This window comes from Selaginella moellendorffii, unplaced genomic scaffold (genome assembly GCF_000143415.4).
Source record: "Selaginella moellendorffii unplaced genomic scaffold, v1.0 SELMOscaffold_62, whole genome shotgun sequence".
In the NCBI taxonomy this organism is placed as follows: domain Eukaryota; kingdom Viridiplantae; phylum Streptophyta; class Lycopodiopsida; order Selaginellales; family Selaginellaceae; genus Selaginella; species Selaginella moellendorffii.
In genome coordinates, this window is record NW_003314323.1 from 878602 (window position 1) to 1009981 (window position 131380).

Genomic DNA, 131380 nt, shown 5'->3' on the forward strand with positions numbered 1-131380 from the left:
TTTGGGGGGAAGAAGATGTATGAGTTGATTAAGCACAATTTTTATTGGAGGAATATAAAGATTAATATCTTCGAGTATTGTAAATCATGTGAGCTTTGTTAGTGGGTTAAGGTGCCATGGGAGAAGTTGGGGGGACTTTTGCAACTTTTACCTATTCCTCAAAGCCATTAGTGTAGTATCTTTATGGACTTCATCACTTGTTTGCCACAAATACAGAGGCAAAAGGAGTAAGTATGGGTCATAATGGATCGGTTGATGAAGTATATGTGGTTCTTGGCTCTTTGGAAGATTATCATTGCCTCAGACTTGGCTGTGGTCTACTTGGAGAAGGTTTTTCCAGATTTTGGTTTGCTGGAGGACATCATTAGTGATCTAGATTCAAAGTTCAAAAGTGGATTTTGGAAGAGCTTTATGAATGTTATACATGTGACTTTGAAACTCTCAAGTGGTGATCATCCTCAGATGGATGGGCAAACTGAGTGTGTGAATCAGGTGGTGGAAGATATGTTACGTTGTAGCATTGGTCAAAGGCAAGGACAATGGGATCTTTATCTTCCGTTAATGCAATTTACTTACAACAATAGCCAACACAGTGGAATCAAGCTAAATCCTTACCATGCCATGTTTGGAAAACATTGCCAAACAATGGTGAAGTTGGGATTGCATTTTAGTAAGGATGTTCAAGATAAGCTTGATTCTGAGGCAATTGATTTGGCTATAGAACTTGATGAGATTCTGGTGGTGTGCAAATGGAATTTGCAGGTAGCTAAGAATAAAGTGGAAAAGTTTGCTAATGAGCATCACCAATTCCGGGAATATAAGGTGGGTGATCTTGTCTTTGTGTGAGTGATCTTTCTGTCAAATGAGTGGCAGAACACCTTGGTGCCTTTACAGACAAGGAAGAGTGACAAACTTTCCCATCGATATGCTGGTTCATATAAAGTGCTGGAGCATATTGGTAAAGTGGCTTATCAGGTGCAGATGCCAGCTAGGGTGAAAATTCATCTAGTATTTTATGTCAACCAGTTGAAAGGTATATTATCTCGGAGTGACGGGCTTAATGCCTCCTTGATGTATACAGCTGTGGAAGATGGACCAAGAGCTTGAGCAAAGTTCCCTAGAAACCAGTACAACTCGTCCTTAGGACAAGGACTTTATTGGGGGGGGGAAGAATTGTTAGGCACTAACTTTGACCATGAAGTCAACATTGGTCAAAGGGAGGCTCAAGGGTATATCAAGGCATGTTAGAGTAAGGGACTTAACTTACCCTAGGGCTCACAACGGAGAGGCGGCGTATTGGCTTTTGAGGTAGCTCGGGGGTGGTTGGGTGGTGAGGAATCTCAAGAGGAGGTGTAACATAATCTAGGGCAACTAGCTTTTTGTCTTTTCTTGTGCCGGTTAATAACATTGGTATTGGAGCCCTATTCGATTCTCATGGTTGACAAGTGGGGTAAGAATATTTTGAAGGAATATCCAATATGGTGGATCTAAAGAGAGAACCAAAGTTTGGTAGACCCTAAGAGAAGGACCATGGTGACTAGAGGGTAGCCTAAATATGATCATGGACAATCATTCCCTAACAAGGGGAGGATTATGAGGCACTAAGTTAGGATAATAGGATAAAGAAAGGGCCTTGCAATCAAGTGATCACCCCTTTAGTCAGTTGGCTTAGGGTGTAAGGGATAGGATCTTAATAGCTTTTGAACACTTCACCAAATTATCCCACTTATTAATTCATATTCATGATAGTCTTGAATTCCTCAATAGTTATATCATCACCCCCTATGTAATGTAGCCTTTCTTGACCAAAGTAGTTTCACTGGAGTCCAACCCCCACACTTTCTTTACTATACTTTTGGAAATCCCTCCCCACCTGCTCCCGGGGGACAATTGCTTTGGGTTTTCACCCCATGACTTGTATTAGTATTTAGACTTGTGTCGCGCATGTGACTTCAGGTATCGAAAGTTACCTGTTGGCTAGTCCTTACGGACACTCTTACCTTACTACCATGATGGCAGGAGGTCGGTATTGCTGGGCCCATTATCAGTCTCCGCCTAAGCTAGTTGAGAAACTGGTCTTCGCGTGTGCACTTGACCAAATGAGCATAAGGAAGGAATTCCTAAGTGTCTATTTAGTCAAACATACTTGACCTGGTTAGAGAAACTCATTCGTTGATTTGCACTTGCTAGTGTTGGGAACCCCCGCAATATTGAGATTGGTCCCTCAATATTGCTAGATGATAGCTTACCGTGTTTGCCAAACACCCTCGCTATCATGCCCTTTGTGTTGGTCTCATTTCGGTCCCAAATGCTATTTATGGAAAGTGTCCAGATTTGCTCGTTTGGCATATCTTCGGAATGTAGAGATTGTCCTGAACACAATGGTGTTCGTCCCGTGCCCAAATTCGCACTCTAGGGACATTCCATATTTAGTAAGTTTCGAGCTTGTCCCAGAGACTAACTCCTGATACTAAAGGAGGCTTGGGGTGAAAGCCCAAAGCGTGTGTTCCTCAAGGGGGGGGGGCTGTGGGGGGTTCCAAATGTATAATAGGGATAGTGGGTAGGTTGGGCATGGCCGACCAACCTAAGGCATAGTCTAGCTCCCGCTTGCGTGCCTGTCCTTGTTCTGCGTCCGGCTTGGGTCTAAGCCCAAGTTCCATTCCATGCTAGTTGGTGGAGTACCCATATCCTCACGTTAGGCCACCGGTATGCCGAAATAGCGCCAGACTCCGTTTGGCTCCGTTTTGTGTGCTGGTCCTGGCATTGGGATGCTGGTTGCTCCAGGACTGTTCCAAGTCGCTCCGGGCTCCTGTCCCTACGCTCCTTGGGCTTTATGCTCGGGAGTTGCTCCGTGGTTCGGTTCTGTCACTCCTCGGCTCCATGCTTGGGAGTTTGGCACCGTTCCTTCGTTCAGTGGCCCAAGGCCCTGAACCTCGGGTTCCTGTGGACACGTGGCATGGACACGTGGCATCTGTCACGTGGCACAAAGAGGGTTTAGGTTCCGCTTCGTGGTGTTATCCTATGGTAAATCACCATAGGATAAAGGGTCAAAACCACGTGCGCTACATTTGGTATCAGAGGATGAGTCTCAGCGAGTACTATACAATGAGATTGGGCAACTAGTCTTGTTGCATACGCAGAGATGAAAACGATGATCCGAGTGGGTACACGTTTGGGTGCAAAGACTTCGCAAACGTTCCTTGGGTATGGTTTTGATTACCTTTTGTACCTAATAATGTGAGCTTGCTCTTGGGCTCATAGGATGGATTTGAGATGCTTCGTTAGCACAAGTTTACACTTGGGCTCGTGTGTGAGGCACATTAGCAACTCGAGGTTACACTTTGAGTTGGCAGGATTAATGTTAGCCTATCGGTGGTTCCATAAATTGTTCCATGTACCGTGGGTGAAAGCAAACCTCCTTGGGTTTGCTATGAGTGGCAAATAGGCTGGTCCGTAGCTGTTTAGCACGGCACTAGTAGATCCTTCCTAGGCATGATTACAAGTGGATCAATAAAGACTATAGGGATTAGTCTATTGGTTCAAGTAATCATTGCCGTGCTCTCTTATAAACTTTTCTTGGATTGGACTGAAGGTAGTGCGAACGCAAGCTTGAAGTGTAGTCAAAGATGAGACCGAAAAGAGAGTTGTCGGGGACGAAGGATCAAACACATAAATCATCTTCTCTTTTGGAGAGATGGTTTGCAACGAGGGGTGATTCATTGCTCGTGTTCACATCATGCAATCAAAAGCCCCTACCTTGATGCATGTTGGAAATGATGGTCTTGTAAATGGTGAGTCATGGGATGGATAACGGTGAAGCGCTAAACCATTTTGTCTAGGCTTGCTATTGGAAGACTTGGGTTACAATGCTCAATTCTTTTCCGGGGAACCTAACTATTGCTCCTGGAGTAGCTTGGTGTTGGGTTAAGTTTTGAGTTTGATCGGATAGTGAGTGGCATGAGCTTGTCTGTGTTGTGAACAAAAGTTAGTGGTGTTGGGTGTTGTAAATCTCTATCGGTAGAGTGTGGCATTTATGTTGCATTCTGTCAAGTTGAGTTGGCACTTGATATTCATGTAAACCTTTGAAGTAATGACATTGGCATTGTTCGTGGTGTTGCTCAATTGATGATCAAATCATTGTGATACTTATATCATATCTATGTGATAATGAGCAATGTGTTTACGAAGTTGCCTGGTTAAATGATGATCAACCCCAAAGTGGTTGATGGTGAAGCTAGTCTACTTGCATAAAGTAGCATTGTAGTAGCTTTGACTGGATTCTCGTTGGTGGTCCATTATGCTAAGCTTAAGTTGGTTCCTTGTTTCCTTGAGTTTGCCCACTAAGGTGTTGGAAAAGGGTTGTAGCATTTAGTTGCTATAGCTCATTAATTGATCCGTTAACACTTAGAGTAGATTGTTGGATGGAGAAGATGTGTAGTTGGGGCATTGACATCATTAGCACTTGTGTTAGTGGAAGTGGTATTGTTACTTCGAGTGATAAGGAATTTTCCTTAGAGCTTGATTTTTCATGTTATTTTTCTTGTTAGTGTTTTAGCTTCACATTGGATCTTGAAGGTAATTGAAGAAAAGTGTTAGTGCAATGTGAATATCCGAAGATGTGGTCTTCGTGATCAAGCTTTAGATGTTCATTTTGCATTTTGCGGATGTCGGAGTTGGATGTCGAAAGTATGGGCAAAAAGATGTTCGAGGCTTAAGCATACTATGGGTCATGAGAATTTGTGTTGAGGTGAACCTATGTGAAGTTGTTAGTAGAAAGAAGTTGGTTGAGTCTTGAAAGTTTGTATCCCTGGACTGAGAGTCATTCTTTCTCTAGGATGGAAATTTTCCACAAAATTTTCTTAGACTTTTCCAATGGCTGATCTGTTGATCACTTTGCCGAAAACCATTCCATTTTCGTAAGCCAATACAAACTAGTGAAGGGGTTGGAGTTGACTTCGGTTGGCTTAAACCTTGGTAGGTAGTTTGTATGATGTGACCCAGAAGGGATGTTAACTTTTAGGGCTAAGGCAATTGAGTTGGATAGAGTCTGGAGTTAGTGTAGAAAAGTGGCCGTTGCACTTTTCCAGAAAGGTGACCCTTGTGCCTTTCTTTTGTGGCGTTATGCTTGGTGGCAAGTTGCACTTTGCATTTTGTTAGACTCTATGAGAGTAGTGAGCTCTCACTGATCTTGACTTGGTCTTGGTGGCCCTGCACCTTGGCTGAGGATGGTGATGTTCAACTTAGTTGTTTGAGTTTGAGATGTTGGTACCCGTACTGTAGTTTTGTCTATGAGGAGGTTGTGTACCGATATGGATCCATCTCATGGTCTTCACTTTAGTTTCAGCTAAGTGTTAATCATGCATAGCTAGCCTCTTCAAGGCATGCTCAGAGCTATTGGCTAAATGCATTAGTGAGCTTATTGCAGTTGAGTTGGATTCGAGTGGTCATTTAGTTTGTGCTTGTCAATGAACTTTTATCTCATACCGAAGGTATCACGTTCATGTTGGACAAGTGTATGACTAAATGACGTGAGTTTAGTGTTTGGGTCTCATGAAAGCAAGTTGAAAAAAAGTAATGGTTAGTTGCTTGGCAACTAGTGATTGCTTGTAGACTTTGTCAAGGACTGTTGACACTTGCTTCACTCGATGAAGATTTATCAGTGATGGGCTGGCTTTACCGAATGGGGTTGCGGAGGATCGTGTCGTTAGACTTACATGGGTTTTCCATGTTGGCATGTCGACTCTACCTCTGTTGATATCATTTGGTTGCATTTAGTTTGTGGTGTTGGATTTCATGGAGTCTTGGATGTGGAGATTCACTCCTTGAGGAAGTGTTATCTGTGACTGAGTATTGTTGAGAGATTGGTCTCGGATACTAAGTAAAGTATCTCTGACTTTGGTGAGCTTGGTTGCTAGAGAGCTTTGGGTGGTGATACACTCGTGCTTTCTTCTAGCTTTGTTCTAGTGTTGGTAGCACTAAAGTGATGCCTTGTCGTTGACATTGTTGATGTTGAGATTTCAGTGAAATGAGATGTCTCTCCATAGAATTGATATTGAGTGTCATTAGTCTCGATGAAAATAGTGTTGATGATTTGGCTATGACTTTGTGTTATTGGCATTCGTGCATTTACTAGTTAGCAACTGTCTTGACGTTCACATGAACTGAGTGGCAAGTTTGAGTTAGTTGTGTTCTAGACGAGATTATTTAGTAGGGGTTGAGATTTGAGCTTTTCCTTGAAAAGTGATTTAGTCATGGACTATACTAACTCTACAAGTGGGAGAGTTAGTGATCAATATTGGAATATTTGAATCCTTATTGGATTTGAGTTGAAATATATCGATCATTGATGATTCTTCTTGTGCTTGTTATGATGTGAGTTACATCTTGCTATAGATGGATTCATGGAGGATCGTTTGATGATCACTTGTTGAGCATAGCTTTGTTATGCTTAGCTTTTGGATTGATGCAGACATGCTCTTCATTAGCTTTGCATTATGAAGTTTAGATTATAGATGTGTTGAGGAGGATATTGTGGGTTGTACCATGATTTCTTCTTTAGCATTGACGTTAGTCCATGCGAGACTCGTGATCATTATTAGGCAAGACTTGGCTATAGACTTCTTCGAGCTTTTGGTTATTTGAGTTTTCATGCTCATTGTTCCATTTGTTAGGAGTTGTTGGGGGAAGGCATTTTGGCTCATTAGCTTCGATGTTGACGTTAGTCTTTGCATCTAGCAATCATTGGTGATGATTGACTATCATCTAAGATAGTTGATTATCCTTGTCAAGAGTTTTGCTTGATTATTGTTGGTATAGAATGATTTGCTGTTCTTCGGGATAGTAGATTCTTTCTTCGATGATGATTATGCATTTCTCTATTGATAGGATGATTGATGATCTTTTATGGTGGTTAGTTGTTCTCTTTGATGGCTTGTGGCTTTTCGCAATATCACATGTTCTTTGTGATTTGCTTTGGATTGGTCTCTTGGGTTTGAGACATCAGTAGGATGTTGCTGACACTTGCTTAGGCAACTTCAGTTCTTTAGTATTGTTGACCGGGATCTATTTAGATTGGCTTTTGCGATAATTGGCATGAACGAGTGTTTGTTGGTTTTACCATATTCATTCTGTTCTGTTGATCATTGCTTGAGTTAGTTCTGATAGATTGGGATGTTATTACCTTTGGGTGATACATTCGCAAGCATTGTGCTTGTTAGTCAATGATACTTTGTGTTCTTTGAGTTATCTCTTGAAAGTTGTTATCTTACTGTCTGCTATCTTCGGTAGTTAAATTTCATCATTGAATTTCCTTAATGATATACTTGCTATTGAATTTTGTTGGATGGTGCATCCTGTGTTTACCACTTATGATGATCTTGGTGGTTCCTATCCTATAATACTAGTTTATCAGATGATAACTTGCTTGGAATACTTTTGTGTCCTAATATAAGATATACTCACTGATAATTAAGACTCTAAGATATCATTGTTTCTGACTTTGATATTGTTCATCTATTGATCTTTGAAGTTTGGGCCAGTAATAGGCAGATTGGCTTTGGCACTTTGTGTGCATGTTGAAATCTTTAGTCATGGGGTAGCTACTGTCGACTGGTCACATAACCCGCCTCTTTGTTGATGTTCCTTATTCCGTTGAAAGGGCGTGACCGTGTAAACAACTCTCACTGCCTGTTTACAGTAGTCTATCTAAACCTTACCGACGGGTTTGGTTTCTTTGCTTAGGAGGGTTGGGGCCTCTGGCTTCTCTCTCTATGTCCTTGCGGGCAGGGGCATATCACACTTTTGTAGTTGGGTGACACCCAGAGCAGCAGGGGTGGTTGACTCCGTTGGTCATTTCCTTGTCGGCGACGGCCAGAAGGTGTCTGAGCTAGTAGCGCATCCGCGTTAGACAAAGAGGTTGCCTCCTAACTCATTTAAGTTGGTGCATTTCTCACATAGTGTGAGTACCGTGAACTTTTTCTGGAGTTGTTTCCTTGGCGGTATTCTAGACTCGAGTATGCATCGACGAGGACGTCGATCTTCCCTAGCGGGGGAGAGTGTCGCGCATGTGACTTCAGGTATCGAAAGTTACCTGTCGGCTAGTCCTTACGGACACTCTTACCTTACTGCCACAATGGCAGGAGGTCGGTATTGCTGAGCCCATTATCAGTCTCCACCTAAGCTAGTTGAGAAACTGGTCTTCGCGTGTGCACTTGACCAGATGAGCATAAGGAAGGAATTCCTAAGTGTCTATTTAGTCAAACATACTTGACCTGGTTAGAGAAACTCATTCGTTGACTTGCACTTGCTAGTGTTGGGAACCCCCGCAATATTGAGATTGGTCCCTCAATATTGCTAGATGATAGCTTACCGTGTCTGCCAAACACCCTCGCTATCATGCCCTTTGTGTTGGTCTCATTTCGGTCCCAAATGCTATTTATGGAAAGTGTCCAGATTTGCTCGTTTGGCATATCTACGGAATGTAGAGATTGTCCTGAACACAATGGTGTTCGTCCCGTGCCCAAATTCGCAATCTAGGGACATTCCATATTTAGTAAGTTTCGAGCTTGTCCCAGAGACTAACTCCTGATACTAAAGGAGGCTTGGGGTGAAAGCCCAAAGCGTGTGTTCCTCAAGGGGGGGGGGGCTGTGGGGGGTTCCAAATGTATAATAGGGATAGTGGGTAGGTTGGGCATGGCCGACCAACCTAAGGCATAGTCTAGCTCCCGCTTGCGTGCCTGTCCTTGTTCTGCGTCCGGCTTGGGTCTAAGCCCAAGTTCCATTCCATGCTAGTTGGTGGAGTACCCATATCCTCACGTTAGGCCACCGGTATGCCGAAATAGCGCTAGACTCCGTTTGGCTCCGTTTTGTGTGCTGGTCTTGGCATTGGGATGCTGGTTGCTCCAGGACTGTTCCAAGTCGCTCCGGGCTCCTGTCCCTACGCTCCTTGGGCTTTATGCTCGGGAGTTGCTCCGTGGTTCGGTTCTGTCACTCCTCGGCTCCATGCTTGGGAGTTTGGCACCGTTCCTTCGTTCAGTGGCCCAAGGCCCTGAACCTCAGGTTCCTGTGGACACGTGGCATGTGACACGTGGCACAAAGAGTGTTTAGGTTCCGCTTCGTGGTGTTATCCTATGGTAAATCACCATAGGATAAAGGGTCAAAACCACGTGCGCTACAACTTGGTCTTAGACTTAGACTTAGACTTGGATGTAATCTCGGTCTTAGGTTTAGTCTTTGTCTTAATTTTGGTCTCGGTCTCGGATGCAATCTTGAACTCCATCCGGACTCTATCTCAAACTCCATTTTAGACTTCATCTTGGACTCCATCTCAAACTCTATCTCAATCTCCATCTTGGATTCCACTTCAAATCCATTTCGGACTCCATTTAAGATTCTATCTCAAACTCTTTCTCAAACTCTATCTTAGACTCCTTCTTAGACTCAATCTTGACACTTGTTATGTGTTAGTCCTTCTTGTATCCCTTTCTAGAGACTTATTCATTGATTGCTTCATGTTGTTCTTTGAACACTTCATTGGGAATTCCACTCCCATTTTTTACTTTTCAAGTTGAAGCTTTTGGTCTAACATGTTATGCTTGTTAAACTCTTGCTTTAATCACTGCTATGTGGCACACTTTCAATTCCACTTTAGAGGCTTAGGGATTTGTGTTTCATAATAGTGTTTTTCATTTTCATTAGCAATCCTTGTTTGTGGACCTTGTAATGACATATAAATTCATGTTGAGTTTCACAACAATTTGGACTGCAACCAAGACATGTTTGTACAAATGTATTTTCATTTTGTTTATGAGATTAAGTTGTTTATGCAGAAGCAAACATAATCTTTTCAAGGGATATAATTTACATGATCTTTACTTCTATTCTCCTTTCAACAATTTTAGGTTGATTCTTCCATGGCTTGCTAAATAAATTCCTCAATCTTGTGCCTACCTACCATGGCAAAAGATCAAGATACTGCAAGAAAGGTGGTGGAGGAGCATCAAAGATTTTATAGCATAGGCTGGGAAAAGAACTTGAGCATCAAAGATTTTGTAGAATAGGCTGGTTTATGATGTTTTTTTGTATCAAAGTTGCATCATCATTAATTGTTTTACTCTCCAAGTATTCATGTACTTATTAGAGGTTTGCTTATAGGAAAATCTGAAACTTTTAAAGATTGCTTCATTAGGAAAGTGGCAAAAAAGAATTCAAGTTCACCCTATTTGTCCTTAAGTTAATTGGAAAGGGGTAATTACTTCCTTATGATTATTTTATCTTTATTGATCCCCTAAAGTTTTTCAAAAATCCATCATAATAATATATCCAAATCTTATTTCATGATTACATACATTAAATGCTAGTTATCATATGCAAATCTTCATCTTAACAAAAACTAACTCCTCAACTCAAACCTGTTTCAAACTCTCAACTTATGCTGGGCAATTTCTAATTTAATATAGATATGAGAAATTATCACATTCACTTTGGTATGAAGTTTGCAGTAATCAAATTTCAAATATAAAATTGTATATTCCAAAAGGATATTGAAGCATGAGTGTCTTATATTATCAAGAAAATTACATAAATTCTAATGATTTATTTCTAGCATAATATTGGCAATGGAATCCCACCTAATACTAGTGATCTAAATCACTCCACAGTAAACCAGACTTAAAACGTGATCTCAAAGAACAAACACTCCATACTTTTTCACACTCAATGAACGATGTGGCCTAACCATCTAGTCTAACTTCTTCTCCTCAAAGGCCCTATAATTTAACACTCTTTGAATCCTTCACACTATTGTGTAGCAGAATTCCTTTTCCAGGCTCACATCCAAGCCCTCCCCAGAAAAAACAGGCACTCATACAAGCTCTATCATCCCAGCCAAGCAGTCCATAGAACTTATCGCTAGCTGTAGAAGTAGTAAAACTTAAGAGCTTCGAATTTTCCATCTAGGAAGTATACAAAAAAGGCTTTCTCAGTCGAACAAGCTGAATCCCATGTCCTGCAGTAAGAAAAAGAATAATAAGTGACCGAACACACAAACAAAAAGGAAAGCACTTACATCGTCCGATTCTTCCTTTTCTTCCTTCTTCTCTTCTTTCTTCTCTTCCTCGGCAGCTGGAGCAGCGCCACCAGTCGCTGCGGCACCGCCACCTCCCCCACCGGCGGCCATCACTGCTCCGCCACCGCCTCCACCCCCGGAAGCAAATTTCTGGCTCCCCAGCTGGAGCAGCTCGTTCACGTCCTTGCCCTCCACCAGCTTGTAGAACAGGTCGAGCCTATCCTCCTCCACATCCGCGCCCACTGAAAGAGGGATTTTCGCGTCTCTAAACACAACAAACTCGATCGATCTCCAGATCTCGTACCTGAGGCGAGGATTCCCTTGACATCGTCGGGCGATGGCGCGCCGTTTCCAGCGAGCATCGCCAGGAGGTACGCCGCGACTACCTTCATGACGCGCCGCCGCAAAGAAACCAGAAACCTAGAACCCTTAAAGCCCTAATTTCTTCTCGCCCATAAACCCTAAATTCCTGATGCTGTTATCCCAGAGGCTCACGCTCGCCTATGCGGCAATCGTTGGAGGTAGGCAAGCGATCGAGGGATGGATCGGTCGATCGCGTCGGCATTTGATCGGTTTTTCTTCTTGTTTCGCGCAGTGGGCGGCATTATCGGCTATTTGAAGAGGAGGAGCGCCATGTCCTTGGTGTCTGGAATAGTCTCGTCTTGTCTCTTGGTGTATGTACACACGCAGCTGCCTGTGAATCCAGTGGTGGCTTCGTCGCTCGGACTTGGTAAGAAGATCGAAGAACTCTCGTGATTTCCTGGCTATTATTCTCTCCACTTTCTGTTCCATGGAAGACTTGGGCTTCGACTTCGAAAGCTGGTTTTGTTTTGTCATCCTTGCTTACCTGGTTTGGCTGAAAGGTATAGATTTCTTGTTTGAATCTTCGTGCTCGTCACTCGCTCGCCACGATTTTGTGAGATCATTGTGTGAGACGACTGACTTTTTCTTTGATACTGTTCTTAAGACTTCCGATGATTTCGCAGCTTGAGTAGCATCGCTGGCGATTCCAAATTCCTGTTGGATGTGGATGTGTGACTGACTGACTCGAGCACTTCTGCTCCTCCCTCTGACTTGACAATGGTTGCTTTTTTCTTTTTTTTGGTTTTCATCCCAGGAGTTTCAGCTCTTCTTCTAGTTGCCATGGGCAACCGCTTCCAGAAAACTGGCAAGCTTTTCCCCGCTGGGATCGTCGCGCTACTCTCATTTATCATGACCGGTGGCTATCTCCACGGGATCATCCACACTCGGTCACACGCCACTTATACTTAAAAACTCCTTTCGGCTAGGCTTGAAACGTTCGGTGACGGATCTCTCGCGCTCGTTATAATTTAGTTTGCCATCGTTTTCTCGCATCTCTTTCTCCCTCACGCTATGTTGGAAGAGCAGGACTCTTCAAAGCTGGATTTGAGTGATTCTCTTTCCACCTTTAAAGCTAAAGTGTCTCTCTCTGTTCAGTCTCGACGTCGTGGTACTACTCCTTGCTGGATTTCTACGGTAAGCAAAGATAAGACGCAGGCAAACAAAACGTGGGCTCGCTTTGTTTACACTATTCCCTCCTAACTGCCACTAAACTTTGCGGCGTTTTTCACATTGCAGGTGGTCAGTCGGGCGGTGCACAGGTCGCCATTGCCGAGATTTTCGCCACGATGCCAGCTCGTGAGAAATCGCAAATAATCGCCGCAAAGCGCGAGGCGTTTCTTCTCTCTTTGAGAAGTTTATGTTTGTCGCTGCTGTGCATCAACCAGGGGGATACCAACTCGCCAGCCTCCGAGAGGCACTCATTTTCCTTCCTCGGAGGCACGCTTTCTTGACTTTGTAACCTCCCTTTGTTCTTTCTTTACCTCTTTTCACTGCGAGCCAGCACGAGATCAGAGTTGCAGCCGAGACAAAACTTCTCGAGAACAACTTGGTTGACAAACTCGCGATAGAAGCCCAGCGATCACATTCCCAGGAACATTCGAGGCAGCAGCTCCAAAGGTAGCGTAATCCGGATCGCAACCTTGCAGTTGGTCAATTTGCGTATGTGATCGTTTGCTCCTTTCCGGAAAGCGAACAGGAAAAACTGGGAGCGCGAGTTTCTTCTCGGCGCGAAGGAGACAGTGACGATGATGATGGTCGCTCGGTGGGGGTCAAGTCCTTACTCGAGTGATTGTGATTTCGTGCGCATCATCTTTCGGATTTCTCGATGATAATGGCCGGCACAAGACTTGAAACACGTTTTTTGGAGCGTCCGTGACACGCTAAAAAGCGGTGGCGCGTTTGTTCCAAGGCCCCTTTAGTTTACAGAAACAAACGTGGAAGTGTTTCACTGTCGCCGTTCTCTTTAGAGAAGAGACATTTTATTTCAGTGTCAAGAGTGTATTTATTGGCTTCGACCATCTTTTCTTTATTCCATGAAAAAATTGCGTATGCTAAGCGTGTGTTTATTGGTTTCGACCATCTTTTCTTTATTCCATGAAAGAATTGCGTATGCTAAGCGTATGTTTTGGTCATATTCACAATCACAAGTGTCAAACAGAAGAAGAGAAAAGAACAGAAAAAGAACGAATCAAAATTGTCTGTGATGGTCGATCGATCAATCGATCGAGAGCTTGGCCTCGATTTTTTAGTAGATTTGGAGAAAAGACGGCGGTTGAATCATCTCCCGACGAAGCTGGTGCTGCTTCCTCGGTGGCGAACGGGGCGGAGTTTTGGGCTTGGAAGACGAGACGCTCTCCTTGTCAGACTTCGCAAAGAGTCTGAGGATCCCAAGAAAAAAAACAGAAAACACTCAGCACTAGATCTGTGCGAATCCAAGTTGTCTACTCACATACCTGTCCTTTCGCTTCTCGAGGAATCTGTGAAGAGAAGCCTTCCTCGCCTGTGGAAGATCCGCCACTGTAAAAACACCACGGCCCAGTAAGAACGACAGCCAATGAAACGAAGAATCCAAAACTTACGAGTAAAGGAAGGTATGGAGACAGCGGGCTTGGCGTCCTTTCCGGCGCTCGCGAGGAACTTTTCGGTGTGGGAGGCCGACGAGCACGTCGCATTTCCTGCCAAGATCATAATCGCCTGGGCCATATCGTCCGTGACGTCGTCAAAGACATAGACCATCCCATTGTAAAAGAGTGTGAGAGGAGCCCCTTTTGCCACCTCGGCTCTGCAAAGAAGAACAAAAGATCCAAAGGGAAGATGTGAGTGGTGGTCTCTAAAACTCTCTTGATCGATCTTACCTCTCTTTTTCCGCGGCGAGATCGCTCTGGATTTCGTAAAAGATGGGCCTCACGTCGTCGGTCGCTGCTGCTGCCTGGACACCAATCCGCTGTCGCTTGATACCGACGTCCTGGATCGAGCCCAACAAAGGCAGCGTCAACGCGTCCCCATTTTCGGCGGAGCGCGCGCTGTGACACGGCGCGGCTGCATTGAGACCAAAGAACAAATCAGCAAAGAATGATAGATGGAATGGAACTCTCTCTCTCTCTCTCTCTCTCTTTTGATATTTCACGCTTCCTACCTTTTCGCTTGAGACGCTGCTCATAAAGCTCCTTGAGATGCACGATGGCACTGGGCGGAAGCTTCTCGGAGAGTTGTATCTTGTCGGTGGAGGATTCCTCCAAGGAAGAACCGCCGCCGCCGCCACCGACCGAGAGCTTCTTTCCAAACAGCGTCACGGTGTCCGCGGCAGCCGACGATCGCCTCTGCTGCTTCAAGCCCCGCAGCTCGATGATCTGCTTGAGCGTGCGGACGAGGTCCGTCTCGTTGTGTCCCGCCGCCATTGCGCGATCGACTGCCAAGCTACCTCGGACAATAGACCAGAAACACGCGCTCTAGACGTCCCACCAGCACATCGGCGCCCGAAATATCGCACAAGCCCCCTCGATCTCTCAAATGCAGCGATCAAGATCGCCAAGAAGCCGCGATTCCTCTCAAGATCGCCAAGAAAAGCCGCGATTCCTCCCAAGATCGTCAAGAATCACACAAAGATCCCAGCCAAGAACTCGCTCTAGCCCTCTGGCGCTGGTCGACGGGCCTTAAATCGAGAAGAGGAGCACACAAGAAAAGGAGGAGAAAGAAGAGCGCCTCTTTTTTCGAAGCTGCACGCTTCCTTCCACACGCTTGCTAGCCTGTTTCCACGACTACTCCACCGCCCACACTACTAGGACCAGCCAAGATCCCTAATCCAAGCTTGCTTATACAACTAAACCCCTTGGCTATTTCTACCGTCCTTCTTCCGGACGGGAGACGAGGAATCACGACCTAGCCGCTATTCCACTCCACGGAGGGAAAGTTTTAAAAACCACGAGGTTCACTAAACAGCACGTGGAAAATGCGCTTACCTTACCCCCCCTTTATTTACATTTCACCCTTTACCTTTCACTTTACCCCAGAGCATATTCCCGACACGGGGGTCGGCTGTTCGACTCCTGTCCCAAGCAGGCACTTTTCCCACCTTTAAAAAAATATTGTACATTATATTAACTTTTAGAACTTCCCCACCCTCGGAAAAAATTTCTCAAGGTTCTTAACTCCCAAAGTCTACGAGCGAGCTCTTTTTTTCTTTCGTTTTTTCTTCTCTTTTCCTTCGCAAAAGAAGCTGGAAATCCAAATCTTCGAAAGAACGAACGAACATCACCTACCAGTCGGACCACCCAACACTTTTCGCAGCTTCTTCAACCTGTAAAAGCAATCCTTGAGCTCTCTGAAGCTTTTACGTAGGTACCTCAACCAATCTTCCCGTTCCCTGCTTTGTATCAATCCCCAGCGACGAATCAAACGCCCCTCCAAACCTTCTCTTATTTTCGTAAGAGACCATCACCAGCGGCACCACCCACCGCTACCAAGAATCACTCGCAGGCCAGCTTCGTGTCAAAGCTGCTGAGGCAAATCCCGAATGCCTGGAAAGCCGACAGCGGATACCTGTAGTCCATGGTGAACATATCCTTTCCAATCTTCCCAAACTGTAGGAGGACCTTGTCATGGTCCGCGTGAGCCTGTTGCCCCGGCTCCAGAGCGGCCACCAGCTGGAAGTTCTTCACAGAGGCCACTGTAACACGGCCCCGGAAATTGAGACACCAGCACTGGAGTTGATCGTGCCACCTGGGGGCCTTGTTCTTGAGCACAAGCGGGCCGTCTTTGCTCATCACGCCGCTGAAAGGGACCACGACTGGAGCTGTGCTGCAGTCCGAGACCTTGGATTTGGAGACCGGGAACGGAAGCTGGGCGTCTTCCAGCGGGTTTGCAAACACCGTTGGAGTGGGGGCGACGCCGCCTGGGTCCATGGCCGACGCCGGGATGGAGTGTATAGTAACTTGCATTCGCCTCGGCCCCCTCGTCCCGAGTACGTTTAGCTCGTAGGCGATGTGCGCCACGTTGTAACTCCCGGCGGGGACGCGCGGAGATATCTGTTTGGAGCCGAAGCGTCTCCCAACCCTGCTGTTGGAAGGCATTGCGCCAACGTGTGGAGGTTGACTATCATAAATCGTAAACTTGGTACCGAGAAAGTTCGATCTGTTCACAGACACAAAGATCAGACACAATGACATCCAAAAAACAATGAAAACTTTACCGTAATTTCCCAACGTATGAAGTGCTTCCCCGCGAGAAATCTTCCGGATCGAGGGAAATAATGTAATCGGTGGTTGTCGCACGCCTTACCTTCCGTGCTGCCAGGAGAAACTTCCCGTGCTCCTGCAAGCCTGCATCAAAGTCTTCCGTACGTAAGAAACCGCAAAAAAAAACATTAAAGAGTTGACTTTTCTTACTGGGAGAAAGCCCCAAGCACAAGTGATACGTCGACGTTGCCCTGTCTCGCTTGATGAAACACTGCATGGTAGCATCACGCGGCCCAGGCTGTGAAGAAAAAACAGAAAGAAAGAAAGCGAGATAAATCCATCAGAATCGTAGAGTAAAAGACCAAACAACACCACCTCACCTGTTTGAGCGATATGGGGAAGGTCAGCTTCCCCGACTGCTCGGGCGTCTTGACGAGCTCCTTGGCGATGTCTCTCCACTGGCTGCAAACCTCCGCGCACACCACAACGTTCTTGCGGGCGGGCCAAGTGTGCTCGCTCGACTCCAGCCGCTGGATCACATCGCGCAGGAGCTCCGGGGGCATGCTCGCCCATCTGCTTTGCTGGAGCACCACCACGTCCCTCACCGGCGGCTCGTCCAGCACCACGCTGTGCGACCTCGACCTGTGGTGGTAGGGGAGCCGGACCTCGAAGCTCCGCCTCGAGAGGCTGCCGATGCCATCTCTGATGTCTTGAAACTCGCGGAGGATGCTCCTGAGCGGCAGGAGAGACGATGAGGACGACGACTTTTTGCCCGACATTGGGAATCAACCAGCTGTCGCGCAGCGATTCCTCCACCTTCTTCTACAGTAGCAGCGGCAGCGCCCGGATCATTCCGACCAAAGTACACTGCCTCCGCCCACCTAGAAAATCCCCCATTCCAGGGAGTGATTATTTCAGATGCGCTGCGGGCCGCGGCGGCAGATCCCTAGCTCCTTTCCAAGATTACCGCAGCCGCGAGCCAGGAATCGACTGAATCGAAATTTCGATGCCACAAGGAGAATCTCACCGGCTTGGCGCTACGTGCTAGCGGCGGCGCGGGCCCGCGCCATCCATCGCTCTCTCGCCCTCCATTCTCTCTCTCTCTCAAACCCTAGCTCAAAGAGAAAAGGGGGAGGGAAAGAGAAGACCTACCCTCGCCCTAGTAGAGTTCTTCCCTAGTGGAGAGTGCAAAACAAAACCTGGCCACTGCTAAGATGAATGCGACTAAAACGCTCACAGAGGGGCAGTACACGCAATACGTGGGTTTTTGGGCGGGCATTTGGGCGGCCGGGTGTAATTGCTGGCGCCAGACGATTTCTCCGTGACGTGTCAGAATCCCGCCACGTGTACGCTACCCGTGTGCCGCAACGAATATGCCTTGCTTATATGTAACCTTTCAATCATCCACTCGAGACAGAATATGCTCTATTCGAAAATTTGAAAATGATCAATCGGCCGCTTCTGGACGATGCTCCTATGGTGGTGCTGAAAAACCTTAGAAATTGATGTATTTGAATAGGAAAGTACCATGATTTGTAAGAAAAATATGATATAGGACTTGGCACAAACACCACTATCTTCATTATATGCTCAACCAAGCGTGACTTGATGATCTTGATGATGCATCTATAGACCTGGAAACACTCAATTCACCTCAGGCAGAACAATTGTGCCGCCAACAAGAGGCATTAGTTACCCCAAAAACAAAAGTGAATAGCGCTCAAGCCGAGAGAAGGTAAGCTAGAGGCCTCGAAGAACAGTCCTTTCGAAGCATTCTTTATCCTGATAAAAGCGAAACCACACCGACGATTAATTTCAACAGCTTAGATGGATTAACGAAAACTTTCGTCCTCCACTTACCTCCACTGAATCGTGGCGAGTCGAGGACGATCCACTTCAAAAGGCCCGAGCTCTGGAAGTCAAACTTAAAAAGCCACAAGGCAGAAAGAGGAGATAGAAGAAGAAAAAAGAAAAAAAAAAAAACCAGTGTGCATCAAAAAGAAGGGATATGAGCTCACGAGCCACGAGCCAAAGACCTCTTTTTACCGGATACTCTTCTATACACCTGAAGCCTTATGCGCGGCCTTTTTCGAACTATAAGTTTTCATGAGGCTTCCATCTTCTGTCAAAAAAAAAAAAAAAGTAGATAAAGATCATGGTTAAAACAATGCACCAATGCCCCCCACACCCAGGTGCAAGTCTCTCTGCCTAACTCGCATATAAATACATACAGCATTAAGCTAGCAGCAGCACACAAATTGTTAGAAGGAACCTACAGCCTACGTCCTGAAAGACTGAAAAACCTCACCACCAGGACTGCAAGCAGAAACCACGACTTACAGGCAGTTTCTACCCACCCTGCTCCTTATATGGTGTCCAGATTAGCTTCGAAGGGTCCACTTCTAGCCCCGAGCGTCCAGCCGCCTTGAGGTGCCGGTCCAGGAGTTTGGGGTCCGCGCAGATCACGTACTGCCCCTTCCGGTACTGGATCAGCTCTAGCTGCTGTAGCGTGTTGATGACATCTTCACTTCGAATTGCTGTCATATCAGTTAGCTCCTGTGGAAGTGTCACACCAATTGTTTTAGAAAAAGGAACTATATCCAGCAGTAAACAAATGCGCATACCTTAATGGACACATTTCCCCGATGCTTCTTCAAGATGTCGAGTAGGACCCTCGTCCAGTATCCCCTGTAGCTCAGGAGTCCGAGATCCGACAATGGCCGCTCCGGTGTCCCGACTTTGGTTTCTTTTTTCGAAAGTTCGTATGCTGCCAAAGAAAACTCGGCCGGTGTTAGCAGGCGCAATAAGATCCCAAGAATATAAAACTCACAGAATGCAATTAAAAATTTGCCGTATCCTTTCCGTTGGTAAGGCGGCAGTGTCAAAATGCACGCCAAATTGTAACCTTCTTCAGAGTGTTTTTCCTAAAGTAAGAAAAGAAAAGCGGAATAAATTAGTGGAAAGAACAATTCGAAGGGTAGGCGATATTGTTTACCTTTGAGAAGTAGCCAACCATGTGGCATCCTCGATCGTCACATTCGCAAAGAATGTAAAATAGAAAGAGGTCTACATCATAATACAAGGTCTTGTGGTCCAGAAAAAGCTTTGCTAGATAGCAAAGGTTTTGCGAGTAAACTTTGTTCTTTCTCCCATCCACCTATTGCGCGCAAATTGTTAACACGTCACTGGAGACAAGACAAGGGATAGCGTACCTCAAACATTGACAAAGATCCATTGCGATAGATTTCGTCACCGGGAGGATGCTTCAGGTCGCATTTTCTCTGAAACATTAAATGACTTGAGAATTAGTACAAAACGAATCAACAGTTACCATGTGCCTTTGGAGCTGCTCTTTACGTTTGACGAAAGCAAGACAAAACTCGCAGAAGAAGAGTTTGTTGCAGTCACTGTACTCTGGAGGGAAGGGAGAGAAATACCATGTATCAATCTCATATCTTCCAAGTTCTATTTTTCCGATGTTCTTGACTTTAGTTATCTCCTCGTGCTCCCGGAGACTAGCTGCATCAAAATCTTCGTGCCCCTGCAACGAAAATAAAACCAATCCAGAATTTCAAATTAGAACTTGGAAATTCGCACTCACCTCCTCAACGTGAGTTTCGTCAATCTTGCGCTTCTGATGTCTAGTCATCTTCAACCCCTGGATCCAGAAATTCCAAGAAGAGCTTAAGACGGTCGAGCAGAAAACAAAACACTCTCACGTACCTTATCTTCAACTTTCTCTACAGCATCAGCTTCGGTGGCATCAAGGTTAAGCTGGTCGAGTTTAACCCATTCGTCTAGCCTCCGATTAACTAGAATCACAAACAGGTAGACATCAGCGAAAAGGAAGCGAAAAGAAAGAGGGAAACTTACACTCTGAGTAGTGAACGTAGTAGTGGTACTCATCGTTCACCTTCTTGCGCTCTATGATCGTCACTGGATGATACTTATCGTCCCTCCATCTACAAGTCAGCTTCGTCCCTACCTCGAGCGGCAAAAGCACTCGATTCTTCCGCTTCCGGCAGCTGCCGGCGTCCTCCCCGCCGCTGTCAAACATCTGCATGGAGCCGCCGCCGCCGCTAAGGCTGGGGCTAAGCGAAAGAAGCCGTCCATTGCTGCCATTGCTCCTCAGCGGCTCCTTGAAATCCAGGTCGCGCATGTCCCCCAGGTCCTCGCTGAGATTCGTGACCACGGGATCGACGGGAATGCCTCCCCCTTTCTCAAAATACATCGAGGAGCCATTGAGGAGCTCCGCATTCTCGTCACTGCCTACCGCCAAATCGTCCAGCTCCAGCGGGGGAGGCGGCTCATCCGGATCATCCAGCCCCGCAGCCTCCGCGTCGAGCTCCGCCGACGGCGCTTCCGCTTCCTCCTCCATCCCAGCCAGAGCTGCCATTCCCTAAGTCCTCAGCATCGATAAAACCCTAGCCCTAAACCTAGCGCCATAGCCAGATAGTTTTTTGTCCACGTGGACGCCACTGAGCATATCCCTAAGAATATTCTATTTGGGGTTTAGGGCTCAGGGTTTCCTTATAATCGCGCTCGATCGATGAAGAGCGGTGGTCTCGTCGCTGTGCCAAACCGCGGCGGCGATGGCGCGCCGATTCTGGACGAGGCCGAGGGCGAGAGCTTCGCGATGCTGCAGCCGTTCGTGGGAATCGTGCTTGGCGACTCGGATGCTCAAGAATCCGGGACTCTCTACATCACGACGAGGTAAATCTTCGTGATCCCCCATTCTCTTTTGAAATTCTTTTGAAATATTTGATTCCAACAGGAGGCTCGTGTGGCTGAGTGATCGCGACATTGGCAAAGGCTATGCTGTGGATTTTCTTTCCTTGTCTATGCACGCCATCTCCAGGGACCTGGAAGCTTATCCTTCGCCTTGCGTGTACTGCCAGGTATGTTTTCAGGGACTTTGCCTCCTTGGAGTAGAGTGATTTACCGTGTGAGTTTAGATCGAAAACGGTGACGACGAGTACTGCGAAGACGATGAAGAGGAAGAAGAGGATGAAGTTGCCAATGGCGACGCAAATCTGTCCAAAATACGAGAAATGCGGCTTGTGCCACAGGATCCAGCAGTGTGTATCCTTTTTTCTCCCAGTTGCTCGTAGATGAATGGTGGCCAGACTGGTTATCCTTGACGACGAACTGTAGTGGATAACATATTCCAGGTCCTCTGCGAGTGTGCTGCCTTGAATCCCGATCCTCAAGGAGGTATAGTTTTCCCTTCGTGTTATGCTCGTTGTTTTAGTTTCTGACTCGATGTTTCATAGAACGAGAAGGCGAGGGCGAGTGGTTCTTCAATGCTGAAGAAGTGATGGCAAGCGAAAATCTGGAGCGTGGAATGGAAGGGGTAAAAGTTTTCATCTATTTCCGTGCCTTTCTTGTCTAACATGGTTCCTTCGCTTCACAGTTAGAAGTCCAGGACTCAAGGTTTGAGGATGCCGAAGAAGATCCCGAGGATGAGTAAACCATCTCCATTTTTAATTTCTCTTTCTTTTTCCTTGCTAAGCTAACGCTTTCTAATCGACCGATTCTGTACAACACTTTCTAGCTCAATGCTACACGTTTTGTATCAAATGGTATGCCCCGGTTCTAGAGGTACGTGTTTGCAAGCATCACGTAGGACGCAGGACTCTTTGGATTCAAGCTGACGAGACGGTCAGTAGCTTGTGCTGCTCGATCCGTGTCTTTGCAATTCCTGCAGGCACCGAGCAGATTCTTCCAGTCGAGCGCATCCGGCACGAAAGGCATGTTTTGCAGAAGGTCCTCCGCGTCCTTGAGATGACCCGTGCGAGCAAACAAGTCAAGCACACACCCGAAGTGCTGCTTGCTGGGTTTCAAGCGGTGGTCAACACTCATGGAAGCAAACGAAGAACAGGCCGCCCGAACGTCTCCCTTGTGGCCGCAGATCCGGAGGAAGTTTATGAGCGAGATCTCATCGACGAGGAGTCCATTGTTCTGGCAGGAATGGAAGAGCTCGACACCAAATTCCGTGAAGTTCTCGTGAGTGCAAGCCGACAGCATCGTGTTCCAGGCGACCAAGTTGTGATCCGGCATGCGCTCGAAGATCTTCTTAGCGATCTCCAAGTGACCATTCTGGACGTAGGAAGCCAACAACGCGGTCCAAGTTATAACGTTCTGAACTGGCATTGCGTCGAATAAATCCCTCGCCTCTTGGAGGTATCCTTTCTGTCCAAACGCCGATAGCATCGTCGCCCAAGAGATTATATCCCACTCTCTCATTTGATCGAGAAGGCATTTTGCTTCCTCCAGATGCCCAGCTCGGGCATATGCTGCGAGAAGAGTGTTCCACGATAAAATATTTGTTACGTGCATAGAATCTATAAGCTGCTGGGCCTGACGGTAATCCCCGTTATGGGAATATGCCGTCAACATTGCGTTCCACGAGACGAGATTGTGCACGGGCATCGAGTGAAACAGCTTAGCAGAATCTTCTATATGCCCGTTGACGGCATATGCCGTCAGCATCGTTATCCATGATACCAAATCCCGCTGCTTCATCGTGCTAAAGATTCTCCTCGCGTCGGTTAACCTGTTGTTCTGCGCGTACGCCGCGAGCATTGAGTTCCACGACACAATGTCCCAACACTTCATGCAAATAAAGATTCTCTCAGAAAAACACAGATGCCCATTTTGGGCATAAGCAGACAACAGAGAGTTCCACGAGATCAGATCCGTCTCTTGCATGGAATCAAACACCGCCTGGGCCTCTTTAAGGTTCCCATTCTGCGCATACGCGGAGAGAAGCGCGTTCCACGACGTCAAGTCTCTCTCCGGCATTAAATCAAACGTTTCCTTAGCCCTCTCTAGATACCCGTTTTGAGCATACGACACGACGACCATCGTCCACGATATTAAATCCCGCTCCACCATCTCACAGAAAACTCTAGCCGCGTTCTTGGCACGCGCGTTCCTCGCATATGCCGAGAGAATCACCGTACAAGACACCAAGTCCTTCTCCGGCATGGATTCGAACACCCGCTCGGCTTCCTCCAGATGCCCGGTTTGGGCATTAGCGCTAAGCATGGTCGTCCACGACACTAGCGTCCTTGCGGGCATCCGGTCGAAGAGATCTCTCGCGGAATCCATGGCTCCATTCTGGGAGTAGGCCGTGATCAACGCCACCCAGGTGTAGCAGTCCTTGGACGTTGTCTCGCGAAACACGCGGGCGGCGTGCTCGGGACTTCCACACCTGCCGTACAGTTGGATCACTAAGTTGGACACGAATGTATCATCTGCGAGTGACACGAGGCTGCTGATTTTGACGACAGCTTGAGTGGCGGCCGCGATGCTCTTGCTGCACGATCTGGCGAGCTCGATCGCGAAGCTTCGCTGGTCTCTAATTTGCTGGTGGTGGTGGTGGTGGCTTTCAGCTAGCATCGCAACCTGGAACTCTCACGAGAAAAGCGAAAAGCTATCAGCAAGCCTGATGCCAGTCATCACTAAAGAGAGATTAGAAAACGCAAAAAGAATCTCGCAGTGTACCTTTAAGGAACTATTTGATCTTTCTTTCCAGCGGGGCACCACCTAGAGGACGATGACATCACGAAACATTTAAGAATAAAGTACCTCCAGGAGGACGGAAAATGGATTGGCCGGTTGGTGCGACGAAACAATGCGTTTGACCCTCGCCAGAGATTTCAAAGATCTGCGCGTTCGTCAAAGTTCGACAGCGAAAGCAGGACCAAACACAGCGGAGGAAAGTCATGACACCCAGCCAGGAAAGTTTGCCAGGAGGGGTAAAGAGCTTTACAGACCAAAATCCGAGGACGCCCATGCGGGCGATTTGTCGCGCAGAGCGCCTGCGAGTAATAAGAGCTCTGAGAGTTATCTAGCTTACTTGGCCATCATCTTGACGAACTCGTCGTAGTTAACGTGACCGTCGCCGTCCATGTCAGCCTCGCGGATCATCTCCTCTACCTCCTCGTCGGTCAGCTTCTCGCCCAGATTGATCATCACGTCCCTCAACTGGGAAGAAATTCCAGTCAGTCAAAAAGGAAACGAAAAACAAGACCAAGAATCCATGTCTCTCACAGACCTCCGCGCACGAAATGAGTCCGTTGCGGTCTTTGTCGAAGACTTTGAAGGCTTCCTTGAGCTCCTCTTCCGTGTCCGTGTCCTGGAGTGATAGGAAGAGAACTTTTAAAACACTTGTTCTTTCCAGCACGCGAGGCGAGAGAATGCATAAAAAAGCATGCTATCACATCGAGGAGGAGGTAGAAAAGATTGGTACCTTCATCTTCCTCGCCATGAGATTGAGAAACTCCTGGAAATCGATGGTGCCGTTGCCATCCACATCGACCTCGTCGATCATCTCCCGGAGCTCCGCCTCCGAGGGATTCTGGCCCAGGGAGCGCATCACGACCGCGAGCTCGCTCGTTGTAATGCAACCTAGAGAGGCGACCAAGGAATGTAGCCCAGTGGAATCGATTGATTCGCAGGAAAATATTTCGCGTTACCATCACCGTCTTTGTCGAAGAGACTGAATGCTTCCTTGAATTCTTTATTCCGCTCCTCTTTCTCGCTGCTGATCACCCCCTCCTGCATCATGCCCTGAGAGAATCGCGAGACCGCCAAGAATGTCTGAGAGAGAGAGATCGGAGAGAGCAAAAACGAAAGCAAATGTTACCGGCACTGCTGCTGCCGCCAGCGCAAGACTAAAACACCGACAATCCAAATGGATCGATCGCCAAGCGCCTACGATCGATCCAAGGCGCACAAGGGAAAATGCAAGAACACAGAGAATCAGGGCAAATGCGCTCTCGAAGAACACGAGTAGAAGAAAACACACAAGCTAGCTAGATCAACGGCCTCAATTTAACCACCTCCAACGGTCAAGATCTGCAGCGTAGCACCGTCCGATTCACGCACTGCCAGACAAAGATACCAAATCCTGGGCCGTTGGATGACCCTCACGTGAAAGCTTGTTTGGACGATCCACGCGTTACGTGGACGCTCGGTTGGACCATCCAAACCGTTCATACTCCTCTCTTCGTTTCCGGAGCTTGGATTCCAGGCGCTTCTTCTTCATCCTGTGCCGGAGAAGGAACTCGCGGATGTGTTTCAACTCTTTCCTTTGCTTCTCGCCCTCGACGTAGAGATACTTTTGATCTTCCTCGCCGGAGAGAATCGCCCCTTCCTCGTCGTCCTCGTCGATCTCGTCCGACTCGGTCTCGGAGCAAGGATCGCTGTCGTCCTCGAAATCGTAGGCGTCTCCCACGGCCTTGAAGTATGGCTTAACTTTCCTCACGGGAACGCTTCGCACGGCCTCGTCCTTGTACTCGATCGCTTGCATCTTTCGCTTCTCCTCGTACTCTTTTTGCTCCCTGAGTTGCTTGAGGTTGCGCTCTAGAAAGTCGACGTATCTCAGCCGGGCAGCGATCGACTGCTCGAGCACTGCCTTCTTCAAAGCCTGGAAAAACCAGCAAACCAAGATGAACTTCAAACGAAAACGAGACAAAGAATGGAAAAAGAGTGAACTATACTTACGCACCGCTCGCTTGGTGAGAGTGTTCGGAGGGATGAGCTTCTTCGGCTGCTCGTAGTTCCTTCCTCGATACAAGATGATGGTCTTGTCCGGGAGGATGTCCACAACGATCCCTCCACTTAGTTTCGCCAGTTCTTCCGAGATTTCTTTCACTTCGTCCATGCTGAAAGTGTGGCAGTCCATTCTCACTGTCTGGTGTCTCTTCCAATGCATATGCATGTTTTCGACGGTACCACCGTAAACTCCACGCTTCCCGACAGGGACGTAGTTCTTCGACTTTTGGCCGATCTTCTTCAAGTAGTGAAGCTGCTCGGCAGTCAGGACTTCTGGATCGTGGATTGAGGCGGACAGCGGCGGTTCTTCCAGTTTGTACTTCCTAAGCTCCAATTGCTTGTAGCCAATGATCTTGTAGGCCTGGCACAAAGAAGGAATTCCTAAGACAAGACAGATGTGTAAAACGAAAACTTCAAGAGCTACTCACTCTTTTGATCTTAAGCTCGATTCTTTCCTCCTCGTTCTTGGGCTGCCTATCGTAGAACGCTTGCCGCTCCTTTTGAAGCCTGTTCTTGATCTTGGACTTTATCTGGTCTTTGATCATCGCTTTCATCTCTCGCCTCTGTGGTGAATCGCCCGGTGGAAGCATTGCGAAATCCCTCCCCAAGGCGGCCCGAGGCTTATCCTCTGGACTGAGGCTCCACGAATCGTCAGAGCCGCATTTGCGCCTCCCGCCAAAGAGCTCGGCCATCTTCTGCTCCTTCGTGATATAAGTCCGTCCGAATCCGCCAGAGGGCCTGGCGCCCATCGATTCGAAGTATCGCGCCTGGACATACCTGTGCCAAGATCGCGATCGCCGAGGAGGAAGCGCGAGAATGCGGGCAAATAATCCCATCAAGCGCGGAAGAACCCTAACCCTTTCCAGAGGTTTAAGATTTTGATCCAACGGCCCGGAACAAATCATAGAATTGACGGCTGTGGGAGCTTCAAGGGCTGGGGAAGATTGAGAAAGCCCGGGCTATGGAGGGAGAGAGCGAGGGCGAGGTCTCGATGTCGCAGAGGGAAGCAGGGATTTCGCCAGTGGTTTCTCCAGGTGATGAGAGCGGCACCAATGCGGGCTCGGCGCTAGCGAAGGAAGCGGCGGCTCTCTACGAGAAGAAATCCTACCAAGAATGCTTGAGCCTGCTCCAGCAAATTCTCGCCAAGAAGGAGAGTGATCCCAAGGTAGCGTGTGTGCGATTGATCTCTGGAAGCGCTCATCTCTCTTTGTTTCTAGGTTATTCACAATATCGCATTGGCAGAGTTCTACCGGGATGGCTGCACAGATCCCTACAAGCTACTCGATGTTTTGGAACAGGTTAAGGTAAGAAGCAGTGCTTGTGAGAATTTACTTCGATTTAGCTCCGAGAGATTTAGCAGAGGACATGCGAAGAGCTTGCTCGAGCTGCCGACGAGCAACTAGAAGGAATTGGGAACAACGTTACTAGTCCGAATGGTTCTACTACTGGGAATACCATCGTCAAGCCCTCCCCTCCAGAAGGATCCTACATTGAAGATTACGATCTCTCCATTCCCACCTTGAATACTGTAAGCTTTTTTTCATGTATGCTTTGGAGTTGCGTCTTACGTTTTCTTTTTTCACAGGCTATTGTTTACTACCATTTGAAGCAGTATGCTTCCGCTTTTCATGTGGTAGAGCCTCTTTTTGCGAACATAGAACCCGTCGATGAGGTGAAGTCCCAGTTGTTTAAATTGCTCTCGTTTGAGTTGGATTTCCAGAGCTGTGCACTACAAATATGTCTCTTGATGCTGGATATTGCATTAGCCTCTCGAAAGGCTGAGAGTGCCGCGGTAAGTTAGTTTGTTTGATCTATCGCTTGTTTTTCAACGTTTTATTGTGCAGCTCGTACTGCACTATGTAGAAAAATCTTACGGACTAGGACAATCCGGCCTGGAGAACGCGGCAAATGTCCAGCAGTTGTCTGTGGTACCTCCAACTTTAGCAGCGTCATCTGCTCTTGATGGGAAGTATCTGGGCATCACTTCATCCCCTGCACCTCCTCTCGTGACAAGCCCCATTGGCGAAGGCTCCTCCTTGACTCAGGGCTCTGGAGAAGAGACGTTCGAAGAGGATGCTCTTAGTATCGGGTTGGAAATCGATGGCTCTCACAGCGTTCGAAGCCTACCGACTAGAGTACCGGCGATCGAGAAATCTCATCCGGCTCCCGGGACGGAGCTTAAGCTGCTGATGCATCTCTACAGGGTGCGGTTTCTACTTCTGACGCACTGTTTGAAGACTGTGAAACGGGAAGTCAAGTCAGCTCTGAACTTGTCGAAGGACAACATCACTGCGCTGCTTCTCAAGGCCCAGTTGGAGTATTTGCGTGGCAACTATCGGAAAGCCATGAAGCTTTTGACGACCTGCATTGCTCGTGCCGAGAATGCCGTCGTTCCTATGATCCTCTCCAACCTCGGCTGCGTTTACCATTATCTGAGGAAGGATCAAACGGCAGCGCTGTTCTTCGCCAAGGCCTTGCAAAGATACTCATCCATGAGCAAGGAAAGGCCTCTGAAACTCACGACGTTTTCGCAAGACAAGTCGCTATCAGTCTACTACAACTGTGGGGTGGTCCAGCTACTCAGTGGGAATCCCGTCATGGCTTCACGTTTGCTGCAAGAATCATACTCGATGTTCTACACCAGGCCGCTATTCTGGCTTCGGCTCGCGGAGTGTTGTATATCAGCGCTGGAGAAGGGGCTGCTCACAGATGTTTCAGCCAGGAAGGAAGAAGTGAAAGTAGTGGTGGTCGGAAAGGGGAGGTTTCGAAGGCTGGTTCTTCCATCCGGCGGCTCAAATCCATCACTGGTGAGTGGCACTCAGCCAGACAACGTGGACGGAGTTTTTCCTCAGGATGGCAAAGAAGGGAAGCCGATCACTCTCTCGATGGCGATAGCAAAGAGATTTTTGCAGTACGCGTTTCTTCTGCTGGAGCGTGATGGAAAACCGGAAGAGCTGGCTGCTGGTACTGAGACTGAGGCTCTGGTGATGGGAAACTCCGAAGTTTCACCAAGCAGCGGGGCACAGGAAGGAAGAGATGCTGCCTCGACGTTAGCTTCGTTTACTGCCGAAGAAAAGCTGGAGGCAGCGATGATCAGAGTTTGCGTGCTAGTGGACCTGGCCTTTGTGGAGCTTTGCCTGGAAAACCCGCTAGCGGCTCTAAGCAACGCCGAGGCAGCGCTCCAACAGCATCACGTCACGAAGGCTTACAGCTTTCTCGCGCACGTCTACGCCGCCGAGGCCCTCTGCCTGCTGGACCGGATCAAGGAAGCCGAGGGGCATTTGGAGAAGTGTATGATGGATTGGACGAGCAGCAGCGGTGATTTCCTAGAGGAGGACACAGCAGCGGCAACTCAGAAGAACGGTGATCACAACAATGGCGACGCGAGCAGTGGTGGCGAAGATGGAAGCTCCAGGAACCTGAAGGAACAGATGAACTTCGCGAGGTTCACGGGAACCCAAGCTCGCGCGTCGCTCTACGTGAACTTCGCCGCGATTCATGCGATGCAAGGGGAGCTCCTCCAGGCCAGGCAATGCGCGCTCCAGGCTCTTGCCATCGCTCCCGGGAGTAGCATGGCTGTTCTAGCGATGGTTTACGTCGAGCTCTCGCAGGGAAGAACCAAAGAGGCCGTGACGATGCTCAAGCGCTGCCGGCGATTATCAGTATCGAGGCCGGGCGCTCGCGCTGGAATGTAAGAATGGGAATTTTTTCTTCTTCTAGGGCGATTTCAGCTGAAAGAAAACGGTGGAGAGAAATGTGGGGTCATTTTCACGTGAATTTGTTTGTGCTTACACGTGTCCCATGGAATCTTTTGATCGGACGATGGATGGCAGCTGTGAAGGCTTTCACCTGTATGGGAATGGCTAGGGCTTTCAGGGAGGAGCGCCATGGGTAGTGAGGGAGTGGTCGCGTAGCTACAGTGACTCCGGCGAGATGTCCTTGATCGCGCCGGTGTTGTCGTCGATCAATGCGGGGATCTCCGAGTGCTGCGCCAGGCGGCGGGAATGCCGCGGGGAATGGAAGATTTTCGGGGGATACAGGGCTGGGAGAGTGATCGGGCTTCACCATTGCGGTGATGCTTTCCATGGATTTCGAAGAAGAATCGTCGTTGTGCAAGCGACAGCGCAAGAATCGTCGCCAGAGGGCCGAGCTGATGCCGATGCTCGATCCTATCTTAGCATGTGGAAGAATGCCAAGGAGCGGTACGAGCGAGAGCAACTCCAGCAGCACGCGTCTACCGTCCAGCAGGATCGTCAGCCGGATCAAGATAGGGAAATCCAGTCGCAAAGAGAGAAGGATTTTGCCAGGCTTCTAGATGTGCCTCAGGAAGAGCGCGATCGCGTTCATCGGCTCCAGGTGATAGACAGGGCCGCGGCGGCACTAGCGGCGGCGGAGGCTCTCTTGGCGAGCAGGCCGCAAGCTCCATCGACGATTGCGGAGAAGAAATGGGAGGAGGCCGCTGCGCGGGGATGGGAAGGAACGAAAAAGCTCGGTAAACTACAAACCAACTTGTTCTAAGTTGACGATAGTTTTCTATTCCTCATCAAACTTTCATTCCAGGAGATTTGCCTCGTCGCTCTGTGGTTGCTTCCGCTGAGCCCGCGACGACTGTTGTGTCTCCAGGTCCAGATTTTTGGACATGGTCGCCGCCACCACCACCATCGCCCGTGGAGGATCCATCGGAGAAAGCAGCATTGTCACCCAAGACTTCTCAGTCGGAAACACAGGTTAGTAACTCTGTTCTTGAGAAGGAACGGGAAGCGCAGACCCTAGAACTTCCTTTCGAGACCGAGAACGCAAGGTCAGTGCTTCCGCTAGTGTTTCAAAGCAGAGCAGCGCCGTCACTTCCACCTCTACAATCCTTGGTGGAGATCAAAGAAAATGTGGCGGCTACAAGAAAGAAACAGATCACGGAAGTTCCCACTGCTGTTCTAGAGAGAGACAAGCTTGCCGACTCGGTGGTGCACCAAGATCTCCAGACGAACAAAACTAAGTCTACGACGGGTGTTAATCCAGACGGCTCCAGGTGGTGGAAAGAAACCGGAGAGGAGGATCGAGGAAACGGCGTGGTTTGTAGCTGGAGCGTTACCAGAGGCGTGAGCAGCGAAGGTGTCGTGGAGTGGGAAGAAAAATTCTGGGAGGCCTGTGACGACTTCGATTACAAGGAGCTTGGATCGGAGAAGTCTGGACGTGATGCTTCTGGGAACGTTTGGCGAGAGTTTTGGAAAGAGACCATATGGCAGGTTTGTTCGCTTTGAGTTTGTATCGTCTCAAGTTTTCTAAGTATTGCAGGACGCCAAGAGTGGACTGCTTCATATGGAAAAGAGCGCGGAGAAGTGGGGAAAGAACGGCACTGGAGCTCAGTGGGACGAGAAGTGGTGGGAGCATTACGACGCTTCCGGGCGAGCGGAGAAGTGGGCCGACAAATGGAGTGTGATCGATCCCAATACACCTCTAGAACCGGGACACGGTCATGTTTGGCACGAGAGGTACGTAAACAAGTTCTACTTTGGCAGTGACAATCTTACATCAAAAACGTAATTCTCAGGTGGGGGGAAGAGTTCGATGGACAAGGTGGTGCGATGAAATACACAGATAAATGGGCCGAGCGATCAGAATTCGGTGGCTGGACAAAGTGGGGTGATAAGTGGGACGAGCGCTTCGATAAGAATGGTATCGGCAAGAAGCAAGGCGAGACTTGGTGGGCGGGCACCAATGGTGACCGATGGAACAGGACTTGGGGCGAGCAGCACAATGGGACCGGCTGGGTGCGCAAGTATGGATCGAGCAGCAGTGGAGAGTTTTGGGACACGCACGAAGAACAGGAAACTTGGTACGAGAAGTTCCCGCATTTTGGCTTCCATCACTGCATGGAGAACTCGCAAGAGCTCCACAAAGTGAGCAAGAAGAAGAAGAAGCGATTGTAGCGAGCGAACGATCGAAACAACACTCACCAGGTTTCTTTCGAGAGAGAAATTCTTGGTTCTTTGCTCATAAAGTTCTTTTGTCTCGCAGGTTTTATTTTCATGAAGAGCGTAAATTCCATGAAAACCAGCGTTAAACTCGGGACGAAGATCGGTTTGCGGTTCGATTCCCATCTCCCTGCGCGTGCGAATTTAATAAGTACCGTCCGATCTAACGGCTACTCCACTCAACGGCTAGCTAGGGTAGAAAATATTTCGCAAATATTTCCTTCCATCGTCTTCTCGCTATCTCTCTCGATACAATGCGCCTCTGATCGGGGCCAATCGGCGCTCGAAATTTCGGTTTCCTAGCTTGCGATCGCTCCAATCCAGGTATTTCGCACAGGGATAGCGCATTAGATCGGGAAATGGAGTCGCCGGCTTCATCCGTCTCGATCTCCAGCAGCCGCCGGCCATTCCGCGAGCTCCTCAGCCCCAGGAATCTCAACACCAGCATCGACAGCCCGCGATTCCTCCCTCCTCGCAGTCCTCGCTTCCTGAAATCCGGCACTCCATCGCCGACGGCGTGCTCTACTCCTCCCAGCCATCGATCGCCGGGCGGAAGCTATGTGTTCATGCCCCGGGAGGGGAATGATCCCGGCCGGGAGGCGGTATCGACAGCGAAAAACTACACGGTGTTGATCCCTCCCACTCCGGATCCGGGGTTTCTCGCGGCGCCCAAGACGGGGGACATGGCCAGTGCGATGTTCACGGGCGGATTCCAGAGCGTTACCAGGGGCCACGTAATGGACCAGATGAAGGAGGCCAAGGTCGTGATGACGCTCAGCTGCGCTATCGCTGGGTGTGATGGCAAGGCCATGAAGGACGAGATGGGCGAAGATCTAAGCCCGTGCGAGTGCGCGTTCCGGATTTGCAGAGACTGCTACTTTGATGCTATCAACAATGGTGGGAAGTGCCCCGGTTGCAAGGAGATGTACAAGGTGCTCGATATCGAGGGTCCCAATGCCGAGACTTTGCCGCTCCCAGCTCCCAGGAGGCTGTCTCTTCTACGATCCAACCAGCCCGGGTCGATGAAGCAGGACTTCGATCACACGAGATGGCTTTACGAGACGAAAGGGACTTACGGGTATGGAAATGCGCTGTGGCCAAAGGATGATACGTACTTTGGCGATGGAATGCCATCGAGTTTCAAGGACAAGGCGAGACGTCCCCTGACGCGCAAGACGAACGTCTCAGCAGCTATCCTTAGTCCCTACAGGTACACGGACTTGGCTTTTTTTTTCTTTTTCTCGAGCTTTAGAGCTAAACCCGTACGTTGTTCCATGCAGGCTCTTGGTTTTCGTCAGGCTAGCCGCACTGGGACTCTTCATCACGTGGAGGATCCGTCATCCAAACCCGGAGGCAATGTGGCTGTGGGGACTGTCAATCGTTTGCGAGTTGTGGTTCGCTTTCTCTTGGATTCTCGACCAGCTGCCGAAGTTGTGTCCAGTAAATCGCACCACCAACTTGGCGGTGCTCAAGGACGAGTTTGAGAGGCCGACAGCGAAAAATCCGAAGGGCAGGTCTGATCTTCCGGGGATAGACATTTTTGTGTCGACAGCTGATCCGGAAAAGGAGCCATCTCTGGTAACAGCAAACACCATCCTCTCGATTCTCGCAGCCGAGTATCCCGTGGAGAAGCTGTGTTGCTACCTTTCCGACGATGGTGGTTCACTGTTGACGTTCGAAGCATTGGCTGAAGCAGCAAGTTTCTCAAGAATCTGGGTGCCGTTCTGTCGGAAGCACAGCATCGAACCTCGGAACCCGGAGGCTTATTTCATGCTCAAGGGAGATCCGACTAAGAACAAAGTTCGCGCGGATTTCGTGAAGGACAGAAGACGAGTGAAACGTGAATACGACGAGTTCAAAGTTCGGATAAATGGCCTCGGGGATGCAATCCGGAGGAGGTCTGACGCTTACAATGCGCACGAAGAGATCAGAGCAAAGAGGATTCAGGTGGATAGCGGATGTAACCCGGGAGAGCCGCTTAACGTTCCAAAGGCCACCTGGATGGCCGATGGTACGCACTGGCCGGGGACATGGCTTAGCTCAGGCAGTGAGCACGGACGAGGAGATCACGCTGGAATAATTCAAGTAAGTTTTTCTTCTCGCGAATATGATCTTATTGACGTTTTGGTGTTTCAGGTGATGCTTGCGCCTCCAAGTACCGAGCATCTCATGGGCTCAGCTGACAATGACAACAATCTTATCGATACGTCCGACTGCGACATTCGGCTACCAATGCTGGTATACGTATCCAGAGAGAAACGAGCGGGGTATGACCACAACAAGAAGGCCGGGGCGATGAACGCGTTGGTACGAACAAGCGCGATCATGTCGAATGGAGCTTTTATCCTCAACCTCGACTGTGACCACTACGTCTACAACTCCCTCGCATTCAGAGAAGGGATGTGCTTCATGATGGATAATGGTGGTGATCGCATCGGCTTTGTCCAGTTCCCGCAGAGATTCGAAGGCATCGATCACAATGACCGGTATGCCAACCACAACACTGTCTTCTTCGACGTGAACATGAGAGCACTCGATGGTATCCAGGGGCCCGTGTATGTTGGAACGGGCTGCTTATTCCGGAGAGTTGCGCTCTACGGGTTCGATCCTCCTCGGTGTAAAACACGAAGCTGCTGGAACAGGAGAAAAACGAGGCTGACGAAAAAGAATACCGGTATCAGTATGGAGGAAAACGAAGACGATTTGGAGGCCCAGACTTTGCTGCCAAAGCGTTACGGGACATCGACCAGCTTTGTAGCTTCCATCTCCAACGCTGAGTTCCAGGGCAGGCCTCTCTCGGGACAGGGGGTGATGCTCGGAAGACCAGCTGCTTCATTGATTTCTCCAAGAGAACCACTGGATGCTGCTACTGTTGCGGAGGCGATCAACGTCATCTCGTGCTGGTACGAGGACAAGACGGAGTGGGGACAGAACGTCGGCTGGACATACGGTTCAGTCACCGAGGACGTGGTTACGGGATACACCATGCACAACAAAGGCTGGAAGTCCGTGTATTGCGTGACGAAGCGTGACGCTTTCAGAGGCACAGCACCAATCAACTTAACGGACAGATTGCATCAGGTGTTGCGGTGGGCGACAGGCTCGGTTGAGATCTTCTACTCCCGAAACAATGCTCTCTTCGCCAGCACCAGAATGAAGTTCCTGCAGCGCATTGCCTACCTCAACGTCGGCATCTACCCGTTCACCTCGATTTTCCTCACGGTCTACTGCTTCCTGCCGGCGCTGTCGCTTCTCACGGGGAAGTTTATCGTCCAGACGCTCAACGTGACTTTCCTGGTTTACCTTTTGATCATCACGGTCACGATCTGCTTGCTGGCGGTGCTGGAGATCAGATGGTCGGGGATAACTCTGGACGAATGGTGGCGGAACGAGCAGTTTTGGGTGATTGGTGGAACCAGCGCTCATCTGGTGGCTGTGTTCCAGGGACTCTTGAAGGTCATCGCCGGGATAGATATCTCCTTCACTCTGACGTCGAAGAATTCTGGTGACGAGGACGACGAGTTTGCCGAGTTGTACATGGTCAAGTGGAGCGCTCTGATGATACCACCCCTGACTATCATGATGGTGAACTTGATCGCGATCGCGGTGGCTGTCTCGAGGACGGTCTACAGTCCTGTTCCTCAGTGGAGCAAGCTTCTCGGGGGAGTTTTCTTCAGTGTTTGGGTGCTGTTCCACCTCTACCCGTTCTCGAAGGGCCTCATGGGGAGGAGGAGGCGCACCCCGACTATTATCTTCGTCTGGTCTGGACTTTTGGCCATCGTCATATCTCTGCTGTGGGTCTCCCTCTCTTCTTCCTCTTTGACACCGGACAAAGGCATGGGTATCGGTGGTAGCTTCCAGTTTCCTTGAGGTACGAAAGGTTGTTTATATCTTGCGAGCTGGACTGATACTTTGCTTATTTAGCTCCACGTCGTTGCGGGAGAATTCTTGTACTATAGAAGGTACTTGCTATGAACCACCATTGCCAGTTGCTGATTGAAATTTGCAGGGACTTGCTTAAGTAAGTAGCTCTGATCCTACTGGAGAGGGTTATTTGTAACCAGAGATAGCTGTATACGCTGGGATGATGGCATTCCAAATACAGGTGTTTCCATCCAGCATTTCATGAATACGATTAAACTTTGCATTTTTCAGTCTTTTATTTAGCAAAACAGGTGTCACGCATGCAGACGAAATCTTCGTTTTATAATGGTCAGTAAGCACCTCATCGAGAACGGGCAAGTCGGTTTAGGATTTTTCTTTTGGTTCTAAATTCCTCTAGTCCCTGCAGGATGATTAAGCTCTTGCTACTTGCACTTGCGGTCCTTGTAGCCGCATCGGCCTGCGAATTTGAGTATGAGGACTTCATCCTCGGTGAGCCTGTTGAATATGTCAAGAGTGATGCTGGAGAGATCCGAGCTTTGATGGGCTCTCACGAGGACCTGTCACTCAAGGAGCGTGATGTAGCTCTCGGCTTCATCACCATGGAACCTCGGGCGTTGCTGCTACCACATTACATGGACGCAAGCCTTGTTTTCTATGTCCAGAAAGGTACTAAAAAATGGTTCTCTTTAAGTTCGCTGGATCGTGATGTCACAAACTGATCAGGCGATGCTATGATTGGATCGATTCGTGGGGAGTCGACTGTCAAGAAGGATTTGAAACGAGGGGACGTTTATACTGTTCCTGCTGGAGCTGTTTTTTACGTGCTCAATGCGAACGAAGATGAGAAGCTCGAGCTGATCGGTATCTTCGACACCTCCAGGGGGTCACGCAGTGGTAAACTTCAGGTAAGAGCGTAATCTTTGGTTGCTTGTCACAAGACTAAGTCATATATTTGTTTTGATGATTTGAAGTCGTTCTTCGTCGGCGGTGGACTCCATCCTAAACTTGCATTGGCTGGTTTCCGTTCGGGCCTTCTAGCAGCAGCTTTCAAGGTACTTCGTTTTGTACGGGGATCTGCTCTCATCGGCTTGTCTGTGCAGGTATCGGAGGAGGAGATCAAGAACGTGTTTGGCTCCCAGGATGGAGGACCAATCATCCCCACGAGCGTTGGGATGTTTGCACGATTAAAAGGCCAAGAGAACTATCTGGAAAGCGTGGTTTCCAACAAGAAGCACAAGAAGGACGAGGACAAGAAACACAAGGACGACAAGAAGCACAAGAAGGATGAGGACGACAAGAAACACAAGGACGATGACAAGAAGCACAAGGAGGACGAGGACAAGGAGAAGCGCAAAGACAAGATCTTCAACCTCTTTGAGAAGCGAGCATTCGAGAACCAACACGGCTGGATTGCCTCCACTCTCGGCGAAGACGTGCAAGCACTGGCATCAGGCCGGATTGGAGTTTCCATCGTCAAGTTGCAAGCGGTAAGTTCAAAGTCTCATAAAACTTGCTTGGTTCTCTAACACATCTCTGGCAGGGTAGCTTTTTGGCTCCGCACTGGAATAAGCAAGGAGCTGAGTTTGGAGTGGTGACAAATGGCACTGGAAGCCTCCAAGTCGCTCTTCCCAACGGCACGAATGGCGTCGATGCCAAGCTCAATGTAGGCACCATCTTCCACGTACCGCAGTTTTTCCCGGCTTCCCAGATCGCTGCCACTCACGAGTGCTTGGAGTTCGTCAGCTTCACTGTCGCGGCGGATTCTCGCTCGGAGCTCACCGAGGGGATACAGTTTCTCGCAGGTAGGAAGGACGCTTTTGGTTAGAAGTTGTGATCGTGGATGGTTTTTGCAGGGAGAGGCTCCGTGCTCGAGAAGTTGGAGCTCGGCATTCTCGCGTTGTCGTTCAATCTGCCTGATCATCTGGTTTCAAGCTTCTTGGCTTCTCAGGACGATGCAGCAATCCTTGCCAACGACGTCCAGTAATCTCGGGGTGGACATGGTGTTCCGCTAGATAGAATAAAGAAAGATGGGACACAAGATATTCGGGCCAAAACTATGAGAGCTTTCTCGAATTTCAGCGAAAATTATCGTGTTGAATCCTCTACAGGTTATTGCTGGAGGAATCACCAAGCCAGAAGAAACAAAAGAGAGGGAGACTTAACAAGCGTTTCCAATTATTTGGTGGTGGATCGACCACTCTCACTCGAATCCTCCGGTTCCCCGAAACTCTGTGGAAATGCCAGTGGTATGAGAAGCTACATTCTTCTTTCTGTGGCGAGAGGGAGGGATTTACCTGGCTTTTGGGCGACGCCGTCGACCCACTTGGTGATCTTGTAGTGGACTTGCTCCCTGGCGGCAGTCTGGGTCTTGTAGGGCTCCTTGAGGCACTTGCGGAGGTGCGTGGCGCAGGCGTTTGCGTAGGACATGTAGGTCATGCCCGCGACGCGCCAGTAGGCCGTGGCCGCCGGCCCTGTTGCCGCTGCTGCTGCTGCTGGCGACGCCATAGCCAAGAGCCCTAATGCTACTCTAGCTTTCTTAACATAATTTATTTTGGTTGTAGGTAAACCTTTTAAATATAAAAGCCAGAGCCTGATTATTACAAATCAGAGTGGCGCAGCGGAAGCGTGGTGGGCCCATAACCCACAGGTCGGAGGATCGAAACCTCCCTCTGATAGCAAAGTTTTTTGAATTGTTTTATTTCGAAATACAAAGCTTTAACTTTCATGTTTACAAATTCAATTGCAGATCGTCTGGATCGTCGCCATTTATCGTACGACGAGCTGCCACCCTTCCGCCATAGCCGTGACCTTGTCCCGAGCACATACTTGAGGAGGGAAGCCCTCAGAGGAAGAGATCCACTGAGGAGCCCAAGTCGAAGAGCCAGCTCCTTCCAGGCACAAGACCGTGACCTTGTGGTCTTTAGGTGGCGAGATTTGAAAGAAATTTCCTAAAAGATTGTCTTCTTGTTGCCGCTAAACGTTTGCTGCTGAAGGGAAGTTGTTTGATGCGCTATTAAAGAGGGCGACTTTGTTGTTCTTGTTGTTCTTAACTGGATTGCTGCTAGTGTTGGCCAAGGAAACCATGCCATAGCCTTGCACAGCCGCCGTTGAGAAAATGGATTGATGCCCGCTGCATTTCTCGCAATATGGTAATCGCTTGGGCATTTTAAACAGAACAGGATTCCACATACCACTCCGAAGAGACCAGACAAGTATATCCATCATTTAGGAACAAGTCGCCTTCATACATATGCCACCATGTTTGGGCTTAAGCTTCACTGCGAAGCTATAGCTTTAGATCTTTGGCCCAGGAGAGGGCTCACACACAAAATGCGATGAGCGAAATTACTTAAGAATTATCAGAGGGAAATACCGGCAGCTTGATGATCTCGCCCTGACCATAGCTCCCATCTTCCAGATGCTCTCTAATCCGTGGAGTTCCTGGTCCCAGCAACGACGGAGCCGCATTTCTGGTGAAACGGCGCATCACTAGAACTCTCCTCTCCTTGTTTCCTCCTATGCCCCATTGTCTTCCTAAATTCTATCCTCTGCTACGAGCACACAAAAAAAGAATTTTTCCTCCAACAATGCAAGGCAGTTGTGCTAGCAGCACTAGATAACTGACTGGGTCAAAACCATCCCTCTAACGAAATCTTGATTAAGCCCCATTTTAATATTTGGCGGGAATAGTAGTATGAACCCTACACCCTAGGGTTCGATGAGCATGCGCGCACGATGCGAGGCGGCAGCTGCCAGGAGCAAGGTTTGAGCATATATTTCTGTCCTCTGTTTCTATAATCTCGGTGCATTTGCTTCTCAGGTGGGCGATCTCTGAGAAGATCGTCCTCGATTCCATCCAATCTCAAGGATGCCACGAGCCCTGTTTTCTCAGGGCCGCCGCCGATCGTCAGGCGATTGAAGAGCGCTAGTGAGTCTCGGCGCTTGGCTGTCGAGAAATTCAGGAGTGAGGATTCCAGGCCAGATGATAGCTGGATCATTGTGGATAAGGAGGAGGCGGAGCCTGGATCAAAAGCGAGGGATGATCGGGATAACCTCCGGGTGAAAAAATCAAAGCCGATGAATTCTTTGGAGGAGTCTCATGGTACTCCATCGTCATCTAAAGGTCATGTCTCTCGAGTCGCGGATGGAGTTTCTAACTGGAACGCTACACAGTTCGTGAGACTTTTCATCTATGCGTCGCTCTCTCTTTTGGTAAAGCTCTAAACAATGTTTCTATCCTTTGCATCCATTCGTTTGTTTCCAGCTTATACTGTCCTACTTCGCGCTGATTGTGTACACCCTGGTTTTGCGAGCAGAGCGACAAAACGTCAAGGTAAAAAGAGTTCTTTGTTTGGTATTCTATCACGATTTTATTTTAACATTTGCTATCCTATGGCAGGAATCTCTTGTCAAACTCCAAGCACAAATCGAGACATGCACAACGAGAATGAGCACTCTGGAAACAAATCTTGACCAGAAACCGGCTAGGAGGCTTGCACTTTTTGTGACTGTCTTCTTTCTTGCTATGCCTTTTCTAATTCTGAGAGTTATGGATGACATACACAGCAAGCTAACGAGAAACATCACAGACGAAGAAGTCCCTCCGAGCAAGAGGTTAGCGTATCTCGTGGACTTGATATTTTCGAACGCAATTGCAAAGCCGATTGCTCTACTTCTCGCAACAATGCTTCTAATAGCTTTCGGTGGGAATGCATTATATTCTGTTACTGACGATACTTTTGAAGATGCGCTATGGCGAACTTGGAGTTATGTAGCGGATTCTGGCAACCACGCTGACAGCGTCGGCTTGGGTTCCAGAATCGTATCAGTTTGTATCAGCCTTGGCGGGCTGCTTATTTTTGCTCTCATGCTCGGTCTTATTTCGGATGCCATTTCAGAGAAAGTAGACTCGCTTCGAAAGGGAAAGAGCGACGTCATTGAGAGCAACCACACTTTGATCCTTGGATGGAGCGACAAACTTGTAAGTTATCTCTATTTTGTTAGCATTAAGGCTTCAAACCGCAGTGGCTGTTGTAGAACTCGCTGCTAAACCAGCTTGCAATTGCCAACCAAAGTCTAGGTGGTGGGGTGATCGTCATTCTTTCTGAAAGAGATAAGGAGGAAATGGAGGCTGACATTGGGAAGATGGAATTTGATTTTCTCGGAACTTATGTCATCTGTAGAAGTGGAAGTCCTCTCATCATGGCCGACCTTAAGAAGGTACGCGGAAATGTCTTCACGAATTTTTTAATTTTTTTCTTAAAACGACTTTCAGGTTTCAGTGTCTAAGGCTCGTGCCATTATAGTACTTGCAGAACCTGGGAACGCTGATCAGGTTTTTCCTACTTTCCATGCTCTGATCGTTTTGTAACTTACTGAGTTTTCCTACTTACAGAGCGATGCTCGGGCCTTGAGAGTGGTTTTAAGTTTGACAGCAGTGAAAGAAGGATTGAAAGGTCACGTCGTGGTCGAACTCAGTGACATAGATAACGAACCACTGGTGAAACTTGTTGGAGGTGATCTGGTAGAAACGGTCGTGGCACATGATGTTATTGGTCGACTTATGATTCAATGCGCTCGTCAACCGGGGCTTGCACAGGTTTTTTCTTGTTTCTCTACGTAATCTCTGTTAACAGCCCTTCTTCCAGATATGGGAGGATATACTTGGATTTGATAACGCGGAATTCTATCTTAAACGATGGCCACAGCTTGTTGGGATGACATTTGAAGACGTTCTTGTGTCATTCCCTGATGCGATACCTTGCGGGGTTAAGGTAGCAGCTAACGCAGGCAAAATTGCCTTGAATCCAGATGATGACTACATCATATGCGAGGATGATGAAATTCTAGTGATTGCAGAAGATGACGACAGTTACTTTCCAAGTTCGCTACCGAAGGTACTGTTGTTTCACTGTCTCACTGCAACTTACTTGGCTTGTTTTGGCCAGGTGAAGAAAGCTGCACTACCGAAGATTGTAATTCCTCGAAAATATCCCGAGAAAATGTTGTTTTGTGGTTGGCGGCGAGATATAGATGACATGATTGTTGTAGGTCCTCTTCTCAGTTTTTCTTTGCCGTGTGGAACTTATCCCAGCTTTCAGGTTTTAGAGGCTTCTCTTGCACAAGGATCGGAGCTATGGATGTTCAGCGGCGTGCCAGAGCATGAAAGAGAAAAGAAGCTTATCGACGGTGGCCTTGATCCCAAGCGGCTTGAGAACGTCCATCTGGTGCATCGTGAGGGAAACCCTGTTATCCGAAGACACCTCGAAAGCTTGCCGCTGGAAACATTTGACTCGGTAAAGTTTCGTTTCATGTAATAAAAATCCATAACTTTCTTTCCTTCTTGTAGATATTGATTCTGGCAGATGAGGAGCTTGAAGATTCGGTAATCCACGCAGACTCGCGCTCTTTAGCTACTCTACTACTGATACGTGACATCCAGGTACGTCGAGTTTTTAACCCCCCGGACGCCAACTTAATCTCGTGTCATTCTCCAGTCAAAGCGATTACCATACCGAGATCTAAGAGCTGTCCAAGTCCGGCAGGCTGGATCCTTGCAAACCTCCTGGATACGAGAAATGCAGCAGGCATCAAACCAGTCAATAATCATCAGCGAGATCCTCGACTCGAGAACAAAACACCTGGTCTCGGTGTCCAAGATCACCGACTGCGTCCTCTCCAACGAGCTCGTGAGCATGGCTCTGGCAATGGTAGCGGAAGACAAGCAAATCAACCGCGTTCTGGAGGAGCTATTCGCTGAAGAAGTAAGCCCATGGCTCGCAAGCTTTCAAATTGATACACAAGTTTTACTGACAGGGGAATGAGATCTACATTCGGTCGGGCGAGCTCTACTTATACGACCAGGAAGTGCTGAGCTTCTTTGAGCTGATGATGCGCGCGAGAAAGCGGCAAGAGATATTGATCGGATATCAAGCAGCTTGTGCCGATCGTCCTTCCATCAATCCCGCCAAGAAACACGCTGCAAGGAAATGGTCTACTAGCGATGTTTTCATTGTTCTTGCGTACAATGAGTGAGGAAGGAGGAATAGTGTATATCAACATTGATTTTACATTCTTTGGACACACGTAAAAAGACGCTCTTAGATTCGCTCTAAACAAAATCGAGCTGTCTCTTCTTTTATTCCGAATTTCGGATATCATCACTCTCTTCTTCTTCCTCGTCTTCGCAGAGGCAGCAACGGCATCTCCAGCAGCTCCATCGGCGTCCTCCTCCTTGATTTGGCGAGGATCGAGAATGGAGCGCCAGTGATGACTCCCAGGGGTTGCTTGTTTTTGGATTGATTTTCTTTGTCCGCAGATTGCAAAGCCGAGAGTGTCACTAAGGTAATATATATCTTATTTTGTACGTATCCCAAAGTTCTTGCACCGTTTCTGAGCAGCACTGTGTCGGATGTTTGTTTCAGACATTGTAATGTTTTTCGACTATAAGTCTTTCTATATTTTAGGTATCGAGCTCTTCTTCCAGATAGAAGAGACATCCTTCGTTAGCCAGATGCAAACTGGCATCACGAATTGTAGAAATTTTTTCCAAGAAATACGTGCTATCGGGGAGACGAACACTTCAATTGAAAGAGCGTAAAAAGAATCTCCCACCCACCTGAGAAACAAATCCTCAAACCCTAGGGAGTAGGGTTTATACTACCAAATATCAAAACACAGAGGAAGAGATTCCAGGGTCGATTCTCACAAGGAAAGGCCCAAGAGATATATTTGTTTCTCTGGCGATGGAGGCTCTGGCGCTGATGGCGATGGCGGAGCGTCCTGGCAGGTCGGTCCCATTTCTATCTCCTCTTTCCTCTCGCCGAATGTCGCTGTCTCGCAGTTCTACATCCGATTTGTTACCTGGAAGATGGGAGCGATCGTCAGGGCGAGGCGCTGCGTAGATCATCGAGCCGCCGGTATTTCCCTCTGATAATTCCAGGATAGTCTAACTCCGGGTGTTCTTCTCTTCTAGCGTCGGCAGCGCTGGCCGGGATTGTGGTCTTGTACATCAATTTCGCGCATTCCACGCATTTTGTGCCGAGCTTGGAGCGTGCCCTCTCCTCGGCGGAAGATCTAAAGCTGTGGCTTCGCAGTGAGAAGTACGATTTCTTTAGCTCTTTTCTATGGTTCCTGGAAGTTTTCTTTTTCTTTTTTTTGATCCAGCACGAAAATGAGTAGATTGCTGTCTGGGAGAATCGGCATTGTCAAGGAGGAGTTTTTATTCGAGAAAGGTCTTGCACCGTTCAACAGCTGCCATGCATCGACGATTGTCGAGGTAAGTTATACGTCCATTCTCGGAATTAAATGAGGGAACTTCACAGCTTGAGCCCGAGCATTTTATGGTGGCATACTTTGGAGGAACGTATGAAGGCGACAGTGATGTCGTGATCTGGACACAGCGCTTCAAGGTATAGTTTTGTTTCTCCTTGTTCATGATGTATACATTTTTTTCTTTGGTATTTCAGCATGGTGTCTGGTCTGATCCTCAAGTAGCTGATTCCGAGTTGGGTGTCCCCATGTGGAATCCCGTTCTGTTTAAAATGCCCAAAGGCGAAGTGTTGCTGTTTTACAAAATTGGTCCAGAAGTTCAGAAGTACGCATCATCTCTTTGAACCGCTTTAGCTGATTTCCGTTCGTGGTGTTTTGCAGATGGAGCGGGTTTATGAAGAGATCATTTGACAACGGAGTAACCTGGTCTGCGAGGCAAGCTCTTCCTCCTGGAATTCTTGGTCCTATAAAGAACAAGGTAAAACAGGATCTCTGTGTTTTCAATCTTCAACATGGTTTGCTTTTCTTCTTCGTTTACAGCCTTTACTCCTGAGAGATGGAAGACTTCTTTGTGGATCGTCTGTTGAAAGCTGGGATGCATGGGGTGCGTGGATGGAGGTAAGCACTTTCTTCTGCTTGTTCTGTCTTTGCGATTGCAAACACAGTACTGCAGGTTACCGAAGATTCAGGCTATACGTGGAGAAAGCATGGTCCGATTTACGTCCAACATACTCCAATGGGTGTCATTCAACCTGTTCCATATCTCACAGACAATGGCACAATCCGAGTGCTTCTAAGAGCAACACAGGAGATTGGGAAAATATGCATGGCCTCATCGTCCGATGGAGGACGCTCGTGGACCTACGCTACTCCGACTCAGCTCCCAAATCCAAACTGCGGTAAACTCGTACGTTTGTTTCTTCACGCCAGTCTCACAAAATCAACGCAGGATTCGATGGCGTTAAGCTGCGCGATGGCACGCTTCTGCTTGTTTACAACACCGACTCTCGTGGTATACTCAAGGTGGGGGTCTCTGGCGACGACGGAGACACTTGGACAGAGGAGATTACTCTGGAAGAGCAGGAAGGCGGCGAATTCTCGTACGCCGCAGTGATCCAGTCTTTCACCGGTCTCGTTCACGTCACATACACTTATAATCGAGTCCAGATAAAGGTACAACGCTGCTTTCTAGTCATTGGTTTCTATGAACATTTTCTTCGTACAGCACGTAGTTTTGAGAATCGAGACATTGAGGAAGACAAGAGATTGAGTAAGTTGACGTCCATTTCAGCCATCGTGCCCCACTCACATATAGGACACCAACCATTTTCTTTTGGTGGACTCGTGACACTCCAAGATCTTTCCCAAGTCTACAGGTTCGTGTTTCTTATAACTAGATCGTCTATTCTTTATTTTTCTTTCTCAGGCCAAATGATTCCATCAGTGTTGGTGATTGTTTAATTTATACACATCTAACATGAATTAAGACATAATTAAGAAGACAATTCATATAAAATGGTACGAAAGATAGCTTGTTGACAAAATTTTAAAAAATCCCGCGGTTTTTCAATTCAAAAAAACAAAAAAGTAGGAAAGGTGTAACATATATACAAGCGCGGATGGATGGAATCAAAACAAAAAGCTCTTGTTTTGAGCCCCCCTGCCTCGTCTCTTGCTCCAAATCCATAGTCCTTGCTATCACGAGCAAGTGTAGTAGTAGTAGCGAATGGATCCAATCCATCCAACAGTGATCCAAAACTTTCTCGCGGGATTCATCATCAATCCGAGGCGTTTGGGCCGTGGCAAGCGCTGAGAACCGGATCCCAGATCCACTGCACCAGGAACCTCCGCCCATTCACCCCATGCATGTTATAATTCACGCCGCTCCGGGCGTCGGTCAGCACGGCACCCGCGTAGCCGCCGCCGGCACCGGTTCCGTACATGCCCTCGCACAGGTCCGCGATCTCGGTGGGCGCCGTCGGATCCTCCCCGGCGTACCACGCGTTGATCAACGGGTTGGATGAGATCTCCGCCAGCTCGTGCGCGACCACGCTCACCATGCCGTCCACCGCGGGGCTGGCGTTGGGCGGCCTCATGGGCGTGGTGTGCGTCATGTAGGACGGCACCGCGAACGGGTAGGCGCACACCTCGGGGCACTGCTTCTCGGAGTGGCCCACCCACGCGTACGGAAGCGTGTAGCCGACGATGGACGGGAAGGAGAAGTAGTGGAAGCCGCATACCGCGCGGCAGAAGTCCTGGACCACGACGTCGCCGGCGGTAAGGATGAGGTATATTCCGCGGCGCGGGTTGACGGGCAGCGTACCGTTGTTCTCGGCCAGCGCACCCTTGAGGACCTCCTGCATGGTGAGCCGCGTGAGGCTGTGGCCGTGGGAGTAGTCGACGTTGTGCTCGCCCGCCACCACCAGCTGGCTGGTGATGTTCTGGAGCGTTTGATCCGTGTAGAGGCGGACGGTGCTCCACCAGCGCTGGACGGATGGCTGCGGCACCGCGGCGGATTGCGGGGATGAGACCGAGGCCAGGAAGTCGCGGATGATGGATTTGTCCGAGGATTTCCAGCGGCCATACCAGACGATGTAGATGTGCATTTGCTGGGAGAGCACTGGCCCCATATGGTAGCGCATCTTGACGTACTCGGAGGAGCCCTCGAACGCCTTGGAAGCCCCAAATATGCCGCCGCCGCCGCCTTGGATCTTGGAGATTATCGCTTCCTTGTCCTTCCAGTAGGGGCGGAAGGGCTTGTATCGCGCCGCTGGAAGATCCAATGGAGCTGCATTGGATAGAGAAGAGGGGGATGAGGAGAGCAGCGATCTTGCCGCTGCTTGAGAGAGGAGAAGAGCGTAGAGGATGAGCATTGCCAGCGCCATAATCTTGATTCGCAGCTCGCAATGCCGATCTTTCTATCTCTATCCCGATCGATCGATCGATCCAACTAGCTATCTCAAATATCGATGGATCTATTTTCAATCGCTAGCTAGATAAATAGGAAAGGGAGAAGCTCAATGACGGCATCTTACATAGGCCCTCTTTCGTTTATATATTCTTCGATGGAGGGCTCTTGTGTAAGTAGTCACGCTCAAGTGAAAGCCTTGAAAGGTCATTACACATTTCCACCTGTATTACAACTGGCGCTAGCCGAGCGCAGACACATGGCACGCGCTGGGTGGACGACGTACAAAGCTAGCCGAGTGGAGGCCCATGCCATGCCAGGGCTAGAGAATTTACAGTCATACCAGTCCACGCTAGTCAACTCAGTCTACTCGTGTTCATAAATACTGGTTCAGGTAACTTTGGTCCAATAGTAAATGGAACACTGGTCAATAGTGGTCCACGGTAGTCCATCTGTAAAGAATCCAGACATTAAATCCATTCTAACAATGGATGCCAATTTTTAATGTTGCATTTTATGCATTTTTGGAGGAGAGTATTTATCAATATATGTATATATATGTGTGTGTATTTAGACATAAGTTAGTGTTCACTGTATAATGGTACATTTGGAATTTCTTATATAAACTCCTAAATTTAAACTTCTTAAAAAGATAGTCATTCAACCTAATACTATTTAAATTCAAGTACATTTAACCAAAGGAATGCACTTTTATTCATAGGCTTTTTCCTTTTATTATCTCTCAAATTATTTATTTATTGTTGCTTATATTCAAATAATTATTAGTTTGAGTAAAGCATCTACATATGCTTTGTTCAATGGGGGTAATGTAATAATAAACCCTACCAAATCTCATCCAATGCATTCACATTCAAAAAACACAATGAAAAGGTTTTGGACATGATGCAAGCATGGAGCATTTATCTTTCTAAGCCTTATATATTTGTAACAATCCTTCCTTTTTCTATGTCATTCTTCTCATTTCAATTTAGTACTTTATTTGGATAAGAAACACCACTCCCACTCTTATGCAAGGTTTGGTCTTGTCTAGGATTTTGTTTACTTATTAGGTGCTTCATGTAAGCAAATTGTCCACCTACTATCATACATTTATTTATATCTAGGATGGTACATATTCACTAGCAACAACTCTCTACCATTATAAGTATTTGGTTTGTTCTTGGTTTGTCTAATAAGCTTACTTTTTGTGCAATATGGAGGGCCCATAGCTACTGCTTGTGACACTGCAGCAATTTCCTTCAAAAGCCACTATCATACAAGTGGTTATAAACTTTACCTCTAATGACTCAATTCTGTGAGTCAAGAGCTAGGTCAAGTTCCAAAATATAACAAGCTAGAATTGCAGAGGCAAGTTTCACTTGGGACAACAAGAATAGTACCTTGTTGTGGATGAAAATGAAAGGTAATTCATCCCATTCTTCTGTCATTAACTAGAAATGTTGTCTTCAGGTGGTACATGTTGTAGGATTTTTGGAAAGATGTTCCTTATTTAAGTTTGAGGGGGTTTTGGCATGGCTAAATATTCACTACTCACAACTTTGTGACTAGTGAACATAGTACATTTACAATTGGAAAATCCTCCTAGAACAGTCAAATTTCTGCCACTACATAAACAGGCAATACTTTTATCAACTACAATTCATAGTATCTTTTCAAAAACACTACAATCTCTTCAATAAAGTACTGATAGAGTTTGATTGAACAATGATTTTCTAAAGTATTATACATAAGATACCCCAAGTATAAACAAACTTTATATTAATATATTTTTAGAAGTATATTGATTTTTATTATATTTTATTTTCTGGAATATAGTTTTTTATTATTTATTTCAATTATGATATAGTATTTGTTATCTATATAGTATATGAGATAGTTTTTTTAAAAAAAATTATAGTTTAATTCCATATATGGTAAATGTCATTGATATAAAAAAATAACAACTTTGCCAGAACTATAGCCCATCTTTATTAAAAAAGAATTTAGACTTCATTAAATATAATTTAGAAAAGGTAGCACTGCTGAAAATCTAATAATTGATTTCACAAGCCAACACTTGTTTGTAGGTAGGGCATCTTAACTTTTCACTTGCTGCTTGGCTATAGCAACTCTCTGAGGTTCTTTTGAAGAAGTAATATAGTCTAGGGAGACTAAATTTTTATCTTTTCACACTGAATCATAACATTCTCATAGTCAATAGATCTTAGTTGGCAACAATGGCCATAGCAATGTGTTCTACACGCCTCCAACACGATCCCCATCCTTAGAACGCCAGTGTTAAGGCACTGTCATAAGGCAACGGTATTCACCTTGTTTGCTTCGTGTTTGTTTGCCTGTGCTTGCCGGATTTCTCGAGCTCGACCAGGCTGCCGAGGCTCGTTTGATCCGGACTACGCCCATGCACTCGCGGTATCTCCTGATCACTCGTAGAAGCGGTTGGAAGCCTTAGGTTTGCTGCGCCCGATAGCAGCAGAACCGAATGGTGGCAAATGAACGAAGTAGGTTGTGTGGTGGCCTCGGGTGTTGGATCGCCATGGAACCATTCAGGTTTGAGTCTTTCTTGATAAGCCGACTGATCATGTGAGGTTTCTTACAATTGTCATTGTCTTCTACAGGGCCAAACGACTTTGTTTGACGATGAAACTACTGAGTTCTCTGAGAGACGTTTCTCTTGAGTTTAGAGCCTTTAAAAGGAAAAATTCTTGTGATAGATTTTCAGCAACACGAATATGTCGATTCCTGAAACACATGCGGAATACAAAGAGCTCCTTCTCTTCTTGCTCTTGGGCAATGGCATCGCTAAAATTGTTTAGGGTTCTTCGAGCAATGCAGAGCTTTCTAGCATTTGCCCCCGCAAAGATCCAGCCGCCAGATTTCTCTCGAAATCAGGTAAGCGAGCTTCCGCAAGAGGATTCCAATAATTTCTTCCCAGTATCGATCTAGTGACGTTTTTGTCAGAAACACGTTGGTGGATATGTACACTAAGATGTTTGCAGAGCTTTTGAGAAGATCATGGCTCCAAACACGGTCTCCTGGAACGCTCTAGCGCTGGGATATGCAACGAACCTCGAAGAAGTGGCCTTTGAGGTTTTCTCTCGATTTCTCTCGACTCGGCTCCAACCGGATCATTTGTGGCAGTTCTCAAGGCTTGCAGTAGAAAGAAGTGGCTGCTCCACTGGATGACAGGCTCGTCAAAGCTTTTTCTTTGGAGAAAGGCATGGCTGTTCATGCCTCGGCGGCGAGAAGAGGACTTGACACCAGCCTGTTCGTGGCCAGCATGCGTACTCCAACTGTGGGAGCCCAGAGGATCTACGACAAACTGGAGTCATGCAGCGTCGTTCTTTGGCGGTCTTAGCTCTGTAAACAGCTTCCGTTCCAGATCTTCTTCGCGCGTACTATAAAGAAAATTTTGGTGATTGGCAAAGCTCAAGAACATGCCCTGCAATTGCTATACCACTCCCCATATGATGATTAAGAGAAGATTCTTAACTGCTTTTATAGCTTTACATTATTCTTTTTTTTTCTTCTAGAAAGAGAACCTAAAACTCCACAATGGAAATTATTTGCCCAACCTATTGAAAATCACTTAATACCCAAGCACAATGCATCTCTTCACTTGTATTCTTAGCTCCATCATTAGTTTTAGAAGTGAGAGAGTGAAAATTTCAAACATCTAGTTGGAACTATAGAGGTACCTCTATCATTAAGTACATTATTCTCCTCAAGCTTAGCAAAAGAAATCCCTATAGAATGAACATTTGTTACATAAAAAGCTAGTCCATCATAAGTAAGCTAAATAGAAAGATAAACCTTCTAAGCCAAGATCTAGGGATGTGGCCATTTAATCCATTGCTCACATTGGTGTAAATTTCTGAATTTAAATTTTCTGGGATGTCATTTATTATTCAAACATAAGGACTTAACTTTTAAGAAATTTTTAATCAATAGGTGCATTTTTATTTATGGCCCTTTCTTTTTATATTTGAACCCCATGAATCATTTCTTAAGTGGTTTTTTTTTATTGTTTACAATCCATTATGCTTCTATGAAGTTTACACCCTTGTGAATAGAAATTGAGAGTTACAACTCTCCCGAGAGCCCACTCTCTCGACACCCTTGGGTTAAGCCTAATTGAATCAAACTAGACTTACCAAATGTTAATATTAATATGTGGTGTAATTCTCTTAATTAACTAATAGAGTTGGATCTAAAATCATTCTGATACCAAATGTAAACTTCTAAATTTAAACTTCCCAATATATATTTAAACCCAATGATATTTAACTTTAAATATCCCAATACTTTTAACCATTTATTTGTGGGTCATTTCCCTCTATATTAGACTTTATGCATCATTTCTAAAGTTATTCCTTTTAGTTGCTTAGGAATCTCATTAAATATTTTAAATTTCTTAGCAGCCTTAATATGCTTCAAGTTGAAATCCACCACAACCCTGCTAGAGCACTTGTTATACCTCTATGCTCAAAAACATCTAGCCATGGCTGTAGTAGTGCTCAATGGCTTGCTATCAACTAGCAATTGGCGTCCGAGTTTATCCAAGACAAAGATCACAACAAATGTATGCTGGTCAGTTTCTTTCCATTGGTGGAGATGGCAAATGGCATGACAATATCATCCATGGGAAGGTACCGTTTAAATCGTCAAGCGAATGACTCGTCCGGCTCGTTTTCGAGATTCTCCCTATCCATCCTTGATCGCGTGATTCTTCCTTCTTTCTAGCCTCCACCGCCATCGACGCGCAACGCCCTCGGCCCTGGAGCGAACTAGTTTCTGATGTGCCAGCATTCAGGGTGGATATTTGGGCGCGGCCGAGCGACTGTTCTTTGGAGCGCCAGATGGCGGATCTCCAATCCGAGGAGAGATTCCCTGGACGTGGAAGGAAGAGCATTGAAAGGTGACAGAGATCTAAACAACCTGGAATTTTCTAGCATAGAAAGGTTAGCCTAGGGTATTAGAATGGGCCTGTGGTTGAAGCATGGCGAGCAGGAGGCGAGACGTTTTGGCCTCGTGGGCGATGGAACCAAGCTGCCGGTAAGGGCTATCGCTGCGTTTTGGAAGCTGGATCCCGCGACTCTGTGTATTGGCGACGATGTGCTGCTCGCGGATGCAACTGGAACCTCCATCTTCGACGTGGAATCCATCCGGCAGACGGCAGTCAGGAGTGGCCTGGGCGATGGCAGCTCCAAAGACGCAGCCATGCCCATCACTGGGACGATCATCATCGCTCAAGAAGAAGAAGAAATACAAATACCAAATTGGGCAGAGATGAGCCGCAAGCGGCTCGAGGCATCGCGGCAGCTGGACGAAGAGTTCCGCCAGGTGTTCTTCAAGGCCGAGGGAGCTATCCACGCTTACCACAACCGGGTAAGGGAAGCAGCCGACGATATCCGGGTGCTCGAGGCCGAGGCGAGCAAGTTCATTGGCTGGTTCTATCGCGTGGGTCGCCAGGATGACGAGGAGCTCGACGCCACAAACAGGTGTGGAATGGTGACGCTGGTGAGGCCGGATGGAACTTGCGTCACGAGCTACGCTTGCATGAAGAAGAAGGCGGAGGAGGAATCCGATGGCAAGCGCTACGTTGTGTGCGTGGACGGGAGGCGATACGAGTGCGTAGCAGAGGTGGCGGGCGGAGTGGGAGTTTTAACTCCCGCGCAAGGATGCTCCCAGAGCTTCTCGGCCTGCGCGGTGGTGGCGCCGGTGCCAGGGCCGTGGGTGACGGTGGTGTCGGCGTCGTGGGACCATGACGGGAACAAGAAGCCGCTGCTCGTGGCCGGAACATCGGTGGGAGGCGATGGCGGACGATTTGACGATCTCTTGGAGTACGAGACGAGCTGTCAATTCCCTCCTTACCGTCATATCATGCTGCCATGCGACGGGGCCAGGATCGAGTGTGGAGCGCCAGTGATGACTCCCAGGGGTAGCTTGACGGGCGTGGTGGTGGGATTTGGGAAGCTCAGGAATGACAAGAGGAGGTCCAAGAGACTGAAGCTGCCATACAAGTTTCCCATCACCAAGGGAGACTTTGGGCCCTTCTTGGAAGGAGTGCCGGAATCCATCGCCAAAGGTAAACAAGCTTGTTGAGGCATTTGGAGTGATTTTGTTTGTCAGCAGATTGCAGGGCCGGGGTAGAGGTGAATTGCTTGGTGTACTACAATACCGTCGAAGGCAAGATTAGCTTCCCAGCAATTGAATGGAGGGTATGTTCCTTCTATTATGATCCTTGTCAGTCAACTTACACACTTACGTGCAGCACAAGAACTACTTCAAAGCAGATGGTACAATTGTTCGGTTAAGCTGCGTGGAACCCCGTGATCGAATCCTTCGCCCTCGCGGGATTGGTAGACGCGCTCAATAGGGATCAAGCCCGATGGATCCACGCTTTGGGACTCAATTCTTCCTGGAAAGAACACTATAGCTGCCTGGCGGGAGAATGTGGTGCCCTAATTTAGGTTTTTAAAAGTAAAAAAACGACTGCATTTTAGGGTTCCTTGGCCTCACTGAAGCAGCCTCGCCGCCGCCACCGGCGAGGCTGTTCAAACCGAGGCCAAAATCCAACCACGGGTCCGCAAAAGCAAGCGCGTCAGATCACACTGGTGCAGCTCTCATTGCAGATCCAACACGCTCATCACAGCCGAAGAGATTCGAGAGAAGAACATAAGGCACAGAGGAGGCAGCAAAATCATCATCCTGACCCGCGATCCCTGCGATCCTGGCAGCCGTGCTCCGATCGCTGTGAACCCCACAAGCGCCCAGGATGCTGGAGCACGCAATATCGTCCGGCTCAAACGGCATGCTGTGGAGGAGCTCCTCCGCGCGGCAAAGCTGCCCGGCTCGTCCCAGCGCATCCATCACACACATGTAGTGGTAGTGCGCCGGCTCCACTCCAAAATCGCCGACCATGATCGCGAAGTTCTCGCACGCCCGCCGCAAATCCCCGACGTGGCCGCACGCCGAGAGCACGCTCACGTAAGTGATCTCGTTTGGAGCGAACCCCTCCACCACCATCTGCTTGAGCAACTCCAGCGCTCGCAAGGGATGCCCGTTCTGCGCATACGTCGTGATCATCGCGGTCCACGACGTGGTGCTGCGCTCCCGGAGATTTGCGAAGACTTCCCAGGCCTCCGCGACGCAGCCACACTTGCCGTGGAGATTGAGCAGCGCGTTCGCAACCACGGTATCCATCCTATCGCCATAGCCGGCGATCTCGGAGTAGACCATCTTTCCCTCAGCCAGAGCCGCAACGTCGGAACAAGCCTCGATCACGCAGACGAGCGTCACTCGGTTGGGCTGGACGCCTTCCACATCCATCCTTCGCAGCATTTGGAGCGCCTCTCGGGGATAGCCCGCTTGGGCATAGCCGGTGATCATCGTCGTCCAGGAAACAACGTTCTTGCTCGGTGCTTCCTCGAAGAGCTCTCTTGCCTGGGTGATATACCCGTTTTGGGCATACGCCGTGATCATGGTCGTCCACAGCACCACGTCCCTGCTGCTCGATCCGTTGAAGAGCTCCTGGGCCTCGCCGGGGAGTCCACACCGACCATACGCGTTGGTGAGAGCTGTGACCACTCGTAAGTCGTCCAAGAGGTTGCTGGATTCGGAGATGAGTGAGTGTAGGCGTCGGGCTCGGCTTGCTGTCGTGCACGCTTCCAAGACGCTGGCGATGGTGACGGAGCTCGGCTTCACGCCACCGTCGAGGAGCATGGCGTGGAAGAACCGGAGAGCCTCCGCGGAATGCCCGTTCTGGGCATAGCCGGCCACCATGGCATTCCACGACACCAAGCTTCTCTCCTCCATCTCGTCGAAAACTCTTCTTGCTTCGTCGACATGGCCGTTCTGGGCATACCCGCTCAGCATCGCGTTTCTCACTTCCACGACCTTGGCTTCGTCTGGGATCTCGCGATAAACCTCCACGGCAAGCTCCAAACTCCCACACTTAGCGTACATGTTTACCAGCGCTGTCTGGATCTTCACTTCTGCCGCAAGCCCAAGCCTCGCGATCTTGTCGTGAATTCTCCTCCCTGTCTCCAGCAACCCGGGAGCCGAGCAAGCTTCCAAAGCTGCCAGGAACGTCACCCCAGTCGGCCTGATACCACTATCCAGGAACCTCTCAAAGAGTTCCACTGTCACGTCGCTATATCCCTGTTGAGCATACCCTGTCATGACCGTGTTCCAAGTTACTACGTTCCTGGCCGGCGCTGCTTCGAAGATTTGCCTTGCCTCGGCCATATGCCCAGCCTGGGCATACGCCGCTACTAAAATGTTCCATGAGTAAACGTTCGTCTCCTCGATCCGATCAAACGCTGCTTGGGCATCGGAGACGCTGCCACAGCTACCATACATGTTGACGAGGAGATTTCCAAGGTAAGTGCTGGTATCGGCCTCGAAAGTTCCTAAGTGAGCGTGGAGTTGCTTGCCTCTGGCTAAGTTCTTGCAAGATCTTAGGAGTGACGCGTAGTTTTCGATGTCTGGAAGATCCCGCGAGGCGGAGCTGATGGATCTTAGCACAGAGTGGCAGTGACGAGCGAGCATCTGTCCATGAGAAGGATCTTACGATCACTGTCGACAGTGCCGAATGGAGCTGGCTGTGATCCGCACTTGAGTTTGAGCCGCTACGTCGAGGTACTGACGAAGAGAGAGTTCGAGGACAGGGCCGAGAGGCAGGCTGCTAGTGAGTCACGGAGGTTGTCGAGGAGATCCATCTATAGAGATCAAGACGGTCCCAGGAGCAGCGGCACCAGTGTGGAAGTGAATCAAGAGCTCAAGAAAGAGCTGGATCGTCTGGAAGAACTGCAGCAGCAACAACGATTAGGAAGGACTGAGAGAGATGAGATCAAAACTTACGAAACGCTTCTTCGGCAGTGTACAGCAACCAAAGCACTCGAAGGAGGCAAACGCTTGCACCACCTTCTGCTGGAAACCAGGCTGATTGAGAGCGTATTCCTCGCCAATCTTCTCATCCAAATGTATGGAACCTGCGGCCAGCACCAGGAAGCTTTGGCAGTCTTCCAGGGCCTCAAATCGCCCAACGTCTTTTCTTGGAACATCATCATCTCGGCATACACCCAGAACGGGCACCTGCAGGAAGCCAGGGAACTTTTCAGCCGCATGCCAAAGAAAAACGTCGTTACCTGGAACACCATGATCGCAGCGTTTGTTCACAGCGGCCAAAGCCAGGAAGCACTGGACCTGTTTGATGAAATGGGCGAGGAGCTGAACAAGATCACTTTGATCCACGCTCTCCAAGCCTGTGAGAGCCTCGGAGCTCTAGAAAAAGCCCAAGAGATCCACTCCAGAATCATCAAGCTGGGATGGGAGTCGCACACCATCCTGTCCACTGCTCTCTTCAACGTCTTCGCCAAGCACGGCAGCATGCTTCAAGCTCGAGCCATCTTCGAGAAAATGCCACACCGCGACGTTGTCTGCTGGAACTCGATGGTCGCTGGCTATGCCCGACGAGGACATATCGAAGAAGCCATGAAGCTCTTCCTCTCCATGACCGTCCGGAACGCCTCGTCTTGGAACTCCATCATCACGGCCTACGTCCAGTCGGGCCACAGCAAGGAAGCCTTCGGTCTCTTCAAAGCGATGGACCTGGAGGGCGTTGAGGCCACGAAGATCACCTTCCTAGCGGTTCTCGGCGCTTGCACTGGCACGAACTCTCTGGCACACGGAAAACTCGTCCACACTTTGATGGTGGACGCCGGCTTCGCGGTCGACATCACTGCCGCCACTGCTCTGATCACCATGTACGCAAACTGTGGAGCTCCAGAGGCCTCCAAGGCTGTCTTCCTCCAAATCTCTCATCACAACTGCATCACCTGGGCTTCCCTGGTTGCTGCTTACGCTCACAACGGCCGTGGAAAGGCCGCTGTGGATTTCTTCCGTCTGATGTGCCTGGAAGCTTTCAAGCCAAACCAGATTGCGTTCGTCAACGTCCTTCACGCTTGTAGCCATGGCGGGCTGCTCGAATGCGGGACGAGCTTCTTCCAGTCCATGGTTAGTGACTACGGCCTGGAGCCGATCTTCGAGCACTACGTCTGCATGGTTGATGTTTTAGGCCGAAGTGGTAGAACAGACATCGCAGAGAACCTGATACTGGAAATGCCGTTTGAGCCTGACGGACTGCCGTGGACGGTGCTGCTGGCAGCTTGCAAAATCCATCACGACGTGAAACGGGGAGCGAGAGCTGCCGAGAAGATTGTGGAGCTGGATCCAAAGCGATGCGTTGCGTACACGTTGCTCGCAAACGCGTACTCGGGATCTGGAAACAAGTTGTTAAAGTAGACAAAATCGAAAAGAGCGTCATTGCATACCTGTATCGAACAAGCTCCGCACGAGAGACAAACTATAAAGAAACAAAACCAGAGCCGGAGAATCCAGAACAAAAAGCTTAACTTTTCTTATTCTGAAAAATCTGTCAGACAAGGATATTGATTTCTTCTAAGCTTCGCTAGACCTGCACAACCCGCTTCAGTCCCACATAGAATGAAACTCGAACTGTTACCACTTTACTTCCTTTGCTTCTTCTCTCCTCCCCGAAATGGATCGGTCTCTCACTCCGGCATCAACTGTGAGATTTTCCCTTCCTCCGCTGCAAGCCTTTGCTCGGACAGCCGCAGCCATATGCACACAGCCGTGAAGCTCACTATCAAGCTCAGCATCCCACTCCCCAGACCAATTCCCACGATCCCAAGGATGGAGAGGTTCCTCGGCTTGGGCTCGGGCAAAGGATACCCGTAGAGGTGTTTGTTCCCAGCGAAAGCTGAAGCATTGAAACGTATCCCAGCCGAGGTGTTGGCGAGCGCGTAAGGAATGGGACCTGATAGATCGTTGTATGAAACGTCGAAGCTGTTGAGCCGCTGGAGGCTCCCCAGACTTACAGGGATCTGTCCGGTGAGAGCGTTTTTGTGAAGATCCAAAACGCTCAGGTACGTGCAGTTTGCCAAGCTCTCCGGGATGGCACCACCCAGCCTGTTGTTGGCCAAGTTCAGCTTCGCGAGGATGTTAAGCTGGCCGATCTGCGATGGAATGACCCCTGTGAGCTGGTTGTCCGAGAGATCCAGCGTGTTCAAGTTGGAGCAATTGGTGATCGCTGGAGAGATCGTCCCGCCAAGCATTCTTCCCCCCAGGAAAATGGAGACCACCTTGTTGTCGTTGCAATTGACCCCCGTGAGCGAAGTGAAGGATTGCTTGAAGCATGGATTCTGGAGAGTCGAGTCGTTCCACGTCGAGAAGAGAGAGCGCTGGACGTCCTGGAATCCCATCTTGAGGCCGCGGAGGCATTGCGCATCGTCTCCTCCCGCTGGCTGCCCCAGCGCAAATCTCCACACCGTGAGCAAGACTAGAATGCTCCCCAACCGCATTCTTTCCTTCTCGCCGCTGAGAGATCTCTCCAGAATCTATGCCGCGCAGCAGAATTTCACGCTCCCCAGCTTCAATCGCTGCGTTCTGGAGGCGCTGCTAGCTTCCGGATTGGCGCTCTCGAGATCTAGAGCCAGCATTGCGAAGAAATCCCTGGATCTTTGCCGATTTCGCGAGATCCAGGAGACAAATCTGCTGAGCAATCACTCACCACAGGCGGCCCGGAGCTCCGCGGGATTGTCGCCGGAGAAGACGCTGCTGTCCACTGGAGCTAAAAACCCTAGGCGCACTACTGGAAGGAAGTTCAAATGGAATGAATCCAGGCCGTTGATGTAAGAAACGCCACGGATTCCGTTCCATAATTCATCAGTAAACTCCCGCCTAGGGCTTAAGCGTTCTAGGGTTCTTGGCGAGAGCAGGAATGGCGCGCCGGAACAGGTAATGCAGGGCCAGGTTCCACAGGGGATGGAATTCTCGATTCCAGCTCCACCGCTTCACATGCCTGAAGATCATGACAAGGAATCGATTAGCGGATTTTGCTCCCGGGCGGAAGCTATCCTGAAAGACATCCAAGGCGCTGTCGATCTGCCCGGTTCCAGATCGTCCAGTCCGGGCTCGGTGCTTCTTCAGTGTCCTTTCGATTACCGCCACACCATGCCCGCCAGGGCGCTTCTCCAGCACTCGCTCCGGTGTCCTGCTTCGCCGCTTGGATTGGACGACGAGGCTGCTAGTCTCGTCGCGTCTCTCAGGTACTTACGCAAGGAAGTGCCGTTGGAACAGCAGCCAGAGCCACCGGGAGTAACGCAGGAAGAGACCAAAGAGAAGATTTTCTTTGATCCTTCTGGGACAAAGTTTTGGTACAGGGATGCTCCCGGTCCCGTCTCGGCCGATCAACCTCTCTCCCATCAACAGCAGGCTGGTTTTCCAGATTTGCCCGACTGTATCAAGCTAGAGCTTGAGGATGATCGACAGAAGCTACCGACGCTAGAACAGTTGGATACTCTTTTGCCTTCTCAGTGCTGGCTTTTGCAAGAGGAGGTGAAGAGCTGGACATCTCTCCCTCGGAGTTACTCGTGGAACGTTTTGATATCGATCTTAGGAATGAAGATTGACAAGGAGAGGATCGCAGGCTGGCTACTTCTAAACTCCGTTCGGCATGGAGTAGTGTTGGATCCCGTCCTGGCTCATCATCTTTCCGGACTGGTGACGCTGTTCTTGGCGTCCATCAAAAGAGAAGCGCTTGGTACGTGGAATGGTGACCGGATCTCGAGACACAAAGTGAGTCAACTCAACTGTCCTGTGCTGCTTGAGTCTGGGAATTGGCTGATATCTCAACTGTTTTGTTTGTATCAACGACCAGCTGCTGGGGCCTTTATCCTGGGACTGCTACAGAATCTCTTAATATTGTCTGCTCGGCACTCGGCTCTTGACAAGCTTTCTAGTTCCGAACAGCAGCATAACGATGAGGATGGTAGACAGCTAGCACGCTGTGACGTCGAACCCGTCGTCGAGGCTTTGCAAGAACGGACAGCTCTGGAATGTTATTTGAGAGCTCGGGTGTATATGAGCACCTTGACGAATGCGAGATGGTGAGTAGCTGATATACTTATACTTGGTAATCGTAATGAGCTACTTCGTCTTTGCAGCTTAGATGACTACGACGTTCTGGTGAGCAAGGCTGCTGAAGAGCGTCCACAGCGATCAGAATATAGACCACTTTTGGAGCACGATGGTCTCGGTTGGCAGCGTTCACAGGCCGAGGTATATCATTGTTTGCTGAGTCTTTTTTTTTTTTTCTTGTATAACTTTTTGAGATCCTCCAGGATTCCTCAAAGTCAAAGACGAAGGAGGAGCTTCTAGCGGACGAGAGAGATTATAAGCGAAGGCGTATGTCCTATAAAGGCAAGAAAGTGCGAAGATCAGCATCTCAGGTGCGTATCCGACACTTTAATTTCGCCTTCAGTTTTTTCTCTCATGATCTCGAACGTGAAGGTCTTGCGGGATATCATTGAAAGCCACATGGAGCAAATCGTTGTAGCCGGGGGAATTGGCTCTTTCAAAGGCCAATCCTCTCGCAAGCCAGAGTCAACCAGAGATGGTGGGGCAGACCACGCACAGACGCACGAGAAGAACAGGAGCAAATATGATTACAGGGATAAGAAAAACTACTCGAGGGATACGGGGAAACATTCCAGGGATCGCGCGAGATCAAGTGAGAGGTATACGAGCAAAGACCGAAGTAACAAGTGGGAAAGTGACGCTGACCGGAGTGATTCCCATTCTAGCAGGGACAGAAGGGAGTCGTCAAAGCACCGAAGAAGATGAGCTGCCGAGTATCCTATCAGTATCCTATACTGGTTTTTAGTTACTTTTATACTCAAACCCAAAGTTTTCCTCTTATGTTCTCTAGAGTCCTCGCAGTATTGACCAATTGGCTTGGTGAAAACTACCACGATCGAACTGATTGTGGAAGACGTGCTGGTGCCGTTCTATATCCCTGAAAACAAGTTAAAGCAACAAAACACATGCGAGAACATGAAGTCGTGCAAGGTGAACATGGAGTCGTGCTAGACGTGCTCCCAGCGCTACAGCGAGCTTAGATCCCGTTTGTATATAAGCGACTAACAGATATGTGGTTTCAGACGAGCGGGAAACTCAACTGTCATTCGCAATGCCGGGAAGTCTTGGGAGCTTTCTGGTATGGTGTTTGCTTTTGAGCCTGCGACTTGGCTGGCCCCTTGAAAACGAACCGACAGATGCGCTAGCTACGAGCAGTGAGAAGGAGATTGTGATTCCTGTGCCGCTGGATGGCACTGGACGGAAGCTGCTCGCTTCAGAGAAGAAGGAGAAGAAGAAGAAGAGGAAGAAGAAGAAGAAGAAGTGAGTTCCTAGTAAGCACATATCAATCACTCACGGTTTTTGCTTTCTTTTGCAGGAGTTCTTATAATTATTACAAACCAAAGTACGTCTCGTTTACCTCAAGCTTCACCGGGAACACGATCGATGACTGCTGGATGGGGGGTGATTGGAGGGGCGATCGTATGCACTTGGCCGACTGTGCTGTGGGATTTGGAGCCGGTGCTGCTGGTGGCCGGGGTGGTAAAGTCTATCAAGTCACTGATCCTGGTGATGATCCCGTGCAACCTTGGCCTGGTACTCTCAGATACGGAGTGACTCGGTCTGGCCCGCTCTGGATCACATTCTCGAGAGACATGAACATCAGGCTCAAGGCCGAGCTGCTGATCACCAGCTACAAGACGATCGATGCACGAGGTGCTAACGTGCAAATAGGACTAAACGGGCCGTGCCTCACTCTCCAGTACGTCGACCACGTTATCATCCACGGCCTCACCTTGCGCGACTGCAAGCCGAGCTCGTCCGGAAGAGTTATTTCGTCAGTCGATCACACAGGCTTTCGAGGAGGGTCAGATGGAGATGCCATTGCTATCTTCGGCTCCAGCAACGTTTGGATTGATCACTGCTCGCTATCGAGGGCGCAGGATGGATTGATCGACGCTATTCACGGATCCACAGCAATCACTATCTCAAACAACTATTTCTCTGACCATGACAAGGTAGTGTTTTTCTTTTCTTTTCTTTTTTCTTGTTTTTATAATTTTTCCTAGGAGCTGACCGGATCGTATCTTTGCAGGTAATGCTCCTCGGTCACTCCGATAGCTACTCGGCGGACAGAAACATGAAAATAACCGTTGTTTACAATCACTTCGTGGGATGTGTGCAGCGTATGCCAAGGTTTTGTTGTTTTTACTTCGTTTCTTCCGAAATATTTAACAAGAGCTTTGTTTTTTCCAGGGGGCGATTTGGCTACTTCCATGTCGTGAACAACAACTATGAAAACTGGGACATGTACGCAATCGGTGGCAGTGCCAATCCAACGTTCTTCAGTGAAGCCAACAGATTCCTTGCTACTGGCGCCAAGCAGGTATTCAAAGTTTCACACAACTCTAAAACGAAGTTCTTACATTTCTCTCTCTCTCATTCCAGGTGACGAAACGAGAAGCGAAGGGTGGATCAAACTGGCTATGGCAGTCTTCTGGAGACCTGTTTGTAAACGGGGCCTACTTTGTAGAGTCTGGAGGTGGAGACGCCTCGCCACACTACAGCGGTGGACAATACTTTGCGACGAGATCCGCGTCAATGGTAACTCGGCTTACAGCAAATGCCGGTCCCTTGGGTTTGTGAGCTCGCGAAAGGTATTTCATAGCTTTGGAAAACAGATTGTTTACATCGCACAGCCAAGCACTTGTGTAAAAGGTATCGAGCCCGCGAAAGGCAGCCATCCTTTTTCACAGAAGAAACAGAATTTTCTTGATAGCGAAATCGTTTGGTTTGACAAGCAAAGTTTTCAAGAGTTCTCACTTGTGGAGTTTCTTGTTGCTTCCAAAATTCCATGCGTGTATGGCACCAAGTCATTCGAAGATCATGAGGTACTTCGTTTCGTGACAAAAGATGTTACTCTTGAATATAAATTCAAAGCTCCTAGATTGATCATCCATAGTTTGATTATCTAGCTCGCAGAAAATGGCATTGAATGCTTCTCTGCTGCTACTGCTGTTATGTTACGTTCTTGCGATCGTCAATGCCGCCGATCCGGATCCACTGCAAGACTTTTGCGTTGCCGATCTCTCCAAGGATCTCACCATCAATGGCTTCCCTTGCAAGGACGCCTCGGCCGCCACCACCGAGGACTTCATCTTTGCCGCGCTGAAAAACCCGGGAAACACGAGCAACCCGTTCGGCGTTGGAGTGGTGCCTGGATCCGTCCGCGAGTACCCAGGCCTCAACACGCTCGGCATCTCGATCGCGAGGCTGGATTTCGCGGTTGGCGGCTTGACCACTCCGCACACCCATCCCCGCGCGTCGGAGATCATCTACGTTGTCACCGGGAGCTTGTACGCTGGATTTGTGAGCACGGACAACAGGGTCTTCGCTCGAGTGATCACCGAGGGCGAGGTGATGATGTTCCCACGGGGATTGATCCACTGGCAGCTCAACGTCGGGAAGAGCACCGCGACTGGGATCGTCACGCTCAATTCCCAGTCTCCGGGCTTCCAGTTCGTCGCAAACTCCTTGTTTGGATCCGGAGATATCTTGGACGAGGTGTTAGTCAAGAGCTTCTTCCTCGACGAGAATACCATGCGTGAGATTAAGTCCATCTTTGCGTCTAGCGGATAGCCATCTTTCTTCGTAGTAACTTCTAATCGTCCACGATTTGCGCTACTCTTTTCTTTGTTATTTCCATCTCGCTAGCCTTTGCCGGTCCTACCTCTAAATGACGATCGTTTACTCGGAATTTAAGATCACCTCCGACAAAGTCAATCTAAGCTAAAAAAGTTTCACGATCTTCAAAGAGCTTCGACGAGCGTTCCTGAAAACAGAGTTAATCTTGCGTATAAATGCAGCTCCAAAATCTTTCCTTCAATCGCAGCACTTTTTTCCATTCGCTAATAGATCTCTTCCAAAAGTTCCAAGTTCTTAGTACGAAGTTCTTCGTAGTAAGCGAAGATCATGAAGCTGGTGGTCGCAGAATCCATGAATTCGCTGTCACTGCTGCTGCTGGTGATCGTCTCTCTTTCATTCTCGATCGGTGTCAATGCCGCCGACGCCGATCCACTGCAAGACTTCTGCGTCGCCGACCTCTCCAAGGATCTCTCCATGAATGGCTTCCCTTGCAAGCGAGCCTCCAACACCACCGTCGAAGATTTCATCTTTAGCGGCCTCAAACAATCAGCCAACACGAGCAATCCAGTCGGCGCTGACGCGGTGTTTGGATCCGTCTTCAAGTACCCGGGCCTCAACTCGCTGGGCCTCTCCATCGCAAGGCTCGACTTCGCAAAGGGCGGCTTGATCCCGCCTCACACCCATCCCCGCGCGTCCGAGATGATCTACGTCGTGGAGGGGAGCATGTACGCCGGGTTTGTCACCACGGACAACAAGCTCTTCGCTCGGGTCATCTCCAAAGGCGACGTGATGATCTTCCCCCGGGGTTTGATCCACTGGCAGCTCAACGTTGGGAACACCACCGCAATGGGGATCGTCACGCTCAACTCGCAGTTCCCTGGCTTCCAGCTCATCGCCGACTCCATGTTTGGATCGAATATCCTGGATGAGGTGCTGGTCAAGACCTTCTTCATCGACGAGAAGGCCGTGCAACAGCTTAAGTCAATCTTCGGCTAGGAAAAAGAAACCAAAAAACATAAAAGAAATTAGTGTTCGTCTTCGAATAAATACTTATTGCCGCGAGTGTTCTGTGCTTGAGAGGTCTTGGAATCTCTCGTTGCCACGCTTCGTCCTCGAGCTGCCAGCCTCCAAAGCCATGACGTACTCTGCCTCCGATTTTCATTTAGAAGATCCAATGCACAGACCTCTTCGTCTCCACACGTAGTAGAAGATGAAACCATTGGCCTTGGACCAGACATTGCAAGTGAATCCTCACGCCAATACTAGGTAGGTGGAATTGCTCAAATCCCCACTGGGACATTGCCGCTGGAATAACCAGCATTGCATAGATCATCTCGAAAATCTCCCAGAGTCTTTGCCTCCCAATGTACTCTTCTTTCCCAAGGGCGGCATCTCAGTTTCTCGCACATGCTAATGCATCATTGACGATGCGTGCATTGTATTTTGTCTGATGCGATCGCGCAGAAACGTTTTCTCGTGGCACATCCGCAACTGCCTTAATTGGGCATTTGGAAGATAAAATTAGTGTGTACAAGCCGGATGTAAGGCGACGATCGCAGTGTATGCCGAAACGGGGCACAAAGGCTCTTTCGGATCTGGAATCGGACAGCATCACTCTCATCTCGCGTTCCTGCGACGATCGACGATGCTTCCATGCGATATTCGATTGCAAGTGTGAGCGTGTGGCGTGACTGCATGGAACACGTATCAGGGACTTCCTGGTCCATCTCTTCAAGCGTGGATCTCGAGGACGAACCTGTCATTTTCATGGTGACGATGCTCAAACTTGGGAACTAGATGATGGCACTCAAGAGCAAATTCAATGGAAAGTTCTGCAAGAGGCTGACTAACTACTGGCAGAGCTCTTTCAATGCTGGGACCCAATCACACACAATAGACATTTTCAATGTCAAGTACCTCATCACCAGAAACTCTAGGTTGTTGGTCACGGCTCTGGACAAACCACTCAGGTAACAAGGTAGACATGAAGGTAGTTGTCACCATTCAAAATAAGGTTGGCAAGAGTCCCACGTTCTTCAACTCTTTAAGCTAATAATGACTTGAAGGTTAGTGTTGATGGTCAGATTTGAGTGGAGATTGATGCTTTAGACATTTGGGAAGTAGGTTGTCCATAAAGATGTAGAGTCCATGCTTTTTATTTTAAATTTATTTATTTTGAAATTTTATTTCTAACATATTTATTTATTTGAATGATAGTATTTTACTTTTTTTTATTTTTAGAAAGCTGAAGTGACAATGACTTATACCATTGCTAAAATGTAGAATCCATTCACCTATAAGTATAAAAATACTGCTTTTAAGGTTATGATCAATTATTTGTTAACGACATCAATGGAATTTATGAAGTCATTATGTATAATACCATTTCTAAGATAAAATGTGGATTAAAATTACTAATTTAAAGATAACTCTAACCAAAGAAGGCAAAGAATGGGTTATGCTCTAATTATTTAGCTATGATGATAACATATGAGCCAATAAATTTCTTATGAGCATGTAAGTTATTTATGTTTTAGAATAGAACTATTTTGATATGCAGCCTAAAACCAATTCAGAAAAGAAAGTTCCTGTACTTCAACAGTATTTCCCCAAAGAAGTATAACATTTTTATGATCATTGTTCAAGATATTTAACACTAAATGCTATGGAAAAAATGAAGTTTTATTTTAAATTAAAATCAATTAAACCATATACTTATTAGCATAGTAGAGATGTTAGTTCAATTAACATAATCATAAAAAAGAATTCTTTCAACGAATAAAAAGAAGTACTCAACCTTATAGTGGTTTTAACAATTTCTCAAGTAATTCTAGAAAGGATAAAAGGAGAAGTCTTATTTATGAACATTGCAACAAACAAGACCATTACAAAATAAGTGTAAAATTCTGGAGAGGAGCTCATTAAATATAAAAAGATTAAAGCATTATTTATGAATGACTAAATCAATTATGAAGAGACCATTTTTGTGAGTATCAATTAAAGAGTAAATTGGTATTTGATTGGTTTTAGAAACTAAAAACCAACTAATGGAGTCATTAAAATTATGTAAAAAGATGAAAATTATTTGATAAGAAAATAATTTGATTGCTGGATAAAGAAATATAACTTTATGAAATAAAAACTGATATAATGACTCTTTGGCAAGAAAATTATATGTTTTACATAAGAAAACAATTATTGTAGTTTTGCAAGTCTATTTGTTAGAATTTATAACATCCTTTAAAAATTTTAAATTAAGGTAAAATGGGGAATGGTCTTGAGTTTGTGTATAATGTATAATAAAACTTATAAATCCCCCAAAAATTTTAAATCCATGCAAGATTGAGAAGTGAATCAGATTTAGATATAATGTATAATAATTTTTTTTCTTATAGTAAAAGAAATTTTTAAATTGCCAAACTAGACTGGTAGCTTGGTCAAGAATTTTATTTAGAAAAAATCCTTATACTAAAAAATTTAAATAACTGAAATAAAATTACTCATTAGAAAATAAATAACTAAATCTAAGTGACTAGAAAAAGAAATTCATGAATTAATTTAAAAAATAATTAGTTTAAATATACCTATAAGATGCTTCATCTTTCCATATTTGAATTACGAAGTTAAAGGTAGTCATAAATGGACTTTTGATAGAAATTTTAACCAACTCATCCACTATAGATATCCTAAGTTATCCAAAAGTTATTCTTTATATAGTTAATTTTGTTGAAGCCATTTCATATATAATTATCTCAATTACAACTAATTTTAGCAAATTTTGATACTTGATTGTCCAAAACTTATACATATAAATTATAAATAAAAGTTTTATCCTTCTATTCTTTAGTCATTATCTTTCATAAGAGGTATTTCTTAAAATTAATACTATTTTATCAGTTATCATTGCATAAATTCCTAGACTAATTCAAGTCTTTCTATAATGAAGTCAAATTGATAAATGTTAGGAAACTGAACTTCAAAAAAATATTTGAAGCCTCCAAATTTAATAATCTAGTTCATATACAATGTAAAGGATGTCTTTCTAAAACTTGATCACCACTACCAAACCCCTTTACTATACTCATTCTCCCAACAAGGACTAATTTGGGCATTGAAGATAAAAAAAAATGTTATATAACATAAAGGCTAACATCAATTACATTTAAATATTTAGAAACAATGACATTTGATATGCAATGATCTTTAAGAGAATTAAATATTATAAAATATACTTATAAGAATATGCTTAGTATAAAACTATTAGGGTTATTCCTATCACTTTTACCCTAAAATTGTTTGATAAATAAAACAAGATGATGATGTTGTTTTGACTTTATAGAGCTGATCAAGAGTAAAATCAACCATCATAAGTCATAAAAAAAAATCAAATAAAAAAGGAAGGAGGGATTTAAAGTATATTCACCCTTGGGTGTTTGAGAAATTCACTTATGAAGTTATAGCAAGTAATCTTGATTATTCCAAAAAACATAATTGTTTATAAACAAGGATTTTCCAGGCATAATATGATCAAGAATTAGCTTCAAAATTGACTCAACCTCAAGACATTAGATATGCATATATTTATCTCACTAGAACAGCATATAATCTCCTCATTTGATTCTTATGAGCTTGTTAGGGCTGGCTTAAAAAAAAAGGCTTCTAGTGTTGCAACATTAGAGGATAAAATCAAAATATATATATTTTTTGATGATAATGTCATTTGACATTATATTTCAGTTGATAAATATATGTCCATAAAAATTCTTCATTTTTTAAAAATTATTCTTTGTTCCTGAACTAACAACCTGAGCTTGTCTGAGAGACTTTTTCAACATCCACCATATAAAATAATCAAATAGTCTTAACTATATGGCAAGTAGTTGTTAAGATCCATTTAGTGTTGTCTAAATAATAACATTAAATTTGGCTATTGTTTCCTTGCACAAAGGAGTGACATTGATGATGTCCATAGTTACAACTTAAAATTCTTTGTTGAGCTGGGCTACTATCTCCAATATCTTTCCCCAAAAGTGCAAAGATTTAAAGTTTTTAAGCCATTTATAAAGTTTAGTAGCTTGTGTTTTGTCAAGATTTTGTATCTCATCTTTAAAGAACTTTAACAACAATTACAAATATTCACACATCTAACTAATTGTTCTACCCCTACTCAACCATTGAGTATGTTGGACATATAAATATCTTTAACATATGAAAATCTAACTCCTCTTCTAATGCCTTAAGCTATTTGAAGAAAAAATATAACTACTTTCTTAATCAATATCTAAGTATGTACAAACAGCAATGACACAGAAGACAAGCCAGCCTACTCCACTTATAGAAATGATCTATTCATGTATAATTTTAATTTAAGGGTAGGAATATACCTTGCTCAAGGGTAAATTATATTTTAAGTTAATAAACCTATACCATTTTATAGTGCACTTGATTTTCACCCTTCACACTAAACTGTAAACTTAGTGGAGTACAATCTAAGTTTCAAGACCTTAGGCCACTAAATTGTATATTTTTGAATTTGAACTTCACTACTCAAACCCAAGGATGTTTAACCCTAATATCTTAAAACACTTAACCAATTATAAAAGGAGTACACTTTTAATTATGCACTTTTTCTCTCTATATTTAAACTCCTATAAATCATCTTTCAAATCATTTTTTTTGGTTATTTAATAAAACAAAGGGGCAAAGTTAAACTCCTAAGCAAGAAGCAAAGGAATTAAAGTATACAATAACTTATGAGTGTATAACCCAATGAATAAAAGGATAGAAGCACAAATCAATATTGACAAATTCCTAAAGCATCTAACATCCCAATGCTAAATGGAATGAAATAGAGTCTAACACTATTTCAACATATTAGTGGCATAATACGAGGATATGGGTACTTCATTAGCTAACATAGTATAGAATTTAAGCTTAGACCCAAGTCAGACGCAAAACAAAAACAATCACATTTAGTAGAGAGCTAAATAATGCCTCAAGTTAGACAGCTATGCTCGACCAACATCATAAATAGAGAACTTTTATTTATTTGTACTCAAGATTGCAAATGAAAAAGCTTCACAAGAATTGTTATCTAGAAGGAAAAAAACCCCTCAAAATGAAAAAAGAAGATTGTTGTATGGAGCTAAAGGTAAATTATTAGTTAAGCTTAGGGATGAAAGTAGAGACTTATATAAGAGGCATCTGGGACCAAAACTATATTTCTTCCAAACCATTCCAACACTTAAGAAGAACTAAAAACTCTATAATAATGAGACTTATTTGATGACATTATAAGTTTTGATAATGGAGCTATATATTAATTATAACCTATTGTTATCTAGAAGTTAAAGACTGGCTCATAATTAATATGTATCCCTATTTTATATAGTTAATCTGCCATATATAATAATGGTAAATGCACACAAGCATGCAAATGCACCTTTTTATAGAATATCTTTCAATCTTGAAAATATAGATTTAACTCTTTGATTCGTATATACCATCTACACTATATGATACAAAATTAATAAATTATATAGAGATTCACTAAGATAATATATCATGCTCATACAAACAAATAAAAAATTTAATTTTCTTTTAATATTCGAATGGATTACAAATATTATAGAAAGTTTTATGGAGTGGATTTGTTAGTGCTTTCCATTGTGTTATTTATTTGTTCTTTTCTCTTGCTTTGGATTGTTGTTTTGAAAGTAACGGAAACATTTTTATCAATAGTAACTGTGATTTTATATTTTCGGATGGGTAATAAGGATTAATAATGTAATATGGAAATTGTGGTAGTGACTTATATATTTTTTGTTTTCCTTGCCTCCCATCTCTGTAAAACACTAGAGAATGAATGAATGAATAAGCATTTTGAATTATCTATATATTTCTAGCTTGATGTGTGGTGGTTAATTGTTAAAATATCAAAATGTACAATAGAAATTTCAAGTTTGTAATGAACTTAATATTCCCATTTTTATTTGAGCCTTTAAAAGCTCTCTTTAACCAAAACATTATGAATGTTGAAAATAATAATTATAGGTTCAGGTGAACTTCTAATTCTAGAAACTACTCATTCAGTATTTTATTGTATAGCTCACATTGAAAATAGATGTTCTCCTCTTAAAAATAGAAGTTCTCCAAATTATTAACAATTAAGTTCATGAATTTCAAGTTTGCCAAGGAATAACATTTTTCTGACATGAAATTTCTTTATAAGACTTATAGTTGGCTGATATATACTTGAGCAAAATTGAGCTCAACTCAATTTTGGATAATAGTGGCACTTTCTTGCAATCCAACTAAACAAAATCTTCAAAATACTCCTTTCATATTAAGTCATATTTTTATAACATAGTCAAGATCAACCAATCATATGTTACAACAAAGGTTCCCAAGATTCTACAAATGTCTACTATAAAAGAGTTCGAGGTGTTAACTAATCTAACCATATTTTCACTTCTATAATAAAATAAAAAGCTTTATATCAAGCCTAAGAACAATTTTCAACCTCTAAAACTTTATTTTTGCACTAAATCTTTATGGTGGCCTTCAAAAGACTCCTCTACACATTTTTCACCCACTACCCAAGATATTGAATATGTTGTATACAAATTTTTGGTTGTTAAAGCAAGTATGATATAAAATGGCAATTTTGAAGAACATATAGTTTCTTTACTGTTTGGATATAAAGTAAAACCTTCTTTTAGTCACATGGTCATTGATATCAATATCAGCCAATGCACAGATTTCTTTCTTCTTTTGACTTCATAATGATGAAGATGGTGAGGTGATTTATACACATATTTGTCACATTTGTGAAGTGCCTTCCAAGAGGATATTCAACACCTAGGGACTCCCACAAATTAGATAGGATGTGCTCCATCATTACCTTTAACCATTCTAGCATTAAGAAGTCTTTATTCCTCTTTCTTTCATTTTTCATTTTGTTTTTCTCTTATTTATTTTCTCCATTTTTCTTACTTTTGTTTTTATGCTTCTTTCTTCAAGTTATGAAGAGTGTTATTGAATTATAGTTTTCAACCTCATACTACTTTATCTTGATAAATTGTAGTTTTTAAGTTTTTATATCAACTTTTCCCTTTTCATCATTCTCACCATCTCAACCAACATTCCTTTTTATTTTTTAATTTGATCATTTTCTACAGTATTTCCCACAAATGCTACTTTCATTCTTTTTTATGATACCAAAATTGGGCTTGACATTTTTTTTCAATATTTTACCCATCTTAATAATTGGTATATACAACTAAAGATTCATATCATCTATATATTACAACTGCAATAAATTAACACAAAAATTTCAACTTAGCAACAAGCTAAGATTTCTAATATTTGGTTAGGCCTTGTGTATGGAAGCATCCAAGCCCTTTTTATAGAGTGGCTTCTATCTTATTCTACTTCTTTCAACAAGTAGTAGTTTTGATATAGATAATTTATCAGTATTGATAATCTACCACCTTTTCTTAGATAATGTTTGAGATTATGTACTTTATTGTTTACGTGGACTCTTCATAGGTTCTAACTATTCCATTCATCCACTCACTTCCTCAAGTAATATATTGTTTTCTTTCATTTATATTGCAAATATGATTATGGTATTGAAATTATTTATCAGTGAACTTTTGAATATTCTTTTTTTATTGCCACAACAAGAGATTAGTATTGTTAGACCTTTTATCAATCTCCACCCAAATTAATTGAGAAATTAATTTTCACATGTGCATTTGGCCAAAGGAGCATAAAGACAGAATTCTTAAATGCTATTAATCAAATATACTTGATTTAGTTAAAGAAACTCATTCATTAGCTTACACTTATTAGTGTTAAGAACCTTTATAATATTAAGCTTAGACCCTTAATACTTGTTAAGTGATAGTTTACCATGTCTATCAAGACACTCTCACTATTATGCTCTATGTATTAGTTCTGTTTGATCTCATTAACTATTTGTGGAAAGTGTTAAGATTTGCTAATAAGGCAGAATGTAGAGATTGTCTTAAATACGATAATCCCATGTCCAAATTTGCAATCTAATGCCATTTCATATTTAATAAGTTTTCATGATTGTTTTAGACACTAACTCTTAGGGTGAAAGCTTTTTAACTTCTTGCTTGCATACCTATCCTTGTTCAGCTTCTAACTTGAGTCTAAACTTAAGATTCATATCATGCTAGCTAATGGAGCACTTATATCCTTGCGTTAAGTTATCAATATGCTAAAATTGCACTAAGCTTTGTTTTACGTGCTGATCCTAACTTTGGGATGTTAAATACTCTAAAACTATTTTTATATCACTTACTATTTTTGTCCCTTTGTTTATTGGGTTGTACACTCATGAGTTATTCTGTAGTTTGGTTTTTTTCTTTCTTAGGTTATATATTTTATTTCCTTTGCTCTTGGAATTTAGCTCCATCCTTTTATTCAATGGTTTAAGACCTTGAAACTTGGGTTTTACTCCATTACCCTTGGCCACATATCTAAGGGTTTATGTTTCACTCCAGGATTATCCTTTAAAACCACATACACTATAATTTAACTTTGAGATGATCTTGGGAGCTAAAGGTGTTTACAATGCAATAATATATGTTATTAAGCATGGGTATGATTCTAGGGATATTCCTAAATATACTTAATGTGTTTAGGGCGTATTCATTATTGCTGGCAATAAATCACCAATGATTACTTTGCCAACTTGAACTCAAGCAATGATCTAGTGTCCATATGACTACACCTTTACCTCCCCACACTCAACTTTCACACACACCCTCCCAGGAGATCCTGTGACATCTGCAGATGCTGCAAAGTACCTCAAAGCCATGGGACACCATAATCGACTTGGCATTTAGAGAGATGTAGTATGTGTGAGTGAAAAACTTAGTATGGTCCCATGCCTACCTGGGTGGTGCAGTGACTATAGGGCACCATCTCAAGTTCAGTCAGTTCGCTCGAGACAAATTGCTTGACTACTACTTACCAGCAACTTCAATCACTCTTTGTGCCAAGAAAAAAGTTTAAATACTTAGAAACTACAACCACATCAAATAGATCCAAATGGATAAACTTCCAGACATCATCCAACACCAGCAAGCATTTCTTCCCAAGAAGCCCCCTCCTCAGTGTTTCATTGTTCATCTGATCACCTGCTACTCCGACTCGTTGGGCAAGTTTGTGTTGCTTTGAAACTCCTTGTTCATAGTAGCTTTTAGTCAACACTTTCCACTGTTTTTCTTTGTTGTTTCCATTTCGCTGCCGGGTCCAAAAAGTTATCTATCAATGACTAAATGTTGGTAGACGTTTACACGCAATTTAGGATCACCTTGGAGGCTATAAAGTCAAAGATAAAAAAAAAATTCACGCTCCTCACAAGCTCAAGAGCTGTTCTCGCATGAAAAAAGGTTAATATCGCATATAAGTACTGCTCCAACCTCTTTGCTTCAATCATCGCTAGTTCTTTCTTGATCTCTTCCACAAGTTCGTTCTTACGAACACTCCACTCTCCAAAGCGATGAAGATAGTGGTCTCAAAATCCTGGCACTGCTGCTGATGACTATGGTGATTGTCTCTCTTTCACTCTTTACAGGTGTCGATGCCGCGGACCCCGATCCACTGCAAGACTTTTGTGTCGCCGACCTCTCCAAGGATCTCACCATGAATGGCTTCCCTTGCAAAAGAGCCTCCAACACCACCACCGAGGACTTCATCTATGGCGCCCTCAAGCGTTCAGCCAACACGAGCAATCCACTCGGTGCTGGAGCGGTGCCTGGATCTGTCTTAGAGTACCCGGGCCTAAACTCGCTGGGCCTCTCCATCTCGAGGCTCGACTTCGCGAAGGGCGGTTTGATCCCTCCTCACACACATCCCCGCGCGTCCGAGATGATCTACGTCGTGAAGGGGAGCATGTACGCCGGGTTTGTCACCACGGACAACAAGCTCTTCGCTCGAGTCATCTCCAAAGGCGACGTGATGATCTTCCCCCGGGGTTTGATCCACTGGCAGCTCAACGTTGGAAACACCAACGCAGTGGGGATTGTCACGCTCAACTCGCAGTTCCCTGGCTTCCAGATGATCGCCAACTCCTTGTTTGGATCCAAAATCCTGGACGAGGTGTTGATGAAGGCCTTCTTCATTGACGAGAAAGCCGTGCAGCAGCTCAAGTCAATCTTCACTCCGTCTAGATAGGTGAAAAAAAAACGACAATGTTGAAACTTTGTCATAAACCAGATTTCCGCCAGTGTCTTGTGCTGGAGAATGCTCAAGAGCTCATTTGGTCCTCCATTCTCTTGGAAACGTTCGTTTTCTTCACGATCAAAGCAGTACCATGGCGCTTGCCAGCCTTCGTCCTCTAGCACCTTGCTAGGCTCGCTCGAAAGTCATGGGGAAGAGCTTAATTCTTAGTTCTTAGAGCGAAAAGGAAGAGACTGTACCTGTGTAGAAGATCCGATACACAGGCCTCTTCGTCTCCACATCCTCGTGAAACCATCGGCCTTGGACCAGATTTCACAACTGAATCCTCCAGTGCAGGTTGAATTGCTCACCGCAAAATTCCCCACCTGCAGCTGCCCGCGTCGAGCGTAGAAGGATGTGTCGTTTGTCCACTCGAGATCATAGAGCGTGGATCCCAGCTCCTGCCATTTGGAGCTTGCCGCTCACATTTTGGAGCAGCGCGTGGAGTTGCTCCGGCCACGGCGTTGCCGGCGCCGCAGAAGGCGAGAAGAATCGTTGTGAGCCGCAGCCAACGAAAATATCCCCAAACCTGCTAAAATTTATGGTTCTTCGAGGAACAAGGAGCTTTACAAGCGCTGTCCAGAGCCCACGCAGTTTCTCGCCAACATGCTAATCCGCATGTACGGTAACAGCGGCAGCATTGAGCCAGAACTTTTTCTCACGGCAAAGCGCATTGGATGATACTGAGCAAGAAAAACTGTTTTGATGCGATATTTCAGCGGATGTTACTGCCTGGAACGCAATCCGAAGCTGGGCATACAAAGAGGCGCAAAAGCTCTTTCAATGGTCTCGAGGGAGTCCTAGAACGGGTCTTCTCGGCCATGCCCGTCATCCTTTCTCACAGAGAAAAAATCGATTTCTAATAGAGGCATGAGATGGAGATGGCGTGCCCGACACCATTGTCGCGAGATCAGCGTCATCTTTCATCGTCATCGAGAAAGACGGACGTGTCTCCCAGCGTGACGTGTCAAATTTCTGTCACAGTTGACAGGTCATGGACTAAAGATGTGCAGGTCAGCTTGAAAGTTTACAATAGCAAGGTTTATGTTACATGGTACAAGCTCATTGAGTGGTGCTGGTACGATGAGAATGAGAAAAGGTACTCCAGATTTGTCAACATGACTCATTTCCAGCTACTTCAATAAAGTTCGCTTAAACACATGAGCTCGAAATCAACCTTCATTTTTCTCTATTTCCTAGAAAACAACACATATTCCAATTCTTTCCTTTGGCTAAAGTTCCTCAAAGCGAAGATCGTGAAGAGGGAGCTTGAAGATAGCTTGAAGATTGTATGAAGCATGGAGAGCGAGAATCCTTTTATGCATCCATCAGTCTCATGCTTCACGTGCGAGACTATATATTTTTCGGCTTGCGAGCAGCAGCAATGCTCATGGGCGAGAGCGCATGTCTGTTCAAATTGCGTTTCTCAAGGCAGCAACAGGATTTGATTTTTTTCGGCCAAAATTCAATTAGACAATTACTAGAATAGGGGCAGCCTCTGGCCTACGTTGTAAGTTTTTGCGAAACAGGCAGCGCTCACACCAGCTCAGGTCCATGCGTGGTTATTATCGTCTCGACAAGTCTAGCTTTGGGCCACAGGGGTCTCACTGTGCCTCTCCAGTTCCCAGATTCAATTCCAAATATGCCATATTATTATAATTAGTGTACTCGGTCGGCGTCAACAAGCTCGCGTTTCTGACCGGAACATGTCCTGAGAGATATCAAGGGCTGGTGAAGTAGCCAGGAGAGCTTCACTCCGCGCGGTCACTCCGGAGGGACTTGCTAGTGTGGGATGCGTTGGTAAGATTTTTCCTTTGTGGCCACAGTTCAAGATGTTGGAGTGATCGGGCTCTCCCAAGTCAAACCATCCCTTAAATAACATTTCCCCGCGGATGATTTATCTAGCCCATCCTGCCAGCTTGCTAGACCTAATTCTCTCCTTTTCTGAGATTCAAACTGTGAGAAGAGCAAGCTCAAACCTCATGCCCCACACTACCTATAAACAAACTTACTCTCGCTCACGAGTTTCAACGAGGAACTTTTAAGGAAAGCCAAGCAGGAAAACGAAACAAAATGGATGCAGCAGAACAGACGAACCGCAGCATCTGTTATTACGCCTCGCTTGGCACAAGGCGGAGGAGAAGAAACACTAACAACTCAACAGGCGAATAAAAAAGGGTGGCCAAAGAAGCGGAGGAGCTCTAAAAGGTCAAGAATCCGCTGTGATGTCACATGCCGAAGTCCTAAGGTACTTGCTGCTCGCTGCTGCGGGGACACTAATCTCACCTTAATCGCTCTCCATGTGTTGCATGTGCACAGGAGGCGTGCTTACAACTATTGCCACGTCCTTGGTAACCCTGGAAGCGCTTCACCACTGCTTTCAATCAACCCACGCAAGCAAAATCTCCAGCGGATACATTAATTCAACTTCACCCACCTGTGCCAGAATAATTTCCTTAGGCAGTCCTTGAAATTTGGAAACATTTTTTGCCGTCCTCCAGAGGTATCGGAGCTGTGTCGCGCTTAAAGATTCGAGCTTCGAAAGTACGGTGTTCGTGGCATCTTCACCTCCTCGAGCTCGATATCTAGATGAGGGGCAGCCGCGCGTGGAAGTCCTCAGCGCTGGGAACTCCAAGGAGGCATGAGCGTGGCAGAAGTGGAACGGATCTAGCACGATTGGTGTGTGCAGGGAGCACTCTTTTTCCTTTTCTCTGTTTTGTTCCGGTGCTCCTTACTATAATATATCTAACGCTTGAAACTAACCATAACCGCTGGACCTCTCCACGGAGGAAGAATGCCAAGTTCATCACAACTGCGCTGCCTATCAACATAAGTCCATCAGCATAATATATCGCGGTGACACATCCTCAAATCGCCTGGGCTCGCACCTCCTCACCACGATCTTCTGCGCTGCTCCACGGTTCCCATGAAACCTTGTATATCCTCCACACTCCCGCGATCGTATTCCTTGATCCACTCCACCAGCTGGTTATACACGTCGCGCTCGTAGCAGCTGTCCGCTGAGAAATCCATCTCCCATGGCCTCTCCCGCAGCATGCACATGGTGCTCGAAGCTCCCCAGCTGGACACTCCCGTGCGCATCCAAACAACTCCTGCTCCATACACTCCAACTTTCCATGGACGAGTGCAATCGCACGAGTTCAAAGCGCTCGGGATGCTTATATCCGCGTGTCAACGAGCCGCCAACTTTGCCATCTTGCGCTGGAGTTTTCCTGAAACCCGACGACGATCCTTCGCTATCACCAGGAAGCGCTTGAAGCGGAGACGACGAGGAGCTGAGAACTTGCAGTGCCGAGGAAAGTGAGCTTTCAGGGTGTGCCGCTGCAGAAGACGTCAAACGGGACGTCAAACGGCTGATGTAAATGCCCAAGTTTGGCCGAGCCGCATCGATTCACTTGCCCATTTCCAACGATATCCTTTTGTCCATCTTGATGCTAAATTCTTTCTTTTGAGCGCGCCAGTAAACCCAATGAAACCGAGCCAGAAAAGCCACCCGGCATTCCTTTCGATGCTGCTGCTTCTTAGAGCATTATTTTCCTCGTCCCAATCCACTTCCAGAGCCGACCACTCGATAACCCGGCATATGTTGTAGTTGCAGTGTCGAGGAGCTTGCCTGGCTCGGAAGAAGAAGACGCAACATCCAAGTATAACTCGACCAGGAAGAGATTGGACTTGAGCTCCTGCCATTCCCAGTGCCTGGTATACTTATCCAGCTCGAGAAGAAGCTCGTGCTGGCCTGCTGGAAACCCACTCGAGAATACTGTGTCCAACGTGATATAGTCCACTGTTGTTCTCGTAGTCTTTCGTCATCTCTCCGACCCTCTCGGGACAATTGGCCACCGCCTCCTCACCTTTGAGTATCTCTTCACAAGATAACAATCTGACAGTTGACCTGTGGTAACTGCGACACTGTCTCCGTTGCGGAGAAGATAAGCCCGAGCAAGCCATCCAAATATATAGATAGTAGTGAGGTGGCGCTACTGCCACCTAGGATCATGTCATAGAGAGTGTATATACTTCACATCTTGCCAATTCGCATTCTCTTCCTGGTGCAAGGTTTAGATGAGCAGTGGAGAGAGTTCTGCCTCCTCGTCCCAGTTTGACGCGTGAGCCCTCGTCTTGAGTGAAAAGGATTTCGCATTCGTTCTTCTCTTTGAGCTGCTTGCTCTTCAAAATCTTCCCGTGTTGCCAGTGTAGCCTTGACAAGGAGAAGCCAAGAAGGCTAGCGTTGGCTGGACCAAATATTGTTTCCTTTTCTTCCTCTTGGATGTATCCGGGACAACGTCGAGCTTCCTCTTTCATTGAAACGAAAGGTTGGTATGCTTCCATTCCAAACTCTGCAATCCAGTGCCATGGTGCTTCTCTTCAATAACTCTCTTGATATGAGCGATCTGATACGAAGAAAACTGTTGGTACGATCTTCCATGCAAAGAATGGAGATATGGAGAGCAAATTCTTACAGTGTCGTGGACTGTGCTCAAACGATGCTCAAATGATCAAAGGCAAGCTTTTTTTTCACTCACATTGCATTGGACTTTCTGCCAAAGAAATAAACAAATTCATCATAAAAACTCATCACTGTTTGAAGTAATCTATGATTTGAATCTTGGATGATTGCCTGGAGGAGACTCTGCGCCTTTGCCAGATCCCACTTGACAGGGCATCTTTGTAGAGCTTCGGGCTCCAGCTCCATTGAGCCATGATCTGCTACAGGTATAGGCACATTTCTCAAATGGAGATTGGTCATTGCTTCCGACGGCCGGGACGTAGTGATCATGCACCTCATTAGTAATGAATTCTTGAAGTCAGAATCCAAGCTCAATTCATCTAGTAACGTCGCTACCACAAACACCTAGAAAATTATAGCAAATGACAGTCCCCCCCAAGCATGGAGGGAACACACTACTTGTGTACTTCTTTACCTCAAGGCGAGAATTTTTATAGCTCCTAGCTTGGTCCATGGCGTGTGCTCGAAACTGCTCTTGACCACAAATGCGTTCAACATCTTATAAATCTCTGTATTATGAATCATCGATCATCTCTCTCCTCCGAAACTGAGCATATAACTGGCGGCGGCTACTCCTCATGTGTCTAAACATCCCTCTCTCTTCCTCAAAATCAATGGGCTCACACCTCCTCGCCACGATCTCCTGCGCTGCTCCCTCCTGCGCCTTGTAATCCCGCAGCAGCTGCTCAATGTACACCACCTCAAACCTGAAGAGATTCACGCAGCAATCCGGTTCCCAAACCTTGTAATCTTTAATCTCAATCTCGCGACGGTACTCCTTTGCACCCTCGATCCACTCCACCAGTTGGTTATACACGTCGGGAATCCATTTCGCCTGGCCTCTCCTGCAGCAGCTTGCTGCACAGCAAGTCGTCCTCGAGCTCCTCAACAATCCGGGCTTCAAACCGCAGCATCACTTCCCTCGTCCTATCAACAATGTCGCTTGCGCATCTGAACAAATCCTGCTCCGCCCAACATGTCATTCGCTCCTTAAATTCTCTAGCACCTGGAGTGGATTTGCAAACCACATTGGACGGTGTGAACTTGGGTTTCCACGATGATCTCCGGATGAGCTCCGCGTCCTAAACTTGGGCATTTTTATCGTTCCGCTTGACTTTAGCGCGTACTGCTTTCACGAGATCTCGGTGCGTTTTCTCATCCAAGCTTTACACGCCAGAGCGGAGGTCGGCGTAAGTGATGCCAAAATAGGGGCCCTCTACACCAGTGTTCACAACGCTCAGATAAGCATCCCGTCCCATCAGAACCTGCCCCACTGACACCATTCATAGCATCATAAAAGTCGGGGATGTCGGTTACTAGGTTAAAATCCTACTACAACGTTGTCGCATCGTAAAAAACTGGACATTCACAAGCCCCGGGTCCCAGCTTTGCAAGGACACTTGACAGAGTTCATGAATGGCCGGCACTCTTCAGGCACGTCACCAACAGCCATCAGCTGCTCCGCTATGGCATGGATTGCCAGTGTCTTTGCGTATCTGCTCGGCTTTTTCCTTGTCCCATCAGTAAGCCCCACAGTGAGCTCCAGCAATTCGCATTGCTTTGAGCGCCTTCAGAGACTTCTCCTGTAGCCGCCAAACACACAGAATGAGGCCTTGATGTACAAAGCCTCGAGAAGCTCACGCGCAGCTCGCGCTTCCATTGGAACGCCCTGAGTGGCTGGTTCCTTTGCAGCTCCCGTAGCTTCTATTGGAACACCCTGAGTGACTGCAACGCCCTGAGTGGCTTGTTCCTTTGCAGCTCCCGTAGCTTCCACTGGAACACCCTGAGTGACTGCAACGCCCTGAGCGACTGGTTCCTTCGCAGCTCGCGTAGCTGCCACTGGAACGCCCTCAGTGGCTGGTTCCTTCGCAGCGCGCGTAGCTTCCACTGGAACGCCCTCAGTGGCTGGTTCCTTCGCAGTTCGCGTAGCTTCCATTGGAACGACCGAAACGCCTTGAGTGACTGGAACGCCCCGAGTCTTCGACAGATGAAGGCCGTGATAAGAGTCTTTGAGGCGCTTGAGTTCTTTCTTACCTGCTAGATGGATGAGGCTTTCTTCAGTCAGTGAAGATTCTTCTAGCATGGACCGAATTACCTTGAAAAGCTGGGCATCGCCATAAGTCAAGAGGGAAGTGAACACAAGAAGCATAGAAACTGTTTTGTATTTGCCCAATGCCAAAAAAAGAAGCTGCCCCTTCCATTTTCCTCATGGCAAAACACTTGAAGAAGTTCCCATGCTGCCAACCTCTTGCCTTTCTGGTACAGAGCAAGATGGATGCTGGAGAAGGAGGAGGCGGAGCAAGCTGATGCCTCACAGCCGGGATCTGTTCTTCAATCTCTAGCACTTTCCAGTAATGCCCCTTCTGGGCATATGCGTCAGCAAGAAGCTTCCAGCTCAGGAAGTTTCTAGTTGGACACTGGAGAAATGCCTCTCGAGCGCAATCGACTCGGCCAAGCATGCCGTAGTCTCTGATGACGCAGTTCCACACCCACGGCTTCTCGTCTTCCATTCGCTTCTTTGAAATCTCTTCGCCAGCAGTTGCCGCCGTGGGCAAGTGCTAGGTGCGCTCGGGAAGAAAAGAGCCTTGGCGGAGACTCTCGGCGCTGCTGCTTCCGCCTGAATGCGATACATTTCTTTCCCCTTGGTCTCTCTCCAATCGATTAGGGTTTTTTGGAGCTCCCGGCGATGGTTAGTAGAGATCTCCTCTTCGATTCTCTGCGTGACGCCTGTATGCGATCTCACCAATCAACGAGAGTAGAAGCCGATTGGAGCCTTCGGCCCCCACAAACGAAGCGCAGGTTAGAAGCTGCTTTCTCCCTGCGCAGGAGTCTCATCTCCCGAAGCTCTACCAAGATGCTGCAAAGAAGGCGATCACCCAAGATCCTTTGCGGATCAAATCACAGGTGACTTCAAACACTCGGTGAAAGCTTTGCTTTCGAAATGGGTTCTCACTTGCGATGTGGTTCTTCTATGTAACTAGCGAGGAAAATCCGATGCAATGCTCCACTTGTGGAGAAACTTGTCGAAGTTTTAATCGCCAGACACAGTCGTGAAACGCTTCCATCCTTCGCACCCTCGCGCGCTTCATACCAAGAGAGTTATTGAAGGCAAGCACCATGGCACCGGCATTTCGGGGATGGAACCGACACATCCCAACCTTTCGTTTCAACGGAAGAGGAAGCTCGACGTTGTCCCGGATACATCCAAGAGGAAAAGAGGAAGCAGTACTTTGAAGTTAACGCTACAGGAGCCGTGTTGGCTTTTCCTTATCAAGTAGTCACTGCAAAACAGGCAGCAAGGGAAGGTTTTGAAGAGCGAGGAGCTCAAAGAGAAGAACGGCTGCTATCTTGCCAATTCTCGCGTTCTCTTCTCGGTGCAAGGTCCCGATGGAGCAGCGGCGAGACTTCTGCCAAGCTGACAGATGATCTTCTTCTCAACAATGGTGGCTGCGACACCGTCTCTCTTGCCGAGAAGATCAATCTCTCAGAAGTCGGACAGCCATGCGCACGAACGTCGAAGCACTCAGCTACGGAGCCTGATCAAAGTCGAGGAGGCGGTGACCGATTGTCCCAGGAGCTTGACGCAACCTTTCATCATCGACAGCTCGCGTTTAGAGGTCGAAGTCGGTCCCGAGGCTTCAGGTATCGCGCACTGCGAACGGCTGCTTGGCATATCCGGCTTCTGAGAGCTCGGCCTCTTGCCCCGCTAAGCTAGTGAGGTGACGCAGTTTATGCAAGACAGTGGACTATATCACGTTGGACACGGTATTCTCGAGCGGGTTTCCAGCAGTGGTATAGACTGGAAGGAGCAAAGCGAGCTTCTTCTCGAGCTGGAAAAGTGTACCAGGCACTGGGGTTTTTCCTGGCCGAATTATACTTGGATGCTGCGCCTTCTCCCGAGCGAGGCAAGCTCCTCGATCATGCAACTACAGCATATGCCCGGTTATCGAGTGGTCGGCGATTGGGACCAGGAAAAGAACGCTCTATCAAACAGCATGCCGGCTGGATTTTCTGGGGTCGGTTTCATTGCGTTACTGCATGCTCGGAAGTGCCTTTGCTTGCATCAAGCGCAACACATGGCGATAGTTTTGCCTCACTGTAAGATTGACAAGAGGATATCACTGAAAATGGCTGAGCAGAAGCTGTACGAGTTTGAAGTTTGAGATTGCTGAAGAACACGGTGGCCAAGCTGGACATAGAAGATAAGTATTCGGAGCTCATCCACATATGCATCTCGAGGGAATATCCTAATATATCTGCACTCTGGTCTTTAGCATCCACAACAATATTGTGAAAAAAGGGCCTCAAATCGTCTCTAGCACCTGAATGTTGTGAAAGAAGGGCTTCGGCAAGTAATGGCTCGAAGTTATTTTCCTCATTGCCAGGTAATATAGTTAGAGCAATACACTACTCCCCCTACTAGGAGGAAGAGGTAGAATGTTGGAAGTGTTTTGATGTGAATAAAACTCATAGATCTTTTTGATGGCTGCATGAGTTAGATTTGAGACTCTCCATGACGGGTCTGCATGGTGAAGCAAAAATGATGTCAAAACAAGTAAAATGTAAGAACTGAATAAGCAAAGAACTTTTGTGTGTATGTTGCTACTGTTATAAGTAGAATCGAAGATGAACCCTGTTGAAGGGATTAGCGTCCATCACTTGAAAGTAAAAAAATGTTTGCGCCAGTGATGCTTTTCACCTGAAATGGGCCGCTCCAAGCTGATGCAAGCTTTGGTCAATAAGGGTTTTTGATATTGTAAATCCAGACGAGATTCCATGGCTGAAAAGCTGAGCCATGTCACCATGGAAATGTTTTACCACTTATTCAGCCCCTGGCACTACCAACATCAGCTAAGTCCATGGACATACCATCAAACCTCTCGCACAAAAAAGATAAACTCAATGTTTTGGGGAGAATGATATTATCAAGTTGTAAAACTAGCTACAGCAAATTGAACAGTGAGTAATTCATTAGATTTATATTTTATATTTATTTTACCAAGACTAAAGTGAACATGGATAGACATATGGGGTAAAATGTCCAAGAGCCAGCTCTTTCGTTTGGAGAGAATGCACATTCTTCTAGATTGAAAACATTCAAAAATTTATTTGCCAAGAGTTAGTATCATTGCAGTGGTGCTATTCAACAAATTATAGTTTTCAGGCCGAGAACTTAGTCTCTAAAAGCTTTTAATGAGGCTATGGTTACAAGCTCTACTCTGTCAACAATATCCAAAGAAGGCTTTGATGGAGGGATATATAACCTCCCTTCCAACATTAATGGCTATAGATATTGCTGTGATGAGTCCAACAATCCACAAGTGATGGCTTATGTGCTAAATGCAAATATGAAGCTGCAAAATTAGATATGAAGGTCTAGCATATCTTCTTGGATAATCTTCTGGGACAAATAGCTTAACAAATGCCACAGCCACCTTATGGCCAATAGCCAGAAGGAGTTCCAATGCCAATAGTTCAACAAAAAGATTAGGAAGTGTTTTGATTATGAGAGCTAGCATAATTGGGAGGTATATAAAGCCTAAAAAGTAAGCCATTGAACATAAAGTCTGCTGATAGAGGAGTAACCAAGGCTACATACCTATTGTTTGTTTATGACCAAAGGGCTTTTGAATGCTTGATATGGAGGTAATTGACATTATAGAAACTCTACAGTAGTTAGGTGTATAGAACAACAAATCATTAGAGTTTAAAGATAAAAAGGAAATGGCCCAAAAATAAAAGTGCACTATTTCTTATTTGTTTAAGTGTGAGTGCATGGAAAATAGAAATGTGCATATCAATTAGCCCAAAAACCCTAGCTTATATACAGGAGCGAGTGGTTTGGATTGAAACCAATCCGACGGCTACCAAAATCCCACTACGCTAATATTAGTATACGGCATCGTAGCCGTACACTTGGCCCTCACATCATCCCCTCCTCTCAGAATAATGGAAGGCTATCAGGGTTCTCTTGTAGATGGGCCAGCATCTGGAGGAACGTCAGGAGGAGGCATCGGCGGATCTGTGGACGGCATTAATTGCTCCTGATCCCTTTGTATGAAGTGTTTCAACTGCTGCACATGCACAATCTTTGGAGGATCGGCTTGCTGGATGTCATGCCGAACCTCATAAACTTGCGGTCCAACTTGCCGCAACACTCGATATGGTCCTTTCCACTGCGCAAGGAGCCCCTTAGATAAACCACGTACCGTAAGATGAGGAAAACGGACTAACACCAAATCATCCACTTTGTACTCTGCAGGTGGATGATGATGGGAGTTGTAGCACCGTTGTTGTCCCACTTGTACACGGCCTAAGTGTTCGGCAGACTCTGCTCGGACAAGTGGAAGAATGCTCGTCAAATATTGATCCCATGACCTAGCATCTTAAGCTCGTGGGGTAAACCCAGCTTCGTTGGTAATATTGGATCATGACCATATAGAAGTTTATATGGTGAAGCACCAACAGAACTCTGCACCCCTGTGACATAGGCATACTTAAGAGACGGCAAATAACCATCCCAATCCAAATGCTGAAAGTTCACATACTTCACAATCATCCCTTTGAATGTCCGAACGAGCCGTTCCACTAGACCGTCTGATTGTGGATGATAAGCACTCGTAAAAGTGTGGCGTATCCCCAACCGAGATGTCAAAACATGAAATACCTCAGCCATAAATGCAGGACCATTATCCGAAAGAATCCACTCTGGACAAGAATGCTGGAACACCACTCGATTGAGGAGGAAGTATCTAACAGCAGTTGCAGAGGCACTAGCAAGAGCACCAACTTCCACCCAACGAGTCAAGTAGTCAGAAGCAATAATAAATACTCATTGCCAGCAATCGATCGTGGAAAAGGTCCCATAAGATCAAACGCCACCAACTCAAACGGACGGGAAACTGTAATTGACTCCAACCATCCTTCCGCAGCACAAGGGGGAGTATTACGAGCTTGGCACCAAACGCAGCTGCGCACATACCGGATAATATCACGTCGCATCTCTGGCCAATAGAAAGACCTGCGCAGCTTCTCGGTGACACGACGGTGTCCCATATGCCCACCTAGAACAGGAGAATCATGGTAGGCATGGAGAAACCGCGGAATAAACACCGAAGGCACCACCAGCCATAAATGATCATCAGGATCCGTCCCCACAAAATAAAGAAGGCCATCTTCAAGGTGATATTAAGAATGTAAATGCCGGAAAGGCAAGTCATCAGCAAGTGATGCAGGATTCTCAAACCCATCTCAAAGCCTTCGAATCCACAACTCAATCTTTTGAGCCTCGCGAACCTCATCAAGAGAAGGTAGATCTTGCTCTGCGCCCTGTGGACACTGAACGTCAAGGACAGCAACCGCCGACGGCACAGAATCCTCATCTAGAAAATCCACAGATGCTGGAACAACAAGTTCGTCAGAAACATGAGAAGTGAGTGGAGAAGGAAGAGGAGCTCGAGAAAGGGCATCAGCATCAGCCATAGAACTCCCTGGGCGATGAACAACATCGAAATCATATATCTGAAGCTTCAAAGCCTATCGAGCCGTACGACCAACCAGGTTTTTCCGCTTCAATAATGAAGTAACAGCAGCATGGTCACCTTCAAGTAACGTCTGAGAACCATGTAGATATGTATGAAGTTTCTCGAAACCCCAGACTGCTGCTAAACACTCCTTCTCCGTCATGGAGTAATTCTCCGCTGGTTGTAATGTACAGCTTATGTATGCAATGGGATGGCGTTGACCAGGCACACTCGAGCTCTCTTGCATCAACACACCTCTAAGACCAATGTCAAAAGCATCCACGCGCAAAATAAAAGGTCAAGTGTAGTCAGGATATGCCAAAACTGGAGGAGTCATCAATAGCTCTTTGACATTCATGAACGCTCGCTCATAATCCGGAGACCAAATGAAAGATGACGTTGATGACTTCAGCAACGCTCGCAATGGTGTAGTGCGATCTGAAAGATGATCCACAAAACGACCGAGATACTGCACCTTACCCAAAAAGCGCTGCACATCATTCACACACTTTGGAGTAGGGAACTTTAGAACAGCCACAAGTTTGTCAGGATCAACTTGCAAACCTTCACGAGAAATATGGTACCCAAGATAAGTTGTGTCCTTGGACCCAAACATGCACTTTGACCGCTTTAGCTTTAAACCAACGTCGCGTAGCCGATCCAACACTTTACAAACATCACGAATGTGCTCCTCCCACGTCCCCTCCAAGTGGATCAAGACATCATCAATGAAGTCAGCCGTCACCTCTGGCATATCGCAAAGAACCTCGTCCATCATCCGCTGAAAAGTTGCTGGAGCATTGTTCAAACCAAACGGCATCACCAAGAACTCATACAAACCAAATGGTGTACGAAAAGCAGTCTTAGGAATATCTTCTTCGGCCATCGGTACTTGCCAATACCCAGAAGCAAGATCTAGCTTGGTGAACCAATGACTTCGCCCCAGACGATCCAAGAGATTAGCAGTGTGAGGAAGAGGGTACATGTCCGGGATCGTCACTTCATTTAACAGACGATAGTCGATGCAGAAACGAATACTCCCATCAGGCTTCGTTACAAGATGAGGTTCACATGCCCAAGGACTCCGCGACTTCCGAATAACACCCTTCTCCAACATCTCCTTGACGTTTGCACGTAAAATCTTGATCTCTTTGGGTGACCGAGGACGAACAGGAACCTTGATTGGACGAGCATCCCCGGTTGGAATGGGATGACGTGTGGCAATCTTGGCCCCAGACGATAGGTCAAATTCAAAGAGATCAGAATACTCCTTCATGAGCTGGTCAACAGCTGCAACATAAAGATCATCAGAGGGATCGAAAAAGGGAAGAGCAGAATAAGATGGAAACACAAGAGGAAATAGTGGAGGAACAAAAGTAATGGAAGCAGAGGTAGAAGTAGAGGGACGAAGAGGTACGGAAGTGAGAGGAATGGATGAAACATAAGGAAGTATGAGACAAGGGGGAGAAGCCTCAAAGTCACACTTGGCATGATTGCGCTGCAACCAATCCATACCAAGAATGAGGTCAAAAGCTTGACTCGGCACCACCCGCAACGACTACAACTCAAGCTCGAGATCACCAACACAACCAGGTTCGCCTCATCTCGTGCACATGCATGTGTACAGCCGTTGCCATAAAGAATGAAAACTGGATCCGCCGCACGATGCAAGTGTAGACGACAACGTGTGGCAACAGGTCGAGCAATAGAAGATAAACTCGAACCTATATCAACCAACACGGAGAAAAGAATAGGAGACTTCTTGTTATAAAAACGAGCTTGGAAAGTAAACACTGGATGAACCGGTGCTGAGTGAACCCCTTGATGATACTCCCGAAAGAAAGATGGAGGGGTCACTAATTTATTCGCGCAAGGTCCCTCCATTACTCGCGCGACTCCTCGTTTCCCGAATGCACCTCGGTATCCAAACCTTCCACCGCAGCAGCACCAACGGGACGTTGCTGACGCCAAGGTTTCCACCCAGGAAATGGAGGTCGCCAATCCGGAAAGCGCCGACAACACCGATAAGTATGACCAACTTCATCACACGCCCAGCAACGAACATCACGGCCACAACCACGTCCTCGCCCTTGTCCTTGGACTCGAGTAGCAGCAGCATCAACCTCCATGGGAACAGGACCATCACTCATAGGAAGTGGAGCTGAAGGACGTGTAGCAAGAAGTGGAAGAGGCAACGTCTCATAATGTTGTGCCAAGCGAAGAGCATCGTCAAGAGTGGCAGGAGCAAGACAAGATCTTGACGAAGTGCTAGCCACAACATTCCTAGCTTGATCCGCTCTGACATATTTGGCTCCGCACTAAGCAAAAGACTTCGGAAACGAATGCCAAATTGCATCACCGACTCAAATGGCCCTTAGTGAAGACGATGTAATTGTTGGAAGGCATCATCACAATTGTCGGCGTGTCCGAAGGCGCGTTTGAAGACGTCCGGAAGAACACTCCGATCGCCATGAGTGGCTGTGCTCAATCCATTGTACCACTGCAATGCCGTGCCTTGGAGACATGTGGGGAACTCACACAAACGTCGAGCATCATCCCAAGAATGATATGTGGCAATCACCCTGAAGTGATCGAACCAATGGTACACATCATCCCCAGGATTCCCGTGAAAGAACTCCGGCTGAACGCAAGGATTGGCACCAAGAGCAGGAGGAGTTGTACCATGTGCCGTGAACGCTGCCATCAACTGAGTTTGGTTGTTCAATTGCAAGCGCATAGCATCAAGCAATTGAACCAACTGCTGCTCTAGAGTCAAAGGAGGAGATTGTGGATCGGCCATGAAGATGAATGAAAAAGAAAGAGCAAAAGAAGAGAAATGACAAAAAGTTGGAAAGAAATGGTAGATCTAGACAATGCAAAAAGCTAGATCTAAACCAAAATCCTGAAAGGAAAGAACAAAAGAAAGGAAATGGAAAAAGTTAGATCTAGACAATGCAAAAGTTAGATCTAAACCGAAATCCCAAATCCAAGCACTCCCCAGGGACAATTAAAAGTGCCCTTCAACTCCACCAATGTGAGTGCATGGAAAACAGAAATATGCATATCAATTAGCCCAAAAACCCTAGTTTATATACAGGAGCGAGTGGTCCGGATTGAAACCAATCCGATAGTTACCAAAATCCCACTACGCTAATATTAGTATATGGCATTGTAGCCGTACACTTGGCTCTCAAATAAGCAAATTTGTAAGTGGATATATATAAAATATTCTTGAATATTTTAAATTTTGAATCTGCTAACACCATCATGTTCAAGATAATCTATATTAGTTGTAAAATCCATGAATTCATTCTCACTGCTGGCTATAGTGATGGTCTCTCTTTGAGTCAATGCTGTGGACCCCGAAGGATCTCACCTTCCCTGCAAACGCACTACCCTGAGGACTTCATCTTCGGCGCCCTCAAGCAATCAGCCAACACGAACAACGGGCCTCAATGGTCCTTTCCATTGTGAGGCTCGACTTCGCAAAGGGTGGCTTGATCCCGCCTCACACCCATCCCCATGTCGAGATGAGTCGTGAGGTACGCTGGGTTTGTCACTCACTATGGACAACAAGCTAAGACGACGTGATGATCTTTCCCCGGGGCTTGATCCACTGGCAGCTCACACCGCCACTGGGATCGTCTCAACTCGCATTTCCCTGGCTTCCAGCTGATTGCCAGCTCCATGTTTGGATCCAATATCCTGGACGAGGTGTTGATCAAGACCTTCATCAACGAGAAGGCCGTGCAGCAGCTCAAGTCAATCTTCACTCTGGCTAGGAAAAAAACCCATAGTGTCAAAGTTTGTCATACGAGATTTTTTCCAAGTGTGCTGTGCTTGAAGACCTCACTTGGTTCCTTTGTATCACCTCCATTCTCTTGGAAACTCTTGTTTTCTTCGCGATCAAAACAGTACCATGGCGCTTGCCACCCTTCATCCTCGAGCACCTTGCCAGGCTCGAAAGTCATGACATACTCTTCCCTCCCTGGAAGATTTTCATTCTTAGTTCTTAATAGAGCGAAAAGGAAGAGACTATACCTGTGTAGAAGATCCAATACACAGGCCTCTTTGTCTCCACGTCCTCGTAGTAGAAGATGAAATCATCGGCCTTGGACCAGACATTGCAAGTGAATCCTCCCACTTCCCTCACGCCAATGTAAGTGGAATTGCTCACCAGCCAATCCGGTGGCAAAATCCCCACTGGAACATGAACAGTCCTGCAGCTGCCGGCGTCGAGATCGTAGAAGAAGGACGTGCCGTTTGTCCACTCGAGATCGTAAAGCGTGGATCCCAGCTGCGAGTGGATGATGTTGAAGTTCCTGCCATTCGGGAAATCATACCAGAGGTCGACCGTGGAGAGCTTGCCGCTCGCATTTTGGAGGAGCAGCGCGTGGAATTGCTCCGGCCACGGCGTTGGAGTGGGGCTTCCAAATCCGGCGTCGCAGAAGCCGAGAAGAATTGCTGCGAGGGCGAGCTTAGCCGCATTGCCATGCGACGCCATAGCCAAAATTATCCCTGCGTACCTTTGAAAAAATTCCATATCTTTACATCCAACAAACGTACTGCCACTGTATCAAACTATTTCGCTGCACTTTGGAGCTCCACTCCTGATACCGGTGCAAGCTCCCTGGAAACTCGTGAAGAGTCCATCGACTTTAACAGTCTTGATCTAGTATTCGAATTCCTCGTATGGATCCTCATGAAAATCAAAATGTAGGAACTGGTTCTCGTTCCTAAACGTGTAGGCTTAAGAAGATAAAAAATTGAGGGTAGCGAAAGGTAAGGAAATTTGCAGCGGCCAAACCTGGAGATGCCGAGAGTGAGCTCTTGAAACCAGGTGCGTTGCGTATAACCAGTGGTGATGTTTGGAGGCACTAGATCCAAGTATCGGTTTGATGTTATCTCTGCATAACTCTGTCATAATTGAAGCTTTTCAGGATACAATCGACTCCGGTTTGAGGATACCTGGTTTGTGTCCTGCGTAAGAACCGTGTAATCGTCGATCAGTAAGATCTTTGGAGAGTCTGTGATGTTTGAGATGTACATAAGCGACGTTGGAGCTAAGGTTTGTATAAAGATTGTCTGCTTGTTCCACTTGTCCGACATATTTTCCTTTGTAGCCATACTTCTGTAGCATTTCCATGAACGAATCTTCTCCTGTTTGCAGAAAGGATTTCATTTATAAGAAAAAACAAACACGAGAGAGAAGAAAGATTATTTTCTTTCTTTCACTTACATGTTTGTTCATGGAGACCGCACTCTTCACTTCCGGATAGATTCCAAGGCGATTGAGATAAAAGGTTCGAATGTGATGATTTGAACCACTACACAAAGAAGACAACGAAGGGGGAAGATTCCTCGATTGCTCTGTGGACAGAGAAATTTAGAGTAATCCATGGCTCGCATTTGTATACTCACCTTTTACGCCAGTGCCGTTTTCCCAATTTGATCCGCGGGTCGGGTACAATCGAGCGACCGAGAAATACGTTTACCTGGGGACTAAATTTCTAATCGTTTTGCTTCTTGTCAGGCTGATGAGAATGTAGCAGCTCCTTTACCACGATGCAATTGCTTTTCGCGTATCAAAGTCCCCACTCTGGAAGCTCACACTCTTTGGAATCTTTTTTTTGCGTTCTAGGTGACTGAATCCTCGTTTAAATCGTCTATCCCCTTACTTCTTGCTTTTGGCTTCACACCTTTCCTTCGGTCATTCTCCTCCAGACCAGGAGGATAGCTTTGCACTTTCGCTCAACGTCCCGCAATCGGTGCGACCATTGACTGTATAGCTACTTTAAGCCCTCATCAAACATTTTCCTCTTTTACTCCTATCCAGGTTTGGATCCAGAAATATCTTGGACATGGTTAGTCAAAGGCCTTTTTGTCCCTCTTTTCCTCTAACCCGTGTCGGGGGAATGAGTGATAGTGTTGTTAAACAAGCTCAGCATCGACGTGAGGAAGTCATCCGAGTCTCGAAGCTTAAGCGTCACCAACCATGGTGGAAGGGGCCAGGAAAGGCAGCATGGAAATTGCAAGTGAAGGCATCGGGAATCTGGCCAGTGACAGAGGTATCATCAAGCTCCGTGTAAACAAGGTTGAATAGCAGTCCAAGGAACACTACCTGTGAGCTTGTTAGACTGGAGCCGAATCCTCTCCAAGTTGGACAGGCCACCAATGGAAGATGGGATTGCTGCCTTGGAATCCATGTAAGCCTGGAGGCGAGAGAGCTTCGTGACCATGCTTGGAATTTCCCATGCCAAAAGACCACGCTCGAGAGATCTTCGTGGAGAGTTACCAAAAGCATTTGAACGTGAGCGGGACGTAGATTATCCTTAGTGTAAAGAGTCGAGTTTAAAGATTAAACTAAATTTTTTTGAAATATATTCTTATTATCATTTCTAATCTTTGTAAATATTGAAGATTTTGTTGTACTGTCTCACCAAAGAAAAAAAATTCATGATCTGGAAAAATATTACAAAGTAAATAATAAAATGGTGGGGGTTTTTGTTGGTGTAAAACAATTATTAAAATTTTAATTCCAATTATATGTATAGATAACTGACTTGTGCCAGCAAAGAATTTGGCCTTACGATGAATCTACCATGGTATTTCTTTTAAAATAACGTCTTTAAGTTGTGGAGGAAAATGTTGAGGGTTACTTCTTGAAACTTTTAGATGTTTTCCAAATAAAATAATCAATACAAGAGAGAAAATCATTCTGTAAGAAGCCATAAAGAAAACATGTTTGTTTTTGGAATCTTGTGTGTGTAACATGTTGAATAAATCAACCAAATGTATGGCAAATGCAGCCACGATGCAAAATAATGTTCTTAATCTACATATGGGATATGAAAAATGATATATAATTTAAGCATAGTTTTATTTTTGTTGTATTATATATTAATGAATCTTTGCACACCATTGTTTGTAAATCCAAATCTCAGATCCATAAGGTTACTAGTTTGTGGAAATAGGCCAAGCAACATTCCAGTGTAACTACTAATCTATTTTCTTTACTAAAGCCAGGTAGTGCACTCCATCTCTTGTGAACAATTAAGATTTTGGAAGGTCTATTTAAAGTTGGATACATCAATAGTAACAACAGAAATAGTTACATGATTTTGGGGAGTTTGTACCATGGAATGTTGTGTCTGTTGGCTGATATTATAAATTTATGTTTAGTTCCACATCCAGCTGAGGTGTCTGCTCTTGGGACAAGTGGAATTGATGCCTCCTTAAAGGTTGACGATCCAAGCTCTGACAAGGTGGAAAAGAAAAGGAACAAATGGTGAAAGAAAGAAGAAAAAATGAAAAAGGAAAAAGAGAATGAAAGAAATCACCAAAGAGTGAGCAAGTCTTGCCCACTTAAATGCACTGAATCTCTAATGTTTGGTGGATGCTCCTTGAGCTGGAAGTCTTGGTCTAACTCCAAAAGGTTGGCTAAACCTGAAAAAATCCTATTAATTCCATCAAAGATGATTGCGTTGAAGATTGTTGTTTCTTGGGAGAAAGAGGACTCCCAGTTGATGATGTTAAGTGTTCTGATGCAAGGAAAGACGTCTACTTCTCTATTATTGATCTGGTGGCCTTCTGAAGTGGTGAGGGATGCGAAAACTGTCTTGAATTTCCCCACCAGCTGAAAGATTCCAAGCCTAAAGGATGAAGGAATTTGCTCGGGTATATGGTCTTCTTTGTTGACTGGAAGTGGCTGGTGGAGACAATGTTAATCATATCTTGTGCTACATAGCCTTCTAGTGATGGATTGATGAATATTTAAGGAAGTCGCTGCCCCCAAAGTGAAAGATACCATTGCACTATTGGTGACCGGAATATGTGTCATGCTTGCCTGTGAACTGCTTCTTAGTGTAGTTGGTCTGCACCAGTGGCGACTGCTGCTCTGGAATTTTGGTGATGATATACAGCAACAAGAAAGGTTCCTGAATCATCCATGCTGGAGGAACCTGAGATGCTGGTGTAAGAAGAAGTAAAGAATCTCATAGTCCCAGCTCACTTGACTAGCCAAAACTTTCTCTCAAACCTTTGGAGTTGTATCCACTACTTTGTCTGCTTTTTTGTACTAATGTTTACCTTTTAGAAATTGCTCCAGAGGCCATGTACTTTACCATGGTACTTTGTGGTGACTCACAGCTTTGAGCTAGTTCCTCCACGTTGGCTGGCACATCTTGATGAGTCCTTCATCTTGTCGTTGTTGTGTCATGAGTTAGAGTGTTGTTGTCCTACTTCAATGGTGTCAAGATGATGGTCTCTAGCTGCTCAGCATTAAAAAAAGATGGTTAATTCCCTTTCGTCATCTTTTTTAGGCATTTGTTGCTCTACGAGCTGCTCTCACACACATGCTGTATGTCTGGTTGGCTCTCTGCAGCTTTGGAAGACTCTGTAGACACCACTTGAGTGTTCTCATGTCAATCAAAATCTGAAACAGTGATCCAGAAGATAGAAATCTCCTCTTCTTTTGGTGTAGCGAGTATTTGTGTCATCTCAAATGTTGGCTATTCGTGAAGGATTAAACTTGTGATCAAAGAAGCGGTTACATGGAATAGGGCTTGTGAGGTGGCAAAGCTATAGCACATGTAAAGGATTTTGATATCCCGAGAGAATAAGAGTGGAAAACAATGGGGAGTGAAGGTTAGATTAGGCCCTCAGGGATTTTGCACTTAACAATGTTTCTTAAAGTGTGGTTTAGAGTAAAGAGTGCTTTGTTACTTATAAACATCTTGAGTGTGGCTTGGATTGGAATGTGCTTATGTTCATTTTGTGGATGTGGGTTTTTTTGCTGGAATAGTAAGTGTGTTTCTATCAATGTCCTGAGTACCTCAAAGTGAGTATATTTGGAGATCTTGTGTCAGTATTTGCAATGCACTACAAGGCTGGATCATGTGCATGTGCTTCTTTCAAATTGTGAGGCTGCCACTAGCAAGTAGAGAGCAACTAGATTGTGTTGACGAGAGATCAAGCTAATATGTTAGATATTCTATGCCACATGGCTTGAGTGACGAATTTGTTCATTACACCCTTCTTGGTATCAAAGGGATTGTGTGACAATTCTTGCATGTGGGGGAGAGAATTAGCTTCTGAAGTGTGAGTTTCTTTTATTAATCTTTAACCTAATATTGTTGTGGCATCTTCTTGAAAAGTTGAATGCAAGTGGTGGATCCAGTGTAGGACTAAGTGAATCTTTTGCAAAGTTTGAGAAGTGGAGTTGGGCTGATATTGCTGAGGAAAAGGAGGAGCACACCCAGTAGTAGTATCTTGAACTAGTGCTAAGGGAAAAAATGCTTAAGAGGGTGGTGTGGGTATGTTTAGAGTTCAATAAACATATATATATATACATTCCCCATATTCTAATGGGACTAATACAAAACCTGGGTGTGCCACCCTCTTAATAAGCTATTCTATGTGATCCTTATGTGTCGCAACTAGATCTAGTCCTAGAGTAGAAGTGGACATGGTTGTCTCCTTTGGATCATATTGATGTCCAAGTCACCCCTTCAAGCCAAACATAGAACAATGTCCAAGGGGTGCCACTACCAATGCATCTCATCACCTACGATTTTGCTGAAACATAGAAGCCACTTAATCCTCCACTCCTCTAGCCGTCTTGGTTTCACCTACTCTTTCAAAATGGTGTAATGAAGATGCACCACTGCAAAAGTGAGTCTCCACCATGATACCAACACTATTGATATCCTCACTTATTGCCCATCAAAGTGACAATGGTTCCGTGCCTCCTAAAGTGCTTACACTCTTGTCGCTCTCCAGATGGACTAACACTTATAGCCCATCGCCTCCCAAACTAACATCCCAAATTCAACCCCTATCACGTCCCACCAGACTCGCATGCTCCATCTGTGTTGTCCTCAACAACAAATATGTCTCCAAGCTAGGCCAATGGCTGGACCTCTAGCTCCCTCAAACCAATGGAGGATATCTCGGCTCTAAACCTCAAACTCTAGAATATCTCCTAATTCCCGCATCACCTTGAGAATTTGTCGCCATACCTCTCTCACTGTATCACATTCTCATATTGCATGTCATGTTGCCTCTAGCTTGCCATACTCCTTACATCTAGCCCGTTATTTGCCACCAACCAAGAGGTGGCCTTGACTTTCTCCTGTACTGGTAATTTCCAGAACACAAGTGTGTTGTCCACCACCTAGTTTGCTTTGACTCCTTGTTTAATCCATTTCTTCCAGAGCTTGGGGATATCCCCTCGGGCCTCTTCCTGCTGGTCAAGAGACCATCCACACTTCCTTGACTTCAAATAAGATCACCACATGTCAACCAAGTTGTATATGCTTTGTAGTCTTCCTCATATCCTTGTCTAGAACTCCTATCAGTTATTTGAGAGTTCAGAAACCTTCACCATGCAACTTTCTCTAGATTGTGTAGTGATCTTCCCTACTTAGCATCTTATTGTCCACTTTGAAGAGGTCATTAAAAAATAGGGGCTGGTTTAGCCAGTCCTTTGCTTGCCCCAGCATTTCCCTACTGATTGGAAATTTGCTCCATAGCCTGAGAATCCCTTGAACTAGTGTACCGCCCTTGACTATTTGCTTTGGCTCTTTAGTAAAAAGCCAACGTAGATCCTCCTCCATGGTCTCACAATGTTGTGCCTAGGCCAGATTGTTAACAAACTCTGTATAAACATGAGTCTCCAAGGTTAGTTACTTGGTTGAAGGCCTATAAGGAGGATTTTGTATTGTAGTGCCTTCGCTATGTCACTCAGATTGATAACTCTAAGTCCTCCCAAGACTCATGGACGTGTTGTGAATTGCCATGCAACCTTGGCCATGATCCTCCCTATAACAAGTGTGCTCTACCACCCATACTTACATACCATCGTGCGTACCTTTCTAAGAGTGCATTCAAAGACAAGATAGATTGAGAGGTGGTACCAAATGCTAGGCAAGATGATCCTCCTAGCTACACCACTCTCGTGGGTAGATTGAGTTTCCAAGGAGCCCACTTTTGGATTGATGTTTATATCCTTTGGAGCAAAGTGTCATCCTAAAGTGCTGCACTGAACCTAGTACCAACTTAAATCCCTAGATGCTTGGTGTCCTCTCCTGGTTTAAGCCACTAGAAGTCAATGTCTTGACCCCAAGACTCAATGCCTGGCCACCCCCAATTTATACCCACTGAATTGTTCTAGTTAATTGTTGTGCCAATTGAAAAGTTGAAAGTCTCTAGTGCCTTCTTAGCTGTGTCCAAGTTCTCCTTAGTTGTGAGTAGGAACATGGCTGTGTTGTCTACAAATGCTCCATCTAAGAGTTCTTAAGTCACCCTTGCCATCCCAAGATGATGGGGGAAAGTCCACCTCAATCTTCTTTGCTTCATCAGAGTGGTGAGTGAGGAGAAGAAGGGGCAGCTCTGGCCTAGGCAATGTCTCAAACCTGGAGACTTTGTGGCTCTACAATAGGATGTATAGCTAGATAGGGAACGAGTCAGCCTAGGAGCTTGGACATGGGTGTTTATAGCCCTAACACTAGCTTGGGAGGATGGTGATGTGGTGTCTTTTGAATAGATGTCAATCATCCTTTTCAGGTTATAAGAGGCAATATGCTGCTACTAGTAGGAGATGAACAAGTCATGCCGATGGTGACGGATGACAAAGTCAAGGGTAGGATTTGAGTAATATGACAAGCTCCAAAGTAGTTGGTGGTGGTTCAATCTAAGGCCTCACTAGAGGGGGATGGCATTCTCAGATGGTGGTGACAACAACTTATCAAAGATCTGGATTGGGACCCAGCAATATGGAAATGAGGAGTGAGGAGCTTCCTGGAAGTTGTTGTCTCGCAACTGGCAGGGTGAGTCCTTCAATGCGCCCACCTTCCACTAGAAACGTGCCCAAGGCCTCAGCCACGATCAGAAAGAGATAGGGCACTAGTGGACTCCCTTGGCATACCGAGTGTCCCAGTTGAAAACTTGGTCCCATCTCGCTGTTTATTATGACTCTACTTGCAACTTTCTCGCAACCATCTCTTTCAAGATGCTGATCTTATGCATACACTCCTCCAGGAACCTCCAGTCCACGCAATTGTAGGCATTCTCAAAGTCTAATAGCCACACTACAATTTGTCGGTTAGAGATCTCTGCCCATCTCTAAGCCAATAGGTCTGTCCAAATATTTTCTGCGATTTGTCGCCCTGGAACGAAATCTGTTTGCTGTTCCTGGATGATCAACGGCATAACAGGTTGGAGCTTGAGAGTCATTGCTTTGGCATAGACCTTGTAGGACGTGTTGAGCATGGTGATTAGCCTCCAGTTCCTCAACTCTTGCAAGTCCCCCCTCTTTGGGATAAGTGCAATTAAGCCCTTAAGAATCTCACAAGGCAAGGCCCCATCACGCTGAGCATCCCACCACACTTGCAGCAGTAGTGAGCCTATAGTTTCTAGTGCTCCTAAAAAAAGCAAGCAAAAGGCCATCAGTACTTGGCTACTTGTCATTACTGAGCTTCCCAAGTGCTTCCTAAAGCTCCTCCAATGTGAAGTCCTTCCTCAATGAGTTGTACCACTTGTGAGGGACATGCCGGGGAAGAGATGCAAGCACTTCCTCTGCTGCACTTTCCCTTCCTAGAGTCCATTGCTGGGCCGTGTATAGCACTTGGTAGATCTCCTGGGTGAGCTATTGCATCCCTTATTGATCCTTGATGACCCTCCCATCTCTGTGCTTCAGTCTCAGGATGGGAGGAGAATTAGTAACTGGCCTAATTCCCCGAAGCTTCTGGGAAAAAATTGGGAGCATTGGGATCATTCCTAGTTTGTCCTGCATGAGGGTGTCTTGTATTAGCTTGATCACCACCGAGTCTTGCAATGTTACTCTCATGATTGACTGTTGGACTACTGTCCCTCTACCTCTTTGGAGCCTGATCATGCAACGAAGAGGGTTGTGGTTTGAGAAGGAGGTGAAGCCAAGCCATGTTTTAAGGCTCCTGCCATCTTGCCATATGCAGGTTGAGGCATACACCCGGTCCATTCTGAACTAGGAGGTCACTGTCTGTCACCTTGTAAAAGGGTGAGCATGTGGTGCGAACCCCTCTACATGTTGGAGGTCCATGATCCCTAATACATCCATGCAAGAAAATGAGGTGTTATGGGTCTCCCCTGCCATTTTGTGGAGATGGTCCACACCGCAGTCATCTTCCCTCTATACTTTGTCCACAAGAAGCCTCGGATAGGGTATTTCACAAAGCCTATCCACTCAGTAATGGCACTCTCTATGCATGTCTGGTAGTCACCAATGGTGATGACCTTCAGGAAGGCTTTATCTCCAACTTTTAGTTCTAATAATTGTTTTTCAAGTTTGCCCTCTATCCCCAATAGCTAGTGTTGGGGAAGTTGTTGTTCTCATTAGGGATTATACACATCTTTAGATGCTACTAGTTGGGAGCTCTACATGCTTGATTGGTGGATCCATGGCTTATATCAGCTTATGCATTATGGGAAGATTGATTTCATCTTTTTTAATCTTCCTAATGGGATGCCACCACTGCATGGGGATACTCCCTCATGGAATTTGTTGTAGGCCCAACACATTTCCCAAGCCTTACAAATTGCAAGCAACTTCATGATATACAAGGGTGTGGTTGTCATAATCTTTTCGCACTCTCTAATGTGGGGAGGCTTTCTTGTGCACTTTGTTGACAATGATGATGGATTTATGGAGTTTTTATTTAGCTATCTTCTTTCAAGTATAGCAGTGGACATGAAAGGCAGTAGCAGGCAGAAGTGGAAGGTGCATGACTTCTTTATTTACAAATTAACTTTATTCTATTTTTTTCCAAGTTTATTCCTAGAACTACCATGCTCTATACCACATGCCATAAGGCCATACAAGCTGACGAGCATGTTGCTCTTGCTTTACTAGGATAGGATAATTCTATAGACATCATCCTAATTATGATTGACTCGAAGGTTCTTCACCTAGCATTCCCCAACTAATGACATTATTCGTCATGGCCACGTAGATCTTGTTAGAGTTATTCTGTCTACCAAAGGGGATTGTGCATGATGCTATAGCAGGATTTAAGTTAATGATGTTGGCAGCGAAAGAGACAAGCAATTTTTGCACTTGAGAAGGAGAGTGCCTTTGAGGATATTCTTGGGAGATTTTGTGACAAGTGATGTTAGTGTTTGAAGTAATCTAAAATATTTATTCTCAAACATTTCTATATCGTGAGGTCCACACTTATCACACAAGGTGTTTTAGTCTATATGTTTGATCTTAATCATATGGATGATCATATAGACCAAAATCAATTCCACTTACCTATTTATGTTAAACGCATGGCACAATATTACATGCAATATGAGTCTATATTGAAGGAGCATCCCACTATACCCATTTTTTCTTTTCTAGATAGGGAACTAGAAGAAGACTAAATATATTCTAATTTTTATATTAATTATATTTTTTAATAGATTATTTTCTTTCTTTGTAGACTAAAAGATTAGTTAGTGTTGAACCAATAATCTATATAAGCTTATGGAATACCTTAAACATATAAATTTTAAGTTAAAATTCTTGGTTCGAGACAAACTAAGGTTATTAAACTTTAGCTAGTTAAGGGATTGTATTGATTTCCTTTGACTTTTATTAACTTGAGCTCAACTCAAAAACTACCCAACCCCCTAGAGATTCAACTATCATGGTAAGTTTAGCATCTTTATAGAAATGCTAAATCAAGTTCTAAGATGGTGTCACTACAATTTGGAGGAGGGTATTTGTCGCGAATGTGACTTCGGGTATCGAAAGTTACATGTTGGCTAGTCCTTACGGACACTCTTACCTTACTGCCACGATAGTAGGAGGTCGGTGTTGCTAGACCCTTTATCAGTCTCTCTTGTTCAAGTGTTAGTAAACTGAACTTTACATCTGTACTTAGCCGGATGAGCATAAGGACGGAATTCCTAAGTGTCTATTTTGCCAAGTATACTTGGCCCAGCTTTTTAGTTCTCTTTTGCTCTGGCTTGATAAGAACCCTCGCATATTGAGATTGGTTCCTTAATATTGCTGGATGATAGCTTACCGTGTTTGCCAAATATCCTCACTATTATACCCTTTGTGTTAGTCTCATTTTGGTCCCAAATACTATTTATGGAAAGTGTTTAGATTTGCTCATTTGGCATATCTATAGAATGTAGAGATTGACCTGAACACAATGGTGTTTATCCCGTGTCCAAATTTGCAATCTAGGGACATTCCATATTTAGTAAGTTTCGAGTTTGTTTCAGAGACTAACTCTTGATACTAAAGGAGGCTTGGGGTGAAAGCCCAAAGCGTGTGTTCCTCAAGGGGGGGGGGGCGGCTTGTGGGGGGTCCCAAATGTATAATAGGGATAGTGGGTAGGTCAGGCATGGCTAACCAACTTGAGACATAGTTTAGCTCCCATTTGTGTGCTTGTCCTTGTTTTGCGTCTGATTTGGGTCTAAGCCCAAGTTCCACACCATGTTAGCTGGTGGAGTACCCATGTCCTCACGTTAGGCCACCGGTATGCCAAAATAGCGCCAGACTCCATTTGGCTCCGTTTTGTGTGCTGGTCCTAGCATTGGGATGCTGGTTACTCTAAAACTGTTCCAAGTTGCTCTAGGCTCCTGTCCCTTCGCTCCTTGGGCTTTATGCTCGGGAGTTGCTTTGTGGTTTGGTTCCATCACTCCTTGGCTCCATGCTTGGGAGTTTAGCACCATTCCTTTGTTTAGTGGCCCAAGGCCCTGAACCTCGGGTTTCACACCACTATCCTTTGGACACGTGGCATATGACATGTGGCAAGTGTCACGTGGCATAAAGAGGGTTTAGGTTTTGCTTTGTGGTGTTATCCTATGGTAAATCACCATAGGATAAAGGGTCAAAACCACGTGTGCTACATTTGATATAAGAGAATGAGTTTAGCGAGTACTATATAATGAGATTGGGTAACTAGTCTCGTTGCATACGCAGAGATGAAAACGATGATCCAAGTGAGTACACGTTTGGGTGCAAAGGCTTCGCATTCATTCCTTGGGTATGGATTTTGGTTACCTTTTGTACCTATTATGTGAGCTTGCTCTTGGGCTCATAAGAGGGATTAAATTGTTCCATTTTAGCACGAGTTTACGCTTGGGCTCGTGAGTGAGGCACATTAGCAACTCAAAGTTACACTTTGGGTTGGCAGGATTAATGTTAGCCTATCGGTGGTTCCATAAGTTGTTCCATGTACCGTGGGTGAAAGTAAACCTTCCCTAAGTTTGTTATGAGTGGCAAATAGGCTAATCCGTAGCTGTTTAGCATGGCATTAGTAGATCCTTCCTAGGCATGATTACAAGTGGATCAACTAAGACTGTAGGGATTAGTCTATTGGTTCAAGTAATCATTGTCATGTTCTCTCATAAACTTTTCTTGGATTGGACTGAAAGCAGTGCAAACACAAGTTTGAAGTTTGGTCAAATATGAGACCAGAAAAAGAGTTGTCGGGGACAAAGGATCAAACACATAAATCATCTTCTCTTCTTGAAGAGATGATTTGCAACGAAATGTTAACTCATTGCTCGTGTTCACATTATGCAATCAAAAGTCCCTACCTTAATGCATGTTGGAAATGATAATCTTGTAAATGGTGAGTCATGGGATGGATAACGGTGAAGCGCTAAACCATTTTGTCTAGGCTTGCTATTGGAAGATTTAGGTTGCAATGCTTAATTCTTTTTTGGGGAATTTTACTATTGCTCCTTGAGTAGCTTGGTGTTGAATTGGTTTTGAGTTTGGTCGGAAAGAGAGTGGCATGAGCTTGTCCGTGTTGTGAACAAAAGTTAGTGGTGTTGAGTGTTGTAAATCTCTATCGGTGGGGTGTGGCATTTATATTGCATTTTGTCGAAACGAGTTGACACTTGATACTCACATAAACCTTTGTAATAATGACATGGGCATTGCTCGTGGTGTTGCTTAATTGATGATCGAGTCATTGTGATTTTATATCATATCCATGTGATAATGAGCAATGTGTTTACAAAGTTGCTTGGTTAAACGATGATCAACCCCAAAGTGGTTGATGGTGAAGCTAGTCTATTTGCACGAAGTAGTATTGTAGTAGCTTTGATTGGATTCTCAATGATGGTCCATTATGCTAAGTTTATGTTAGTTCCTTGTTCCTTGAAGGGTTTGCCCATAAGGTGTTGGAAAAAGGTTATAGCAATCGTTTGCTTTAACTCGTCAGTTGTTCCGTTAGCACTTGGAGTAAGTTATTGAATGGAAAAGGTGTGCAGTTGAGGCATTGACATCACTAGCATTTATGTTAGTGGAAGTGGCATTGTTATTTTGAGTGATAAGGATTTTCTTTAGAGCTTGATTTTCTATGTCATTTTTCTTGTTAGTGTTTGGGCTTCACATTGGATCTTGAAGGTGGTTGAAAAAGAGTGTTAGTGCAATGTGAATATCTGAAGATGTGGTCTTCGTGATCAAGCATTGGATGTTCATTTTGCATTTTACAGATGTCGGTATTGGATATCGGAAGTATGGGCAAAAAGATGTTCGATGTTTAAGCATACTGTGGGTCATGAGAATTGGTGTTGGAGTGAACTTATGTGAAGTTGTAGGTAGGAGGAAGTTGGTTGAGTTTTGAAAGTTTGCATTCTTGGATTGAGAGTCATTTTTTCTTTAGGATGGAAAATTTTCCACAAATTTTTTTAGGTTTTTCCAATGGCTGATTTGTTGATCACTTTGTCTGAAAACCATTCTGTTTTCGAAAGCCAATACAAACTAGTGAAGGGGTTAGAGTTGACTTCGGTTAACTTAGACCTTAGTAAGTAGTTTGTATGATACGACCCAAAAGGGATGTTGACTTTTGAAGCTAAGGCAATTAAGTTAGATAGAGTCTAGAGTTGGTGTAGAAAAGTGGCCGTTGCACTTTTCTAAGAAGGGTGCCTTTCTTTTATAGTATTATGCTTGGTGGCATGTTGTACTTTGCATTTCGTTAAACTCTATGAGATTAGTGAGCTCTTACTAATCTTGACTTGGTCTTGGTGGGCCTGCGCCTTGACTGAGGATGGTGATGTCCAACTTAGTTGTTTGAGTTTGAGATGTTAGTACCCATACTATAGTTTTGTCTATGAGGAGGTTGTGTACCGATATGAGTCCATCTTATGGTCTTCACTTAAGTTTCGACTGAGTGTTGATCATGCATAGCTAGCCTCTTCAAAAAGGCATGCTCAGAGCTGTTGACTAAACGCATTAGTGAGTTTATCGTGGTTGAGTTGGATTTGAGTGGTCATTTAGTTTGTGCTTGTCCATGAACCTTTATCTCGTACCTAGGGTATTACATTCATGTTGGACAAGTTTATGACTCAATGCGTGAGTTTAGTGTTTGGGTCTCGTGAAGGTAAATTGAAAGAGTGATTGTTAGTTGCTTTGCAATTAGTGATTACTTGTAGACTTTGTCAAGAACTTTTGACACTTGCTTCACTCGATGAAGATTTAGCAGTGATGGGCTTGTTTTACCGGAATTGTGTTGCGGAGGATCGTGTCATTAGACTTATATGGTTTTCCATGTTGGTATGTTGACTCTACCTTTGTCGATATCATTTTGTTGCATTTAGTTCGTAGTGTTGGATTTCATTGAGTCTTGGACGTGGTGAATCACTCCTTGATGAAGTGTTATCTATAACTGAGTTTTGCTAAAGAATTAGTCTTTGATATTGACTAAAGTATCTTTGACTTTGGTTAGCTTGGTTGCTAGAGAGCTTTGAGTGGTGATTTACTTTTGCTTTCTTCTAACTTTGCTTTAGTGTTGATGGCATAGAAGTGATGCTTTGTTGTTAGCAATATTGATGTTGAGATTTAAGTGAGATGAGATGTCTATCCTTAGGATTGATATTGAGTTTCATTACTCTCGATAGTGTTGATGATTTGGTTGTCACTTTGTGTTATTAGCATTCGCACATTTGCTAGTTAGCAACTATGTTGACGTTCAAACGAACTGAGTGGCAAATTGAGTTAGTTGTGTTTTACAAGATTGTTTAGTAGAGGTTGAGTTTTGGCTTTTCCTTGAAAAGTGATTTAGTTGTGAATCATACTAGCTTTACGAGAGGAAGAGTTAGTGATCGATATTGAAATGATTGAATCCTTATTAGATTTGAGTTGAAATATATTAATCATTGATGATTCTTCTTGTGCTTATTATGAAGTGAGTTACGTCTTGCTATAGATGGATTTATGGAGGATCGTTTCGTGATCACTTGTTGAGCATAGCTCCATTGTGCTTGGCTTTTGGATTGATACAGATATGCTCTTCATTAGCTTTGCATTATGAAGTTTAACTTATGGATGTGTTAAGGAAAATATCGTGGGTTGTACCATGATTTCTTCTTTAGCACTGAAATTAGTTCATGCAAGATTTGTGATCATTGTTAGACAAAACTTGGCTATAGGCTTTTTCGAGTTTTTGGTTCTTTGAGTTTTCATGCTCATTGTCCCATTTGTTAGAAGTTGTTGGGGAAGGTATTTTGGCTCATTAGTTTCAATGTTGAAGTTGGCTTTTGCATCTAGCAATCATTGGTGATGATTGATTATCATCTAAGATAGTTGATTATCCTTATCAAAAGGTTTTTGCTTAATTATTGTTGATATAGAATGATTTGTCATTCTTTGGGATGGTGGATTTTTTATTCAATGATGATTATGCATCACTGCATTGATGGGATGATCGATAATCTTTCATGATAGTTAGTTGTTCTTTTTGATGGTTTATGACTTTTCGCAATACCATATGTTTTTTGTGGTTTGCTCTGGATTGGTCTCTTGGGTTTGCGACATCAGTAAGATGTTACTAACACTTGCTTAGGCAACTTGAGTTCCTTGGTGTTGTTGGTTGGGATCTATTCGGATTGGCTAGTGTGATAGTTAGCATGAATGAGTGTTTATTGGTCTTGCCACATTCATTCTGTTTTGTTGATTATTGCTCAAGTTAGTTTCAATAGATTAGAATGTTATTTCTTTCAGGTGATACATTCGCGAGCATCTTGCTTGCCAGTCACTGATACTTTGTGTTCTTTGAGTTATCTTTCGTAAGTCGTTTGGCATTTTATCTGCAATCTTCAGTAGTTAAATTTTATCATTGAGTTTTTCTTGATGATACATTGGTTATTGAATTTTGTTGGATGGTGACTCCTATGTTTTTCCAAACATGATGATCTTGGTGGTTCCTACACTATCATACTGGTTTATCGGATGATAACTTACTTGGAATACTTTTATGTTCTAATCTAAGATATATTCACTAATAATTAAGTCTCTAAGATATCATTGTCTATGACTTTGATATTGTCCATCTTTTAATCTTTGAGTTTGGGCCAGTATATGCAGCCTGGCTTTGGCACTTCGTGTGCATGTTGAAATCTCTAGTCATGGGGTAGCTACTGTCGACTGGTCACATAACCCGCCTCTTTGTCGATGTTCCTTATTCCGTTAAAAGGGCGTGATCGTGTAAATAACTTTAACTACCTGTTTACAATAGTCTATCTAAACCTTACCGATAGGTTTGGTTTCTTTGCTTAGGAGGGTTGGGGCTTTTGGCTTCTCTCTCTATGTCCTTGTGGGTAGGGGCGTATCACACTTTTGTAAGCTGGGTGACTCCCAGAGCAACAAGGGTGGCTAACTTTGTTGGTCATTTCCTTGTCGGCGACAGCCGGAAGGTGTCTGAGCTAGTAGCGCATCCGCATTAGATAAAGAGGTTACCTCCTAACTCATTTAAGTTGGTGGATTTCTCACATAGTGTGAGCACCGTGAACTTTTTCTAGAGTTGTTTTCTTTGCGGTATTCTAGACTCGAGTATGCATCGACGAGGACGTCAATCTTCCCTAAGGGGGGCAAGTGTCGTGAATGTGATTTCGGGTATCGAAAGTTACATGTCAGCTAGTCCTTACGGACACTCTTACCTTACTGCCACGATAGCAGGAGGTCGGTATTGCTAGACCCTTTATTAGTCCCTCTTATTCAAGTGTTAGTAAACTAGACTTTGCATCTGTACTTGGCCGGATGAGCATAAGGACGGAATTCCTAAATGTCTATTTTGCCAAGCATATTTGGCCTGGCTTTTTAGTTCTCTTTTGCTTTGGCTTGATAAGAACCCTCGCGTATTGAGATTGGTCCCTTAATATTGCTGGATGATAGCTTACCGTGTTTGCCAAACAGCCTCTCTATTATGCCCTTTGTGTTAGTCTCATTTTGGTCCCAAATACTATTTATGGAAAGTGTCCAGATTTGCTCATTTGGCATATCTATAGAATGTAGAGATTGACCTGAACACAATGATGTTTATCCCGTGTCCAAATTCGCAATCTAGGGACATTCCATATTTAGTAAGTTTCGAATTTATCCTAGAGACTAACTCTTGATACTAAGGGAGGTTTAGGGTGAAAGCCCAAAGCGTGTGTTCCTCAAGAAGGGGGGGGATGTGGGTAAGTTAGGCATGGCCGACCAACTTGAGGCATAGTCTAGCTCCCGCTTGCGTGCTTGTCCTTGTTTTGCATCCGGCATGGGTCTAAGCCCAAGTTCCACACCATGCTAGCTGGTGGAGTACCCATGTCCTCACGTTAGGCCACCGGTATGCTAAAATAGCACTAGACTCCGTTTGGCTCCGTTTTGCGTGCTGGTCTTGGCATTGGGATGCTAGTTACTCTAGGACTGTTCCAAGTTGCTCTGGGCTCCTGTCCCTTCGCTCCTTGGGCTTTATGCTCGGGAGTTGTTTTGTGGTTCGGTTCCATCACTCCTTGGCTCCACGCTTGGGAGTTTGGCACCGTTCTTTTGTTTGGTGGCCCAAGGCCCCTAACCTCGGGTTCTGCACCACTGTCCTTTGGACACGTGGCATATGACATATGGCAAGTGTCACGTGGCATAAAGCGGGTTTAGTTTCCGCTTCATGGTGTTATCCTATGGTAAATCACTAGTCCCAGCCAAACACTACAATGAAAGAGTTTCCCATAGCAACACCTTACCATCTTCATTTTAGCTCTTATTAAAAACCTCAAAGAGCAGTCCATGACTTAAATGAATATGGAGTGAATCCTAGGCTAACCTTCCAACCCTTAAGGCATAATGGCCTTAAATCCCAGAATATTCTTAAAACTTTTCTTGGGTTGTGTCTCCCCTCCCTCATGGATCAACCATGGACAGCAGTCTCAAAAAATTAAATAAGCCTCATATGAAGGGAGTCTAAATCAATGGTCATGGAGAAAATATATGCAAACAACAACACTAACGTTGCGATAAATGACCATAAAAGAAAGAAAGAAATATGGCTTTCTCACATGACAATATGGTTACAGAAACAAGAGAATAAGAAAAGAATAAACAGCTCAAATTATATAACAATACTGCTATAGAACTCAATTCTCCCCTTCCTCATGAATGTTATCTAAGTCATAACCAAAAATCAAAAACATAAAAAATAATGTTATCTAAATCATAACCAACAATCAAAAATAAAAAAATGTCATCCTCAATTTCCCATATAGCTTCATCCATAAAATAATTATTCCATTGAATTAACAACTCTTGAATTGTCTTACAGCATATTTTTACCAATCTTTGAGCAAGAATATTGGCTAAAATAACCTTCTTAGCATCAATCTCTAAGACTTAGATGATGAATTGATCCATGATATCACTAAAGTGCAAACATGTTTTAAGCTTGCTCACATAGAACATTGGATGAAACTTTAAACTAGCTGGTAAGTCCAAAGTGTAAGAAAGATCCCCCATGCACTATAAAATTATTTAAGGCCCACAATTCCATGGAGACAACTTAGCATTTCCTCCTCCTCTTAAAGATTGTTATGCATCTGATAACTTAAAGAAAACCTTATCACCAACTTTGTATGCTTGATAATGACAATACTTATCAGCCAAACTCTTATTTCATTTTTGAGCTTGTCTCATATTTAACTTTGCCAACTAAAGTTAGTTTTGTATATCCTCTAGAAAATCACAAACATGAGGCACTCAAACCAAAGCCAAACTTAAACTCACGAGAGATTTAGACTTATAACCATAGGCATGTTTAAATAACTATATTACAAAATAATACAAGCCATTATTTTAAAAATCAATATAAAACACCATGACCTTAGCATAATTTAATAAGTAGATGATTGTTTGCCAGAACCCAAAACTTGTTAATAATCAAATCAATCAGCAAAGAATTCTTCACCTTCTTGGTCATAGTGGCTAGGAAAAATAAAGATTAAGCAATTGTTCATGACGAGATCTAAATCATCATAAATATATCTAGTGATAATGACAATGACATCCACTTAATCTATATTGTGCATGGACCAAGTGAGGTCTTACTCACAAGCTAACTCAAGGTCACTTTGATTTCAACTGCATTGAAAAACACTCTTTGAAACAAGTATTGTTTTGCTATTAATAATTTTACATCTCAAAAGCTCTATTTCGTTAAAGTGGGAATTGTCATTATCCCACTTGTAAAATAAGGTTTCCAAACCTTTATATAGTATATAAATATAACAAAATTCAACTGCATTGAGGCACATGCCATTTTATTTTAAACAAGGAAATGTCTACTCAATCACTTCTCCTCCCCCTGCCACTGCTTCACCTCTCTCTTCTCCTTGTCATTGTCGTCCAATTTCTTTCTATCCTTTTAATATTGGCTCAGTTGCTCCGAGTCTAGGTGGAGCCCAAGTCCCCATTCAATCTTTACTTTCCCCTTATTAATAAAACAACTTCGTAGATTTCCAATAACATGCTGTAACACTTCTAGTATAATGCAAATCCTCTCAAAGAATTGTCTTTTAATATTAATACAATGGCATGGAACCCCATGCCATAATAAGTTACATTTTTAAATAAATACATGCCATCTCAGATTGTTATTTTTTGCCTCCAACGCCTATACAATAATCTTGGAATTTCATCACTCTCCACACTATCAGGATTTAAACCCAATAGTAATGCCATCTCTTCTCTAATACGTCCACGCTCATGTTCAGTGGTCGAAGAACCCATCCGGTTGAGCAGATTATGGAGATGCGGATAGTGCTTGGCTAGACAATATACATGCTATAAATGATGACTGGTGTCTGTCCGATCAAATGGCTTCTGATATACCGTTCCATCTGCCATTTGGTTGATTTCTGCAGCCACCTCTTGGACTGGCCGGTTCTCTATCACCATCGCTCCAAGCCGTTTTGCAAGGTCCCCCAGAACATACGGTTTCTTCTCCCTAGTTTCCATACTGCAAGAGATGGGGTGCACTGCATATGTGTGCGTGTTTGCTGCAGTTTTAATCGGCGAGTCATCGATGATGAGGATTTCACTTGACCTAGCAGTCCGGTTCATCACTACAGCCTCTGGCTTGATGAAGATGGGCTTGCTACCCCTCACATGGACCATAGTCAAGCAATCCTCCTGCGTTAGGAGAAAGTCAAATGGTAATATTACTCGCGTTTGATCGTGCATCATCTGTAGCAACATTAATGCATTGTGGCGCATCATGGATGTCCAAACTCCCAATTGCAAATTGAACCCGGCCCTCTGTTTTAAGTGTCGCATGGTCATTATTAGATCCCGCAGTTTCTCCCGTGTGATTAATGTGAATCTGTCTCTTTTGACCAACTTGCGACCGCAGGCTTTGGAGGGTGCAGTGACATTCGAGGACGAGCCACGCTCATGGGAGTAAAGGACACCGTTTAGATCAAAAACGATACAATACCTTCGCCGTGACTCTGAAATGAAATGCGTCAGCATAAAAAATGGTACAAGTCAATTTTACCATCTACAATATTAGCGAATGGTGCTCCCGATGGTCGTTGAGAGGGTTTTGGTCGAGGAAACGAAGGGCGGAAATACTCTCCTCTGCAATGTGGGGTCAATCGCATCCGATGGCGTGTGGGCACATGCCATTTCAGCTGTAGACTCTGGTACAACTGGCTCAACAGTGGCATGGCGTGGTTCTGATGGCGTGTGATCACACGCCATTTCAGCTGGTGCCTCCGTTGGCAAAGTGGACATGACCGAACAGGCAGCAGGGGCGGTGTAGGGAGGTTCCAACGGCGCGTAGTCAGACGATTGGGCACACGTTGAGTCCGTTGGAAATGAGGATACGACCGGCTCGGCGGCTGGGGCGGCCTCATGCAGGTCCAATGGCGCCTGGTCACCGTCAGTTGGATACGTGGACAAGATTGACTTAGTGGTATGGGCAGCATCAAGTGGAGCGTGGTTAGCTTGCTTGGCGTTGATATGGATAGTAGCCTCCACCAGCTCTGATGACTCTTGCAGGCAAGTAGAGTCCACTGGCGGATCCATATGCATGTCCAAATATCTCCCTTCGATTGAGATGGTATCCTCCCTACTAGCTACTAAAAACAAACTCATTAGCACATTGAATCGACTATACTGTATTTACCATCAACTGCTATTGAGGAACTAGGACCGATATCACTTGGGCGCACTGCTGATTCTGAAGGATTGGACATACGTTTCGACCCTTGCTTGGCACTATCCTTCCTCAACACTAAAGGCTAGAGTTTGTATCTTAATTCAACTGAATAATCTCTACTTACCATTTGCTCTGCGACCTACATGGACAATGTTAGAAATGGTAAAAGGTTAGGAATGGATGTACTATTATTTACCTGATGGTTTGTCTTGTATGACCTTCCTCCGCTGCTCTTTGGCCACCTCAGGCTGGCCATCGTCGTCATCATCGTCGTCGTCGTTATTGTGATCGTCACCATTGTGAGGACCATCCAAGTCCTCTTCATCCTCCTCTTCTTCGCCCTCCTCTTCTTTGTCCTCCTCTTCGTCCTTCTACTCTTCCTGCTCATTATCTTTCTCTGGCTCCTCATCCCCCTCCTGCATTTCTTCCATAGGCTGCTCAAGCTGGATGGCTTGTTCTTCCAGGACCATCTTGGGAAAATCATCTGGCCAAGTCTCCATCTCAAAATACAAGACATCCATAGCCTGTTTTAGTGCGTGACCTAGGACCGTATCCTCACCCGACTGTCTTAACATGGTTTCTGCACGTTCTTGCACCCTTTGAAGACAACAAGATGAGAAAAACGTGGCCCTGACTTGAAAAGCATCCCTCATCCATTGTACCTCTCCATTGAGATTGGGGAAGGGGAGTCCGCCATAGGAATCTGAGTCAGGAGGTGGTGACTGGCTGCTTTCGCACACACGCCATAACCGCGAGGCATTACCTATCATTTTTTCGTTGCCCTTCTTCCTTTTCGAATTAAACGCCTCTGATCCCGACGACTGTCCAACGTGCTTTTGCTTTTTATGACCACTGTCAGTTTGAGCTTGGCTGGTGCTTGCCTGTTTTGCCTTTGAAGAAGTGTCTCCTGCAAGGAATGGCATGAGACCACACGCCATTACAAATATAATTTGTACCTCCTTTTTTCCTATTGCTTGTCTGTTTGTCCTTCTTCACGCGCCACCAGTGCGCTTTTCAGTCCTCGTGTCTGAATATTCACAACGATCTATAATCAAAATGGCGTGAGGCCTCACATGACCTTACCTTGTGCAGGTTGTGAGCTCGGCCCAACATGGGTATCTTCAACAGTAGCTGTTAACGCCATTTCAGCATCTGGGGGTGGCCACGCTCCTGCATACAGAGCTTGTGAGATAATATTTAAACTTAAAGTGCATACTCACCAGGTTCGCAAAGAAGATACTGTTTTTCTTTGGCAACTGTAATTATATGCTCCATTGAAGTCACCTCTTCAATGGAGTTTGTCACCGCAACACACGGGACACCCTTGAGTAGTGCGGCTCGAAAGAATAGTCCGCCGTAGTTGTACTCGACAATGCATTTGCCCTTGGAGTCGGAAGCAGGTGACCCACCCACTATTGCATTGAAGACCCAGCTGAGCATTTCCCATGCTACACTTGGAGCTTTCTCTGGATTCGAAAGCTCCATAGCCGTCTTCAGTTCCTCAGGCACGGGTAAATTGACCTCCCTCAGATCAATTCGATCGGCCTTGTCGAACGAAGCTGGGAAGTCACTCCAGTCCCACTCTGCTGCAGGACCAATAACAAGGGCGAGTGTGAAGATGCGGACATTCGTCGGTATCTTCTTCTTAGCCATTATCCCATGGATCTCCTGCATCTCCTTGCCTTTCAACCAAGCCTTCACCTCGTTCAAGGCCTTCCAGAACTTGTGATAGGATTCGGAGTCGTAGATCATATAGTGGACTGAAGATTCCACCTCCGCAAGTCCCACCATTAAGTCAATGATGGAGCTGACTTCGTCTGCATGAGTGATCTCCTCGTTTGTGAAGTCCATCACAGAAAAGATGTTCTTGACCTGCTCATCTCCGCGGGAAACGATGCTCCTCCACCTTTGATCCTCATCCAAATTCACGTATACCCGGTAAGGTTCTCGATAGGCCTCTGCTGCGGGGTCGAGTTGTTTCTGAAGCCGGCAGTCGACATCCCTCTTAATGAAATTTGGATACTGATCCAACTTCTCAGCTTTACTTTTCGTGGCATCCCGCAGCAGATCGATGAACTTGGGGTCCCCCTTCATGTACTCGTCGATGTCTTCATTTGACAACTCCAGCTCTTCCATCATCTCTTGCGTGGTGTCGATGCTCACCCTCTCCACGGCCACTTGCTTGAAGATCCAATCCTTCAATAGCGCACGAGCTCTCAGAGTCGTGCACAAGTCCTCGTATGTCACAATATGGCCGGGAGTCATTTTGGTCTTGTTGAAGACTACCTCACCACGTAGAAGAGCATTAGCCACTGTCAGAAGGTCGTCGTCGTCTAGAGACCGCGAGAAACGCAAGGCATTGAGCTTCAAATCATTGGGCTTCTGGCCGTCCTCCACACCCATTGAGTTTAGCAACTCCCCGTCATGGTACCTCCTCAGCACATCTACCCATTTGTCAAAAACAACTTTTGTCGCGAGTAGAATGTTATGGATGCTGAGTGTGTCATTGACCCCCAGTGTTTTCAAGAGAAGACTCGAGAATTCCTGCAATGGAAATGGCGTGAGGCCACATGCTATGCCACATGCAACGAGGCTTACCTGCCAGGCGCTAGTTGCTAGTGCACGTCCTTGTCCTGGTTTTTGTGGCTTCTTCAGTTGAACCCAGGGCTTCCGTGTTCGTGCCAATGTCTCGTGCAGACCCAATTTGTAGCACGTTTCTTGCTTGACATTCTGCGCGTGGGAGATGGATATGATAGATTGGAGGGGCGAGTTGCCTTTTATTAGGCGGACAACTCTTGTCTTGAAGACTTTCTTCACCTTCTCGCCCACCATAATATCCACAACTATCTCTTGCATCGCCAAGCTAGAATGCTGCCCGGAGACGGCATAGAACTGGATGTTCTAATCGTCCAACACCTTCCTATTGATCAAGTCTAGAAACCTCGTCTCGCCCTTCATTGTTCTGTAGTAGGGGATCACGTCTTCGATGTCGGGTGTTACTGGACTTGCCAGCATCTTCTGCTTCAGTTTCTCCACCCACTCATCAGATACTAGCCTGTGGTTGTATTTGCTTTGGATGTCGATACGGCTCACGTCGATTGTATATACTTTGTTGGAATAGTAACAAGTACTATTATCTGCGACGATTTTTGCTGCCTCTTCTTGCTCTTTCTGCTCTTTGCGGCTCTTCTTTTTGGTGGGTGTAGTGTTCAAACTCGAGGCAATGGCATCACCGAGTAGCTTCTTTTTTGGACCAGGAGAGTCGGACGTCGGCTTGAGCTTGACCACCCTTTTCTGCTTCGGGGTAGTTTCCAGATCGACCCCCTTCCCCTTCGCTTCGCGAACTGGAGGCACTCTCAACGGCTCAATGTTGGAATATAGTTTTTGAACATCGCTGTAGGTGAGGTCCGTGGATTCCATGTGATCTTCATAGACCCGCAGCGTCTTTGAAATTGTGGGCCTCTTGGACAACCTCTCCCTAGCTCCCTCTAGGAATTCCTCATAGCCGCTGCCCCCCTCCGGGAAACTGCTAGGATGTGCAAGGTGGATCTTGAAGGCGGACGCTGTCTCTACCACAAGTGCCAGTCCATATTCTTGCATGGAACTGCATGGAGTGTTTGTCACTTGGATGAGGATCCCCATGCATTCTTTTCTCCCACCATCTGTGTTGTACAGCCTCAGATCCTCGCCTTCCATCCCGAAAGTCCAACTGATGAGCTCCTCCCCCTTCTCTGCATCCACATTGACAGTGGCTGGAAGAAGAACGCAATTCCTCGCCTGTTCAGAAATGCACAACAATTAGAGCTGACAGATGAAAAACTAGCAGCTGGAAATAACGTGAAGCCACACGCCATTCACCACTGCATCAGATGTCTTGAGGCTGCATCCTAAGATGGCGTGAGGCTACACGCCATCTGTAACCGGACTGCACTCGAGAGCCCAATCGGTGCATGCCAATGTTGCTACTAAATAGCATGTGGCCTCATGCCATTTTCTACTTGGCCTAAAAGACTTACCATTTGAAGCCGAATGGAGGCGTGACAATCGAGGCCGGACTCGCTGGCGAATGTGCACTGTGTGTGCAGCGGATCGTAGCAGCAAGGCTACTTTGCCACTTACAGTTGGAGAGTGGTGCTGAAATCTCCCGGGACGCCAAGTGGGCTGCGTGTGGGTGGCGGAGTGGGCGGCGGAGTTGGCGGCGAAGTTACAAACTGGGTGTGTCTTGAAGTGGACGCCGATGCACACGAGTGCGATGCGAGCGCGAGTGTGATGCAAGCGCGAGTGGATGCCGATGCACACGAGAAACCTGTAGAGAAGGTAGATGAGCGCGAATGTGAGCGTGATCGCGAGTGGGAGCGCGAGTGTGCGAGCGCGAGTACGAAGCAAAATGCAAAACCTAACCTCACACGCGCGAAATGTCACGACGGTTGGTAATCCCGCCACATCATCATTCCTCGGACTTGGGCGCCACCATTAATTTCTGGATTGCCGTGCGCATGCAAGCACGCAAAATCCAAAAGAAATCCGCAACGTCATCATTCCTCGGACTGCATGCACGCGAAATCCAAAAGAAAGATCATGATTGGGATATCATTTAATACCCTCGCTATATTTATACCATGCATGATTGGATATTCCAAAGCATCTTGTATTTCCAAAAATGGCAGATGTTCAGCTAAATAAAGAAATTCTATCTGTTTCTATTTTTCTCTCAAATCAATATTATAGCGTGTGGGCTCATGCAATTTTGAACCAAAGAAACCCAAAAAACGTTGGACCCAAAATATTTTGAAAAAACCCAAAAAACCCTAAACATTTTAAACCCAAAAATCCAGGCGTCTTGTGCCATTATTCCTTGAATGGCATGTGGGTGCATGCCATTTTCAGGGCCAAATGCTGAATGGAGAAAAATTCCCTTTCAGTGCAAATGCTGCAAGAGGCAGATGCCGAGCACAAAGGACTGTAACTACCTCACATGACACAGATAAACTTTTCTCTATTTGGCAAAGATAAACTTTATAGCGTGTGGGCTCATGCAATTTTGAACCCAAAAAATGCACCAAAAAATTCTTGGCGTCATCTGGTGTTATCTCTTGAATGGTGTGGGGCCGCATGCCATTTTCAGGGGCACATAGGAGTATATTCCTAGGATATTCTGACACGCGCGAGATTTTTTTGAGTTTTCTGGAGATCCAACCGTTAGATCGTAACTAGATTTTACAGAATGGTATACAATGCCCTTCTTGATGACCCTGCAGAGAAGCATCTCAATCGGACACCACATGAGACCACACGAGCCTTACAATGTTTCAGGGGCATTTGCCATAGATCCGACCGTTATTTTGCTCCAAGATTCTACAGTTTGGTGTGCATTGACCTTTCCATTGACACTGCAAATGGACACCACAATCAGATGCGGGATCACAAGAAACCAACTTCACTAACTCTAGTTTCACCAAGATCTACGTAAGGAGTTATGAAATGAAAGGACCCTCTCTATTGAAATGTGTTTATGGTCCTAGGGGCATTGTGACATATCCTTTGATATCTGGGCAAATGTTGTAAGAGGCAGATACCGAGCAGATGTATCTCAGGCTAGCGAAGGGGACAAACGAAAGTTAGCTATAAACATGACGGGATGCAAATAGATTACTAGGCTGGTCCTGCGAAAATCAAAAACCATAATTGAAAACATTGAAAATGCAAAAAGAAAGGTTTATAATATTTTATAATTTTAAGCAACCAAAGGAATGTAAGTAGGGCATGTGTTTGTAAGTTTAAAAATGCCTCAACCACTTAAATTCCCAAGTAAATAAAGCTGTTTCTATTTTTGGTACAGGTAAACTTTATAGCGTGTGGGCTCATGCAATTTTGAACCCAAAAATGCACCAAAAAATGCTCGACTAGCATTATTCTTTGAATGGCGTGTGGCCTTATATTGCCATAAATGGACGTACACACACAGCATAATTATTCCTTTACACGGCGAATAATCTTGGTGCGGATCGCTGACATGGCATAGTAAAGTTCGAATCACTGACATGGCACAGCTGGATCGAGGCAAGGACATGATGTGACAAAGTTCAACCTCCGACAGCAAAGTCTAGAAGCTACTCAGTTTGAAATTTGTCAGAGGAATCATAAGATCTAGTTTGTCAGAGGATTTGATGTGACGTTCAAGCGTGTGTTATTTTTGAATTCTCGAACTCATTCCTAGGTCTATCATTTTTGTGCGCCGTGTTCTTAGTTCCGCTGAGCGCAGTGAGCGTTGCTTGTGTAAGCGGCATTGTGAGCTGTGGTTTATGCGTCTACGAGCGGTTGCGGCATTGCGAGCGCTATTGCGAGCGGCAGTTTATGCGAGTGGCAGTTTGTGCGAGCGGCGCTACGAGCAGTTGCGGTGTTGCGAGCGGCACTACGAGTAGTTGCGGTGTTGCGAGCGGCACTATCTTTGGTGTGGCTACCGCTTCCTCTTGATATTCGGCATTTGTGCTTCCTGGTATGTTCACCATGGAATGGCTTAGGACCACATTTAGAAATGGCATGAGGCCACATGCCATCTTGGGCCCTTGCAATTTCATGGCTAGCGTATTGTCATGTATGTTTTTACTTGCCTCCAGCTGTGTGTATATCAAGATGGCATGAGGCCTCATGCCAATTTTGTGAATGCGAAATTTCACGTGGGTGTCAATAGCATGTTTGAATAATGGCATGTGGCCTCATGCTATTGAGGTTGTTTGGTATGTTATGATTTAGGCCATTCTCCAATCATTTTTTGTATGGTTTTAACTTCTTTTCTGCACTTTCAGAATGGCCTTCAGGGTTGGGGAAAAGGTTTACATTTTGAATGGTGGGAAGAGAGTTGCAAAAGGGACCCTTGTGTCTATGGATCGGAACTTTGTTATACACTGTCAAAGGCTTGGGGAAGGCAATGCTGCTGTATCAGTAGAGACTGTCTTCGATGGGAATGTGGTCGCTATTGAACGAGGAGAGATGGTCGTCGGGGTAAATGTTGTTGTTGCCTTGAAAAATCTTCAGAAGAAAGCAAATGTTGGGGACAGCGCAAGTGCGACGCATGTTCCCTCCGTGGATCTTAAGAACCGTGCTACATGGATTCAGGCGAAGGTGTTTCTAAACAACCCCGAGGGGGAGGTGGTAGCTGAGGGCTTAGCCACAGTTGTCGATCCAAGAGATGCGGTTGCTAATCAAGAATTGGGCTGGGATGATATTGGAGTTGTGATTTTAGAGGTTGTTGACACAGAAGAAAACAGTCTGACTATTGGAAGCATTGTGCGGTGGAAATTGAGGCACTTAGTGTTTGAGAATGTGAAGGATTCACAATCAAACACCACTACAATTGATGACAGAACATCTCTTCATGGGAAAAGAAAGTACACCTTCCTAAAGCGCAGCCAAAGGGATCTGAGCAACGAACCGAAAAGGCAGAAAATGGCGATGGAGGTTCGAATGGTCTCGACAGTTGCTTGTTGCAAGAGGAGGTGCTGTCAACATGCTGATTGGGATGCTATTGAAGAGGAGAGAGCAAGATACAAGACATTGTCCTGGAAGGCAGCTCGCAATTTTGTGTATGAGGCATTACGGTCATCTGTTGATGCTTCAGAACATCAGGTGGGGGGCATGGTCTTCCAGAGGGGTTTGGTCTGCATGAAGGCATGGAGAATCATTTATGGAGTCCCTCGAACCACATTCTACAGAATCAAAACTGAGTTCGAGGAACAAAGGGTTCAACAGGCAGTCCATGGGAACGACGGTACGCACAAAACCAGGGGTCATGTTGTATATGGAGAGGCAATCTTCAAGAGGTTTGTCGAGATATGTAGCGAGCAGCAACCACATAAAACCCGCCTCTTGGAAGATGGAACACGAGACACCCAACGAGTTCTCCCTTCCATGTATACCAAGGGGGCCATATTGGAAGATGTGAATCGGGAACTCCAGAGTAATGGCTACAGGAAGTTGAGCCAATCTAGATTTAGTAGATTGTGGAGCAACAGGTTCAGGGATGTGAGTATAGGAAAGTACTCCAGCTTTTCAAAGTGTGACGAGTGCACTGCTATCAAAATGGCTTTGTCGAAGAACTCTTGCAGCGCTCAAGAGCGAGAGACGTTGGTTAGAAGGCGGCTCGACCACAACATCGAGCAGAGAAGCTGCAGGACTGCATATTATCATAACAGGATTCTCTCCATGGAGAGACCTGACTCTTACCTCTGCATCATCCACGACAAAATGGACCAGAAAAAGACGTGCTTACCTCGACTCAATCCTGCCCCCAAGGCAATCTCTTCATCCATGCAGCTGTCTGTGTCTCTGTTTGGCATAATCGCTCATGGGCATGGTGCCCAGAACTATGGGAACTTCTTTGTACCTCTATGGGGTGGCGGGGGTGCAAACATGATGATTGCGTCCCTAGCAAAACACTTAAGGTCTCTGCAAAGTGCGCAGACTGAGCTGAACGGCCAACCCTTGCATAAGGCCCTTGTCGATTGAACCCCATACAGGGTTCAGCTGGAGGAGGAGCAAAGGCTTGCAGTATCGCGTGGGGCCCCATGCCATCCCAGTGAATATGTTGGCCGTCAGATTGTAGGGTTATCACGTGAGGCCTCATGCCATTCCGACGAGGCTGGTCGCCCGGTGAATGCACAGCCTCATCCAAACGAAGCAGAATCTCAAGGAAGTTCTTGCGGCCGATGTGGCCTTCCACCCCATCTTCTGCTCCAAACAGACAATGCTGGCAGTGAGAACAAAAACATGTACGTCTTTGCGTACTTGGCGATGCTTGTTGCCAAAGGCATATTTGAAACGGTTACACTTGGCTTTCTCATGGTTGGGCACACTCATGAAGACGTCGATGCCATGTTCAGTCACCTAGCAGAGTCCCTCCGGCGATCCAATGTCCTCACCCTCCCACAACTCTACGATGAATTCCAAAATTGCATCAAAGGCACTGTTGAAGCTGCACTTCTGACAGAGGTTCCAGACTTTAAGGGGTTTGTAAGAGGCTACATCAGGGACGGATCCGAAACGCTGATTGGCCACTCCAAGCCTCTTCAGTTTCATTTCAGCATGTGTGACGGTGCTCCAGTGATGAGGTACAAGATGAGAGAATGGGACACAGTGTGGCTGCCAGTGGACGGCATTGAACTCTTCAAGAGAGATCCCATAACTGGGGAACCTATGATTCCTTAGGGTTCCCCACGGCCGATGCACCCGGATGGACTCAAAGACTAGGAAAGTATAGTGGCCGGGATTAGACAGCATATTGCCTTCTGGAAGAGGGGGTTGGTGTTTGGTGGAGAATCCTATTTTCAGAGGTGCAAGCCTTTGCTCGAATACTGGGAGAAGATTATATCTGCTATCCAAAATGGGCCGGTTGTATATGAAGAATTGGAAGAGTCCTTTTGGCCAGAACCCAGAGCACCAGATAGTAGCGGAACAATGTCGTCTGGAAATGCAGTGACAGATAACGATGTTGAGGATCACTATTGTGGGCCGAGGAACAAGAAGCCGGATTCAGCATTCAATCCAGTACAGGTCTGCAAAGGAATGGTCGTGCTTGTCAGACCCAGTAATAAAAAACAAATGATATGGGTGGGGCGCTACATCACTGATGCAGAGGAGGACGCGGAAACTAACTCCTTCAATGTAACTGTGGAGTGGTTCAAGCCAAGTTCCGGATATACGAAGGATTGCCTAGAAAAGAGATGGGTGCTGAATCCAAGGGATCCCAGCATGAGCATATCGGTGGATAATGTTGTGCATGGTTGGATGCGGAAGCAGAGTGCCACCATCACCTTGCCAGACCATGCAAGAGATGCAGCAAGAGCATTCATAACCCGGGTTCAAGGTGAGATTCATTAATATTCCTTTACTAAGTTTCTAATGTATTTTATTTCAAGGTGAACAATCCGAATCTGAATCAGAGGAGGCCTGATATAGTGTGTGAGGTAAAACAAAGATGATGTGACATATGCATTTACCAATCACACGTGCATAAATCTAATAATATGGCGTGTGGCCCATATTAATGGCACATAAACCCATATTGTGGGCTTATGTACTTTATGTACCATCATTCCCTTGCAGCGTGTGTGTTGGTTTCCTTTTATAACACAACGAACTCCATATTTTAGGGTGAAGAGCGTTCTCATGGCAAGCACAAAATCTGTAAGTGAGGCAGAAAAGGAGACGGAGAAGGAGATAGGTGAAGATGTAGAATATATAAGTCTTCCAAACTCCCCGTACTATACTCCAGGTGATCATTTTTCTGAACAAACGGCAATATTAACAACTATCGAGAACGCCCCAGTAACGTCAGAGACAACAATCCAAAGCAAAACAACTGACCCAGAGAAGGATGATAGTACCGCTGAGAGTACCAAAAAGGAGGTGTCCACTAGCGCTTAGGCTTATAATGGCGTGTGCCCTCATGCCATTTACTTGATCACCAAATACCCTTTTCCCTTTGCACTAGTATATCTTAATACCGGTCTGAGAAATAGAATGGCATGTGCCCTCAGGCCTTTTACTAAATCACCTTTGAAAGAAATGCAAGCCTCTATGTCGTAAAAAAAAGGTACTAGAGAAATTCCTTAATAATATGAATGTTATTTAGTTTCATGAAAATACACTAAGGGTGGTCAAATGAGTTAAATGACTTCTCCAGACTAGCAATGCCTCTTGCTACACCTTCACAATTAGATTCGTTAGAAAAAGATAACATTGAATAATATCTAAATGTTCTCACCATTAAGTGATATGTCTGGCTAATAGGAATGACGTTCATCTTGGAAAGCTCACCACACGCTTAATGAACAAACAAATAGTGTGTGCGCGCATGCCATCGCTCTTCTTTAGCTTCAGATTCGGCTTGTTCACCTTGACAATGAGATTTATTATACAACCAGATGGACTCAATCTGGACATAAAGTCACCGCGCTAGTCACCATGCCCCAGATATGTCTAGCCCCTGGACAAAAAACATATAATTTCACGTCATTTTCAAATACTTAAAAATTTGTACCTAGTCCCATTTTACTGAATAAATCCCACTTTAACGAAATAGAGCTTCTTCGCTATCATGCCCTTTGTGTTAGTCTCATTTCAGTCCTAAATGCTATTTATAGAAAGTGTCTAGATTCGCTCATTTGGCATCTTTACGGAATGTAGAGGTCGGCCTGAACACAATGGTGTTTGTCCCGTGTCCAAATTTGCAATTTAGCACCATTCCATATTTAGTAAGTTTTGAGCTTGTCCTAGAGACTAACTCTTGGTACTAAGGGAGGCTTGGGGTGAAAGCCCAAAGCGTGTGTTCCTCAAGGGGGGGGGGGCTATGGGGGTTCCAAATGTATAGTAGGGATAGTGGTTGGAATGCATATCTGATTACCTGAGACATTAGTTTGGCTTTTGCTGGGCTATGTCGCTCTTTGTTCTGCGTCTGGCTTAGGTCTAAGCCAAAGCTCCATGCTGCTCTAGTTGGTGGAGTACCCTCCTCCTCGCGTTAGACCACCAGTATGCCAAAATTGTGCCAGACTCTATCTGACACCATTTTGCGTGTAGGTGCTAGATACGGGGAGCTGGTGCTCGTGGGATTGTACCGAACCCTCGTTTGTAATGCAATGGGCTTGGAGTTTGGCTCCAAATTCATGTGCACTACATAACCAAAGTCGAAGATACCTTACTCAGTATCCGAGATTAATTCTTCAACAATACTCAAGTATATATAACACATTATCAAAGAGTGATTCACCACATCCAAGACTCAATAAAATCTAATACCACAGACTAAACATAACCAAATGATATCAATAGAAGTATAGTCAATATGCTAACATAGAAAAACCATGCAAGTTTAATGATATGATCCTCCGCAACACCACCCAGTAAAGCAAGCTCATCATTGCTAAATCATCATCGAGCGAAGCACGTGTTCCAGTCTTTGATAAAGTCTAGAAGCAATCATTAGTTGCAAATCAACTAACAATCACTTTTCAACTTGCCTTCACAAAACCCAAATACTAAATTCATATCATCAAGTCATATGCTTGTTTAACATGAATATAATATCCTAAATATAAGATATAGGAACATGGACAAGCACAAACTAAGTGACTACTCGAATCCAACTCAACCGCAATAAACTCACCAATATGTTTAGCCAATAGCTCTTAGTATGCCTTGAAGAGGCTTGCTATGCATGATTAACACTTAGTCGAAACTATAGTAAAGATCATGAAATGGACTCATGTTAGTACATAACCTCCTGATAGACAAGCTATAATATGGGTACCAACATCTCAACTTTAAACAACTAAGTTGGATATCACCATCCTTAGCTAAGATGCAAAGCTACCAAGACCAAGTCAGGATCAATGAGAGCTCACTACTCTCATAGAGTCTTAACGAAATACAAGGTGCAACCTACCACCTAGCAAAGTTCTACAAAAGAAAAACACAAAGGTTACCTTTCTAGAAAAGTGCAATAGCCACTTTTCTACACCAACTCTAAACCTTATTCAACTCAATTGCCTTATCTCTAAAAGTTAGTATCCCTTTCAGGTTGCATCATACAAACTATCTACTAAGGTGTAAACCAACTAAAGTCAACTCCAGCCCCTTCATTAATTTGTACTGGCTTACAAAAACGGAATGGTTTTCGAGAAATGTAACTGACAAACTAGCCATTACAAAAGCCTAAGAAAATTTGTGAAAAATTTTCCATCTTAGAGAAAGAATGACTCTTTATCCAAGAATGCAAACTTTCAAGACTCAACCAACTTTTTTCTACCAACAACTTCACATATATTCACCTCAACACAAATTCTCATGACCCAATAACATGCTTAAGTATCAAACATCATACCCATAATTCTGACATTTAATACTAACATCTGCAAAATGCAAAATGAACATTTAAAGCTTGATCACAAAAATTATATCTTTAGATATTCACATTGCACTAACACTCTTCTTCAACCACTTTCAAGATCTAATATGAAGCCAAAACACTAATTAAAAAAATGACATGAAAAATTAAGCTCTAAGAAAAATTTCTCATCACTTGAAATAACAATGCCACTTCCACTAACACAAGTGTTAGCAATGCTAATACTTCAACTACACACTTTCTCCATCTAACAACCTACTCCAAATGCTAACGGATAAACCGATAACGGATAAACGAGCCACTAAATGAAGGAATAGAGCCAAACTCCTAAGGTTGAAGCCAATGAGTAAAGGAATTAGAGCATGGAGTAACTCTCAAGTGTATAGCCCAAGGAGTGAAGGGACAGGAGTATGGAGTGACTTAGAATAGTCCTAGAGTATCCAGCATCCCAATGCTAGTGTCGCAAATGTGACTTCGAAAGATATTTGTCGGCCAATCCTTACGGACACTCTTTCCTTACTACCATGATAGTAAGATGTTGGTACTACTGGTTCTCATCATTAGCCCCTCTTGTCCAAATGTTAGTAAACTAGGCTTAACATTTGTATTTAGCCAGATGGACATAAAGTAGGAACTCTTATGTGTATCTAGCTGAGCATTCTTAGCCTAGCTTTTAGTTTTCTTTTGCTCTATCTTGCATTAGCTTGGCAAGAACCCTTGTGTATTGAGATTAATCCCTCAATATCACTAGATGATAGCTTACTGTGTCTGCCAAGCACCCTTGCTATCATGCCTTTTGTATTAGTTTCATTTCGGTCCTAAATGCTAATTATGGAAAGTGTCTAGATTTGCTCATTTGGCATATCTACAAAATGTAGATATTGGCTTGAACACAATGGTGTTCATCCCGTACCCAAATTCGCAATTTAGGGATATTCCATATTTAGTAAGTTTTGAGCTTGTACTTCAACTACACACTTTCTCCATCCAACAACCTACTCCAAGTGCTAACGGATAAACCGATAACGAATAAACAAGCCACTAAATGAAGGAACAGAGCTAAACTCCTAAGGTTGAAGCCAATGAGTAAAGGAATTAGAGCATGGAGTAACTCTCAAGTGTATAGCCTAAGGAGTGAAGGGATAGGAGTATGGAGTGACTTGGAATCGTCCTAGAGTATCCAGCATCCCAATGCTAGTGTCGCAAATGTGACTTCGAAAGATATTTGTCGGCCAATCCTTACGGACACTCTTTCCTTACTGCCATGATAGTAAGATGTTGGTACTACTGGTTCCCATCATTAGCCCCTCTTGTCCAAGTGTTAGTAAACTAGGCTTAACATTTGTATTTAGCCAGATGGACATAAAGTAGGAACTCTTATGTGTTTCTAGCTGAGCATTCTTGATATTGAGGGATTAATCTCAATACATAAGGGTTCGTGCCAAGCTAATGCAAGATAGAGCAAAAGAAAACTAAAAGCTAGGCTGCCGGATGATAGCTTACTGTGTCTGCCAAGCACCCTCGCTATCATGCCTTTTGTATTAGTTTCATTTCGGTCCCAAATGCTAATTATGGAAAATGTCTAGATTTGTTCATTTGGCATATCTACAAAATGTAAATATTGACTTGAACACAATGGTGTTCATCCCGTGTCCAAATTCGTAATTTAAAGATATTCCATATTTAGTAAGTTTCAAGCTTGTCTCAGAGACTAACTCTTAGTATTAAGGGAGGCTTGCGGTGAAAGCCCAAAACGTGCGTTCCTCAAGAAGGAGGGGGGGGCCTATGAGGGGTTCCAAATGTATAATAGGGATAGTGGTTGGAATGCATGTTTGACCACTTAAGACATTAGTTTGGCTCCTGCTGGGCTATGTCACTCTTTGTTCTCCATCTGGCTTGGGTTTAAACTTAAGCTCCATGCTGCTTTAGTTGGTGGGGTATCCACCTCCTCGCGTTAGGCCACCGATATGCCAAAATTGTGCCAAACTCCGTCTGACACCATTTTGCATGCAAGCACTAAATATGGGGAGCTGGTGCTTGTGGGATTGTATTAGACCCTTGTTTCGTAGTGCAATGGGTTTGGAGTTCGGCTCCAAATTCAGGTGCACTACAACTAGGACTAGCACATAAAACGAAGCCAAACGGAGTTTGGTGCTATTTCAATATACCGGTGGCTTAATACGAGGATATAGGTACTCCACCAGTTAGTATAGTGTGGAACTTGGGCTTAAACCCAAGCTAGATGCAGAATTAGGACAAACACACAAGCAAGAGTTAGATTATGCCTTAGGTTGGTCAACTATACCTAACATGGCCACTATCCCTATTATACATTTTGAAACCCCCTATAACCCCCCCCCCCCCCTCCCCTTGAGGAACACATGCTTTTTAGCTGGTTGGTCTCTAAGACAACTCTAAGACAAGCTTCTAAGACAAGCTTGAAACTTACTAAATATGAAATGTCCTTAAATTGCGAATTTGAATATGGGACGAACACCATTATGTTCAAGACAATCTTTACGTTCTATAAATATGCTAAATGAGCAAATCTAGACACTTTCCATAAATAGCATTTGGGACTAAAATGAGACTAACACAAAAAGCATGATAGCGAGGGTGTTTAGCAGACATAGTAAACTATCATCTAGCAATATTGAGGGACTATTCTCAATACACAAAGGTTCTTGTCACTAGCCAGTGCAAAACACAACGAGATGGGAACTCTTTACCAGGCTAAGTATGCTTAGCTAATAATATGTAAAAATTCTGTCCTTATACTCGTTCGGTCTAAGTACACTCGAAATGCCTAATTAACTCCACTAGCACAAGAGGGACCTCCTGCCATCGTGATAATAAAGAAAGAGTATCCGTAAGGATTAGCTGACAAGTAACTTTTGATACCCGAAGTCACATTTGTGACAATTAACATGCTTGAGAGTTGTGGACTTGAATGCTCTATTTCGTTAAAGTGGGATTTATTCAGTAAAATGGGACTAGGTACAAATTTTCAAGTATTTGAAAATGACGTGAAATTATATGTTTTTTGTCCAGGGGCTAGACATATCTGGGGCATGGTGACTAGCGCGGTGACTTTATGTCCAGACTGAGTCCATCTGGTTGTATAATAAATCTCATTGTCAAGGTGAACAAGCCGAATCTGAAGCTAAAGAAGAGCGATGGCATGCGCGCACACACTATTTGTTTGTTCATTGAGCGTGTGGTGAGCTTTCCAAGATGAACGTCATTCCTATTAGCCAAACATATCACTTAATGGTGAGAACATTTAGATATTATTCAATGTTATCTTTTTCTAACGAATCTAATTGTGAAGGTGTAGCAAGAGGCATTGCTAGTCTGGAGAAGTCATTTAACTCATTTGACCACCCTTAGTGTATTTTCATGAAACTAAATAACATTCATATTATTAAGGAATTTCTCTAGTACCTTTTTTTTACGACATAGAGGCTTGCATTTCTTTCAAAGGTGATTTAGTAAAAGGCCTGAGGGCACATGCCATTCTATTTCTCAGACCGGTATTAAGATATACTAGTGCAAAGGGAAAAAGGTATTTGGTGATCAAGTAAATGGCATGAGGGCACACGCCATTATAAGCCTAAGCACTAGTGGACACCTCCTTTTTGGTACTCTCAGCGGTACTATCATCCTTCTCCGGGTCAGTTGTTTTGCTTTGGATTGTTGTCTCTGACATTACTGGGGCGTTCTCGATAGTTGTTAATATTGCCGTTTGTTCAGAAAAATGATCACCTGGAGTATAGTACGGGGAGTTTGGAAGACTTATATATTCTACATCTTCACCTATCTCCTTCTCCGTCTCCTTTTCTGCCTCACTTACAGATTTTGTGCTTGCCATGAGAACGCTCTTCACCCTAAAATATGGAGTTCGTTGTGTTATAAAAGGAAACCAACACACACGCTGCAAGGGAATGATGGTACATAAAGTACGTAAGCCCACAATATGGGTTTATGTGCCATTAATATGGGCCACACGCCATATTATTAGATTTATGCACGTGTGATTGGTAAATGCATATGTCACATCATCTTTGTTTTACCTCACACACTATATCAGGCCTCCTTTGATTCAGATTCGGATTGTTCACCTTGAAATAAAATACATTAGAAACTTAGTAAAGGAATATTAATGAATCTCACCTTGAACCCGGGTTATGAATGCTCTTGCTGCATCTCTTGCATGGTCTGGCAAGGTGATGGTGGCACTCTGCTTCCGCATCCAACCATGCACAACATTATCCACCGATATGCTCATGCTGGGATCCCTTGGATTCAGCACCCATCTCTTTTCTAGGCAATCCTTCGTATATCCGGAACTTGGCTTGAACCACTCCACAGTTACATTGAAGGAGTTAGTTTCCACGTCCTCCTCTGCATCAGTGATGTAGCGCCCCACCCATATCATTTGTTTTTTATTACTGGGTCTGACAAGCATGACCATTCCTTTGCAGACCTGTACTGGATTGAATGCTGAATCCGGCTTCTTGTTCCTCGGCCCACAATAGTGATCCTCAACATCGTTATCTGTCACTGCATTTCCAGACGACATTATTCCGCTACTATCTGGTGCTCTGGGTTCTGGCCAAAAGGACTCTTCCAATTCTTCATATACAACCGGCCCATTTTGGATAGCAGATATAATCTTCTCCCAGTATTCGAGCAAAGGCTTGCACCTCTGAAAATAGGATTCTCCACCAAACACCAACCCCCTCTTCCAGAAGGCAATATGCTGTCTAATCCCGGCCACTATACTTTCCTGGTCTTTGAGTCCATCCGGGTGCATCGGCCGTGGGGAACCCTAAGGAATCATAGGTTCCCCAGTTATGGGATCTCTCTTGAAGAGTTCAATGCCGTCCACTGGCAGCCACACTGTGTCCCATTCTCTCATCTTGTACCTCATCACTGGAGCACCGTCACACATGCTGAAATGAAACTGAAGAGGCTTGGAGTGGCCAATCAGCGTTTCGGATCCGTCCCTGATGTAGCCTCTTACAAACCCCTTAAAGTCTGGAACCTCTGTCAGAAGTGCAGCTTCAACAGTGCCTTTGATGCAATTTTGGAATTCATTGTAGAGTTGTGGGAGGGTGAGGACATTGGATCGCCGGAGGGACTCTGCCAGGTGACTGAACATGGCATCGACGTCTTCATGAGTGTGCCCAACCATGAGAAAGCCAAGTGTAACCGTTTCAAATATGCCTTTGGCAACAAGCATCGCCAAGTACGCGAAGACGTACATGTTTTTGTTCTCACTGCCAGCATTGTCTGTTTGGAGCAGAAGATGGGGTGGAAGGCCACATCGGCCGCAAGAACTTCCTTGAGATTCTGCTTCGTTTGGATGAGGCTGTGCATTCACCGGGCGACCAGCCTCGTCGGAATGGCATGAGGCCTCACGTGATAACCCTACAATCTGACGGCCAACATATTCACTGGGATGGCATGGGGCCCCACGCGATACTGCAAGCCTTTGCTCCTCCTCCAGCTGAACCCTGTATGGGGTTCGATCGACAAGGGCCTTATGCAAGGGTTGGCCGTTCAGCTCAGTCTGCGCACTTTGCAGAGACCTTAAGTGTTTTGCTAGGGACGCAATCATCATGTTTGCACCCCCGCCACTCCATAGAGGTACAAAGAAGTTCCAATAGTTCTGGGCACCATGCCCATGAGCGATTATGCCAAACAGAGACACAGGCAGCTGCATGGATAAAGAGATTGCCTTGGGGGCAGGATTGAGTCGAGGTAAGCACGTCTTTTTCTGGTCCATTTTGTCGTGGATGATGCAGAGGTAAGAGTCAGGTCTCTCCATGGAGAGAATCCTGTTATGATAATATGCAGTCCTGCAGCTTCTCTGCTCGATGTTGTGGTCGAGCCGCCTTCTAACCAA

At 45.5% G+C, this 131380-nt stretch overlaps 25 protein-coding genes and 1 non-coding gene across 38 annotated transcripts; 14 read left to right on the forward strand and 12 right to left on the reverse strand.

Annotated features, from left to right (window-relative positions):
* Window positions 1-10917: 10917 nt before the first annotated feature.
* On the reverse strand, window positions 10918-11512 carry LOC112351527 (60S acidic ribosomal protein P2-1-like). The gene is made up of 3 exons (XM_024689574.1): window positions 11370-11512; window positions 11066-11307; window positions 10918-11005 (listed from the first exon to the last, which is right to left on the reverse strand). Exons 1-3 carry the CDS (start codon window positions 11455-11457, stop codon window positions 10979-10981), a joined length of 357 nt encoding a protein of 118 aa, XP_024545342.1. The 5' UTR covers window positions 11458-11512; the 3' UTR covers window positions 10918-10978.
* Window positions 11513-11523: 11 nt separating this feature from the next.
* Window positions 11524-12522, forward strand: LOC9644592 (protein FATTY ACID EXPORT 7). Its single transcript, XM_002984385.2, has 3 exons — window positions 11524-11586; window positions 11661-11795; window positions 12183-12522. Exons 1-3 carry the CDS (start codon window positions 11538-11540, stop codon window positions 12335-12337), a joined length of 339 nt encoding a protein of 112 aa, XP_002984431.1. The 5' UTR covers window positions 11524-11537; the 3' UTR covers window positions 12338-12522.
* A 1014-nt stretch (window positions 12523-13536) lies between these two features.
* Window positions 13537-15317, reverse strand: LOC9644280 (protein TIFY 10c). 2 transcript variants are annotated; one of them, XM_002984492.2, is made up of 5 exons: window positions 14565-15315; window positions 14284-14467; window positions 14008-14210; window positions 13882-13945; window positions 13537-13806 (listed from the first exon to the last, which is right to left on the reverse strand). In XM_002984492.2, the coding sequence occupies exons 1-5, from the start codon at window positions 14824-14826 to the stop codon at window positions 13674-13676; spliced, it is 846 nt and encodes a 281-aa protein (XP_002984538.1). In that variant the 5' UTR covers window positions 14827-15315; the 3' UTR covers window positions 13537-13673. The 2 variants fall into 2 exon arrangements, with proteins under 2 accessions (XP_002984538.1, XP_024545379.1); XM_024689611.1 differs by having other exon boundaries at window positions 13684-13806; window positions 13878-13945; window positions 14565-15317.
* A 184-nt stretch (window positions 15318-15501) lies between these two features.
* On the reverse strand, window positions 15502-17864 carry LOC9644593 (tubby-like F-box protein 3). 3 transcript variants are annotated; one of them, XM_002984493.2, is made up of 4 exons: window positions 16983-17862; window positions 16813-16900; window positions 16617-16758; window positions 15502-16558 (listed from the first exon to the last, which is right to left on the reverse strand). In XM_002984493.2, the coding sequence occupies exons 1-4, from the start codon at window positions 17379-17381 to the stop codon at window positions 15895-15897; spliced, it is 1293 nt and encodes a 430-aa protein (XP_002984539.1). In that variant the 5' UTR covers window positions 17382-17862; the 3' UTR covers window positions 15502-15894. The 3 variants fall into 3 exon arrangements, with proteins under 3 accessions (XP_002984539.1, XP_024545213.1, XP_024545212.1); XM_024689445.1 differs by having other exon boundaries at window positions 16617-16746; window positions 16983-17859; XM_024689444.1 differs by having other exon boundaries at window positions 16617-16900; window positions 16983-17864.
* Window positions 17865-18093: 229 nt separating this feature from the next.
* On the reverse strand, window positions 18094-21044 carry LOC9644594 (putative MYST-like histone acetyltransferase 1). 2 transcript variants are annotated; one of them, XM_024689442.1, is made up of 12 exons: window positions 20476-21044; window positions 20326-20414; window positions 20204-20260; window positions 19934-20143; window positions 19815-19883; window positions 19598-19759; window positions 19433-19526; window positions 19227-19369; window positions 18960-19158; window positions 18463-18724; window positions 18299-18384; window positions 18094-18236 (listed from the first exon to the last, which is right to left on the reverse strand). In XM_024689442.1, the coding sequence occupies exons 1-10, from the start codon at window positions 20996-20998 to the stop codon at window positions 18660-18662; spliced, it is 1611 nt and encodes a 536-aa protein (XP_024545210.1). In that variant the 5' UTR covers window positions 20999-21044; the 3' UTR covers window positions 18094-18236; window positions 18299-18384; window positions 18463-18659. The 2 variants fall into 2 exon arrangements, with proteins under 2 accessions (XP_024545210.1, XP_024545209.1); XM_024689441.1 differs by having other exon boundaries at window positions 18094-18384.
* Window positions 21045-21125: 81 nt separating this feature from the next.
* On the forward strand, window positions 21126-22182 carry LOC9644595 (chloride conductance regulatory protein ICln). Its single transcript, XM_002984386.2, has 6 exons — window positions 21126-21315; window positions 21377-21500; window positions 21558-21684; window positions 21757-21816; window positions 21876-21955; window positions 22016-22182. The coding sequence occupies exons 1-6, from the start codon at window positions 21152-21154 to the stop codon at window positions 22070-22072; spliced, it is 612 nt and encodes a 203-aa protein (XP_002984432.2). The 5' UTR covers window positions 21126-21151; the 3' UTR covers window positions 22073-22182.
* Window positions 22183-22197: 15 nt separating this feature from the next.
* LOC112351504 (pentatricopeptide repeat-containing protein At4g02750-like) lies at window positions 22198-24242 on the reverse strand. Its single transcript, XM_024689501.1, has 2 exons — window positions 24112-24242; window positions 22198-24012 (listed from the first exon to the last, which is right to left on the reverse strand). Exon 2 carries the CDS (start codon window positions 24004-24006, stop codon window positions 22198-22200), a length of 1809 nt encoding a protein of 602 aa, XP_024545269.1. The 5' UTR covers window positions 24007-24012; window positions 24112-24242.
* An 82-nt stretch (window positions 24243-24324) lies between these two features.
* LOC9644281 (neo-calmodulin) lies at window positions 24325-25560 on the reverse strand. 2 transcript variants are annotated; one of them, XM_002984495.2, is made up of 5 exons: window positions 25256-25560; window positions 25086-25179; window positions 24860-25017; window positions 24665-24745; window positions 24325-24594 (listed from the first exon to the last, which is right to left on the reverse strand). In XM_002984495.2, the coding sequence occupies exons 2-5, from the start codon at window positions 25174-25176 to the stop codon at window positions 24463-24465; spliced, it is 462 nt and encodes a 153-aa protein (XP_002984541.2). In that variant the 5' UTR covers window positions 25177-25179; window positions 25256-25560; the 3' UTR covers window positions 24325-24462. The 2 variants fall into 2 exon arrangements, with proteins under 2 accessions (XP_002984541.2, XP_024545214.1); XM_024689446.1 differs by having other exon boundaries at window positions 25086-25209.
* LOC112351469 (uncharacterized CRM domain-containing protein At3g25440, chloroplastic-like) lies at window positions 25426-27071 on the reverse strand. The gene is made up of 3 exons (XM_024689443.1): window positions 26595-27071; window positions 26120-26527; window positions 25426-26038 (listed from the first exon to the last, which is right to left on the reverse strand). The coding sequence occupies exons 1-3, from the start codon at window positions 27069-27071 to the stop codon at window positions 25571-25573; spliced, it is 1353 nt and encodes a 450-aa protein (XP_024545211.1). The 3' UTR covers window positions 25426-25570.
* Window positions 27072-27117: 46 nt separating this feature from the next.
* LOC9644596 (CCR4-NOT transcription complex subunit 10) lies at window positions 27118-29940 on the forward strand. 2 transcript variants are annotated; one of them, XM_024689439.1, is made up of 6 exons: window positions 27118-27331; window positions 27384-27470; window positions 27524-27694; window positions 27752-27838; window positions 27887-27958; window positions 28011-29940. In XM_024689439.1, exons 1-6 carry the CDS (start codon window positions 27128-27130, stop codon window positions 29859-29861), a joined length of 2472 nt encoding a protein of 823 aa, XP_024545207.1. In that variant the 5' UTR covers window positions 27118-27127; the 3' UTR covers window positions 29862-29940. The 2 variants fall into 2 exon arrangements, with proteins under 2 accessions (XP_024545207.1, XP_024545208.1); XM_024689440.1 differs by having other exon boundaries at window positions 27527-27694.
* A 62-nt stretch (window positions 29941-30002) lies between these two features.
* LOC9644282 lies at window positions 30003-32378 on the forward strand. Its single transcript, XM_002984388.2, has 5 exons — window positions 30003-30658; window positions 30727-31409; window positions 31459-31655; window positions 31715-32123; window positions 32182-32378. The coding sequence occupies exons 1-4, from the start codon at window positions 30100-30102 to the stop codon at window positions 32091-32093; spliced, it is 1818 nt and encodes a 605-aa protein (XP_002984434.2). The 5' UTR covers window positions 30003-30099; the 3' UTR covers window positions 32094-32123; window positions 32182-32378.
* A 65-nt stretch (window positions 32379-32443) lies between these two features.
* LOC9644283 (cellulose synthase-like protein D2) lies at window positions 32444-36295 on the forward strand. The gene is made up of 5 exons (XM_002984389.2): window positions 32444-33348; window positions 33419-34223; window positions 34275-36009; window positions 36063-36100; window positions 36148-36295. The coding sequence occupies exons 1-3, from the start codon at window positions 32498-32500 to the stop codon at window positions 36006-36008; spliced, it is 3390 nt and encodes a 1129-aa protein (XP_002984435.1). The 5' UTR covers window positions 32444-32497; the 3' UTR covers window position 36009; window positions 36063-36100; window positions 36148-36295.
* Window positions 36296-36328: 33 nt separating this feature from the next.
* LOC9644284 (vicilin-like seed storage protein At2g28490) lies at window positions 36329-38128 on the forward strand. Its single transcript, XM_002984390.2, has 7 exons — window positions 36329-36350; window positions 36430-36689; window positions 36747-36928; window positions 36995-37075; window positions 37124-37510; window positions 37564-37825; window positions 37877-38128. The coding sequence occupies exons 2-7, from the start codon at window positions 36431-36433 to the stop codon at window positions 38005-38007; spliced, it is 1302 nt and encodes a 433-aa protein (XP_002984436.2). The 5' UTR covers window positions 36329-36350; window position 36430; the 3' UTR covers window positions 38008-38128.
* LOC9644285 (ATP synthase subunit epsilon, mitochondrial) lies at window positions 38066-38555 on the reverse strand. The gene is made up of 2 exons (XM_002984496.2): window positions 38318-38555; window positions 38066-38252 (listed from the first exon to the last, which is right to left on the reverse strand). The coding sequence occupies exons 1-2, from the start codon at window positions 38526-38528 to the stop codon at window positions 38224-38226; spliced, it is 240 nt and encodes a 79-aa protein (XP_002984542.2). The 5' UTR covers window positions 38529-38555; the 3' UTR covers window positions 38066-38223.
* Window positions 38556-38626: 71 nt separating this feature from the next.
* TRNAM-CAU lies at window positions 38627-38698 on the forward strand. The gene has a single exon. It is a non-coding gene; the product is annotated as a tRNA-Met (tRNA).
* A 1050-nt stretch (window positions 38699-39748) lies between these two features.
* LOC9644597 (ion channel DMI1) lies at window positions 39749-43094 on the forward strand. Of its 2 annotated transcripts, none has more exons than XM_002984391.2 (13): window positions 39749-39786; window positions 39844-40235; window positions 40288-40356; window positions 40423-41004; window positions 41061-41243; window positions 41299-41358; window positions 41419-41622; window positions 41672-41920; window positions 41972-42070; window positions 42125-42319; window positions 42373-42465; window positions 42521-42787; window positions 42840-43094. In XM_002984391.2, exons 1-13 carry the CDS (start codon window positions 39759-39761, stop codon window positions 43056-43058), a joined length of 2640 nt encoding a protein of 879 aa, XP_002984437.2. In that variant the 5' UTR covers window positions 39749-39758; the 3' UTR covers window positions 43059-43094. The 2 variants fall into 2 exon arrangements, with proteins under 2 accessions (XP_002984437.2, XP_024545323.1); XM_024689555.1 differs by having other exon boundaries at window positions 42828-42867.
* A 554-nt stretch (window positions 43095-43648) lies between these two features.
* On the forward strand, window positions 43649-45858 carry LOC9644286. 3 transcript variants are annotated; one of them, XR_002994156.1, is made up of 12 exons: window positions 43649-43812; window positions 43867-43942; window positions 43999-44125; window positions 44190-44301; window positions 44348-44434; window positions 44492-44619; window positions 44676-44772; window positions 44835-44912; window positions 44968-45193; window positions 45244-45467; window positions 45520-45670; window positions 45721-45858. XR_002994156.1 is itself a non-coding variant. In XM_024689566.1 (12 exons), the coding sequence occupies exons 2-11, from the start codon at window positions 43894-43896 to the stop codon at window positions 45562-45564; spliced, it is 1173 nt and encodes a 390-aa protein (XP_024545334.1). In that variant the 5' UTR covers window positions 43649-43812; window positions 43867-43893; the 3' UTR covers window positions 45652-45858. The 3 variants fall into 3 exon arrangements, 2 of the variants coding, with proteins under 2 accessions (XP_024545334.1, XP_002984438.2); XM_024689566.1 differs by having other exon boundaries at window positions 45520-45564; window positions 45652-45858; XM_002984392.2 differs by having other exon boundaries at window positions 45520-45858.
* Window positions 45859-45882: 24 nt separating this feature from the next.
* Window positions 45883-47344, reverse strand: LOC112351524 (protein EXORDIUM-like 3). Its single transcript, XM_024689567.1, has one exon. The coding sequence runs from the start codon at window positions 47177-47179 to the stop codon at window positions 46073-46075; it is 1107 nt and encodes a 368-aa protein (XP_024545335.1). The 5' UTR covers window positions 47180-47344; the 3' UTR covers window positions 45883-46072.
* Window positions 47345-53829: 6485 nt separating this feature from the next.
* Window positions 53830-55773, reverse strand: LOC112351505 (pentatricopeptide repeat-containing protein At2g13600-like). Its single transcript, XM_024689502.1, has one exon. The coding sequence runs from the start codon at window positions 55771-55773 to the stop codon at window positions 53830-53832; it is 1944 nt and encodes a 647-aa protein (XP_024545270.1).
* On the forward strand, window positions 55761-57605 carry LOC9644288 (pentatricopeptide repeat-containing protein At2g21090). The gene has a single exon (XM_002984394.2). It carries the CDS (start codon window positions 55780-55782, stop codon window positions 57526-57528), a length of 1749 nt encoding a protein of 582 aa, XP_002984440.2. The 5' UTR covers window positions 55761-55779; the 3' UTR covers window positions 57529-57605.
* An 11-nt stretch (window positions 57606-57616) lies between these two features.
* LOC9644289 (leucine-rich repeat receptor protein kinase EMS1) lies at window positions 57617-58888 on the reverse strand. The gene is made up of 2 exons (XM_002984497.2): window positions 57749-58888; window positions 57617-57700 (listed from the first exon to the last, which is right to left on the reverse strand). The coding sequence occupies exon 1, from the start codon at window positions 58605-58607 to the stop codon at window positions 57798-57800; it is 810 nt and encodes a 269-aa protein (XP_002984543.2). The 5' UTR covers window positions 58608-58888; the 3' UTR covers window positions 57617-57700; window positions 57749-57797.
* A 125-nt stretch (window positions 58889-59013) lies between these two features.
* On the forward strand, window positions 59014-61111 carry LOC9644598 (U11/U12 small nuclear ribonucleoprotein 48 kDa protein). Of its 4 annotated transcripts, none has more exons than XM_024689428.1 (5): window positions 59014-60194; window positions 60252-60366; window positions 60429-60536; window positions 60598-60949; window positions 61016-61111. In XM_024689428.1, the coding sequence occupies exons 1-4, from the start codon at window positions 59047-59049 to the stop codon at window positions 60928-60930; spliced, it is 1704 nt and encodes a 567-aa protein (XP_024545196.1). In that variant the 5' UTR covers window positions 59014-59046; the 3' UTR covers window positions 60931-60949; window positions 61016-61111. The 4 variants fall into 4 exon arrangements, with proteins under 4 accessions (XP_024545196.1, XP_024545197.1, XP_024545198.1 ...); XM_024689429.1 differs by lacking the exon at window positions 61016-61111 and having other exon boundaries at window positions 60598-60824; window positions 60891-61003; XM_024689430.1 differs by lacking the exon at window positions 61016-61111 and having other exon boundaries at window positions 60598-60824; window positions 60894-61003.
* LOC9644290 (putative pectate lyase 2) lies at window positions 61039-63119 on the forward strand. Its single transcript, XM_002984396.2, has 6 exons — window positions 61039-61155; window positions 61248-61485; window positions 61541-62180; window positions 62258-62358; window positions 62419-62548; window positions 62611-63119. Exons 1-6 carry the CDS (start codon window positions 61131-61133, stop codon window positions 62806-62808), a joined length of 1332 nt encoding a protein of 443 aa, XP_002984442.2. The 5' UTR covers window positions 61039-61130; the 3' UTR covers window positions 62809-63119.
* A 28-nt stretch (window positions 63120-63147) lies between these two features.
* Window positions 63148-63801, forward strand: LOC112351506 (germin-like protein 1-1). The gene has a single exon (XM_024689503.1). It carries the CDS (start codon window positions 63148-63150, stop codon window positions 63799-63801), a length of 654 nt encoding a protein of 217 aa, XP_024545271.1.
* Window positions 63802-74235: 10434 nt separating this feature from the next.
* LOC112351520 (germin-like protein 1-3) lies at window positions 74236-75112 on the forward strand. The gene has a single exon (XM_024689557.1). It carries the CDS (start codon window positions 74386-74388, stop codon window positions 75019-75021), a length of 636 nt encoding a protein of 211 aa, XP_024545325.1. The 5' UTR covers window positions 74236-74385; the 3' UTR covers window positions 75022-75112.
* A 15289-nt stretch (window positions 75113-90401) lies between these two features.
* Window positions 90402-91649, reverse strand: LOC9644293 (uncharacterized protein At4g14100). The gene is made up of 2 exons (XM_002984500.2): window positions 91159-91649; window positions 90402-91105 (listed from the first exon to the last, which is right to left on the reverse strand). The coding sequence occupies exons 1-2, from the start codon at window positions 91619-91621 to the stop codon at window positions 90927-90929; spliced, it is 642 nt and encodes a 213-aa protein (XP_002984546.1). The 5' UTR covers window positions 91622-91649; the 3' UTR covers window positions 90402-90926.
* Between the last annotated feature and the right edge of the window lie 39731 nt (window positions 91650-131380).

Excerpts from the sequence above, each read along its gene's own strand:
- LOC9644597 (XM_002984391.2), top strand. The coding sequence starts at position 39,759 with ATGCGAGGCGGCAGCTGCCAGGAGCAAG. Across the intron at positions 41,359-41,418 it reads AACCTGGGAACGCTGATCAG|AGCGATGCTCGGGCCTTGAG; the intron begins GTTTTTCCTACT and ends TCCTACTTACAG. Across the intron at positions 41,921-41,971 it reads TTCCAAGTTCGCTACCGAAG|GTGAAGAAAGCTGCACTACC; the intron begins GTACTGTTGTTT and ends TGTTTTGGCCAG.
- LOC9644282 (XM_002984388.2), top strand. The coding sequence starts at position 30,100 with ATGTCCTTGATCGCGCCGGTGTTGTCGTCGATCAATGCGGGGATCTCC. Across the intron at positions 30,659-30,726 it reads GGAAGGAACGAAAAAGCTCG|GAGATTTGCCTCGTCGCTCT; the intron begins GTAAACTACAAA and ends CTTTCATTCCAG. Across the intron at positions 31,656-31,714 it reads GGTCATGTTTGGCACGAGAG|GTGGGGGGAAGAGTTCGATG; the intron begins GTACGTAAACAA and ends CGTAATTCTCAG.
- LOC112351505 (XM_024689502.1), bottom strand. The coding sequence starts at position 55,773 with ATGCTCGCTCGTCACTGCCACTCTGTGCTAAGATCCATCAGCTCCGCC.
- LOC9644289 (XM_002984497.2), bottom strand. The coding sequence starts at position 58,607 with ATGCGGTTGGGGAGCATTCTAGTCTTGCTCACGGTGTGGAGATTTGCG.
- LOC112351506 (XM_024689503.1), top strand. The coding sequence starts at position 63,148 with ATGGCATTGAATGCTTCTCTGCTGCTACTGCTGTTATGTTACGTTCTT.
- LOC112351504 (XM_024689501.1), bottom strand. The coding sequence starts at position 24,006 with ATGCTAGCTGAAAGCCACCACCACCACCACCAGCAAATTAGAGACCAG.
- LOC9644594 (XM_024689442.1), bottom strand. The coding sequence starts at position 20,998 with ATGGCAGCTCTGGCTGGGATGGAGGAGGAAGCGGAAGCGCCGTCGGCG. Across the intron at positions 19,760-19,814 it reads GATCTTTGTCAATGTTTGAG|GTGGATGGGAGAAAGAACAA; the intron begins GTACGCTATCCC and ends TGCGCGCAATAG. Across the intron at positions 19,370-19,432 it reads CAAATTTTTAATTGCATTCT|CATACGAACTTTCGAAAAAA; the intron begins GTGAGTTTTATA and ends TTTCTTTGGCAG.
- LOC9644290 (XM_002984396.2), top strand. The coding sequence starts at position 61,131 with ATGCGAGAACATGAAGTCGTGCAAG. Across the intron at positions 61,486-61,540 it reads AGGAAGAAGAAGAAGAAGAA|GAGTTCTTATAATTATTACA; the intron begins GTGAGTTCCTAG and ends TTTCTTTTGCAG. Across the intron at positions 62,181-62,257 it reads ATTTCTCTGACCATGACAAG|GTAATGCTCCTCGGTCACTC; the intron begins GTAGTGTTTTTC and ends GTATCTTTGCAG.
- LOC112351520 (XM_024689557.1), top strand. The coding sequence starts at position 74,386 with ATGACTATGGTGATTGTCTCTCTTTCACTCTTTACAGGTGTCGATGCC.
- LOC9644286 (XM_002984392.2), top strand. The coding sequence starts at position 43,894 with ATGGGAGCGATCGTCAGGGCGAGGCGCTGCGTAGATCATCGAGCCGCC. Across the intron at positions 43,943-43,998 it reads CGTAGATCATCGAGCCGCCG|CGTCGGCAGCGCTGGCCGGG; the intron begins GTATTTCCCTCT and ends CTTCTCTTCTAG. Across the intron at positions 45,194-45,243 it reads GCTCCCAAATCCAAACTGCG|GATTCGATGGCGTTAAGCTG; the intron begins GTAAACTCGTAC and ends AAATCAACGCAG.
- LOC9644595 (XM_002984386.2), top strand. The coding sequence starts at position 21,152 with ATGAAGAGCGGTGGTCTCGTCGCTGTGCCAAACCGCGGCGGCGATGGC. Across the intron at positions 21,685-21,756 it reads GCCACAGGATCCAGCAGTGT|TGGATAACATATTCCAGGTC; the intron begins GTATCCTTTTTT and ends GACGAACTGTAG. Across the intron at positions 21,956-22,015 it reads TGGAGCGTGGAATGGAAGGG|TTAGAAGTCCAGGACTCAAG; the intron begins GTAAAAGTTTTC and ends TTCGCTTCACAG.
- LOC112351469 (XM_024689443.1), bottom strand. The coding sequence starts at position 27,071 with ATGATTTGTTCCGGGCCGTTGGATCAAAATCTTAAACCTCTGGAAAGG. Across the intron at positions 26,528-26,594 it reads TCGAGCTTAAGATCAAAAGA|GCCTACAAGATCATTGGCTA; the intron begins GTGAGTAGCTCT and ends TCTTTGTGCCAG. Across the intron at positions 26,039-26,119 it reads ACACTCTCACCAAGCGAGCG|GCTTTGAAGAAGGCAGTGCT; the intron begins GTGCGTAAGTAT and ends TGGTTTTTCCAG.
- LOC9644592 (XM_002984385.2), top strand. The coding sequence starts at position 11,538 with ATGCTGTTATCCCAGAGGCTCACGCTCGCCTATGCGGCAATCGTTGGA. Across the intron at positions 11,587-11,660 it reads CTATGCGGCAATCGTTGGAG|TGGGCGGCATTATCGGCTAT; the intron begins GTAGGCAAGCGA and ends TGTTTCGCGCAG. Across the intron at positions 11,796-12,182 it reads GGCTTCGTCGCTCGGACTTG|GAGTTTCAGCTCTTCTTCTA; the intron begins GTAAGAAGATCG and ends TTTTCATCCCAG.
- LOC9644284 (XM_002984390.2), top strand. The coding sequence starts at position 36,431 with ATGATTAAGCTCTTGCTACTTGCACTTGCGGTCCTTGTAGCCGCATCG. Across the intron at positions 37,511-37,563 it reads CCATCGTCAAGTTGCAAGCG|GGTAGCTTTTTGGCTCCGCA; the intron begins GTAAGTTCAAAG and ends CATCTCTGGCAG. Across the intron at positions 37,826-37,876 it reads GGGGATACAGTTTCTCGCAG|GGAGAGGCTCCGTGCTCGAG; the intron begins GTAGGAAGGACG and ends TGGTTTTTGCAG.
- LOC9644593 (XM_024689444.1), bottom strand. The coding sequence starts at position 17,381 with ATGTCGGGCAAAAAGTCGTCGTCCTCATCGTCTCTCCTGCCGCTCAGG. Across the intron at positions 16,901-16,982 it reads TCCCCATATCGCTCAAACAG|CCTGGGCCGCGTGATGCTAC; the intron begins GTGAGGTGGTGT and ends TTTTCTTCACAG. Across the intron at positions 16,559-16,616 it reads TCATACGTTGGGAAATTACG|ATCGAACTTTCTCGGTACCA; the intron begins GTAAAGTTTTCA and ends GTCTGTGAACAG.
- LOC9644596 (XM_024689439.1), top strand. The coding sequence starts at position 27,128 with ATGGAGGGAGAGAGCGAGGGCGAGGTCTCGATGTCGCAGAGGGAAGCA. Across the intron at positions 27,471-27,523 it reads ATGTTTTGGAACAGGTTAAG|CAGAGGACATGCGAAGAGCT; the intron begins GTAAGAAGCAGT and ends CGAGAGATTTAG. Across the intron at positions 27,695-27,751 it reads CCATTCCCACCTTGAATACT|GCTATTGTTTACTACCATTT; the intron begins GTAAGCTTTTTT and ends CTTTTTTCACAG.
- LOC112351524 (XM_024689567.1), bottom strand. The coding sequence starts at position 47,179 with ATGGCGCTGGCAATGCTCATCCTCTACGCTCTTCTCCTCTCTCAAGCA.
- LOC9644283 (XM_002984389.2), top strand. The coding sequence starts at position 32,498 with ATGGAGTCGCCGGCTTCATCCGTCTCGATCTCCAGCAGCCGCCGGCCA. Across the intron at positions 33,349-33,418 it reads GCTATCCTTAGTCCCTACAG|GCTCTTGGTTTTCGTCAGGC; the intron begins GTACACGGACTT and ends TGTTCCATGCAG. Across the intron at positions 34,224-34,274 it reads ATCACGCTGGAATAATTCAA|GTGATGCTTGCGCCTCCAAG; the intron begins GTAAGTTTTTCT and ends TTGGTGTTTCAG.
- LOC9644281 (XM_002984495.2), bottom strand. The coding sequence starts at position 25,176 with ATGATGCAGGAGGGGGTGATCAGCAGCGAGAAAGAGGAGCGGAATAAA. Across the intron at positions 25,018-25,085 it reads CTTCGACAAAGACGGTGATG|GTTGCATTACAACGAGCGAG; the intron begins GTAACGCGAAAT and ends TCGCCTCTCTAG. Across the intron at positions 24,746-24,859 it reads TCATGGCGAGGAAGATGAAG|GACACGGACACGGAAGAGGA; the intron begins GTACCAATCTTT and ends CTATCACTCCAG.
- LOC9644598 (XM_024689428.1), top strand. The coding sequence starts at position 59,047 with ATGCAGGGCCAGGTTCCACAGGGGATGGAATTCTCGATTCCAGCTCCA. Across the intron at positions 60,195-60,251 it reads ACCTTGACGAATGCGAGATG|CTTAGATGACTACGACGTTC; the intron begins GTGAGTAGCTGA and ends TCGTCTTTGCAG. Across the intron at positions 60,367-60,428 it reads GGCAGCGTTCACAGGCCGAG|GATTCCTCAAAGTCAAAGAC; the intron begins GTATATCATTGT and ends GAGATCCTCCAG.
- LOC9644285 (XM_002984496.2), bottom strand. The coding sequence starts at position 38,528 with ATGGCGTCGCCAGCAGCAGCAGCAGCGGCAACAGGGCCGGCGGCCACG. Across the intron at positions 38,253-38,317 it reads CGGCGTCGCCCAAAAGCCAG|AGTTTCGGGGAACCGGAGGA; the intron begins GTAAATCCCTCC and ends GCATTTCCACAG.
- LOC9644293 (XM_002984500.2), bottom strand. The coding sequence starts at position 91,621 with ATGGCGTCGCATGGCAATGCGGCTAAGCTCGCCCTCGCAGCAATTCTT. Across the intron at positions 91,106-91,158 it reads GTATTGGATCTTCTACACAG|GGAGGGAAGAGTATGTCATG; the intron begins GTATAGTCTCTT and ends AAAATCTTCCAG.
- LOC9644280 (XM_002984492.2), bottom strand. The coding sequence starts at position 14,826 with ATGGCGGCGGGACACAACGAGACGGACCTCGTCCGCACGCTCAAGCAG. Across the intron at positions 14,468-14,564 it reads GCAGCGTCTCAAGCGAAAAG|CCGCGCCGTGTCACAGCGCG; the intron begins GTAGGAAGCGTG and ends GTCTCAATGCAG. Across the intron at positions 13,807-13,881 it reads CTCGAGAAGCGAAAGGACAG|ACTCTTTGCGAAGTCTGACA; the intron begins GTATGTGAGTAG and ends TGGGATCCTCAG.
- LOC9644288 (XM_002984394.2), top strand. The coding sequence starts at position 55,780 with ATGAGAAGGATCTTACGATCACTGTCGACAGTGCCGAATGGAGCTGGC.
- LOC112351527 (XM_024689574.1), bottom strand. The coding sequence starts at position 11,457 with ATGAAGGTAGTCGCGGCGTACCTCCTGGCGATGCTCGCTGGAAACGGC. Across the intron at positions 11,308-11,369 it reads CAAGGGAATCCTCGCCTCAG|TGGGCGCGGATGTGGAGGAG; the intron begins GTACGAGATCTG and ends TCCCTCTTTCAG. Across the intron at positions 11,006-11,065 it reads AAAAGGAAGAATCGGACGAT|GACATGGGATTCAGCTTGTT; the intron begins GTAAGTGCTTTC and ends TTCTTACTGCAG.